The following is a 143,094-nucleotide window of genomic DNA, read 5'->3' on the forward strand; positions in this document are numbered from 1 at the left end:
GATGACACACGGGCATACTGCCTTTATTGTAAGGGGGGATTTCTATGCCAAACTGTCATGTTAAAACCCCAAAACATACTCAAAAGGCAAAGACATTTCTGATCTACTGTCGTCTGGATTTAACTCCGGTGGTTTCAAGTTTTGATCCTTGAAGGGTTGGGAAGGTTTTTTGCCTACAGCCGCCATTACATGATATGCAAATTAGGCGATGACGTCATTTAGCGACTTCTGGCGACTTTTCGGACAGCCAATAGCTACTTTCCTTACTATGGAGTTGGCAACACTGTTCCGGTCTCCCACGACCCGACCGGAGAAAAAGACGTGCTGCAGGCAGTAGAAATACATTGCTTTTAAAATCGTGCTGTGCAACACGAAAAAAAGGGGCAAATCGTGTTGGTGAACACGAATCAATAGATTAAAAATCGTGTTGGTGAACACAAAATGCCGTGAGACTGGGTTGGAGTGTCACAGACATGAATTCATATATCAAGGCAGACTGGTGCACACACTCTCCTGTTTTGCCAATCCGGTGCTTAAACAAAAATACAGCCCTGGCCGAAATGTCCTTAAAATGAAGTCCGAGTTCGACATTTTTAATTCATGTCCTGCCAAAACTGGCAGGACAGAAAGTGACACTTCCGTTCTAAGCCGTGTCCCTCACTCCTCCTCACATCCCAAGCTGCATCCCCAACACGTGTATTATGTTGTTGCATCGTTTCAGATGTGATGTTTCAGTTGTGCTCTTGATAAGCCATTAAAACAGTAAAAACACGTTCAGTTTCCTTTTGCTTTTTGTGTCTCCTGTTCACCAAAACATACCCATCTGTTATGGAAAAAGAAAGTAATCCAAAAGTAATCTAAAAGTAATCTGATTACATTATTTTTTTAAGACACGTAACTGTAACTGTATTCGGATTACTTTCAGAGCCATGTATTCAGTAATCAGTAACTGATTACATTTACAAAGTAACCCTCCCAACCCTGTGTATAGCTTCTTTTGTAAAAACAAAACATGTTTAAAAACATTTTTCGTAATTTTTGAATTGATTCAGAATCTCATAACATATGTCTGAATTCTTTCATGAATAGATATTTCCCTCACCCCTAATGCTAATTGATTCGAGATTGATTTGAGCGGAATATCATTTAGTGAAGTTAGATGAAAATGTTGCTCAGGAAATGCCTTCTGTTCTTAATTTTGTTTTCTGTATACATTTATGTGCTTAATTATTGAAGTGCAGTTTTTCTATCTTTACAGTCTGTCATTATGCACAGCAGGCTGAATGCTCACCTCTTATATAATACCAAATATCCTCTGTCTTTGTGCTTCAAAGCGGAGGAGGCAGAGGCAATATGTAATGCTCAAGAAACCCATGCACTACTGCGGCAGCTGCTCTCCCAACCCAGTCTCACGGCATTTCGTGTTATAGTCACAACATTTAATCTATTGATTCGTGTTCCCCAACACGATTTCCCCCTTTTTTTCATGTCACACAGAACGATTTTAAAAACAATGTATTTCTATTGGTAGTGTGTTTCGTGCCTGCAGTACGTCTTTTTCTCCGGTCGGGTTGAGGAAGACCTGAAGCTGTGTGGTTCATAAAAACATGTTCTTACTCAATATCAAGCCACGATTATTGTTTTTATTTGAAATCTTATAATGTCGAACTTTTTTGCCGTCGTTGAGGAAAAGAAATGGGGCTCAGAGACTCAGAATACTGAAATCTGTATTTTTTAAATATTTTTTTCCTTCTAATTTGTTATTATTTTCTAAATAACACACTGTTATTTACTCAACAATAACACACAATTATCCTTGTTTTTATTTATTTGTTTAACTCTATAATCTCTGGCTTTTTGGCCGTCTGGAAGTGAATTCCCAAATAAAGTAACAGGAAACAGACGTAGGCCTATAAGGGACATTTCGAGCATCATTGCACCCCACTGAACTGATTACCCAAAATCCTCAGCTATGGTTGAAGCTCGGTGGTTGGATGTTTTAGCCGCAATGCAAGTTGGGATATGGTGTTAACGCGATATGATGCATTTCGGAGTTTAGGATGGCCGAAGAAGCCAAAAAATGCCAGAGATTATAGAATTAAACAAATAAATAAAAACAAGGATAATTGTGTATTATTGTTAAGTAAATAACAGTGTGTTATTTAGAAAAGAATAACAAATTAGAAGGAAAAAAAGATTTAAAAAATACAGATTTCAGTATTCTGAGGCTCTGAGCCCCATTTATTTTCCTCACAGACGGCAAAAAAAGTCTGACATTATACGATTTAAAATAAAAACAATAATCGTGGCTTGATATTGAGTAAGAACATGTTTTTATGAACCACACAGCTTCCGGTCTTCCAAGACCCGAACGGACAAAAAGACGTGGTGCAGGCACGAAACACACAACCAATAGAAATACATTGCTTTTAAAATCGTTCTGTCTGACACGAAAAAAAGGGGGAAATCGTGTTGGTGAACACGAATCAATAGATTAAATGTTGTTGTGACTATAACACGAAATGCCGTGAGACTGGGTTGGCTCTCCATCTCATCTGCATCGTAAGACCCTGATACTGTATGCAGAACAGCATTCTGGGTAACAGAACTTAAGGAACAGAATTGTTCATTAACACAATTGGTTGAAGCAGTACAGATACAGACATATAAGTGACAAAAACAATATTTCATATATTGCCCATTCCCCCATTATCCACTTGTAAGATGAAATACCACATTTTAATGCTTTAGAGTGTTGTTTTCATTTTCACAAAGTCTACACATGTGTTTACATACCCCAATATTTAGATGTATAATACAAACATATATGACAATGTGTCACATTAATTAAATACAATAAAATACTTTTTTTTTTAAAACATTAAGATAACTTAATCTTAAGAAGTGTTGCACCACAAATGTTTGCAGTAAAGTATATGATTATTATAATTATTATAGTTATTATTTTACAAGTATTACTAGTATGAATAATACCCTTTTTAAAGCACTTGAAATCAAATGTATTTTTATCTATGTATTCTTTTTTTTAAACTTTGTTTTAGTTATATACATTTTCCAATAATCTAAAAAAAAAAACGCTTGACACAAATTTGTATTTTTTTCTTTAACGTGTAAAGTGCTTTTTCAAACAAAATACTAAATATGAATTTAGTCAAAATTATCTTTTTTTCATACAGAGTTTTTATGAAGAAAATAAAACAATAATTCTTGACACAAATATGACTTGCTGTGCAGGATGACTGTCTATCAGTAGCATTACTAAGCTTCGAATGTAGAAACTTGGAAGATAGGAGACTCGATTCCTACATGAATATATTTTCCCCCACCCCTGCCCATTAATTCTGGTGAGTACAATTTATTTTTACAATTATTATTATTATACTTGATAATAAAGCACTTAACGTGTTTGCTTTATGTTTCCTCTCCATCCCTTACGAGCATGAAACTGTCTCCTTCATATCTGAATAAAACACCTTTCCTCTCTCTTTACACAAAGTGCCCTTTCTTCAGCAAGAGCCAACACTCCCCCATGTGTTTGCATTTGACTTTAGCCTGACAATCTGACACTGGGATTTCCTACAAGCAAGTGTGTGTAGAGTGTGTGGGCTGCTCTGTGGAGCTGAGATGTGCAGGGTCATGTGTGGATGCGTGGAAGGGAATGTACAGTATCAGCTTCCAAGTATATTCACTGGAACACACGGTAAACTGAAACAAGTGTCGGCATCTAAGTCCACTTCATTTAGGAAGCTGGTATTAGGGTTGGGAGGGTAACAAATATGTCTTCTGTTGAGTGTTTTCTTATTTTCTAAGAAAAAAACAACTGCCTTTCATTGGGCAAATTCACAATCAACCACTTACAAATCTAATCTAATTTGAGCAAGAGGGAATGCTCGGTTTTACTTGAACACATTCAGTAGATATTGCTCACCATCATTGTTATTTTTTAAACATATGGGTCCAGCTACTGAATAAAAACATCTTGTTACATGTATTCTGCTTGTTAACTATTCTCTTGGTTGCACTTTTCACTAAATTTCATGTCAATATATTTCTATGTATTTTAAGTTATTTTTAGTCCTGAAATCTCTGTTTGAGGACTTGCCTCTTTGACACAGACTGTATGATCTGTCTCTGCCATCTAGTGGAGGATTAATATGACTGGCACACAGAATTGACTTTGCCAAATGTTCTCCCCAGTAGGAAAACATATAAAGAAAACATCCCCCAAATACTCATTTTAAAAAGAGACTTTTTTGGAATAAAAATGTAATTCAGAAGCAATTTGACACCAACAGTATTTGGTATTGTTTTCACAGCAAGTAATTCTTACAATAGCTGTGCAGATTTGTCGTTGGTATACTGTAGAAAATGTCGTTTGGTTTCTTCAAAAACCCATGAAAAGGAGATAAATGTATTTTTAGGACACATTTGATAATAATTTTGATAATCTGTTTTATTCATAAATACAACTGTTCTAACTAAAACATTAGTTTGTTGTTTTCCTGAAGGATACTGACCTCTTGAAACGTCTTACCAGAGGTGGAAAAAGTACTCAGATATGGTAGTTGAGTAAGTAGAAAGAGTGTAAAAATACTCTGTTACAACTCAAAGTCAAAAAATTCAAAATGATACTCAAGTAAAAGTACAAAAGTATATGCATCAAAATATACTTAAAGTAACAGAAGTAAAAGTAGTCATTGTTCAGATTGGTCCATTTCAGAATAATATACATAATACGTTTTGATTATAATGATTGATCATTAAAGTGTTATCAAAGCTGGTAAAGGTGCAGCTAGTTTGAATTGTAATGACTTTGTATACTGCAGGGTAGCTTGTGAATTTACTCCAGGTGGAACTAAAGTCTGATTTAAGAGTTGACTATATTTCACATCATAAATCCAAATTTGCAAAGTAACTAAAGATATTTAATAAATGTAGTGGAGTAAAAGTACACTATTTACCTCTGAATTGTAGTGGAGTTGAAGTAGGCTACAAAGTAGCAAAAATTAAAGTACAGTACCTCAACATTGTACAGTACTTGAGTAAATGTACTTAGTTACTTTACACCACTGCTTCTTCTATTTAAACTAACAATAAGGCCAACCTTGTCTAGTGTGGTATAATCGTAGGTGTTACTCTCATCTATTGATGGAGTACAATGCAAACAAGCTTTATCCAATTGGAAGGGAGTTAATAGGAGACCGTGAAGGCAACTGTTACCAAGGCAACAGTACACAAACAAAGAGCCCAGTCTGGAGATGTGTGATGCTAACAGCAACATTATCAGGCGGTAGGTGGAATACATTTTAAACATCAAATTAAAGACGTGTGTAAACAGTTAGCTTCATGCTAACCCGCACAAATTAAAAGCAACATTCCGTTTGGTTATCAGACAAACTGGGCTAATTTCACGTTAGTTTAGCAAGTAAACAGATTAGCCTAATTCAGCTAATCACTTCCGGGATAAAATGTGAAAACAATCCAAACGTGATATGTTGCTAAAGTACACAGAAACTCATTTGAATGCCCATAAAGAGAATATTTAGTTACATTGCTTATCTTAACTGATGGTAGGCCTTATCATAACTAGCTTGTCAAATATAAATAAATATTTAAAACAGCAAATTAGTATACTATGGCAGCTTTAGTCCTGGTCCCTGGGATTGATGTGTGTTAGACATTTTGTATAAATGTAAATAGCAATCCTTAAGATTGCATTCCTGGTTAATTAAGAATTTATTTTAAAGTTTATCAATTTGGTGACCTGTTGATAAATTAGCTTCCAGTTTTATTCCAGTTTCAGACGTGTGCATAGCCACTGACACCCAATTTGTAATACTGCAAGTATGTCAATATTGCAATACGTTAACAATTAAGGCCATGGGTATGATCACCATTGAAAGGTGAAAGGTTTTTTGCATCATTTAAGCACAATATTAATTGAAATAATATGTATTTTAAGCCTGCCTCTAGGTAGTGGAAAAGGTGAAAACCTATTATATAATAAGCTATTACATTTGTAAAACATGTTGTAATTTTGTAAAAATGTGTAATATTCAAATAAATGAATACATATGTGTTGAGTTAAAAGTATAGATAAGAAGTTTTGCGCTTGGACAGTTTTATTATGTTGTGTGGATTTGCCCAGCTCTGCTTTAAATGTACACTTTAAGTTCATGCTGTTTGTCTTCTGCAAAAACAGTTTAATCTTGTATTTCTGTTACCTGCAGACACACAAAACGCTGAGCCAGCGTGTTGCCAGATGGAAGAAGTCACCTCAGAGATGTCATCACTTAATGCCAGTAAATATTTATTAGAATACCATGCGTCACACATAAGACCCAGTGTCCCTGCAGTCAGTGATTAATCATGTTATCAACAGAAGTACCGGAGATTTCTCCAGGCAGCGTTGTTGTTTCAGAGACTCTCAGTGCTGCCAAATCACGCAAACCAGGTACAGTAGTAGCCAGTGACAAATCTGTAAAATAGAAAGCCAAAACAATGAGATGATTGATATGTTTTATTGTGTGCAGACATGAAAAAGAGAGACACTCGACCGAGCCCATTCAAAGTGCCGGACAGCAATAGCATGTTCCTGCTAAGTGTTAATGAAAAAGCGAACCGAAAAGAGGTTGGTGTGTGTACTAATAAAGTTATTTTACATACAGTGTGTGATACTCATACGGGAACAGAATGAAATATATTACCATATTAAAGTCCTGCTCCTGTTCCCATCCATGCTCAGGAGATGCGTCAATTCCTGGCTTTGCCAATTAATGAGAAGACCACCCACACTGCTCGAATGATGGCGAAGTTGAGGAAAGAGCTGCAAGAACAAGTGGAGGAGGAGGAGGAAGAGGAAGAGGAGGAGGAGGGAGAAGAAGAAGAAGAAGAAGAAAGGGAGAAGGTAAAGAGTCTCAAACAAAACAGGAGCAAGACAGTTTTCCCTCAACAGACATCCACCAGACATGAGCTGAAGATGGCCATGATGAAACGAGGTGAGTGGAGACAGAGGGGAGTGCACACCGTGGATTACTTGCTAACGTAAATGCTGACCGTTGTCTCTCCTCCATCTCCAGAAAACTTTGCAAAAGACAGCAAACATGACTTGATCTCCATGGAACGGCAGAAAGCAGTATTGGAGGTAAATTAAAAAGTTCCTAAATGTCCCATATTGTAAGAAGTTAGATTTCTAGATTGACATTCAATTACAAGTTCTAATTGCTGTAATACTGTAAATCAATCAAAACGAGCGATCTACGTAGAAACGAAGATAGCCCGTGTTAAAAATCAGGCCTTTAAACAAGCTATCATCATGGTTGTGATATCAGAAATATACTGTTTATTAGTAGAAAATGCTGCTACAGTGACACAACCAGTACTCAAGTTGTAAAAAAAAATCAGGGGGGATGGTGGATTTTATCATATGGGGACATAATTTGTGCTGATAACCCGCCGAGGGTGGGAGACCAACCAGCATAAAGATAATTACTCCTAAAACAACATGCATGTTATGGATGTTCAGATACTCCTTTCATTGCTCTTGACCAAGGCACCTCAGAATTAGAGTAGAATAACATTTAGGGTCAAATGCAGAGGACAATTAGGGCAAAATATTGTTTTCACTTTAATTTAAAGGGGGGGAGGGAATACAAAAATGTGGTTATAATGAAGTATATGGTACAAATCTTGTAGGTTAACAGTCCCTCATTTATTATTCAGATGGATCAACTGATTATACTAATAATAAAGTCAAAATAGTTTTTAGAATATTGAATTATAGTGTATTTTTTCAAAAAAGCAGTTACTGGTATACGATCAAAACTGGTATCTAAAGGGTTACATTTGTATCGTAATTAATTAAATCATTATGTAAATTCTTCATGAATTTTTTTAGGAACAGGGCATTAAGTGCAAATTGAAATTGTTTACGAAATATGAAAATATATTAAAAGATTATACAGATAATACAAAATAGGACCAATGTTGTCAATGGCTGCCTACTCCACTCTCCCCCATCTCATAGAAGTTTCCAAAGATTTTCATAATCATGCTTTTTGGTCTCAATTTTTCTGGCTCTTGCTTTCGGATTGTTAGCTAAGCAATGGCTTTGAAGCCAAGTCTTGACATATACCTCTGGTCTGAACTTGTTCAGTGGAGGGCCAACAACACACTTGATGAAAAGCAAGGCTGACATGCTTTTTACCTCTAGGGAGCTTCTAGTTGTGGTTCAAATGTTCATCTGACTAAACCCACGTTCACACTCAGCTGTGGAGATGACCAGAGTGTTCACTGCTTGAAGGAGGGGTTTCAGCTCTTCTGGTGCTGGTGGTATCATTTCATCAACAGTTTTGAGTCTTACCAGCTAGCTAACACGAGAGAAAAACGTAGCTAAACTCCTAACTAAGTTGTTATTGCTGCTTATGTCCATAGATTCCACCTTTGTTGACTAAAGTAGTGAGTAATGACTAAGATTACTGACTCTAGACTTACCTGTATGTTATTTTTAGTATTTTTAAATATGAAGTCCCTCAGATGGCGTTGTCCTCCTGGTTGCTTGGCCATTGTGATGACCGTTACCTGCGCTTCTGGCATCGATCAAACAGGCGCATCACGGCGCTCTGGCGCCCTCTAGGGCACTCGCATAGTATAGCGTCAGTGACTTGGTAAAAATGTCATTGCGTGTGTGCGTGCTCCCTCGCTCACAGTATTGTACTCAAAATGCGCACAATTAATGTTGAAATAGCAGTAATACCAGTGCCACGTTCATTGATAAAATTACATAAGGGATGGAAAGGGGGGATGGCAGTTTTTGAAGGGGGATGATTTTGACCGTTTTTATTTCAGGGGGGATGCCATCCCCCCTCATCCCCCCTCAACTTGAGTACTGGACACAACGGTAATATCCCAGCAGCTATGAGGAACACAGAAAGTGAAGAATATCCAGAAAGCAGATATCAGAGCAGATGGACGATAAAAAAATTCCAAAAGTGCTGAATCTGTGTCTGTGGCAATCCACAATTGTGACATCACAAAGTTGCTGAAATCTGATCAGCGCATTTTCAGACAGGTTTCTATGTAAATGGTAAGGACAAAAAGAGAGAGAATATTTTTTCCTGAAACTTTCAGAATCTCTTAACACAGAGGGGACAAATGTTTATATAAAAGACATGAAAAAGTGGATTTTGCTAATAGGTGACCTTCAAGTTTGAAAATTGGCTGCTTTAGCTTCAAGGTCTCCCGATATGAGGAAAATATGCAATAACGTTGTTGAATATAATAGCTTGTTTAATTAAAAAAAAACAGGAAATAATTTACCTAACTTTCTTTTAATGAACAAATTCAACATTGAAGTGGACACAAAATATACCATTAAAATAATTCTGGTTTTATTTTAGAATGCAGCGAAATATCGCAGTTTGTGGTTATGTGTTTATCAATTACAGTAACAAATGTGTGCAGTCCTGATAATCCCTGCCAACACACCCATGAGGAACAGTTGAACCCTTTATTCTCCTCTCCCCAGCTGTCTCTGATGATGAAAAGGTCAGAGATTTTGAAGATGGACAAAATCATTGCAAAGGAAGACAGACAGCTGAGGCAGCTGGAGAAGAATATCGAGAGAGACAACCTGAAATTTGAGGAGTTCCTCAGGGAGAACGAGAAGAAGTCTGTGGAGGCCAGAACATTGTGAGGAGACGTGTTTTAAGATGGATGCTCGTTGCACGTTAAAAAGTGTCACGTTGTGAATGATTGTCTTGTCTCTGTTGCCAGCTTTGAACAGGAGGCAAAGGCCAAACAGGAGAAGAATGCTGAGATCAAGAAACTGACGGCTGGAATAGGAACCGTAACAAGGTATGATTATGTTGTATAATTACATACAGTTGCAATTTTAATTATTCAACCCCCATTCCACATTAGGTTTATTGGCAAAATATACAATTTTTCAGCTGTTTGCAATAAACAAATGACACAAGAACTGTTTAAGTAGTTCAGTGAAACTAATATTACAAGGGTTTTTATCCAAATTCAAAACAAAATATGGCTAAGTCAAAAGAATTGTCCAAAAAGTTCAGAGAAGTGATCATTGCCTTGCGCAAACAAGGACAATGATACAAAAAACATAGCAAAAGCACTGAATGTTCCTAGAGATACAGTTGGAAGCATAGTTCGCAAGTTAAAGGAACAGTGGCTTCACTACCTGGACGTGGCAGAAAGAGGAGGCTATCAGCGGCTGCCACCAGATTCCTGAGGAGGCAAGTGGTCAAAAACCCTTGAGTGACTGCAAAACACCAGCAGCAAGACTTGGTGGCAGCAGGCACTGAGGTTTCAGTTTGCACAGTTAGGCACCAGGCTCCATGCCCGGACTCCAAGACGTACACCACTACTGACCCAAAAGCACAAGAAAAGTCGGCTCCAATATGCTCAAGACCATACTGTATACACATGCCACAGAAGTTTTGGAATTCTGTTTTGTGGAGCGATGAAACGAAACTGAAACTTTTCGGGCCTATGGACCAGCGGTATGTCTGGAGGAAAAAGAATGAAGCATATGCTGAAAAGAACGCCCTGCCTACAGTGAAACATGGCGGTGGCTCAGTGAGGCTCTGGTGCAGCTTTGCTTCCTCCATCCCTGATGGATTCAGTCAAGTATCAGGAAATCTTAGGAAAACACGTCATGCCGTCTGTGAGGAAGCTGAAGCTTGGTTGCATTTGACCTTCCAACAGGACAATGATGGATACCTCAAAGTCCACCAAGGCTTGGTTTCAGAAGAAGAGATGGAAGATTCTAGAGTGGTCTCACAGTTGCCTGACTTGAAACCCATAGAAAACCTCTGGTGGGATTTGAAGAAGGCGGTTGCAAAACGCACACCCAAGAATATTACTGAACTGGAGGCAATGCCCATGAGGAATGGGCTAAGATTCCTCAGGAAGGCTGTCAGAAGCTGGGGTCTGGCTAAGCATCATGTTGGAGCAGGTCACAACAGAAAAAGGGTGCTCTACTAAGTTCTGAAGATGCTAGTCATGAAGGGGAGGAATAACTTTGAGACTGCAGTAGTCATTGAAAGTAGCATTTTTTCTGTTGAATTTGGATAAAAACCCTTGTAATATTAGTTTCATTTAACTACTTAAACAGTTCTTGTTGAATTTGTTTATGGCAAACAGCTAAGACATTCTTTATTTCGCCAATAAACCTATTGTGCAATGGGGGTTGAATCAAACCATTTGTCTTTGTCGTATTTTATTTCTTGCAAAACAGTTCAGTCAGTCATACCGAGTCAGAGAGCATACAGTCTGCAGAGTGAAAGATGAAGGATAGAGTTTGGGTTGCATGTTTAAACACAGAGAGAGGAGAAAGGGAGGGGTGAAGCTTGGTGATACTGAAAGGAGCATTCTGGAAGTTAGGGAGTTAGGGAGGCCATATCAGGATGTTCTCAGTTCACCTGAGTTGAAGGTCATACTGTTGGTGCACATGGAGTGTAACTAACAACATTGCAACAAATCTTCTTAATAAGGAATTTTCCCAAGCTTAGCTAAGAAGTGTGAGAAGTAGTAAATATAGATAAACATTAGCAAATACGAATCACACAATGATATTTTTAAAGTAAGTAAGTGAGTATAATATGTTTCTATTACAGTGAGATTGCCAAGTTTGAAGATATCCTGATAGACTACAAGAGGTACAAGGAGCTGCTGTTTGAGTTGTCTCCTCCAGAGTGGCAGGAGGCCCAGAAGACCAAAGCTTTGAAAAACAAGGATCTGTCTGAAGGAGAAGCTCAGGAGCCTGAGGAGTCAGCTGTTAGGAAGGGCAAGTAAACCAAGGGAATCAACATCACACTCATTATAAACACCAGGGTATGGAAGCCCATTGCAGACTTTATTATAATAAAATTGTCATTCCTTAAAATAATAATAATTTTCTATATGTTTAACTTATTTAAAAGTAAATAGAAAAATACAATTATTACAATTTGCGTTTTCATGCACATACTAGTATCCATTTTTTTTAAAGGAACACGCTTTACAGTGAACAATATTCACTTTTTTTCCATATGTGTATGAAATATTTAACAAAAAATAAAAAATGCTATTTTGTTATAATTAAGAAAAAACATAAACAAATATTTCATAAAAACTTATAAGAAAATATTCAAATGTAAAATCAGTGATAAGTGGTCCAAGAAGCCCTTTGTTTAAGTAAGTATGACTAGTATTGTGTGATAATAGCATATTTTGATTTTTCTAACACACAGGTTTGGAGATGGAGGTGTACGGTCCAGGCCGAGAGCTGGCGTCCATCACAGAGACCGGGCTGTCCTCAGCCAACAGCGACGCAGTGTGAGGGAACACAAACACATCACATCACAACATTGATGGCTGTTTTGCTTTTATTATTTATTCTTTATATTCATACACAATGATGCAGCAATAAATAAGAGTAAACGTCCAAATAAGCGCAAAATAATAATCGCCTATTAAAATAATTTGTACCTATTGAATACCTATGTACGGAAGCACTTAAAGGCAGACTTTTGAGTGTGATCCATTTTACTTTATTTCTTTTTTTCGATAGTATGCTTGAAAAAATGTCTTCTGTCTTAATGACTTAAGACCATTAAACATGATTTCAAGTCATTTTCAGAAAGCTTGTATCATTTTGAACACCTTACCATGAATTCATTTTAAATCCTGTTTACATGCTACTGCAAACACTTTCTCCTGTCTCCAAAACTCCTTCTTACTTCTTCCAGGATCACAATTTCCAAACTGGATAGTGGCCACTCAGAATTTGAGGTCAGTTTTCCAAATCTAAAATATTTTAAATGTTTTTATCTTGCAGTATTATTGCAGTACTTTTTTGCCCACCTTGTGTATGATCTCTGCAGGAGGATCCGGAGCTGTACTTCTCTGACCCCCAGCAGCTGATGAATCTGGTGACGGAGCTGACGGAGCAGATCTTGTCTCTGATTCAGAACTCTACGAGGGTGGAGGAGACTCTGGAAAAACTCAAGCAGTCCGTGGATACGACCAGCAAGAAGATGTAAGCATCATGGGTCAAAGGTCAAAGCTCTAGGAGTTGCTTTAAAATAAGCAGACTTATTGCCGTCCTGAGCTCTGCAGGAGCCTCACTTTTTACTTGGAATCACATATATATTATTACCTCTATTCTTATTTGCACATTATTTATTTCCTTAACTCAACTTTCCCACATCCTATTTGAAATGTTTTATTATGAAACATCCTTTTCAACGATTATAAATTGTGGTATTGCCATGTTTCCCTTCATATAAACAAACAATGTTAAAAGACATACAAAGACACACTTAAAAATAAAAAAATGAATAAACTAAAGAATAATAATAGTAATAACTATTTAATTATAAATAAAATAATAAATAATGTAAAGATATCAACAATAAAAATAGTCATAGTTATTTAACGTTCCTTCATATAAGAGAGAAATAGAAGACCTCCAACCCATTACTAGCTTCACACTCCCTCACCCCATCCAAGGACCACAAATAAATCGTGGTTCCTTCTGTGAGATGAGGGAATTAAGGTTTCCATATTTCCTAAAAAAATAAATTAAACAGTCTTTAATGAGAAGATAGATTCACGTGTTAAGACATTGTTTGTTTTATTCAACAACAACAAAAGGCAACAGGTAAAGTGTTTTTGATAAGTCCATATAAAAGGAAGTACCAGTTTTAGTTTCCTTACACATTTTTTTATATCCACACCATTTTTAAACTTGGGTCTGGAAAATGTTTCACAATCCATTGAATGCTGAAACCCTTCTGACTGAAGTGAAAAGGACAAAGAGCAGCTGACCCTGCAGATCAACGACATGAAACAGAGAATCGACGTAGAGAAGGAAAGAGGCGCCAAGCTCGGACAGAAGGTTGAGCTCCATGTGATTCTGAAGACAAAAGACCAGGTGAGGAAGCAGCCTCTCTAATTTAAGGACTTAGTGATGACACCCAGGAAGTCATTTTTTCCCTTGTTCCTTTCCACTCTTGATTGCAGGACGTCGTGTTGGATGATCTGGGGGACAAGGTGGACGAGGTCCATCGCTGCTGCGTGGACGACAGAATCACCAACCTGAGCACCTTGGAGAAGCTGGCCAATATCGAGAACCGCATAGCTTTACTGCTGCAGAGCCTCGAGAGCATCCCTGAGGACAGCTTAGAGATGATGAAGAAGATCAAGGACAGTGAGAGGAGGAGCAGGTATGCCTCAGTGGAGATATACAATTATTACTTACTCTTGCCTGCAAGAAAAAGTTGATTGAGCAACAACTTCATTTCTGCTTCTAATGTCGACTACTAGATTGCATGTTTTTCCTTTAATCAGGGTTAATACAGATTCTTAAAAGACTCTTAAAAGATATAGGAATCATTCAAATAAAAAGACTTATCAGTATCAAACTGTGGTAAATCAATCTATGTAAAGTCTAACAAATCCTAAGACATGGCAAGTATCTTTTTTTCTGTTATTGAAATGTAAGATCAGATCAATTTAGTGATAGTGGAACCACCGAAAATAGTTATTTCTTCAATTGTGGTTACTGAAAAGTTGGTCTTACACATTAAGGTGTGGTAAACTCTTGAAAATGCATTTTATTTATTAAATTAAAAGTATAGACTTCCTTGGTATTGAAACATCTAGAATAAATCTTTTTGAATTCTTAAAAAATCTAAACAATGGCAAGTAATTATTTGTTCTGACATGGTACCATCTATTTTCTTATATAAGTTGCACAATGCCTTTCTGATTAACATCATGCAGATCAGAAGGATAGAACTGACAATAGTTTTTTTCTTCAGATTTGGAAGGTCTTGAATTCATTCTGGAAGATTTTGTTATTTTATATATAGGTTTTTGTGCATGTAAATGGTTTGCAAAGGCTAAAATCTCTGTGATCCCTCCAGAGGGAGTTTCTCCCCCACACCCCCCTGCCTGGAACTCCTCCATTAAACTCCTTTCTTAAATCCTCCTTTTTATTATATAAATCAGAAAATGAACATAGTATGTCTGCTTTAATTATTTTAATCTTTGCCGTAGAAACCCGTTTCAGCACTTTAATTCCAAATGTAATTTCAAAAATACAATAGCTTGTTGTATTAAAAAAACGTGCCGTTACTTCATGTCATCCTTCATCATGTTGCAGGCAGCGTGAAGAAAAGCTGAGAGAGCAGAGAGAGAAACAGAAGGAGAGGATGAGGAGGTACCTGGAAAGATCTCTGGCTGACTCCAAGAAAATAGTAAGTCATTTCCTGCATTTAAAATAAATGTGTTGCACTGGGTAAGATATGGATGAATTTTGTGGAAATAAATGACAGCTCATTACAAAAAGACAAAAATTAACTTGTGTATACATTATTTTAAAAACATTTTATTAGCTTTTAATGTTTTTGAAGATTAACAGAGGCTCCACCTCATACAATTACCCACTTTTAAATGAGAAACTGTCAAAAAAAGAATAAATAAAAACAGGACCAATGCAATTATTTCTTTCAGACTGGGAGAAAGCTCGTGCCCAGATGCAAACCTGTTGCCCAGAAAGTCAGAGTCAGCAATGTGGACAACACGCCTGCTGAAGACGAGCTGCATGCCTACCTCTTCAGCCCCGATGACTAGAGGAAACTAATCTAAGCTAATCCATCCAACACAACAGTTGAGGAGTGAAAATATTTCACAATATAATCATAATTACTTGCCTACACAACATCATGACATAAAGATAGATTAGATAGACCAGATAGATTCCATTAATCATTAGCTGAAATGTTAACACAACATTATCATGCATTATAGTGTGACTCGAGCAATGAAGTTTATGTGTAAGAGAATCATGTAAAGAATATTAAGTCTGATTGCAATGAGTGCCTGGTTGTATAACTGTTTTAGATAATTTAAACCATATACATAATCATTTATAAAGCATGCTTTCCTACTACAAATCTGTTGCTGACTTTATAGGAAAGACTTTGTCACTTCCTAAATTCAATCTCAACACATTTGTAAGACAATTTAGGATGTTACATTTCTCCTATAAAATAAAAAAACCGACAGTTTACTAAACTTTATTTTTGTTGTCATGGTATAATATAACGTTCTTACAGCTTAATTAAATGATTTGTTTGAGACTTAAAAACATTCTCTTTTTTCTTCACAACTTAATGTGTCTTAACTTAGATGTGTAGTTGTTTCTCCTTCATTTTTACAAAATACACATTTGTTAGAGATAACCAAAGATCTGACTGTGATAAATGTCATGCTTGTTTTGGGAAAGCAAATGTAAAAGGGAGATGCCATTCCTACTGTTCCTTTTACTGTATAAATAGTTACTTATATCAGTACTTATGTTAGTTTGACTAATTATTAACAGTAACAAATAGAGGGGGGGTCCAATTCGTGTAGCTTCTTGCCTGTCAAAATGGCAATTTCTATCAATAACTGTTTTGAAGTTGTGAAAAAACGTAAAAAATCGTCAGCAGGTGGTGGTATCGAACACTTGTGTCATCATCGGGAGAGGAAGTGGCTGCTGGAGCAGGACTGGAGATGTAGCTTCCTACACCAATGCACCAGCATCTGTCAGGACTTTACTAGCTAGTAGGCTGCTAGATAATAGTCATATTTTGAAAATGCGATGGGTAACTGCTGGGCATACTGTGCTGGGTTCTTCAGGAGAGAAGCTAACAGGATCCAGAGAGGAGGCGGGTGAGTGAAACATGACATTAGCTAGCTGTGCTAACTAGCATGAAAGCATCTGTGAAGCAGCGGCATCCGGTTACAGCTAACGTTAGCTCAAAGTTAGTTAGTCGATAAGTGGCTCCACTTAAGACTTAGTGACAGCTGTATATGTGAACCTGGTGGGGATGTTGTTACCCTGAGATAAGGGTTATCTAGTGGTGAGGCTAGGGTCTGTGTGGGGTCTAACCTGCAGCCGGACAGTCCAACAGTTCAGACCCCACCCCTATTGTCAACAGTGGTCATGTAGTTTAGCTAGGTCTAATTAAATTAGCACTACACTGTAGCATAAAAAACACTGAGCAACGGTTGTTCTATAAGTCTTTCACAATGAGTGTAGACTTATATTTGGACATTGTAGTTGAATGTATTTTCGAAAATATGCTGGGAATCAATGTTCTGTTTCTATGCGTTATTTGCACCCAGTTATGTCACCAAATTTGAGTTAATAATTCATGTGTTTTGGTCTGACTGTTCTTTGTTTAAAATACAGAAGGCTTCCTCTCTTCTAGCAGCTTGCTTTTTCACACTTGGGTATACTCTGTATCCATATGTTAACATGTTGGAGCTGACAGATACACGTATAGGTAGCAGTTTTTTGGAAACCTGCATTAACATTTTGTAAACGTCCACTTTAAGTGCTCTTATTAGGTCTAAAGAAATCAGGTCTTTAAAATCAGGATTAAAAACATGAAGGACCAGGTTCTGTGCAACACACAACAAAGTCAAATAAAAGGAAGAATATAAACCCAAAGTGGACATCCTTAAGCTTAAATACATCTTAACTTAATCAAGGACATAAGCCAAAAGAGAGCAATTGACCTATTGCACTGCTGACATGTCATAGCACTCAAGCACAGGTGTGATCAATAATGCTAATTAACGCAGCAATGGATTTGTAGGAGTCTGTTAAAAGGCCCTGATCCCTTACTCTGTCACTTAAATGGAACTTACTGAACCATTTTTAATATTATAAGTTACACCTGTGCTTATTTGCTGTGACAGAAGCAGATATTTGCCCCGTTAAATGGACAGTGTCTAATAATCCATTAACTGTTAACTCCAAGAGAACCATATTTTTCCATGACTTGGCAACACAATAAAATGCCATTGCATATAAACCTTTCAGGACATTAAATAAACTAAGAGAACAGATTGTTATGATTCCAAGCTTATCTATGAATCTCTGTACTGTGTTACAAACGTTGTGTTACTTACTGCTTTATTGTGTAAAGCTGCTGAAGATGATTCTTGGTTGTAACTATTACAGAAGACGCATTTATTACACGATATATTTATTACTGTCACAGCACTATCAGTGAGCAAAATATGTCAAACTTGGCATCACAGCCGCACCAAAAAAAGGTCTTAATGTTGGCATAAAGTGCCAGAGCTGCTGATACTCATCTACTAGGAACACAGAAGCTGCTTTGTCTTCTTTATTGGCAGTTATTCACAATGTAACCCTCATACTGCTCTGTCATTTCAAATGGCCACTTTTTAAATTCCATCTTGAAGCCATCATCCCATTTTTAAGATGATTATGTTTAAACTCTCTCAATTATTCCTACAGGTCCAAATACTTCCGGAGCACCACCACAGGGGAACATTATACAATAGAGGTGTGAGTCGTGCATTTACTAGCATTATGTTTTGGTATTAAAGATGACTCTTCCGTATAATGTCACATATTATATATGTGTCTCTTTTCATTTTGCAGTTTGAAAATCTGGTAGAGAGTGATGAGGTAAGTTTGTTCATGTAATGATGACGTTTCCATAAATAACAGCTTTAAATAAGTATAAGGAAAATATTGTTCTGTCAACTGTTGTGACAGACAGATACATAAATAGACAGCAGCATTGTTAGCATTACACATTAATTACAAATATTTGAAAAATTGAATCAAATAGAATAAAATAAACATAAAGAGCAAATGTACATCCACAGTAGAAAAGACAACTCTCAAGAGAGTATCTAAAGAACACACAATATAAAATATACATAATTAATTAGAATACTCTATAATAGACCAATCTACTCTAGGAACAGAAACAAATATACATAGGGTACTTTATACATTAAGTAGCTATTTTTTTTTATTTAGATAAACATTTAAATTAGATCCCTTCAGGTAGTGTGAGTACAATTTGTGCAAAGTTCAATTTGTAAGTACAATACATGCAAATACATATTTGATTAGACTGATTTTGCTGGTAGTCCCCGGATACCCTTTACTTTCAGACGTCACTTTGTTAGCCTTCCTCCAGTGATGGATAGAACATGATGGGTGCAGCCACTGTGCATCACCGTGTAACTCGATTACTGTCTCCAGAGTAGTTGCACTCGAGTCAAACCCTGCAGCAGGGAAGAGGATCTGACACTGATAACTATTACTGTAATGATAAACTGTTGTGTTTGTTGCATTGCAGGCTGAGAGCCCACAGCCCTGCCCGAGGTAAGAGATCTGGTGTGGATACAAAACAATAATCATAAATATTCTCTGACAAAATAACGCTTGACCTACTTTTTTTTTTTTTTATTAGGCCCATCAATGAAGAGGAGATCAAGAACCTCAAGGAGCACCGCTACGCCGCGCTCCAAGATCAACAGATCCTGATCGACCAGAAGCTGCAAGCGGAGGTGAGACACACTATCTTTTATTTCATTTCATGTTTTAGACCTATTTTTTACAACGTCGTATCAAGTCCATTGTAGGTAAAGAAGAAAAAAAGAAGCAGTAATTTGAGAGATCTATAAAAGGGGGGGACATTTCGGGTAAAAAGTAAAGATTTCCACGTTTAAGTTAGTAATTAAAGAGATACAAACTTGAATATTTACTTATATTAAAAGGGTACATTTAGATAAAAAATATATATTCTCTAGATTATAAATGTATGAATTGTGAGAAAGAAATCTGAATTTTTATGAGATTAAACTCACACATTTAAAAGAAATACATTTGGAAACATAGTGTATCATATTAACCACTTCACTTCCCTTTGCAAGGTTGCAATCCCAGTTTAAAGGACAGAGAAAACAACATGTTAGTGAGGAGGTGCAACGTATACTTTTCTTTTCTTCTCCAATGGCCGAATTCAAATGTCTCTTTTGAAGTCGGGATCAAAAGAAGAGATTCTGGACTCACAAATATTGTCTTATTGCTAAGTCATATTGCAAAGTATAATTTGTATGGGTCTTAATCCAGTGGAGGTACGATAGGGTTGATCCAACCTTGCAAAGTTAAGTGTTTCAGTGTACAAATATTTTATTTAGAGGTATTTTTAACAAAATATTTCCCCCCTCCCCTCACTTTATAGGGTATTTATTGTTTACCTACAATGGCCTTAACACAGCGTCATAATTTGGCTTTATTTTTATTTGCTGCATTGTTTTTTCTGTTTGGTAATTTTCTGTTCTGTGTTTTTTCTGTGTGTTTTTTATTTTTGTTATGTCTGCCCAGTTAGAGGCACAAGAGGAGAAGTTGAGGCTAGAAGAGGAGGCTAGAAATGCCACCCAGCGCGAGGCCGCCAGGTTGGCGCGTGAACGAAAGTTGAAGGAGGTGAGGCAGCACTGAGCGCTCCCTTCTGCCACTTTGACTAAAACAAACTAACTCCTCTAACCCGCTGGCCCTGTGCACAGCCTTCCAGCATTTCAAGTCCTCAGCCTTATCTTTAAGGGACATTTCTCTGTTCAGTCTTTTGTTGCCCTTTTGTCCTTGTCGTTGTATGTCTTGTTGCTTAATTTACGTGACAAACAACTTGTTAGCATTCTTAATTATCATAGAGGAACAAAGCTAACTTTCAGTAGTTTAGTCATTTCAAAGACTCAAGATTGAATGGTTTTATTGGCCAATGCTAAACTTTCCAAAAAGTCTGAGGCTCTTCCAAAAGTGCACTATACAATATACTTAAAACATACAAGAAAAATACTTAAATAGTGCAAGTAAAAATGCAGGAATAAGTAGACTGTGTACATGTCAAATTTAAAGAGGCCCTATTATGCTTTTTAGGGGTTTCCCTTCCCTGTAGGAGGGTTTTCTGCATTTACATTGGGAGATCTCTAATCCGTTGACCAATCATAAGACAGCTAACCAACCAGAGCAGACTGGCCTCTGGTTTCAGACAAAGGGTGAAAGGAGGTGCTGCAGCAGTATGAGAAGAATAAAGGGCTTTTTGAACCTTAGAGCATGGAGACATGTCACAGTAGAGGAACGAAATACTAATATGAAACCTGACCTTAACATTAGCATAATAGGGCACCTTTAAATAAAATAATGTAAAATGAAATACTGCACACCGAAAACATGTCTTATTGTAAAAAGATATATATATTTTCTAGTAAACGAACAAACATTTTTTTTCTAGTAGAACGGCAAGAAAGCTCTCTTACAGTACATATATATTAACCAGTAGATGATGTACAATGTACAGCAAGGCCTAAAGTGCAAACAGACATAAAACCTGCTATTACCCTCCTTTACAAGGAGACAAAGGAGAAAATACAAGGCCAGTGCTGCAGATAATACCATTATTTTTGCCTTGCTATTTTTTCCATTACAGTCCTCATCACAAATAGAAAAATGTGACCCATTGGAATGTAATAGTATTGCAGCAAAACAAATATTATGGCTGTATATTTCCTATACTATTTCAGGGTAAAACATGCTCCAGGGGATATAGCGTTCATTGAAAGTGAAATAATGAGTATGGGACTTTCTTTGCTTTTCACGCCTCATTCAACTGCTTCTCTGCTGTCGCTTTGTTTCTGTTGTTTGCTAACATGTTTCCTTAATGGCACCAAATAATGTGTTTTTTCTTTCAATTTAAGTCTGTATTTTCGTTCTGAGAAGAATCTTTTTACTCGATCTGTGTGTTTTTTTTTTTTAGCAGCTGCCTGCCCAGAGGACACGGGGGAAAGCAGATGGCTCCGGCGGAGAAACGCAGCAAAGAAAGTGAGTCACTAAAGTTCATCAGACAACAGGACGGCTGTGTGGCTGAGGACACGCTGCGGTCATGAGGCTCTGCTAAGGCTTCAGTAGGCGCACTCAAGTAGATATAATTAGTAACGCTGGATGTAGTTGAAGGGGCAATATGTTTCATTGCTGATGTGACTGCTGATGAGGGAAGAATTAGCACTTCCAGCATCTGACAAATCAATCGGATAGAAAAATGGAATTAACCATTTATCCAAACCTTTAGATCAGTGTTTCTCAAACTTTTTCATACCAAGGACCACCTAACTCCACAAATATCCAAAAACACATCGTTTTTCTAGAAGAGATTATAAATCGCCTGAAAATGGTACAAACAGGTGGTAACATGTGTGACGAAGGTGTTGCGCTGGGCTATATCATGCAATCGAAAGTGAAACTTAAGCTCGCTCCATTGCGGAGATATTCCCGCGAGAGTGTGGAAAACTTAAATTTATTTATTTATTTCAAATGTGAAATGTTACCAATTATACTCACGGACCACTAGGGGGCGCTCACGGGCCACCAGTGGCCCGCGGACCACACTTTGAGAAGCACTGATTTAGATGTATGATATTTGTGTTGATGTTTGGCAGACAGGGGTCTTACCTATTTATTTTTGAAGATCTCAGCAGAAAATCTATTTTGAATCATCATCAAATAAAATCAAGTTTTATTTATAAAGCACATTTAAAAGCGATTTTTGGTCGAGCCAAAGTGCTGTAAAATGTAATAAAAACACATTACTACAATCATGTCATTTGTTTCTCCAGTTAAAGCACTATAAATTAAGTAAGGATTAAAACGCAGCTAGCCCGTCATTTTTGTGTAGCTACTTACTAAATAAATCATTAATTTGACACACCATATTAATTTAAATGGGATTTTATTGATTTAAAAATGTCATGTTGCTCCCGCTAAGAGAAAAGGGCCCTTTTTACTGCATAGCAACAGTTGAAACTGATGAAGGTTTTCTGCTCTGTCAAAAGTCATTTTCTTTTCCATTAACCAGTCTTTAAATACTGCCAGATCCACTGCTGTGTTCCTGTTAGTGTTTACTTCCTGTCTGTTTAGCCATAATGAATCCAGAGTTTTTTGCCCTCCACAAATATAAAAATGAAAAAACAAAAAAAGTATTCCAGGGGGTCTAGAGCAGGGGTTCCCAAAGTGGGGGTCGCGAGACCCCGAGTGGGGGTCGCAAGATGATTACAAAATAGAAATTGTGACGAAGGTGTTGCGCTGGGCTATATCATGCATCGAAAGTGAAACTTTCGTTAAGCTCGCTCCATTGCGGAGATATTCCCACGAAAGTGCGGAAAACGTACCGGTACCGGTCTGCCGGGCCGCGAAATAGTGAGTTTATCGTAATATTTGCAGAATTATAAATATATAAAAATATTTTATCATAATATTTTTTTTTAAAAGTGTTTAATTTTTGCACCTATACCAGTCATATTATTTCATCCAGTAACCTAATTAATCTTTCACCAGAAAACCGTTGAAAATGGCTTTTATGATGTTCCGAGGGATTCGGCGGCTCAGGGTCTCAGCCTCTCGTGTGCACGAGAAAGTTACCGGTGTGCCAAGTAGGAAGAGGAGCGCACAGGAGACAACCGTTTAATTGCAGACTGTTATGTTGATGTGGGGAAATGGCAGTGCATACATTATTTGAGATACATTTCAAACTCGGACTTCATTTTAAGGACATGTCGGCCAGGGGTGTAGAGCTATTTGTTTAAGCACCGGATTGGCAAAACAGGAGAGTAAACCAGTCTGCCTTGATCTATGAATTCATGTCCGGGACTCTCACGGTATCTGCTGCCCGCAGCTGTTTAGAAGGAAAACCTCCTTCACTTCATGAAATGGCTGCAGCATCAGGAGGCAGCGGGACCTGTAACTCTGCCTCTGAGAAGTAAAGCACCAGCGGGTAAAGATGTGCCTTTTTACGCACCGCCTTCGCTGTGTTTACCTTCATCAGAACAGCTTAAGAGTGACTGCAGGCTGCTACGTGTTAACCACACACACCTCTACACACATCGAACTGCCCGATTACTCCCTCTTTTATTAGTTTTATGAAGGAGATGTCCAGTCACCAAGGCGCATGATGTGTGTGTGTGTGTGTGTAGTGCTCTGCTCAGCTCGGCTCTGTGTGTTCGGTGTGTTTGTGTCTGTCCAACACCGGCATTTGTTTTCAAATGACCATGAACAGTAATGTACACACAGCAGGCTAACTCCATAGGTAACCTATATGCGGGTGTTCCCAAAAGAAGTTAGTTTAATCTCGATTGCTGTCGGACGTGCACCGGAACGAACAACACTATCATATTATATTCTGAAAACAAATGCCAGTGACACACACACACACACACACACACACACACACACACACACACACACACACACACACACCCTGGCGACCGGACACCTCCTTCATAATGCGCCTTCTCCTCGTTTTCCCAGCATTCACTGGATTATCCGTAAATCATACAAACAAAACCAAAACGTTGATTTATCTGTTTTCCCGTTTTGGTTTAAAAACTGAATAACGTCGGTTTTTTGGTTTTCCGTTTTTCAGAAAAACCAAAAAAACAACACCGGTTATTTTTTAAATGTTGTTAATGTTTTGGATGCATATTGTTCTAGTATTTGTTCAGGCTGTTACATAGGCTACAATTAGCCTCACTTGCTACCTGCTGGTGGTGAGTAAATATTCAAATCAGTTCAAATTGACAACCGGTCCGCGATTTTGTTTTAATGTATCTGCCGGTCCTTGGCACAATAAAGGTTGGGAACCCCTGGTCTAGAGGACCCGGGTTCGACATAGTCCTTCAACAGAAAGAGCAGACCGCTGAATGTCCAAATTGACCAATTAGAATCAATTATCAATTAAGCTGTGTTATAAAGTCTTAACAATTCCAAAGTGAGTGACTGCTCTTCCAGTTGTGTTGATTGTTGTCATGGCCAATTCCAGGGCTCCTGGGGATTTTGACGTCTACCTCCATCATGTGAAGGCCCAGTCGGACGCCTTCAGGAGCAACAGTAAGTGCCCCACCTGGCCTTGGTAATATTAGCACAAATAATACATAGGTATACATACAAGGTGTTTGTTAGTTCCTATGAAAGAAATCTAGAGTTACTCCCTGTTGTAATAATTGACTCTTTATTTCCAGGACTGCCGTCGGACACGAACGTGGTGACCCCCAACACTGAGTACAGCTGGGACTTCACCACCAAGACGCGCTCCACCAACGACGACGGCACCTCGCTGGATCTAGAGTGGGAAGACGAGGAAGGTGAGGGATTAATTTCATCTGTCGCAAATCACTAATCCATCAAAGGTTCTGGTGACATCTTGACTGATTCAATCACAGAACGCTCCCGGCCTCCAGACCCGGGCTCTGGTCATTTCTCAGCAGAAATCAATTCTGTTTTCAATGACACTGCAGCAAAGTGGGGGGGGAGAGGAAGAGCAGCTGTTTGTGCTCAGTGCAAACAAACAGTATTGAATACAAGCATCAGGGTTATTTAGGTTTGGCAGTCAATTCTGATGACCTTAGTGTGTTGTGCTGTTCTTGGTCACCACTATGTTTCTTCTAATCATCTTGATACACTCCTGATATGTCAGGTGGTCCAAAGGTTATAAATGTATATAAATATATAATCATATTATATGAATGAGCAAATGTTTAAACAATATTTATTTTTATTTTTCCTATTGAAATACACATTATATTAAAATGTGTGCCCCCTGTTTAAAAAAAAACAACCAGAATTTGCATTGGTAGAATTTTGTTTTTTACACTCTAAGTGTCTTTGAGTTTCTTGAAAAGCTCTTTAATTAAAAATGACATGTATGTGTGTGTGTGTGTGTGTGTGTGTGTGTGTGTGTGTGTGTGTGTGTGTGTGTGTGTGTGTATATATTCTGAAATCATGATGATTTGGGCAGGTTGGCTTTGAGTCTGTTATTGTTCAAATATCACAAAACACAGTAACTCAATAAGATTAAAAATCATTTAATTTGCTGCAAATAGCTTTTTATATTGTTTAATAACTCGTGAATGAATGTAGTGCATTGTGTAACCACGGAAAAGGTGCAGGTTTCCCCCCATCAACAAATCAATTGATTGAAGTGTAGTTGCATCCACTACAGCCCGTACATACTGTACATAAATGGCCTCTAAGTTATATGAGAGGGAATGATCATTTTTGAAACATTATTCACATGATCATTGAAAAATATATTCAAACGATCATGGTTTGACTTTTTTTTTTTACAATTTCTATGATTTTTACTAAGCAAGGTTTTTTTGTATTCTTCTCGGCAGCACCACAATAATTGCTCTGAATTATATTTGTATAAAGTTAGCCTTTACCAAACATTGTTTTGGTCCATATTGTCCATATTTCGATAAAACTTGATTAACTGATTAAGTTTCAAATTCGGTTTGGACAGTGGAACAGATTACTGCCTGCTGCCATTTTTGGACTTCAGTGACTTCTGCTGTCAGAATGAAAAGCTGCCGTCCTTTCTTTGCAGGAATCAATCGTGCTCTTCCAGCCTGGGAGAGGTCCCGGACGGAGGAGGACATCCTGCGCGCCGCCCTGAAGCCCGGGGGCAAGCAGGTGACCAGCGGGCCCACTTCTACCTCGGAGGACTCCAACGCACTGGAGTGGGAGAACGATTTTGTGAGTACGCTCCCAGAGGACAGCTTAGACACTGAATTCGAAGGGTTCGTCAATCCCGTCCTAGACACTCCCTCCGAGGACGCGTCGGACCGCGGCCTCAAGTTGGAGCTCCAGGACAGATAGTGTTCAGCACCAAAGGAGACGTTTGTTCTGTCCTCTCTATGTCCAAGCTCACCAGCGTCTGCCTCATCGAATGGAAACTCTTCCTATTTCTGCACTCTGACGCTGCAGGAATACGTCACGCTACTCACTACAGTTCGTTGTAGTGATGTCTTTATCAAATACTCATTTTTTCAGTGCCTTCATTTGCCATATTAGCCGACCATATATACATTGTAAATTAAACAGATCAGTTACCATCCATTACAATTTGAGACATTGTGTAAAAAAGAAATTCTAGGCAACTGGAATGAGTGCCAACGTTAGCTTAAAGCTGCATTCACATGATTCGTGGTAAAACGGCTAAGCTAGCAGGGAGGTATCATAGGTAACTAATCTAAACTCGCTGTTTTCACAGCAAGGCTCTGCACCCGAACCTCGTGTATCAAGTGAATGCAGCTCAACAGAAACCTTGATCCTTAAACAGTTAAAATGAAAAAAAACGACTTATCTGAAATCTCAAGTGCCACACAAATGTACCTCAAGGCGGTTTAAAGTCAGATTATGTTAGCTACAGTGGGGTACAGTTTCGATAATCCAGCATTGGAAATGATTTCATCCCGAGGAGTTTACGGCACACAACACAAGGTGAAAGTAGCAAGCAAAAACGTTTTCATTGACGACAACAAAGAGATGCACCAACGTTTTTTCAACGCGCTTTGATAAAACAAACCCTGATTATTATTTAAAATGCACAGACAGTGCCCAGGCAATAATACAGAAAAGACTCCGACATACTCGAGGAATAAAAAACGCTGTGTGTTTTAATCACTGACGGAAACTACACATTTCCCTCGATGTAAGTTATTACTGTTCTTTTTTAAAGCCCGGCATGAGCATGTCTCTGCATTTGAACTATCCTAACTGTTTTGTAGGGCTCTAACAAAACATTGATCTGGATCATTCAGTGTTTAATGAGCTGTTATCATCCACGCAAAGTGAAAACATTAATACATATAAGACAAGCCCTTATTTTTTTAAATACATAAAAAATCAGATTTTCATAAAAGAGCCCATTCACACAATTGTCAAATAATATTATCGTTGCTTTTAGTGAGTTTATATGAATAGAAACTGACTGTGGTAAACAGGTTTATGATATTGTCCCATATCGAATGCAGACCCCTAAACTGAATGGAAAATCGTGATATCAGCAAATGTGTTTTTAGGAAAAGTTAATATATCTTACCAATACAAAATGTGTTGTTTACGTCCCTACTAGCTAGCAGCAGCAGACTATCCTGACTTTTGTTTTGTATCCTGTTGATGATGCAGTGTAATAGCACAGCCACTGTTTCCACATTTCAAGCCTGTACCCAAGATTGTTTCTGCAGTCGCTCGGGGTGGTGTTTTGTTATTATCATCACTAAATTGTTGACAACATTTATACTTTTTGTTTAATTGTATTGTACTGTTTAATTGAAGGTGGTAAGCCAGAGCATGTCATAAAGAAGCGGCCACTAAAATAAGTCCTGGGGTTTGTGATGTCACGAAGTCAGAGGATTATTGCCAATATGGGGCCCGTCAAATGTAAGACTGCGTAACTGATAACTGTAGAAGATCAACAAATATGGTACGTAATGTATGAGACACCCATTCAAATTCAAAGGCTTTCATATTTGATTAAATGTATCGATATTCAGGTCAGCGTTCACAAGAATAAAGAAACACTCACTGTCCATTTGCAGTCAAAAGCACAGTGGTTTTATGTTTTTAAATATACATATTTCTTATAACATCTGCCAACAAAAAACATTTTATACCATTTTCTTTTAGCTAAAAAACAATAGCACAGAACAGCGACATCATTGCCACAACACATAATATATTATGGATTATTAAGGACAGTGTTTTTATGCATCTCTACATATATGCATACATTCCCTATTTCAGAAATATCTAAACTGGCCATCTCATCTTAATTCCAGTAATTCTCTTCAACTGTATCTTTCGTTATTGTGGATAATGATTCTGATATACAGAGGAATAGCTGCAGAATGTACAACATATGTGGAACAAATGTACCAGGTTAGAACAATTACTGTTGATTTGATTGGTTTCTGGCATTAGGTGTTACAATTATTTAATTTGATATGACATCATTTATCGTTTATAATTAAAGCAATATTTTGTGGAGATAATGTGAAAAGATGGAGGTCAGGAAACATTCAAAATGTGACGTAATAATAATATGAATAGATATAATGCTGCTCTCCCGAGGAATCTGCTGTATACATGAATCTATTTCCTGTGCTTAGACCTTCGCAGACGTTTGTGCTTCACATTGATTATTTAACCTGTTTGAATCAAAGGTAGTTCACTGATTGCACTCTGATTTTTGATTTTGGTGTTATTATCTCTTAGAAAACTTTCACTGAAATGATTTGTATTGTGTGTGTGTGTGTGTGTGTGAGGAGAAAACTGATCCGAGGAATGGGCACTGCTGTTTGAAGTGTGTAGACAAGACCAAGTTGATTTTTATTTTTTTATTTGAGTGTGTCATTTAAGAAATGTTGAACACATTGACTTTTGGTGTGATAACATTATTTCTGATTAATCACTGTAACTTTTCTGTACAGTTACATTCCTTGTCACACTGAGCTTGAAATAAAATATAGAAAAAATGCATCTTGCAACACCTACAGTGTAATGACCAAATACAATTTGAGATGAAGCACAGCTCATTCTAACATTTAGCCTGTGTGAAATATCGCCTTAAAAAGGACAAAGTACAAAACTCAAGAGTGACAAACCAAAGTTAAGGGCGATTTTAGAGAACTTCAAAAAGCATTGTAAAAAAGTACAAGTTCATCAGAATACACATTAAATAATCTACAATACATGTTAAAAAAAATATGCGGCTGCCTTTCATTTATTTTCCACTGTGTTACTTTGTGTTTTGTTTCATCTCTGAACATTTTCAAGGGTCCAAATCCCTTTAAAGAAATCTATACTGATGAAATACTGTAAGATCATGCACCAAAGCCTATTTACTCTGTACAGCTTATCATGTTTTATTAAAGTTGGTTATAGTATCTTTATTCACGGTTTCTGCTCATTTGTATGATTCACAAAAGGTCCGTATTATGCTCTTTGGTGTTTTCCCTTTCATGTGTGTTATAAGGCAAGTTTACTTATATAGCACCTTTCAGCACACTGCAATTCAAAGTGCTTTACAACATAAAATAAAAGACATTTAAGAATAATTACAGTAGAAACACATTATAAAATGGCATTTCAAAACAGGCATTTAAAAAGCAAAGATCATAAAATAAACACAACAGGTATAAAATACATGAATAAAAGCCATACTGCAGTGTGAATATGAACAACTCACTCAAATGCAGCGTCAAAAATATACGTTTTTAGTCTGGATTTAAAAGTATCAACAGTTGCAGCGGACCTGCAGGATTCAGGGAGTTTGTTCCAGATTGTCGGGGCATAAAAACTAAACGCTGCTTCTGCATGTTTAGTTCTGACTCTTGAAACAGAGAGCAGCCCCGTCCCAGAAGACCTGAGACTCCTGGACGGTTCATAGTTATGCAGGAGATCGTTTTTTTTAGTGAGACCTGTGAAGACACCATTACAGTGGTCGAGCCTGCTGAAGATAAAAGCATGGACAAGCTTTTCTAAATCCTGCTGTGGCATTAGTCTTTTAATCCTAGATATGTTCTTAAGGTGATAGTATGCAGACTTAATAACTGTTGTAATGTGACTTAAAACTAATGTCGGAGTCCATCACTACACCTAGATTTCTTGCTTTATTCGTTGTTTTGAAGTCTACTGACTGAAGCTCTGCAATGACTTTTAATCGTTCCTCCTTTGCTCCAAAAACAATCATCTCAGTTGTCTTTTTGTTCAATTTGAGAAAGTTCCTACTCATCCAGTCATTGATGTGCTCACTGCACTTACTCAATGTTTTAATCAGAGAATAGTCTCCTGCATGGTGACATTTTTATATAAACTTGGGTGTCAATTCAATTCCATTCAAAAGCTTTATTTATCCAGGTGAAATCCCATTGAGATCAATGATCTCTTTTTCAAGGGAGACCTGCAGCAGTAGGTTCCACATGAAGACATAAAAACATCAACAACAGAACAACAAAAGGACATCATACAATCTGCATATGGTAACTAAGGGCATTGTTTTTCATTATTTGAGCCAGTGGTAGCATATAAATATTAAAAAGCAGTGGTCCTAAGATGGAGACTTGAGGAACCCCACATTTCATATTTGTCATCGCTGATGTGTAGTTGCCCTATATAGACAAATGTTTCTGTGTAAATGGCCTGCAAAATCCCTTTGTTCCCTCCAGAGGGAGTTTCTCTCTCACATACTCCCCCCCTCATCATATAGGCAATAACAGTCTTCAATATTGTATTTGGATGATGAACATTTCAGAAGGCAAGGGAGGCATTATCAGAATAAAACTCAATTTAGTTTCCAGGTTTGACAGGTTTGTAAATTGCATGGATGGGCAAGTAGAAAATGTTGACTGTTACAGTAAACATACATTATTGGATGACAGTATTTTATGGGTGGTTTATATTTCACAAACTATATTGCTTCTGGTAATACGTTTTTTTTTTAAATAAAACTTGTGGCAATAATATACCTTTAAAATCAATTTAAATGGCAACTAAGATTGTCAAAGCAGAAAACAATAGGTGGTTTAAACGCAGTGGTGGAAATGAACTAAGTACATTTACTCAAGTAAGGTTCTTAGTATTGATGTATTACATGTCTGATATCATGTATGTGTCACTTGTAATGTAAAAGCGCGAAAATCGCAAAAATAAATCTAATGAATTATTATTATTAACACTTAAGTACACATTTGAGGAACTTGTACTTTACCTGAGTATTTTCATTTGATACTTTTACCCTACTACATTTTGGAAGAAAATGTTGTACTTTTTACTCCACTGCATTCATTTGACAGAAACTTAAACAATTTGATTATTTGGTATCCAGATGAAACCATCCAACATTTTATTTAAGTAACTAAAAGCATGAGTGGGTTAACAGAAAATTAATTGGCAGCAATTTTGCCAAGAAGTGTTTTGTTCTTCTTAAATGTGAAGATGTACTGCTTTTGCTTTAAAATATGGTTTCAGTACTTTAACTTCAATTAACTTGAGTATTTTTACAGTGTGTTATTAGTACTTTTACTCAAGTAAAGAATCTCAACACTTTTTACACCACTGCTAAAGTTGTGTAAATTGAACGGAAGTCTGTTTTGGTAAAATACCTTCATAAAGTCTATGAAATACACCTTTAACAACCCAGATCCTGGTGTAGGTCGCCCACTAGTGGTTGAACACGTACATCGCCTTTCATTTTCACCTGAAGACTGAATGAGGAATCCGCACTCCCAACATTATCCTGCAGAGAGAGTAGAGGCTCGTCCAAATATATTAGTGTGCAATGGGGATTATTATTATTTTTAAATAAAGTTATATTAGTCTATGGCGCGAGGACAGTAAAAGGTTGGAACAAGTGACTACAAAGGACAACAATACACAACAAACCGCAGTGCTCCAGACTGAGTGGAGCCAGCAACTTGTGAAACGTCCCAGAGCCGCAGCACGACCACTGTAAGAACTACAACTTTACACTGTAACATCATTAACGTATTTTTCTTTTAAACACGTAATTGTGTTGAAGTTTTAGGGTGTGCTGCTGGTATTATATTGGACGCTTATGACCATAATTATCTGTCAAAGGCGGAACAAGTTTGTTCACTCGTAACATTCACAAAATCTCTGCAATGAAAGCGTGTTACGAACAGTTAGCCGTTAACCTAACTCATTTTGGAAACCAATATTATATATAAGTTATGGTTTATAGTATGGTGGTTTGTTTGATAGAATTTGGAACCGAAATCTCCTCAGCTGTAACGCTAAAGCGAGCCCTAGTTTATCAGTAAAGCGGAGTGATATGCACTCCGCCTCACCATTCTACTTGTGTCCAGGATCTGGAGGACATGGCACGGGGAGACGGAGAGAAGAAACGCTGGAAAACGAGAGGAAATATTTAAGCGAGTAGCAACTGCACTCTTAACGTGACACGAAAACGCTTTGCCATGGCTCTCATGGGGTTCTGTTGAGAGGTATGTTACTAAGCGAATTGTCTCATTAAAAGTGAACTCCAGTGAGCTGCATCAGCAGGATACGCTGGGCAGAGGAGGGCTGGGCTAACAGTTAGCTTAGCATTAGCCTCAGTTGTGAGGAGTTCAAAAAGTTTCTGGAATGGAGGAAGAGGAGGAAGGGTGAAGTAACTTCGGCTAACCGTTACGAGGTAAAAACTATGGCTCCAAAAGTCTTGTTTTAAAGAGGAAACAGCGTCCTAAAGTGGTAAACTAGATGGTTAAAGTTGTCAGTTGTTATTAGAGGTGTCTGACTGTAAATGTAAGCTAAACAAGTTGTGTACTGTTAGCTAAGCTAGTTAGCAAATTACTTACATTAGCTTGCTACATACCAGGGTAAGCTAACAGCACTGGAATAATGTATTATGTTATGACTGTGCTTATTTTTGTGCTACATTTTAAATCAGAGCAGCACTAAAAGCTATTTGTACTGCTGTTTGGGGATTTGTGTAACGCTAGATGTTTCTGAATCTCTTTCTCCCTTTCTCTGGGTGGGGGGTGCTTACTACTCACCGGGTCGTTCTTCCATATTGTCTGTGTCCTGTACTTCATACATGTCAAGCATTTCAGGCAGATCTCACACACACAGTTATGATTGTGTGGGACATTCTTCCCAATGTTACATGTCCTGTAGGCGAGAATGAAAGCGTTACTTGAACTTAAATGGGAAAAGACTGTGATGAACAGCTTCATACGCAGGCCATTTTTAACAGAGATGTTGTTGTTTACCACTTGTTTTTTTCACTTTTTATGGAGTAGTTCTGGCTTTTGGAAAGTGCTTCAGATGAGTATTGATTCTTCAGTATAAATGATATCACATGGTTTTCTAAAATGGTTTCAAAGCATGTTATCTTCTGCTGAGAGTAGAAGATGCCATCTGTTAAAATATATATGAACATTGGCCATCGATAGTAAGGCAAGGCAAGTTTATTTATATAGCACTTTCCAACACAAGGCAATTCAAAGTGCTTTACAAAAAATGAAAGAGATTAAGAAAATGGCATTTAAAATCAGTCATTAAAAAGAAAAGCTAATAAAATAAACATTAAAAGAAAAAGTACATGGATAAAAGTTACAGTGCAGTCTAAGATATGAATAGTTCAATTAAAAGCAGCGACAAAAGTAGGAAAGATAGTAGGAAAACAATTGCCTCTATGTAGGTATCTTTTCTTAGATACACATTTATATAACCCATATTCTCAGTTATTCTGAAGATAATAATCATAAACCATCTTTCACCTGTAAACCCTGAGTTACAGTCCCCCCCCCCCCCCCCCCCCCCCCCCCCAATTCTCTTTCAAAATGTGAAAGTGTGTTCATTCAAGATGGATTTCATGTTCAGCCTTTTGATGTCATTGATGGCGGACACACAAAGAGCTATCAGTGTGATGATCAGTTTGTAAAAGCTCTATCTGAAGGATTAGTCATTTAGATGCAAATCTAAATGTAAGATCTATGACCTGTTCGCCAAACAATATGTTCCTGCTCGTTTGGGGAAGATAGGACACGTTCCTATGTTGAAATCTATGATTTGGCATTGCTCACCCTTATACAATGAACTGATGAATCACTGCTGATGATCTAAAAGAGGCCTGACTGCATACAGATCTCTGACTGATCAGGATATGTGGAAACAGCTGCTGGAACCTTATCTGATGAATGTCTGCAAAGCGTACAGACTGGTCATTATTTGTGCCAACATGAGTCTTTAGGAGGTTTCCCTCCACTTTCATGTGCCTGTGGAACAATGAGCAGTGGAAGTGGGTGCAGTGGTGTCGGACAGCTGTGTGCTGGAAGGGAGGGATCGGGCAGAGATGGGCTGAGGGAGGAAGCAGCCCTTTGTGGTCACATCCTTTTTGACTAAGGCCATTTTCACAAGCCCCCAAACAGCTGCTGCATGTGTTTGATTGTCTGCTGCCTGTGCTGCATGATATGGACAGGAGTGTCAGATGTCACAGCATTTCATTTAGCGCAGTCAGGAAGATGGTTTGAAACATTTCATGTCCCGACATCAGTTGGTGTTAACTTGTGGCAATCATCCTAAAGCAATACTACATTAATTTGTAAGGTTATTATTCACTCGTCGTTCATTCTTTCACATGTGCTTCTGCAATGTAGAAATGGATAGAAGAGATAACGATCATGCTGTAATAATGATATTAAGCTATAGAACAAGAAAGGGGATTTATTTGTTTCTAACACCTTTTGAATTTGTAATGTCTGAGTACTAAGCGTTTGCAAAAGTTGAACAAATAACAAATGGTTTGATTCTAGTTGATATTGGAGTTGAGATATGATTCAAGATATTGAAGAATGTGGATCTATACTAAACAAATATATTAGCCCACTTTAAGCATTGTTTAACTGGCTCTTAAACGTGGTTACAATAATAATCATACGTTTTATTTCGAGGCGCCTTTCAGGGCACCCAAGGTCGCCTGACAGTGCATTTCAAAGTTAAAACAGCTAAAACAAAAACGGAACACAATTGAATCGACAAGGCAATACAGCAGCATAAAAGCATAAAACAAATCTGTGTATGCTGATGAGTGATGGATTCTGATTGTAATCTTTCATGATATTACGTGCTGTATGGTGAGCATACTTACCAGCATTTACATGCTGATGGGGGCCATTTGTTTAGCTGTGAGACTGTCTCTTCATATATGCAACACTTAACACCTATCAGTCCTGCTGGGATTTGGGATGACGCATTTATCTGAGTCTTCATGGAAATGATGTGTCGGATCCAAAGGGGACTGCGTGCTTTTTGATCACCCTACTGGTCACGTGTTCCGCTGAGGTTCAGACTTCATTCATAGTTGGATTTAAAAAAAGAAAGAAATGGTATTGTGATTTATATATTTACAAAAGTCAGGAAAATGGGCTTGTTTATCTACAGTGTTGATGTAATGGCAAATAATTGAGTGAGTGGCCAAGCTTTACATGTGTCTCTTCTCTCTTTTGCAGAACGCTTGTGGACCGGTTGGAGGAGTCGATCGGGACTGAAGAGGAGCAGTTGTTGTTAAGAAGCAGCGTGTTCCTTATTTCTCAGCCTGTCGTCTTGCACCGGTGAGACCTGCTTCAGTTGGACAGAGGTCCTGATCTGAGCCCCTGCAGGCTGCACCCCCCCCCCCCTCCCATCAGTGGTGGTGACCCAACTTCGGACCGCTTGCTGCAGGGCCCTTCCTGAGCAGCAGCAGCTGCGTCCTGCTTGCTGACTCCCCTCCCTCCCCTGCTTCCTGTCCTTGGTCAGACAAGGCTACAGCCTCCTCTCCCCTCCCCTACCCCACCCCTCATCTCTGCTGGCCTGTCACACACACTGAAGTGGTTTCTCTTGTTAAACACGTTTTAGGCTACAAACGCTAATCGGAGAACATCAACAGGGGATTCCTAGACTCCCCATTGGTCCTCCCCCTTTTTTCTACCTACACTGCATCATCCAGCATGACCTCCATGTCCAGTCTCTTCTCCTTCACGAGCCCAGCTGTCAAACGCCTGCTCGGCTGGAAGCAGGGCGACGAGGAGGAGAAATGGGCAGAGAAGGCGGTGGACGCGCTGGTGAAAAAGCTGAAAAAGAAGAAGGGCGCCATGGAGGACCTGGAGAAGGCTCTGAGCTGTCCCGGGCAGACCAGCAAGTGCGTCACCATTCCCAGATCGCTGGACGGCCGCCTGCAGGTGTCCCACAGGAAAGGCCTGCCGCACGTTATCTACTGCCGAGTGTGGCGCTGGCCCGACCTGCAGTCGCACCACGAGCTTAAGCCCCTGGAGGTGTGCGAGTACCCGTTTGGCTCCAAGCAGAAGGAGGTCTGCATCAACCCGTACCACTACAAGAGAGTGGAGAGTCCTGGTATGTACTCATACTTTACTACTGATGGTAGACTACAGATATCAACTTGTCTTGTGCTGGACACTAATGTTTAACACAAAAAGTGTATTCAATATTTCAGCCATTTCCATTTCCAAACATATTAGACGTAACGTATGTGACAGATTAGGCCAGCGTAGAGCTGTGCACATCCCCGAGTTATATCTCTGAGCAAACTGTGTAGCCGGTAAACAAATCCACAGAGGTCAGGAGGCTGTCATCACACGGGCCGTTCCACCCGCCCCCCGTACATTTCACAGAAAATCAATATCACTAGCTCTTTTAGGATCTTATTAGATGATATGCCTCAGGCACTCCAGATGGGGTGTGGCATCGGAGAGTGGATCACTAAATGCATAAAGCACTCAGACTAAACTTCCAGCACTTTCTCATCACTAGCCCTTCTCTTCCTCCTTCTCTCCCGGTCCTCCAGTCACACACTGCCTCACACACACTAACGGCCGGGTGACCCTGAGGGGACAGCGGCTCTGACATTACACTGCTCTGGGACTGCCAGCTCTGTATTGACCAGTCCGATGATATGGATCACATGTCAGTCAGGAGAGGCTGAAAAGCAAAGCTCATTGGGTAGCTTTTGGAGGGCCAGCCTTGGAGTCGTGACGTTTAAAGTCACTTAGGAGATGATAATCAAGAAGCACTCTATCCGCTGCATGAAGTCGAGAATGGAAATAAATGTGGATGACCTCTGTTGTATCTTTACCAAGGTCTAAAGTGGCTTTTGAAGAATTCAGAGTTGTTGCTGTTTGGTCATGTTTTGTAATTTATGTGTAACGGCTTCAAAACAGGGGTTGAGATTCAATCAGAAAACGTTATTTATCTGGGGGGAAATTGTGTTTTGTGACAGACGGTTGTTCCATTTTAGAATAAAATATGATAATGCATAAATATGAAACATTTAATAAAAAATGTATAAACAGGAGTTGTATTCAAAAATAGAATAAATATATGTATATAAGCCTACAAAAAAATAAATATATATATAAAGTACATTTATATAAACATAAGAAGTTTAAGAAAATGTCCAATATAAAATTAGCATATTTGTTTAAAAATAAGAAGTTACAATATCTAACATTTATTTGTACGATATGTACAGTGGTGCAACAAAATATAAAAAACAATAAATATGTAAAATGTCTATCACAATAAATACAGAGGTGTTTAGGTATTACAAAATATATGAATGATTTAAAAAAACAAAACAGATATTGCTTGATATTACTGTGCTATACTCAAGTATTTAAAGTGTTAATATTGTGCGGTTGAATTATTGCAGAGGTTACATTTACGTTTTTCATAAAAAAGAAAGAAGTGTAAATAATAATAAGATACCTTGTTCCTCTGTCTTTGGGCTTCATTAATTTCTTACGCCAAACTCATGTCCGTCCCCCCCCCCCTCCTCTGTTCCCCCATCAGTGCTCCCTCCGGTCCTGGTACCGCGGCACAGCGAGTTCAACCCGCAGCACAGCCTGCTGGTACAGTTCCGTAACCTCACCCACAACGAGCCGCACATGCCCCTGAACGCCACCTTTCCAGAGTCCTTCCAGCAGCCCCACAGCGGGGGCGGAGGTGTGGGGGGAGGAGGTGGAGGTGGTTCTTTTCCCATCTCGCCCAACTCTCCGTATCCCTCGTCCCCAGCCAGCAGCGGTACTTATCCAAACTCTCCGGCCAGCTCGGGGCCCTCCAGTCCATTCCAGCTCCCAGGTACGACACACACACTCTCTATGTACCTGGCCCTGGGTGAGGGGCCAAACTATTGTGTTGTTTTTCTGGATAGTTGCTGCCAAGTGTCCCTCCAGAACTGTGAAAAACAAGAGTCTCTGGTTTTATTTCAATGTTTTGAAGTTGTTTAATGTGAAGGGGAAAATGACAGTGTTGGTCACAATCGAATCGGATCAGAAAACCAGATAAAAATCATTTTTGATATGCATTTCATTTTCTAAATACAATGCAGTACATTGAAGTATCATCTTCATTGTGTACTACAATGTCAGACAATTCCATTTGTAATTACAAATAGCTGTAAAAAGGGCTTTACCCATTAGGCGCATTCACACCGCAGTACTTTTCCCACAAAGGTTCATGAGAACTTAGTTCATGAGAACTCTTTTGTCGCGTTCACACCAAAAAGAGCCGGTACTAAAATTAGTTCATGAGAACCTTTTTACCCCCACGAAAGTCCCTGCTAGAGAGCAGAGAGCTGCTAGAGAGCAGGGACTTTCGTGCGGCTCTCTTGTGAGAAAAGAGCTATATTTCTGATTGGCTGGAAGGATTACAAACCACGCCCCGTAAAACTCCCAAAAAGTGTTGTGAAGCCGCCATTTTATTATCCTAGCATTAGCATTATTAGCATTAGCCCAGCGCAGAAACGCAGAGAGACTAACTTATGGCAACACAAAATAAAACATGGGAGCGGTGGAGATGAGGAGGTGTCAGCGTTCTGGTGATTTACTCGGAAGGCTTCAGTAGAAGCTGCTGGGAGTCCCAGCAGCTTCTACTGAAGCCTTCCGCAACTCCGGGGACTTCCGGCCGGGGACTTTGGGCGGCAGTATACGCCGTGAAGTGGTTTGCGGCCTGCCAGTAAACCCAAAGCAGAAGAAGAAGAAGTGACGTCAGCGGCTTCATTTGCCTAATCCTCCCCCAGGGATTTATTCCTGTGTGAACGAGATCTGTACTTAGTTCATGAGAACTAAAGAGTTCTCATGAACCTTTGTGGGAAAAGTACTGCGGTGTGAATGCGCCTATTGTCACTTTTCTGGTTTTTCTAGTGACGCTTTGAATTTCTGCGGTCTTATTTTAGGATGTCCCTTTTAATCCTCACTTGAAATGAAGCGATGAATCGCACTGATTGAGAAGGTCACTTGTTTGTGTTTTATAATATAACTCAGTGTGTGCTTCTCTTTGTGTTGCAACCAGGAGACATACCGTTTTTCTGATCCCAGTGAGAGTTGTTTTTGAATGGCTCAATGACAACTAATATGAATTTTGGTTAAATAATATCATCTGCATTCTGAAAATGTTATTAGATCAATCAATACATCTTAACTTTGGAGTTATTTTGCTTGGAGTTTATTTTGTAATGAAAACAATCCTATGCAGTCACTCCTGGAATACTACAAACCATATACCAGTGTTAATCGCATGAGTGAAATATCTGCAACTCTGCAGACATACCAGCTTTGAACTGTATAAAAAGACATGGAAAGAAAGCTTTGCAACCTTCCAATGATTTAAAAATGTGAATGAATGAAGCCTCAAACATTTTGATACAGCCCTAGTTTAAACCCATGCATGATAACTTTATCAGTAGGCGAAAAAGTTTTACCGGGTCAAGTAATTGTATTAATCCGAATAAAGCTGAACCCCTGCATGAGAACAAAGGAAATGCCAGCTAAGCATTGTTCAGCAGAGCCAGGGCTGATGGCTGCTGTCAAGGCGCTAACTCAGCGGAGCAGGCCTCCTCTGTTTCATGTCACTGACCGGAGACAGAACAGACACGTCTAGCATGAAGAAATATCACGTCACTGAGACACTCCTCTCGGTCATGTTCAGTAGTCTTGATTGATTGGAGTAATACTTTTTGACTATAGTATTTTTGTAGGCCGACACGGAAGTTAGCATTTCAAGGGCTACCTCAACAAAAAGCCAATTCGATTTTTGAAATATTGTAAAAAAAAAATAGCTTTTAATTCTTACACGTTTTGTTCAAGAGGATAATCTCCACATATTGACCCCACTTTAAACATTTACCTCACAACCAGTGAGGTAAAGGCACATCTTTATATGATCATTATAGTTATAAAAAAATAAGAGAATAAAGGAAAAATAGGTATAAAATACCATATGACAGTAAAAAAAGTTGTTATTAATAAACAAGAATACAGTTTGAAAGGGGAGTGATTTGTAAAATATCCAAAAATAAAATCTGCTTCCAGTTCTGTTCCATATGGGTGTTGAGAGATGTTTCCATAGATCTCTTAATGTTGCTCTCAAAGTGCGCCAGATTGATGCTTTTAACTTCAACATTTAAAAACAAATCTTCCCGGGGGAGCATCCCCCCGGGCCCCCCCTAGAGGAAGTTAGCCCCCCCCCCCCACTTAAATCATGTTCACATGGATAGGAAACTAAATACTTTTGCACACATCTTGTGTCCATATCTTTCTGTTGTGGTGGTCATGCCACACCGTGCACGTGCATGCGCGAGTCATGGCCAGATATCTGGATTGAGAGGTTGCTCTTTCTTTGCACAGCATGAAAGAAAGGTGAAATGAATGGGCTGTGATTTTAGTATTTTTAAGCAGAGGTCAATAATTTGTACGGCCCTCGGAGGATGTTGAAAAAATTGAAATGGCCCTTGAGAGGAAAAAGGTTCCCCACCCCTGACTTACATACACCAAACCTTCCAGTTTTATTCCTATCAATATTCTGAAGGTTTTTACAGAAGGGTTTGTTTATATATCATTCATAGCCTGAATTATATAACATTGTATACCTAGAAACATGGCGAAAAAATTGATATTTTAGGGCTGTTGACAGTATTTTCTGATTTATGGAGTGATAAAAAGAGATATCCAAAATCCCTTCTGTAAAACCTTTAGATTCTAATATGACTACAAAATGAAATAAGAATTTTGAACCTGGCTTTATCCAAAGTTCAGATTTGTGTTCCTGAAATGTATTAAAATGTGCGCATATTTAATGAGGTTATGGCTCATTTGCATATTTAAACATGCTGTTTCATAACACTTTTGAATACAAAAAACAATTGTCTTAATGTAAGTAATTAACTGGACAGATGTCTAGCTGATATCTTTAAGTAAAAATAATGACCCTATTCACATGTAGTGTCTCGCCTTAAATCCCCTGATGGGTATTAAGCATCTAAATCAGTGACATTTCCCACTTGTAATCTAAGTGGAGGTTTACTGTATTGTTATTTCCTTTGGGCCGGAATATTGGCTCTGGAAGCTCGTGTTGCATCTCTGTTGGGAATGGGTTAGCATGTGGCCTAACAAGTGAGGGATATGTGAAATGTGACACCATATCCTGTGATGATTGTCCAAGTCTGGGGAAATGTGTGTTTCTGAGTGTGTGAGTGTGTGTGCCAGCTGCAACAACTGGTCTCATCCTTGCTAACTGGTCTCTTAATGTCTCAGCTGACACCCCACCCCCCGCCTACATGCCCCCCGATGAGCAGCTGGGCCAGGAGAGCCAGTCCATGGAGACGAGCAGCCCCCTGGTGGCCCCTACCATGCCCAGAGGAGGTAAGGACAAACGCATTATGAGATAATGGCACTACAGTGATAATATTACTGCGGGTGAAATACCAACCAGGAAGTACATTTTGAAGGTTTATGGAAGTCAAAGACCACTTACTGAAGGCACGACTTGACTGCGCTGTAAAAATGTTCCCCTTGGTCTCAGCATATTTGTTAGTGCATCTGAGATCCAGACACTATTCATGATGATGCATTCCTGTAAAAATGAAGCCAGCCTTTTGTTTTGAACTGTCCTATTCTTCTGCAAAAGCATTCAGGTCACAGTGCAACTGCAACATTGACAATACAATTTCCAATTTTGTACAAATATAATTTGCGGATTTCATCATCTCTAATTAAATAGTTATTTTGCACTGAATGATATACTTCCGGTAACAATAGTTGCTGTGTACTACGCTAATCTGTTGTTCATGAATGGATCCTGTTCAAATAGTCTTGATGAGCTTTAGTGTGTCTTAAGGTAGGAGCTGGTGGTAATAATAATAATAATAGACCCATAGTGACAGTTCAAAGTCCCACGCTGCCAGAATTCATCCTCTATCTATTACTTTTTCTCTGTAAGATATAAATCTCATGTCTAATACCTTCTAGTAGATATCTGTGTGACGATGTCCTCAGCCAACTTTTTGACTCTCCTGTTCTTATCTCACCTGTCCCAGACGTGCAGCCGGTGGAGTACGAGGAGCCGAGCCACTGGTGCTCTATCGTCTACTACGAACTCAACAATCGAGTGGGTGAGGCATATCACGCCTCGTCAACCAGCGTGCTGGTGGACGGCTTCACTGACCCTTCAAACAACAAGAACCGCTTCTGCCTCGGACTGCTGTCCAACGTCAACCGCAACTCCACCATCGAGAACACCCGCAGGCACATCGGCAAAGGTACGAATATCGACTAACGGCTACGGAGCCAGTTGATCAGGTGTTCATTAGATCACATTTCATTTAAATAGCCTGATCTAACAAAAGCACGTGCTAGAGATGTTGTTCTATGGATTAAAAAAGATAATAAAATGACAACATAAACAATTCAAGTGACAACAATTATAACATTTAAAGTAGGGATGCACGATATTGGTTTTTTGAAACCGATACCGATAACTTCCTCCTTCTTAAGACCGATACCGATAATAAAAAAAAATGTACGCCACTAATTATTTTAACGCGATTAACGCATGTGTATTTTTTTTCCTCGGCCGCCCCGTAGTTTCAGAGCGCATCGAGTTTAAAATACCATCTACAAGCTGATGCTGACAGCCCCGCTCCTGCCGCCCGCTTGTGGCAGACCACACTTCCACGCTCACCGGCAGGCACCGACTGGCCATCTGGAGGACCGGGAGGGTGTGTGTATGTGTGGCCCGAGCGAGCGAGAGAGAGACCTTACGTGCATTGTTGTTGTTAGCATCTGGTGCTAGCTAGCTGCGCTAACGGATATATGGAGCTGTTTAAATGAAAACAGAGGAGCGACATTTCGCCACAACTGCGCCGAGCACTTGACTTTATGCAGGAAGCCAGACAGTGGGACATTGTACGAAAAGTCAGCACACTCAGCACGGATAGTGCGCAACATGATTGCAGCGTCCAGGCAGCTCCGGTTCGAGCCTTGAGTTGCACATAGCTCCAACGCCCATACCACCGACGACATGTTTGTTTACTGTCCTGGCTTCACGGCCGCACACCATTTACGTCACAGCCAGGCATGAGTTAGGGAGCGCTGGATTTGTGAAGAACTCCCCTCTTCCTAAACCACTAATACCACAGTACTGGCAAAACGGGAGGAGCCGAGTGAAAAACAAGCGCCCCTCATCCCAATCCACCCACACCGCATTATTTTTTTCTTTTTTTTTACCCAAAAAATATATTGTATATTATCGGGGCTATTAATACTGGTATCGTGTTTATCGGGATGACGTCGTAATTCCTAATATCGGGCCGATAATTATCGTGCATCCCTAATTTAAAGTATATGAAAATATTCAGAAGGATGTCAAAAATGTTAAGGTGCAGCTGAAAAAAAATGATTGAGACAAGAATGCATACAGCTCAAGAGAATGAGAAGTAGGAGAAAAGTGGTGATGGGTAAGGGTCCCCCGACAGGACTAGGGGCTTGCTCAGGCTTACCTTGAACCAGCCCTATAAGCTTTATCAAAAAGGAAAGTTAATAAGCCTAATCTTAAATGTGAAGAGGGTGTCTTTCCCCCCAACACAAACTGGGTTCTGGTTCAACAGAAGAGAAACTGAGTGAATATCCTGACCCCTCTTATGTCTGTCTCTGTTGTCCAGGGGTTCACCTGTACTACGTGGGCGGGGAAGTGTACGCAGAGTGCCTCAGCGACACCAGCATCTTTGTCCAGAGCCGTAACTGTAACTACCACCACGGCTTCCACCCCACCACCGTCTGCAAGATCCCCAGCGGATGCAGCCTCAAGATCTTCAACAACCAGGAGTTCGCTCAGCTGCTGGCCCAGTCGGTCAACCACGGCTTCGAGGCCGTCTACGAGCTAACCAAGATGTGTACCATTAGGATGAGCTTCGTCAAGGTGAGACCCTCAGAAACTCAGGGAGGCACAGCTAAACATGTCACAGGTTTTTTTATAGCAAACTTCCTCACAAACATCAAATATCATGTTGCGACAAACATCATGATTATCGGTGGCACTGTTGTTAAAGAGCTTCACTCAATGTTTCCACATTTTGGAAAATGCCTTATTTTAACCATTGTGTTTAAATTGTAAGAAATAGGCTAGAATTTGACTCCTTAGTAGATTGTTATCATAATTTAGTATTTCTTATATAAACGTAAGTATGTTTTTTTTAATTTGAATTGAAACAGTCCTGCTGAATAGTTTTGTCTCCTGCCTTCTATCACCAAATCAAAGTGAATATGAACAGCTGATAATGTGAACTAGGTAAAACAGTTTGATTGTTGCAGGTATTAAAAGAATTATGTCAATGTCAATGTTTTTGCAATTGCGTTGAGCACTGCCAAGATGAATCAATTAGTTGTAGTAATACATTTTTTAATGAAAACATTTAAAAAATGTTTTCATTCAAGCTTTCTTTACAGGTCACATGTTATGCTTTTCCGGTTATTACCCGTCCCCTTGTGTGTTATGAAGCTTTTTCTGCATGTAAACGGTGTGCAGAGTCAAAACCCTCAAAGTACACCATGTAGGGAGTAAAACTCTAAAATAAAAAATACCTGTCCAAAACGCCTCGTTGGAGATACGTCACTGTCCATTTGATTCTTCCTGGTACATCATGATGTCATGTCGTCCCCGGAACGAAATGGACCAATCCGTGGAGCTGTTACGTTACGTCCGCGGAGCCGTTACGTTAAGCCCCCGCTGATTGGTCCAAATTGACCAATCCACGGACTTCCTCACACACTCAGTGCAGGCAGCTCTGCTGATCTCTCCTCCCTGGCTGCAGGCTGATAACAGACAGTTGGGATCGCAGCGAAATTCTCTCTGCAGACCCATTCTCTCTGCAGACCCATTCTCTCTGCAGAGCCATTCTCTCTGCAGACCCATTCTCTCTGCAGACCCATTCTCTCTGCAGAGCCATTCTCTCTGCAGACCCATTCTCTCTGCAGACCCATTCTCTCTGCAGACCCATTCTCTCTGCAGACCCATTCTCACAGCGTTTATCAACCTTTGTCTTACTCAATATCAAGCCACACTTATTGTTTTTACTTCGGCTGTGACTTTGTGTGTGCTCAGGTTGAGTTTGGCTGTGTTTCGCTGTGTATCGCTAAACAAGGAAATCACACCTCCACGGAGCTCAGCGCGATTCACAACGTCCCGACTGACCCGACCAATCGGAGCACACTGGGCTCACAGGGAGGGGGGGGGGGCAAGAGCTGCAATGAGCCGTTTAGTGGAGAGAGTGAATACTGCTGAATACACATACTTGTGACCCGCTCTATCGAAATCAGTCGGAAGTCGCAACGGCTCATTTCAAAATAAACGTGGATTTGCGTAAAAAACTATTTTTTCGGGGTTCGGGTGTTTTGTTTGATTTTAAATAAACAAAGTATTGGCTTTCAGAATATGAAACTTTTATTTCCAAAATCACACGATAAATACATGTTTGAAGCTTGTAAAGGGACGAAGACAGCCACCTCTCATTCGCAATCTGCTCTTCCAGCAGCGTCGCTCCCCCTCCCTCCGCTGAAATTATGAATGTAAGAGTATAGTAATCATAGATAACACGGCAGGGTCCGTTACAGTTTGTTTTCATCTGATTTCAATTAAACAAAGTCTTGGCTTTCAGAATATTAAACTTGTTTCGGCAAATTCAGATGATAAATACAACTTTGAAGCTTCGGCATAATTACAAGCGGAGAACTGAGTAACTTAACGTCACAGCAGGCATAACAACAGCCGGTGTTTCTCCTGAGGGTTTTCCCCGGGAAACAAACACGATACACACAAACGCAAAATTACACAAACACACACACGTATACACACACACACACGTATACACACACACTCGCGAGCTTCCCCCAGACCAGTAATCCAAACGAAAATATCTTCCCTCCGTAGTATTTTTATCATTTGCTCCGCTAATAATCAATCAGATCGATGGATTCCAGAGAAGAGAAAACTTTAGAGGCCTTTTTCTCAAAATGATGACTCGGTGACAGTCATTATATAATGTGACATATTTCACTTAATATTTGGAGTACAAAAACAATCCTGATATCATTAGAAAGCTAGGAATATCCTCTTTCCAACAGTGTATACAACTCAAAATGTGTCTTCGGGTCAATGCGACTGATTTCGATAGAGCAGGTCACACTTTACAGAGATGCTGTATGCGAAACCAATGTGAGTTTGGAAAATTGCACAGTATAAATCTATTCTAGTAGACCTCAACAATCGAATTATGATCAGTGGAAATGGCCATGACATGTGACCTTTAATGATTTTATTTTTTTTCCCTGATTTCTTCCAGAACAAATTGAAAGACTTTTTTTTCAAATTTCTGACATTTAAGAGGCAAAACTGCTTATGGATATTGTTAAGAAAGAATTTTTGCCATTTAAATTAATTGTAACAATTGAATGTAATGAAGTCCAGTCATTCTTGGTCTATGCGCCTTGAAAGAGCTTGAATATTACTTAATATTAACCCTTTCTTTAATTTCCTCTGCCTCCCCTCAGGGCTGGGGGGCCGAGTATCACCGTCAGGATGTCACCAGCACCCCCTGCTGGATCGAGGTGCACCTGCACGGGCCCCTCCAGTGGCTGGACAAGGTGCTCACACAGATGGGCTCGCCTCTCAACCCCATCTCCTCCGTGTCCTAATGATGGACTTGTGGGAGCTCGGGAGAATCCTTTCTACTTTTCTTGTTTTACTTTTCTTTTCTCCCCCTTAGTGATTTATAATTGAAGGTGGTCTTAATGGCTGAACTGTTTACACTTAACTTTGGGAAGGGATATTGAACTTTGGCTGGAGATTCGACAACAGCAAACAGCCGGAATGAATTGTTGATACAGATTTACGAGTGGAGAAAGAGGAATAAAGAGCAGTAACGACATGGACACACTGCTGCTTGACAATGCTACAACACCTGCAAGAATCCAGGGCTCCATTGTCAAGCTTGAATCTGTCAAATGTTCATTTTTTGCAAGTTTTTATTGTTTTCTTAAACGTTTTTATTTCTGTGTATGTGTAGTTTTTAATGTAGCAGAACTGTGTCACTACTCTGCCTTATGTCCGACAAACAAATTGGAATTTTGCCGAAAACTTTTCTTACATCGTCGTCTCCGATATTTACAATTTGAAGATATATAGACACGATAATGTTTACCATTAGGCTCAGATATAACAAGTGCTTTTTTTTATAGTCTCTACTGCTAGACATGAACACTGAGCTACCACCATTTTTGACAAGTATGCCGACCTGATAGTTTTCGATATGGGAAATCAATCACTGAACAAGTTAACACGCCATAAGCTAACAACATTGTGAATGTTACATCTATCGCTATAGAAGTTGTCATTTATGATATATTCAGACAATGGACATCAAGTTAGATTTTTGTTTGTACTCTCGAGTTCAAGTAAGAGTGACCGTATTTTATATACTCACCGTATTAACAATATTGTGCACTCATGGATTTTGTGGAGGCATATTATTGGCGTGGGTACCAAGGCATTATGTTGATAATTGAATTCATTGTCTCAATGAAATAAACAGGTTATTTGGTAACAATGATTTGTGTATTTTATCTCGGTCTGTTCTTTTATACTTTTAGTAATACTTGGAAAGATGGAAAAGGAAAATAAGTGAATCCAATTATAGAATCAGAAAGCCACATTTAGGGTTAGCTATGCTATATCAATTGAAGTCTTTAAATACTTTCAAGAATCTGAAGCAAGTCCAGGTGCCCTTTTATAGAGAATATCATGGTACTCAAAGACACTTTACATTTACAGATCAAAATGAATAAAACACAACCTTCTAGGTTTAATGAATAACCTTGGCCCTTGGGAAACATCCTTTGATTTACATTATTGATGAAAAACACTTTATGGTGGAAAGCAGAAACCAGCGGATATAAAATTCAGAGACACGTTTAGCAAATCTTGCTTCCCGTTGATATTTTTCTTAAATCAAAGAGTTCTTAGAGCAAGACTTTTTGAATAAAGGGATATAAAGCATCCTTCAGCCACATTTGTAGACTGATTTGGGCCTATATTTGCCTATTGTATAAGTCCTAACGTCCTGTGTGTGCAGTATTCCCACATTATGGCAGCATACATGAAACCGGCATGTAACCTGACAACTTCCTATTGGTCCACGTTGGTTTTCTACCGTAAATCTCCTAAAAGACAGGTCCCTCAACTATACCAAATACAATACACATATACATCTTCAAATACATCTAAGAAAATGCGTGATTTAATATAAATGACACGTGAAATTAATATCTAAGGCAAATATTCTCTTCCTAAATGCTCCTAAACCGAGTAACTGACGGAAAGGTGCAGTGTGAAATTGCTCTTGCGTCATATTACCTCAGCAGCCGGATGTGATGTGGCTCCTAAGGAGCAAGCCAAAGATAAACACGTAGCCAGACGAACAGGGGCGAGGATAATACATATTATAGAGGGGCTACCGTGAAAAGATCGAAATGGAGTAGGAGCTAACAATACAGAGATTTTAGCAGGCAAGGAGACTTTTTCAAATTAACAAAGAAGCAAGTCTTCCGCAGACATCGAGTCGGTGAGTCCCGCAGAGTACTGACAGCTGTAACGTTACCTGCTAGCTAGCTTACGTTAGCTAACCCTAGCTAACTATCATAATTACCTATCTTTGGCAGTTAACTAGGAGGTCTCTGGGGCAAAGTAACATTACTCCAACAAATGGGTATACATTCAGCTTTCTGAGAAGCATATACATAGCTCATTAGCTAAAGTAAATGTGTATTTTATCTTGCAAAAGCGGTTACAAGGTTGGAGGTGTTTTAGGCTTCAATTTAAAATGTTAGCTTAAACGTTAGCGAGCTAAGTTAGCTAAAAGAGCTATTTATTCTCTGGGATGGTTCCTGTTAGGTTTAGCTACTTTCATATACACAGAAATAAGAGTCATATTGTTTTTTTGTGTTGCATGCAACATGAGGAATGTAGCATATGAAGGACGAATGCAATACCTGCAACAGTGGGAGTGTGTACACAATGCTAACAAAGTGCACTGCTTAGTACAGGAGCAAACAGAAATCAAGCATCAATGTTTTGATTTTGAACACGTATGGTATTTAGTAATGCTGTGCGGCCTGATAACACATATGTACAAAGCACCACCTTACACTCGAGCTATGACTGTAGATTTATTGTAAAATAATGCTATATCAGTTTGTAGCTTTTCATAAAACAGGTGTTTTAACAAAAGTGGGAACATAATATTCTACAAAGTAAAAGATATACCTTAATGTCTTATTAATAAATAAAATGTGTTAATCAGATTGCTCATTTTGTAAGGAATTATTTGATATACGGATTTGTTAACAAATACTTATAGTTAGTGTGTTTACTCGCTAGATCTTACCCAAGCAGCCCTAAATGCTTAATGTAATTTGACCATGTGTAGTAGGTGTGATTCATGTCCAACCCCTGGGTAAATACTTCACATTGTTCTTGGATCTTCCTGAAAAAAGTGTAACCCAATCAGTAATAAACACATCATCCTTTTTGAATGAAACTGCTTCCACTGGAGCCTATCACTTCAGTTTTGAAAATGCTACTTTGCATTTCTGAGATTTCCACATGAGCAGTCATCTGTGTCATCTGAGATATAACAAACGATCTAAACATAGACTACGCTTCATTATCAGAGTTATAGGATGTTGTAAATGGTTGTAATCATTATTATGAGCAGTATTGGCACAGAAGATTGTCTTCCTGATTAAATAGCTGGTAATTGGAATCATAAGCCAAATCAAATCATAAGCTGTTTAGCTGCTGAACAGATAATAATAACCCTGAACATGTATTTTACAGTTCAAGTGTTTGTTGTCTGCACACAATTGTGAGGAAAACAAAGGCATTGTACGTCGCGTCACAGCAAACAGACACTCTTCAGTGCGGCTGCATCTTATTGCCTCATTAACCCAATATCACAATCATACATTATTGATTGTTTTAACCTCTTTAAAGGTTTGCTGTTGGGATGTTTTTAACCAGAGAGAGAGGGGGTACACGCATGACGGTGTCCTTACATTTGAATGATAACATAGTTTACAAAGGAGATCATTATGAAAGATTAAAAGGCTATATATATTGGCAGAGAATGAAATCATTTAGCTGTACTGCCTGAGAAATGATTTGCATGCTGTTCTGCTACATCAGTCAGCTTCACTTGCATCAACCTCTTCTCCCTCGCTCTGTTTCCCCTCCACAGTATCTGTAGCCGAATCCAAAATGGTGCGAGCAGCCTTGGTGACCGCCACCAGCCTGGCTCTGACCGGGGCCGTGGTGGCACACGCTTACCTCCTCAAAAACCAGTTCTACCCGACCGTGGTCTACCTCACCAAGAGCAGCCCCAGCATGGCGGTAAGAGCAGCGCTAATGTGAAGTCAAACCCTGAGTGACGTTTGGAATATTCAAATATCTTAACTAGGGATGCGCATAATGAAAATTACTCAGCCAATACCAATATCGATGGTTAGATTTATAACTTGGCTGATACCAATGTATTTGTTTTAATTTCCCCCGTCCCCCGGCATATGAAGACACACAGTTTTCTAATTTTGTCTTTCGTTATTTAAGAAAAATGATAGCACACACATCCTTTACCAACAGTATTTGGTTGTTGCATGTCACCTTATTTGCTGGTTGCTGATGTATGGCCAATGCAGCGGTGCCTCCCTTATTAATAACATTGAAAAATGACAATAGTTCCTCCAAATCCCTCACAGCGACTTTGTAATGACTCATCTTTCTGTTCCACTTTTGTTTCTGGTTCCAGGTGTTGTACATCCAGGCCTTTGTGTTGGTGTTTCTGCTGGGAAAGTTCATGAGGAAGGTCTTCTTCGGACAGCTAAGGGCTGCGGAAATGGAGGTAAAGTGTGTTCAATATGACTCATAATCGTTACAGTTGATTATGCAATACATTGTCCCAGCAGACAACACTGTATGTAAACCGCCTCTTTGTTAATGTGCATTATTTCCGCTCCATCACCAGCATCTCATCGAGCGCTCCTGGTACGCCGTGACCGAGACGTGCCTGGCCTTCACCGTGTTCAGGGACGACTTCTCCCCGCGCTTCGTCGCCCTCTTCACCCTCCTGCTCTTCCTCAAGTGCTTCCACTGGCTGGCTGAGGACAGGGTGGACTTTGTGAGTGACTTTATCTTTAATAAAATACAATATGGCTTAATTTCTTACAGTGACATGTAATAATCCTTCTTTCAGATGGAACGGAGTCCGAACATATCCTGGATTTTTCACTTCCGAGTGTTATGTAAGTTATCATTATCAGCCACGTCAGAAATCCTTCTACCCGCCCTGCTCTGTGTTTAATCTCTGACTTCTGTCCTCACCTCATTTGTTTGATTGACTCGACTTATGAAACACTTCTTTAAGCTAAATGAAACTGTATGCAAATCATTGCTGCTAGCACATGAGGCCAGGTGCTCCGCAGATTAATGGACACATCAACGCACAGCAATTTAAATATCAAAAACAACATTCTAAACACTGCTGAAAAAATAACTCATAGGCATTTCTTTGGATGTGTAGAAGTTTTATTCCATGTTGTTTATCTCCTGCAGCTCTCATGGGACTGCTGGCTATCCTGGACTTCCTGTTTGTTAACCACGCCTGCCACAGCATCATCACCAGAGGAGCCTCAGTCCAGCTCGTCTTTGGATTTGAGGTTGGTCATACTTTGAAGCTGAGTTTTGTGTTGTTGCTGTTAAAGACATATTTGGTCATTTAAACAGGCAATACATCACTGCCACTCATTTTGCAATGTGCTAATGAGCATATGCTATCGCCTGCTGACTTTCCGTCTTTGGAGATAGTGCTAGTTACTTTGTTTAGAAAAGAGTTGCCAACACTGGATGGGACACACCACATCATCTTTTCATGGTTTCCTCGGTTGATGCCCCATCCGCCGTATCCATTACTGGAGACAGTAACTGCAAATAACTTACAGTAATAATCTTTGGTAAATGTTGAAAGCTACTGACCGCTACCAGGGGAAACAAAAGAGCTATCCTCTTCATGTTTTACCAAAGGTCGCCGTAATTACTTTGTCCCGTTAATTGAGACTTCATTTTTTTGCTGGAGATTCAACCCGGTGACAGACAGAATTATGAAGTCTTATAGGAACCAAACTAAAAAGAGTTATGATAAATATATATTTCTAGTCATTACATTGACTAATCAACAATTACTCCACAATCATAAGTTAAGAAAAAACACTTTTGCCACTTTTATCCAACAAATACCCAACAATATAAAAAAGTTTAAAAGCAGATGTCACGTTGAGACATGATGATAATAACACCCCACAATGCTTCACCACAACCTCATACTTTTATCCTTTACGTACTAAGTTCTTCATCCCCACACACATAACCCCTCCCACTAACTCTCCTCAGTACGCCATCCTGATGACCATGGTGCTGACCACCTTCATTAAGTACCTCCTGCACACCGTGGACCTGCAGAGTGAGAACCCCTGGGACAACAAGGCCGTCTACATGCTCTACACCGAGCTCTTCACAGGTACACAGCCAGCGGAGCTTTGAAGTGTTCTTTTAAGCACAGTGTGTGTGAATCAAGACCAAGGTGGTGACAGCCATACTGACATTATAGTTGATGATTTGTATTCCAGGTTTCATCAAAGTGCTGCTGTACATCGCCTTCATGACCATCATGATCAAGGTCCACACCTTCCCTCTGTTTGCCATCCGGCCCATGTATCTGGCTATGAGGTGAGCAGAGTGACGCCTCATTGAGTTCTCTCACAGCTTTAAATATTCTTCAAATGAATAGAAGTTTGGCCATATCCAAATCTCCATGATGATATTTCATACATTATGATTTTTAGTCACTTTATATATTTAGAATGCATGTGTAAGCCATGTTTTGGTTTTGTTTTCTCTCTTCTCTCAGGCAGTTCAAGAAAGCTGTAACAGACGCTATAATGTCTCGGAGAGCCATCCGCAACATGAATACACTGTGAGTAATACAAATCGTTATTTTTAGAAAGCTCCTTTTTTAAAAGTTGTTTTACAAAGATAAAGCAGGATACTCAGAAGAAGATATAACAGGAGGCAAACAATAACAAGACAAAATGAACTATAGGTAAATAAGAATAAAAGCAATACAAATAATCAGAATACCTTTATTCTTCCCACAGAGGGGCAATTTACATTGACACAATAATGTAAATGTCCTTTTTATGGTTTCAGAGAATACAAAGCTTCATTTCTTTTTTTTACACAGCCTTTGGAGAGTTGCAACAACAACAAAACATATATTTATTTATTTTTAAATGTTTTTCTATAATATTCTTTCTCTGCTGTTAATTTCCCTTCTCACTGTTTCCTGTTCAGATACCCTGATGCTACTCCTGAAGACCTGCTGGCCTCTGACAACGTCTGCATCATCTGCCGGGAGGAAATGGTCACTGGAGCCAAGAAACTGCCTTGTAATCACATTTTCCACTCCAGGTGAGTCCCGTGGTCGACCATCTGACTCGGGGAGAAATATCTTAGGCCGTAAACGCAGATGTGAGACAGTCAGCATCTACAGTTACTGTTGACACTCACAGTTCCTGTATTTATACTGTAGTCGGCTAACAGATAAACATTACCTAAAACAAGAAGCTCAGCTTTCACATTGTGTTTAAATGTTTATTTGTTGTCGTCCCCCACAGCTGCCTCCGCTCCTGGTTCCAGAGACAGCAGACCTGCCCGACCTGTCGTATGGACGTCCTGCGTGCAACCACTAACAATCAGACTCCAGCCCCCGCCCAGGCTCCGCCCCCTGCTCCTGCAGCCCCCGCCAACGCCCCCGCAGCCCCGCCCCCCAATGGTAAGAGTCACATCATGAACACATGACGCCTAGCTACGCCCAAATAATTGGCAGAGTGGCACGCACGTCATGTGGCTGCTTAAGACTAAGGCAGTCTTTAAAAACAACTTCTGCAATAGAGTGGTGCAGGGATGAGTCCTAAACCTGGAGATAAGTTAGCATTTTAACACTCTCCCCGTCTGAAATCAACCTTTTTTTTACTTTTTGGTTCGATGCCTTTTTACGTCCAGGTCGGCCTACAGAAATACATCATCACTGCACCACTCTATTCTGCACATTCCAATACCTAAGAGTACCTCTTCCCTCTAACACATTCTAAAAACCTTTTCCATTGATATGAGTCACTAAGGGCTTTCCCACTACACACATTCCAAGTGGGCTTACCCGACTTCGGCCTAAAAGTTAAACGGCCTAAAGAAGAAATGGAATTAGCGTCAAGCTAAGGGATACCCCGGGCTAAGAATAGGCAGTAAATGTTTGTAAAAAATGTTGACTATCCTGCATTTGTATTCACACATAGTGGCTTAAGTTAACTTAATTAACATGTAGCGTTTCCCGGACTTTGCAAAGTTAATAATTAAAACAAACAAAAACAGGGTTGTTAAGGATCTCTTTTGTCCCCGTTTCGTCTCCAGTGGCCCCAGGCATGTTACCTGGCTTCCCCCCCGGCGTCTTCCCCTTCTGGGGTCCCTTCCCTGCGGTGCATCCCCCTGCTGCAGCCGCCGCAGCCCCCGGGAACACCAACGCTCCTCAGAGCAGCACAGAGGCCACACAGGCAGCCGGTAAGGATCACTCACAAACATATAGTAAAAAAATAGCAGTATTTACATTGAATATGGTTGTATTGCTAAAAATAGAATTGAATACAAATATGTGCAGTAATAAAAAAAACAAGGTAAACATAATAATGTTTTTTATGGTTTGTCATCTAAATCAAAATGTTGTGTTTGTGTCTTCAGGGAGCGCGGCCGGTTCGTCGACTGCAGACGCCGCGGCAGGTGCAGCTGCTCCAGGATCAGCCATCCCAGGCTTCCCCTTCTCCTTCCCCCCGCCCCCCTTCCCCTCTGCACCGTGGATGCCCATGCCTCCACCTCCCCCCTTCGGTAAGAACACACACTCAGCACTGTTAGACTGAAATAAATACACTCCGTGTCGTGTGATAAGAATGCAAATTAGTCATGCGGATGATATTTTTGTCTTACTTCTTTGTAAAGCCTTTGTTTAAGGAAGTGCTGAGCGTTACCATAGCAACGTACTATCCCGTCACACTGTGTGAAAGTCATTAGCTACATTTTTGTTTAACCTTCAAAAGTCTTTTCAAAGTGATCAAGAGTGGAGGCCTCTCACTGAAGGGAGTTTTTATTGTTTTCAATAGATTTTGGAAAACTGAAAGTAGTCTGAGCTTCTGCAAATGTAGTTCTAAAGTGAAATAAATACAAGAAACAGTGAAAGCATTGTGCTAGTGCTGCTTGTAATGATCATTATCTTGATTATTAATCCATGTCACATAATGGTGACACATGCTCATGAGTGGTGCTTAAAGCACACGTCCTACAATGACTTTTTTTACTCAAAAACATGCATTCTCCTCTCCTCCTCCCCCCTCCTGCAGTGTCTTCGATGCCCCCCCCTCCCCCCTCCCTGTCCCAGCTGTCAGAGGAGGAGCTGAGGCAGCTGGAGGCAGATGGTCGTCAGGGTCTGGAGGCTCGGCTGCAGTGTCTGCAGAACATCCACACGCTGCTGGACGCCGCCATGCTCAACATCCACCACTACCTCAGCACCGTGGCCACACTCAGGTAACCCCCCCCCCCCTTCATGTGGGATTTCAATTTGCAGTTTTCAGTTGACCGACTCAGCATATTTCTGTCTCTGTTCCCCGCAGTCCTCCCCGGGCTGCAGAAGCCAGCGGGACAAACACCACCCCCCCCTCTGCTTCCGCTGAACCCCCCGCTGCTTCCGCTGAACCCCCCGCAGCCAGCACCAGCACAGACAGCCAGGAGAAGGACTCCAGCAGCTGTAAGTACACTGACCTTTCCCACCAACCAGAACGACCACCAAATATCTCCCCTCTGAGAGATATTTGGTTAAAAAGAACACAGGTGGTCCAGGAGGAGATTCAGGTGATAAGGGGGGGGGGGTTACCTTGGTTGGTTATTGGCTAATGGTTACACAAGCCAAAAAAACATGACATCATAAAGTTGCTCAAATCTGATCAGCTGATTTTCAGACAGGTTTTTATTTAATAGATCACGACAAAAAGTGAGCCAATCTTTTGTCCTGAAACGTTCAGAATCTCTTTACACAGAGGGGACACGTGTTGATGTAGAAAAGACATGAGAAAGTGGATTTTGCATAATAGGTGACCTTTAAATATGTTTTTTTCCCCTCTTTTTTTGTAGCTGAGCAGGTGGAAGCAGCTTCTTCTCAGGCGGCCGACTCTACATCCATCGCCTCGGACATGGACACAAAAGAGGAGACGGAGGATGGAGTGGCGGGGGGGGATGGAGAGGAGGACGCAGAGCCCAACGCGTCAGAGCTGAGGCGCCGCCGACTCCGTAAGCTGGAGACGTCGTCGCCGTCCTCCTCTCCGCCTCCGGACAACTGATCCCCACGCTCTGACTCGGACATTTCGCCGTGGACCGACAGGAACTCTGATCCATCGCTGCCGCCGCGGTCCTTTCTTCCTCGCGACCTCCCACAGGCTCAGGTTTTGGAACTGTGTCGACCCGGACTCAGGACGCGATGATCGGTGTCGCCTTTCTGGAGTGTTTCTGCGTCGGAAAAGCAATAGCACCACCTTTTTAAGGAAACCTAGAATGACCACTGCAATAACACTGCAAATGTTTGAGAGTTTAATCAGGCGGGAGAGGAATTTCAAACCTTTATTTGGTCAATGTGAGAGAGACGGTGTTCGGATTTGTGTTTGGTAGTTTAACTGTCGGTGAGGTCCTCGCCTGCACTTTGATTTTTCTTTTTCTTAATTCCCATTCATCGACATGTTACACCTGGATCCAGATCCAGTGAATTCAAATCAAAGGGGAAGTAGTTCAAACTGCTTTGGCTTCACTTTTCATTTTTTTCATTTTAACATCATCATCCCTCTTCTGTTGCCGCTGCGGTCGCTGTAACATACTGATTTATTTGAATGTGTACATACTGTATAAAGAGTTTTAATAGGATGATCTGTACATAATGCAGAATAAACTGTTTGACTGAAGAGGCGCGGCACGTATGTGGGAGTGTGTGTTCACAGAGGGATGCCGCAGAGGTGGAATGTGTTGAAGTGAAGCTCGTAGACTGTGAGCACTTTGAGCTTAAATGTTGCCTTTGAATTAAAGATTGGGCTGTAAAATGTAATCTTATCATTCGTATGTACAAAGCTTCTTTTAATTTTCCTTTCAGAAAAGCCAAATAAGACTTGAGGTGCTGCAGTATGAGGAAAATAAGGAGCTTTTTGAACATTAAAGGTGGGGTAGGTAATTTCGGGGAAACCAGCTCGAGTGCGCAAGAATTTGAAAATACACAGCCGGAAAAAATCTGCCACTTCCTTACAGAGCCCCTCCTCCAACACACACGAACGCGCACATGACCAATGAGGGCACGAGATATGTTTGTAATGTGCACAGATGGAAGGCTGATAGGCCATCCAGTTACTTTAGCCGGGCCGGCTAAAATGATTGGTCGTGCTTTTTACAGTACTACGGCTTCCACAGATGACGGTTTTTTTATAGATTTTTTGTCAAAGCACTTAAGATATTCATTGCTGTCCGGATGTTAAGAGCATTCCATGGAATATAACAAAGTGTATCTCGAGCCGGTTTCTCAAACTTACCTACCCCACATTTAAAGGACACCTATCATGCTATATTTAAATGATATATTGTAGGGCCATACCTATATAAGGTATATTTATATGTTTCTGTTTTCAAAATACCAAACAGAACATGCATTTTAGCCATGCCTCATTTCGCTCCATTTGCTGTTCTCCAGCCCTGTTTTTGCTTCTGTGAGCTGCAGCTGACCACGCCCCCCTGCAGGAGAGGGGAGCGTGCTCTGATCAAGTCAGAAGAGGGGGAGAAAAATAGATCTCCGTCCTCCGTGTTTTATTATATTATTATATAGAGTCGTTATTCATTTGTTTTAAAACTCAATAAATAACAAAGAATACCTTTGACCGGCACTTTTCAAATGTTGTCCGGAAGATTTAAACTGTTAACGGTCTAACTGAAACTCTGCCGCACGGTCCCCTCGTTCCTTGGAAGAGGCGGAGAGGTGGATGTTTGTCATCTGCTGGTGGACTAACCGGAGAGAATTACAGTGCTTGAATTACAGCAGCGGGAGCAAACGCTTGCCTCGGGGAGGGAGAAAAAGAACCACAGCGGAGAATAAACAGAATGGCAACCATGGAAACCATGCGCGGCAAGTCTTCTTCGCTGCTTTTGTGACAGACTACAGCGCCACTTATGGCGCGTTTCCACTGCAGGCCTCGTTCGGTTTGGTTAGGCCTTATTAGGCCCAGCTCACTTTAATGCTGCGTTTCCATTACAGTTTAGGAACTGGGGCAGTTACTATAGTAACGCAGTGTAGGCGGAGCCGTGACGTCATCTTCAATGAGAGCCCCAGAAAAACAACACAGCCGTTAGCTCTTAGCACTCAGAGCTCACAGCTCTTCATATCTGTTCAGAAACTTGACAAAAGTTAAACAAGTACAAACCACAGACTGCCTGTGTCATGGCGAATACAGTCGCTGGTTTATTTATGTCTGTATAGGCCGTTGTTGTGAGTGTGGACGGTCGGAGCATATATAACGTTAGCTTAGCCAAGCTACATTTAGAAAACACGCATTTTAAAAGGGTTTTTCGCCTGCCGTCTGTCTGCAGACTTGTCAAAGCATGAATTCATGGTTTTTACTAACCGGTATCAGTATGTTGTTACTTCGGCATCATTTTGAAACGTGTATTACAATTAATTCACGGTCAAATATGTTCATCTTGTTGTAGTTGTAGCCCCCTTGCCAGCGATTCTCTCTCTAGTTTAGCATACTCAGCCCGACTCAGCCTGGTTGTTCCTGGCCCTAGAACCACGATTTAGTCGGGCCAGAAAAAAGGTGAGAAAGTAGCCCCGGGCCAAAACTAGGCCAAGTGGAAACGCAACCAAAAACGGGCCCCGCACGGCTCGGCACGCTTAAAGCGAGCTACCCGCTGCAGTGGAAACGCGCCATTACAGGCCTGGCATATGTACTACAGCGTCTCCAGCGCGCCGGCCGTGGCCCAACCTCTCATTCCCCTGATAGGTGGAGAGTTGGCCCAATAGCCGTAGCACCACCGTCCTGACGTCAGGACAGTGTTCAAATCTGGATCAGTTTTTATCAGATCCGTTGCAGCCCCTTTTTTTTAGATTTGGATATGGAGGAAAATAGAGACGGTTGTGTTTTCTGACACTTGGTGAGTTCCCTGGAACACCGGGGACACATATTCATGTATAAAAGACGTACAAAAGTGCATTTTGCATTTTTCCCCTTTAAAGCACGGAGACATCATTTTATCTCACAGGACACTGGAGTTGCTGGTCTACTGTCGCCTCTACTGAGTTAGTTCCCGCTAGTGTGTGATTTTGGTAAATATGAACTAACCTTTTAAATACCAAAGTCTCACATGTGCAAACAAGAGGTAGATAAGCAACTCCTGTGTTTTACGAGGTCACATGATACCAGGAAAATGTCTGTTAATGGAGTCTGGTGGGTTTGAAGAGAGCACAGATAACGACTTTAGCTTTGCATCTGAAAGGGTTGTCTTACAACAAAGTAAAGCGATAATCTAAATAAAGCAAACACTTAAAGGTGGGGTAGGTAATTCACTTCAGAAACACTTGTTATATTCCATGGAATGCTCTTAACATCCCGATAGCAATGAATACATTAAATGCTTTGACAAAAAATCCATAACAAAATGTCATCTGTGGAAGCCGTAGTACTGTAAAAAGCACGACCAATCATTTTAGCCGGCCCGGCTAAAATAACTGGATGGCCTACCTGCCTGTCAGCCTTCCATCGTGCCCTCATTGGTCATGTGCGCGTTCGTGTGTGTTGGAGGAGGGGCTCTGTAAGGAAGTGGCAGATTTTTTCCGGCTTTGTATTTTCAAATTCTTGTGCACTCAAACTGGTTTCTCCAAAATTACCTACCCCACCTTTAATGGATTTTTTAGATGGTCCTCTATTTAGGTGGTTAAAATGTGTTTTTTTGCTGCCACCATCTAGAGCAGTACTTTGCTCAGCTTCCTGCTGTTAGTTCTGTTTCTCCAAACTTGGGGCATGTCGAGCCGACCATCATCTGCTGTAGGATATACATGAATATGAAGTACCTCATACAACCCCGCCCGCCTCAGAACATCTGAACTATCCCTTAAAGTACGGCTTCCATGCTTACAAATCTGTCAAGAGTCATTTCCCAGGAAGTCCCAAGAAGGGGAGATAAAAATGTCCTTAGAAGAAAAGCTCTCTGAAAACCAAACTACATTTGATTCAGTATTCATTGAAGAATAAATAGTTAAATGATGTTTTATTTTCAGCTGGCTTTTGTGTAACAAGCAAATTATTTCCCTGTTTATTTATTACCAAATGAAATCCTTCTTTTAGGGGAAATGATTAGGAAATTATGCAGAAATTATAGAACTGTACATAAAGAGTTATTTATTTCAAAATATAGTTTGTCAAGACATGCCTGATTGTTTTTGTAATTTTATCCACTGCCGAACTTCATTTTATTTTTGTCTTTACACCGTAGACATTTTATTTTAAAGTTCGGCAATGGATACAACTTCAAAAACAAATTGCACGACACATTTTTGAATGTATTAAATAAGGTAAAAAATGTAACCAGTACTTTTCTCCATGTATGTTTTGTGCTTAACAAAAGGCTGAACAAACTCTTTAAAGTTTCTTTATTGGTCTGTTGTTTACACAGTCAAATATCAATCATGCGGTAATCACATGACAGTGACTCGCTATGAGGAAGCCTCTTTCCAGTAAACATGAAGTAAAATAACATTTGATTGAAGTGCAGATATAAAATAACTTAAACTTTCAAACTAATATACAATCATACAGGGAAGGATATTAACTTAAAAAATTAAAAAATAATTGCTAAATGTACATAACAAGTCAACCTGCTGATGTGGAATCATAATGAAACATTGTCAAAAGACATTTATAATTATTTCCAGTGGTTGTCACCAAGCTTATAAACTACTTTATGTGCATTCATTTTAAGGAATGCTATAGAAGCTAAATGTGCAATTTTTCGGGATTGTAAGAGCTAGTTACAAAAACAATCGAACAAGAACGTATCATCTATAAGCGAACCCATTGTAAACCACACGTTTACTGAGCACAATATCTGTCGGTCATGGCGTCTCCCACCCAGTTTGTTCCCTTTGAGCCGAGAAAGAATGTCAATATATTCTCTGTTAAAAATCTACAAGGTGCTTTTTCTCTGTTTGTCGGATGAGTTCCTGAGGATCTCAGTGCAAGAGGAGTTCACGGGGGGGGGGGGGGGGCTGCTGGCTGTGTGTGGCCTGTGCTGGAGGACACGCTGACCCGGATGGTGGAGAGGAGTCTGGGTAGATTCTGGAGGTGGGGGTCAGTTCTGGGGGGTGGAGTAGAAGGAATGGTGCTGGTGGCTCTGGTCTGGAGGTTTGCTGGCGAACAGGAGAGGAGCGCTCTCTGATCCGTACCAGCTGGAACAGTGAGAAGAAACACAAGTCACATAAACGCACAAACTGATTACACATCTATTAGCTCGGGCATGATTTGAGGGGTCCTTCTCATATTTTGGAAACTCAACCTGAGCTCGTATAATACAACTTTTGTTTTACAAGTGTGAGATAGAAGTAGGGATTCTCAACGACAGAAATGTCCTCGTTGAAACCAAGCTCCCAGGAAGTGTGCGGGCCGTTGAAGCTAATTTTCATAGCGGCCAACTGATGGTACAACAACTTCTGTGTCAATTCATCACAACACTTTTCCCCATTGACTTACATTGGGAAGGAGATCTCTGTAAATCTGCATATCATTCTCTTTAGCTAAATCGACCACCCAGTACGAACACGTTTATAGCCCTTATTGAAATCAATATGTTCTAAAAGTTAAAAAATCGCTAAAAGCCGAATCCAGAGTTTTTTCCTCTCTCCATTCATCTGACTGAGCCGAGAGAGGGAGATAGGAGGCGGGGCTTAAAGGAAAACTCCATTGTGCATACTGTATTGGCCCAAGTGTCTGCCAATCCGTGTACTTTCTTAATCTACAGTCGCTCCGTTTTTGCCTTAATGAGCCTCTGAGCATTTTTCCTGCGAGTGAACGGTGCCCTGCCCCCAACGCTGTATCCAGTTATCTTTATACAACCATGATTGAAACTCACTGAAACCACCATTTGTTATCCCATGTCCATCACAGCACAAATTCCTGCATTGTATTCTGTCAGGCTTTCCATCTATAGCCCTTTTTCCTTCAAACCTGTATTTAACCAGGTGGTCCCATTGAGATCATCGATCTCTTTTTCAAGGGAGACCTGCCCAACATGGCAGCAGGTAGGTTACAACATCAACAGAAAACAACAGAAAACAATAAAGGACATCGTATTTACAGGGTTGCATATACATACCTAGAGACATTGACAAGTACCAACAGTATCAAGTATCATTGCATCTATCCAAGCTTTAAAAACAGGCAGTGGAACCAATTTGCTCAGTTTCAAATCTTTTTGAAGACTGTTCCAAGCAAGAGGAGCTGCGCACATAAAAGCTTTTTTACATCATGTAATCTCAGAGAATAGCTGCTTGCAACTCTCTGTGTGATCAGAGAGCAGATGTAAGATGGGAGTTTACCCAACATGGCTTTATATATGAACATGTACCAGTGACTGAGCCTCCGTACAGTACGTGATGGCAAACCTGCCTTGGTATACAGGGTACAGTAATGTGTAAGTGCTGTACAGTTAGTAACAAATCTCAGTGCACTGTGATAGGCAGCATCTTACTTGTGCAGGTAATGGGCAGGTGCATTCATATAGATCAGATCACCATAGTCCAGCACAGGTAAAAAGGTCACAGAGCCTTTTCCTGGCCTCAAGCGAGAAACAGGATTTGTTTCTGAAAAATAAACCTAGCTTCCCCCTTAGCTTTCTTTTTTTAAATATTTTTTGTATTGAGTCAGGCACAATGAGTTTACATTTATACAGTCAATATTTTTATTTATTTTTCCCCTTTCCCCCCCTCCCGGTCCTAGCTAGTAAATTAAATAACTAACTAAATAAAATAGATACATGTATAGGTAAAAGTAAAGTAATGTAGAAGATAATATTAAAAGAACATTTATAGATAAGGGAATAAAGAATAGTAACAGTAATACTTGTACCCATATACTCACATATGTATACCCACATATACACATACACTTTTCCTTTGCGCAGTAACAATATCCAAAGTGGTCTCTGGTGTCTTAGTTAGCCCTGGATTCAGAAATGTAGTTACTACTATTTTCTCATGTTTGCCCTCTGATGCTTGGTCTTTTCCTGGTTTGCAGCACAGAAGAATAAAAAGCAGCAGCATCAAAACATGTTGATCACTGACATACACATGACTGGAAAAAATAAAATCACCCTAGCATTTAGATAGGAAAAGATAACTCAAACTCTAAAGGATTTCAATTCTGAATGGTAGGCATACATTTAATTCATAACGTACATATCAAAAGTAGATATATAGGTAGGTATAACTCTCTGTATATTGACCTCTGTGGGTGGGAGGCGCGTGCCCACGGCATCGGAGCATCCTCATCGCTACCTTGAGGGTCGTCAAAGAAATACGGTCGAGGTAAGACCCTGTTGTTGACGGCCATGCTGCTGCTCTGTGAAAACAGAAGAAAAACACATATTGAGAGCATTTACAACGCTTCAGCACGGAAATGTCTTTACTTAGTTGACATAAAGTTCAGTTTCTGTCCGAGGTGCTCTCTACCTCTTGAGCGGGCCGGCGCACTCTGAGGATGAGGATGAGGAGGCCGGTGGGGAGCAGCTCCCAGATGAAGAGGATGGCACCGAAGGCCAGGTAGCCTGCGTCGCCCAGCTCACTGCGCAGGTCAGCCTACACACACACACACACACACACACACACACACACACACACACACACACACACACACACACACACACACACACACACACACACACACACACACACACACACACACACACACACACACACACACACACACACACACACACACACACACACACACACACACCACACACACCACACACACACACACACACACACACACACACACACACACACACACACAGTTATCGAGCAGTGTTTGCAGGCCATTCTTAAAGCATTGAGAAACATTACTGTGTACTGGCTCTGCCTCTAATGTTTAGACGCTCACCTGGTCGGAGACGTTGTACCAGTCGAAGTTGAAGGACTCCACCCGCTGGCTCTGAGACAGGATGAGCACCGTCAGGTTGTAGCAGGCTCGACTGGAGAACAATAAGATCACCGCTGCTCCCAGTGCAGCTGTACGACACACCGTGGTGCCCTGGGGGGGAGAAACACACCAGGTAGGACCCTATTTCTGGTACTTAATGTGGAATTTTGATTTCAACATAAAAAGTATAATTATGTTTAAAAACGGCATCCAGTGATTACAATTGTACTGTGTTATACATTTTTTTAATTAATAAAAATGATTTATTTTTTATTGTTTTAATACACAATTCATAAATGTATTTATACTGGTACAAATGTGTTTAAAAGCAGCATCCTACTGATTTCTTTTTCATTTTTCTTTAAGATTTGTTAAATTATTTTTGTATATTATTTATTGAATTATGAACTAATTTAGATATTTAATTTTCCTCTCATTGCATTGTTTTTCTCATCCCTTATTTTTATTTTGAGAACCTATTTTGTTGTTATCAGTTCTCCAATATTGTGCACAATAGTGTATTTGCCTGTACCAATGAAAACAAGTGGAGTGCCCCTTTAACTTAAATGTATTCTAGCATTTTCTAAAAACAGAAATCTTTGGATCCGGTATCTTTTCCAAAGCATGCCGTTAGCACACCTTGCTGATCAGGTAGGGGTTGGTGGAGTGTGAGTGGCGGGCCAGCAGCATCAGCAGAGCGGCCAGCAGCACCGCGTCCAGGATGAAGAGCGAGTCGTTGACCAGGACTCGAACCAGGACCAGATTCCAGGTCCGCTCCCCAGACCCTCCATCCCCCCCGTCCCTGAGAGCCGCACAGACCACGTTCACGCAGAAGAAGAGAGCGCTCATCGCACCGTACATGCAGCGCGCCAGCCATCTGAGGAAGACAGGGAACAGATTAGTACTTCTTTAGTATTCCAAAGGAAAAGGGCTTTTGACTTTCTAATGCAGGGGGAAACTTACATTCCTCTGTCCACGTCTGAGCTGTACGTCTCTCTCACTTTGAGTAACACCTGTGGTACAAGAGAGAAAAAAGCAACAGTATGTAAACAAAAATAATCGACGTTAACTATTTGTTACAATGCCACCTGCCATACATCGTTTATGTACAGTTTTCTCTCCGTTTTGAGAGATTAGGACACGTAAAAAACTCTTATAAAACAGGAAGTGGCGCCGTCAGCAAAATACCTATAGTCGAATCCTTCACACTCAGGAATAAAAACAAATGTATAGCCCCAAAGAACGTGAGTCAACATCCGTGATTTTGAAAATCTACATGTGTCACCGCTTAAATAATGTTGACCCCGCCCCGAAAAAGGCCCACACAATACTGTAAGAGAAATGAATGATGTTAGTATGTTAGACTTTGAAACTCTTTTGCTTTCACCTATTTACTCATCATAAACATTTAAAAAAAATGTAACTTAAAATGTAATGGTTGTGTCAGACCATGATTTTTACAATTGTATTATACATTTCTGTGAGCTAAGAGAGTTTGGTCTAACTATTAGTCCACAGGGAAAATTCATTCACAATGACGTTAAATAAGAGCTAACACAATTACAAAACAGAATCGGGGACATATTTGGTGTTTGAACAAATGTTTTGGGATCTATTAATCACAACAATTCTAGTTTAAAAAAACAAACATATATATTTCTTTCACAATAAAGTGAATACCTTTAATTTTCTCGATTGCTGCAAAAAAGCAGTACTTTTAAAAATGCTTTACAACTATTTTCTATAGATTCCAGTCCATCAGCGTTTCCCTGGTGCATCGTAGCTTTTCTTACCTGAGTGAAGTACAGGTTGATGAGGCTGAGGGTGAAGAACTGCAGGCAGACGGGGGAGCAGTAGAGCAGCCAGTACGCGGCCGCAGGCAGGTGGTTGGCCTCCAGAGCGTTACAGAAGTAGAAGGAGAAGAGGGTGGTGCGGAGGGCCGCCCACAGCAGGCAGAGGAACAGGAAGACGCTCTGGTAGCTCCATCTCTTGTGTCTGTACAGGTAGAGGCGCCACAGCTGGGCGTACACCACCAGGAAGAGTCCGGCGTACAGAGAGGTATAGAGGATGGTGAAGCCCAGCTGCACCGACGGGGCCACTGCCGGGCGCAGGGGGATGGGCGCGGGCTGGGTGGAGGAGTTAGGGGGGGGCGGAGCTGTGACTGGAGCTTCCATTGGAGTACTGATAGGACTAACTAAGTGTTCATCATCGTCACAGAACAAGTGGCAAACCTTCCCCTGTCAGACACATCGGTGCACATGGGAGACCTGGAAGAAGATCCCCAGAGGTCAGCAAGAGCAGAACACTGAGCGCCAGACGGAGGGACAACGAGAACTTGATAACACTATGATTGGACGATATACAACATGACGCCATATTATTTTGAGGGCAATGTTTTAGTTTTTGAGAATAATTTCACATGATTGTGATTATTGTTTTTCCTTTACACTGTATTTCTTTATGATTCTCACGAAAAATAACCGATTCATAACTAAATTGATATACAAACATAAACAAGACCGTTGTTTTCCCTTGCTATTTGATCTTTTAATGTGTGTTAACTGTTACTACTTTGAATTTCCAAAAATGTGCTATAGTCATACAATTATGTATATCTAATATTGTGATTTATTTCAACATTGCCATTTAATTAAGGTGAAGTTAACCTTATTACAGTCTTATTTGATGCATGGATTGGGCAGGGGTGTAGCACATTATGAAAAGAAAGCAGTGCTCTGTTGATTGATTTTCAATATTGATATAAATCGTAGTATGGGTAACTTTCAATATCATACTTATTTAGTACACTAGAAGTGTTCACAACACTTGTAACAACAATCCCATGATACATATTTGTTCCAGCCGTGTCAGCCTTTACAGTACATTGATTTAAACAGTGATCCGATTCCTTTTAAATAACAATACAACAGTCACATTATGGTGGCTGTTGATCCCACCTCTTACAGGACAGGAATATATACACTTTTATATCAACATTCATTTAACATGTCAGATACAGAAAGCCCACAGATTCTCTCTAATGTTCGACATATTTATCAACATTTCAAACTCTAGTTATGTCATATTTGTGGCACTATTGGATGTCCTGATAATGTACAGATTGTCATGTCCCCTGTGTAGTTTTCAGTGACCTTTGAGACTCAGTTACCCAGAGAAAAAATCTCTTAATAAAATAAATAACCGCTCCTGCTGCTCCGCCTGGGCTGCTAGACAACAGCGGCTAAGCTAACTGAAACTAACTTAACTAACGTCAGAATGAATGTCAACTATTTCATACCGTCGCTCAACTATTCTTTGCTTTATCCCAAACAAACACACCATATGTATAGGCTGTCAGTACTCATTTAACAAAAACAACAGACCTTTTTGACGGGAGCAGGGTCAGCAGCGGGCGACGGTAATCCTTCGCTTCCGTGTTGTGTGCTCTGCGTGACGTCAGATGGGTGGAGCCAGTATTTTGAATCCAACCCCCAACCGCCAATCAGCAGTCACAGGAAATCGCGGTTTCTTTAAGTCGTTGTTTACTGATCGCACGGGGCATTCATATCTAATTAAACGGTAAGAGTGACTATAAGTGTCTGATAAATATGTTTATTTAGCACTGTAAGGTGTCCCATGCAACTTTTATTTACAATACCTCTATATTTACTAAAGTGGGCTCTCAACAGACGCATTACCGTTAATCCCGTGTCAACAAAGATGCCAATGGTGCTGCGGACACGGAAATCCCTCGCTCCCGCTAAAGTGAGTGAGGTAGAGGTAGAGGTGAGTGAGGGAGAGGTGGGTGAGGTAGAGGAGAGTGAGGGAGAGGAGAGTGAGGAAGAGCCCCAGGACACAGAGTTCCAGGACACAGACCCGGTAACTCCGAGAAGGTCGGCCCGCCCGCACGGGAGCACTACGTACGAGGTGGGTATTTTGTATTACTCAGCTTTTCCGCCTCCTCTTCCTCCTCTTCCTCCTCCGCTGCTGCTACTGCTACTGCTGAACACTTCAGCCACGTAGCTCCTCGATAACGTCAACGGCAGCGTTAGCTAACCCGAGAGAAACAGTACAGGAAGGAGAATATAGACAGAAGACTACCTTAAAGTGACGTACATTTACTGCTTCTAACACTTTGACGTATGTAATGTTTGCTTAGCCGGTTAGCAATACTGTAGGGAGCTAATAACTGCACCGTGAGTGTGAACCACTGCGCCCTGCTTTAAATCACTGCATCATGGTAAGTTGTTTCCTCTATGCTGATGACGGTGGTTTTATTTAAAGAAAATGACGAAATGTTGGTCTTTAATTTATATTACTTTCTTACTCTTGAATATTGATAAACAACAGCTTAATATTTCTTTACATTTTCCATTGTATGTGCTGTAAAGTAACTTTACTTTTCAAGTACACTACTTAAGTACATGAAGATACTAGTAATATAATTATTATAATACTTTGTACTTCTATCCCACTACAATTCTAAGGTTAATCATTTACTTAAGTTACTTTGCAGATTTGGGTTAATGATGTGAAATATATAACCAACACTTAAATCAGGCATTAAATATAATTGGTTCCACCTGGAGTAAATCCACCAGCTACCCTGCAGTATACAAAGTCATTCAAACTAGCTGCTCCTTTACCAGCTTTGAGAACACTTTCATGATCAATCATTATAATCAAAACATATAAATAATATTATGAGAAAATGGGCCAATCTGCTTAATGAGTACTTTTACTTTTGGTACTTTAAGTATATTTTGATGCTGATACTTTTGAACTTTTACTTGAGTAACATTTTGAATGCAGGACTTTTACATTTAACAGAGTATTCCTACACTCTGGTACTTCTACTTTTACTAAAGTACAAGATATGAAAACGTCTTCCACCTCTGTCCATTGTGTATATGCTTTATAACATTGCTTCCTCTTTGTTTACTGTGAATATAATGTGTCTTCTTGTCCCATCAGGAGTCAGGCTCTGAGTCAGACTCTGAGTCTGTCCAGATCATAAGGATGGAGGAGACACTTCAAAGTCCCCCTGCAGAGCTGGAGGAGGAAACTGCTGAGGAAGCCCATCTAACGGTAGTGTATAATTCACCTCACAAAAACCCCCAAACAAACGCACCTCTCGCTGTTAGATGTTTTCTAAAGGCCGGAAAAGCTAGTGTGCGCAGCTGCATGTAATCCTCAACAGGATATATTGGCAGGCTAGTGGGGAAGTGTCCTAATCTCATTTAGCCGTCAGTAGTACAGCAGCAAAGCTCATTTATATATTTAGCCTACGTGCTTGCTATTTGCATATTAACAGGGGAACCCATATAGACATGACTAATATGTGAACAAAAAGGTAAATATATATCAAGCCCCAATAAACTGTAGATAAAACGTCTACATACAAAGTCAGCCTTCAAAACAATACAAAGAAGGCAAAGAAATAAATACTCAATGGATAAACATGGACTAGATGATTTTGTACAGTTCATTATTTTGGGGTTTATTGTCTTAATGTTTGTATACATTTACATTTAAAGAATCCCTGAAATTTGAATTTATTTCAGTTTGAAATGAGTTATTTCTAGTTTGGAATGACACCTAAAAACAATTACACTTTAGCAGCCATTTTATTATTTACATTTGAACAGGAATACAATACAGTATATGTACGTCACGATATTTTCCTTTAAGTATAAATTGGTTACATTGTCAATGTCTGACTGCTAGCTGTTTTAAATTAGATTTTTTAAAAACACTTATTTATACCTACCACTATATGTATCATAACTTCACAGATTGACTAATCATAAAAAATGTACCTAAAGTAATGAGAAAGTCATATAATATTAATGTATGTCCATTTGCCAAAATGTGTAGAAACCCAGATTTTTGCTTGTATGCCAACAAATATGCCATTTCTTACAATCACGGCCTGTCATTAAAACAGTCAGGCTTTAAGTGTATATTTTTATAAAGACACTTTCAGGAGTAGTTGTCATAAAGAGCTAAAATGACATATATAATATTAACCAATATTAACGCACTACAGATATATCTGTATCAGTGAACAGGCAGGCAGATTATTCAGTACACTTATAAAAGCAAAAATGTGTTTGAGGTAACCTAAAACCAATGTTTAAATTGCATTGATTCCCCTTCAGTAGTTGAAAAAAATGTCCCATTTGGTGATCGTATCAAAATCTAATCTGAAGGATCATTTAAAAAAGAAATAAAGAATGACTATTGGCATGTTTTGATATTTGCCTCAAACCCTATATACGTCGTTGTGCTCTATCTGCAGACATGTTGCCATAGTAGGGAAAGCACAGGTGTTACTGATAACACTAACAATGGCTCAGCTCTATTGAAGTGTGACCGTGTGACACCGAGCCAGCATGAACTCAATGGAATCCACCATTAATCATTTACACCTGGGGTTTAACAACGTGACATGTAAAAATGTCTTCTGTGGCATTCCAGAAAATAACAAGTACAACATACAAACATTGGAGAGGAAGGGACTGAAATCAAAAATATATAATTAAAAGGCATTAGTATTATTATTTAATGTAAGGACTACAAAAGTTGTAAAATGAATGCAGCAGCTACAGAAATGTGTCCTGTTAAAGTTCTGATTCTTTTGTATTGATAGCCCAACCCTAGTTAGTATGTTATTTTTAAAATGCTTCTTATTTTCCTCTTAGGAACTAAATAACCTGTATTTTCTTGTTTTTTCTACACATATGTGTACATTTCCCTAATTCCCTAAAGACTTATGATTTAATAACAAAATCAATTTAAAAAAAAACAGTAAACGTTTTTACAAAAGAGAAAACTCATTTCAAACACTTTGGAATCTACTTTGGAAGGACGTTGCCATTGGATATTAGTGTATACAAGTGATTGAATTAAACTCAAAGCAAATTGAATGTGCATCAGAATGTAAAGTTCAAATATGTTGTAGCCATGGTGATACCCATGTGTCATTCATAAACAAATATGTAGAAATGATAAACAGTCTGTGACAGGACAGGACAGGAGAGCTCATTTGAATAGGAGTGGCTACCACAGTGCTTCGGAGCCTCTGCAGGTAATACAGTGTTATGGTATTGTTGTTGAACAATAACAAGGAGTTTGCAAATGACTGTTTAACTGCTAGCTTTTAGAAAGCCGTTTCGAGTGTTTAGTGCTACTTAGGCTGTCAAAATGGGTTTAAAGTCATTTCACTTGTGTGTAAGAGGTGCTGTAGATGTTAGTTATTCAAATTAGCTGCACACATGATGTTTTTTCTAATTTAGTAATGTCTTCCACAGGAATTTAAGTATTGTAGCGTCGTGCTAGATCGTATTGGGGCTGAGGACAAGGCAAGTAGAGAGCTTGAAGAGAGAGAAGACATGAACCGAAAAGGTGGGAAACTCGTCTCCCCGGATCCCCACTTTCCAAAAACGACCCAGCGGCGCACTCCCAACCCCGGAGCTGCATGTTCCCAAAAAAGATCTCCCTGTCCACGTAGCTCAGCCTCTGGAGAAATCTGGGAGCGGGGGCGCAGAGGCCTTGAAGTCCAAGCTAACCGAAAAAGCGCTCCCTTTACCGTCAGTGCAGACCCCCAAGATCGGCTTTGAAGCGGAACCTTCCACCACATTTGCCCATAGTCCCGTTACTACCACTCCCAAGAGCCTCTATGAGTCTGGGCAATACTCTTCCATGATTGTGAGCCCCAGGCCTGCCCTCAGACTGCAGCAAGGCTCGGAGCAGCATCTACCAGAGGAAGACCAGAGCCAAACGCTTGAAAAAGGAGCCGATAACGTACTAGATGCCCCCGATTCTCAGCTGCCAGACCAGGGCCCCATTGGACAAAAGCCTTTGGAACACACTAAAGAAAAGTGTGACGTAGCGGTTGAAAGCTGGATCACTCTCAATGCCTATGGAGACACCAAGCAGTCTGAAGACGAACTTCACACAACCAAGGTCAGCGATGTGGCGGCGATCATGGACGAACAACCGCCATGGGAAATACAACTGAAGAACCCGCTCGAATTGAAGGACAGTAAATCTTCATCAGAAGCTGAATGTGAGGATGATTCAGCAGAGGGAAAGTCAGAGGACCATGATGATGAAGAGGAAATGAAGGAGCATTATGAACCTCTTATAACCAAGTCTGAGAAAAGCTTCAACGTTGATGAAGCGACCTCTCCTGCAGCACCAGAGAAACCTGCGGAATCTACCAAGTCGACTAAGGTGGGTAGAAAAGATCAGTCACACTGTTGTCTCGGTGGTCTTAGTCACACAAAAAGGAATTCCACCACACCCTGCAGTAACAGCTGTGGTATGCAACGCAGCCCTCAGCTGTTTTCCAGTCTCCTGACAAAAGCTGCGATCATAACTTTGCACGTAACTTTCACAATGTCTTGTTTTGTAGAGCTCAGGAGGCTGCAGTTTTGCCCTCTTCTGCTTCCTGCCCACCCTCTTGCTGCTTGTCGGGGGGGCTGGGTCAGCATGTGTGGCACTACGGGCTCCCCTTGTCCGTGGCCCAGCTCACGGCTCAGGTGGAGCTACACTGGATGGAGGGCTTGCTGGTTCCAGAGCCCTGCAGCACTGACTGTCGGTAAGACACAATCAGGCTAATTGTTCGTCTATCACCGAAAATGAGCCACCCTCTTTGACCAAAGTAGTGTTGAATTTGTAAAATGTATCCTTTTGAAACCTCAAGACACACTTATCCCAAAAGAGAAATCTTTGTGATTGTTCCCCTTTTTTTTACCAAGATATCTGCGTATGTCTGCACCGCTCTACGGAAGCCTTGAGAGGCAAGTGAGAGAGAAAAGATTTTGGAGACCCATTTTATTTTTTCAAATATGATTTAAATTCTTTAGTACTTAGGAACAGTTGAAAGAGTATAACGGCAGCAAAATATTAAGGACGCTAACAAAAAAATCACCTGACAAAAGAGTACATTCGAAAAATCACCCTTTAAAAAAAAAAATTTCACATACTTGTTTCAAAGTAGGGCTGCAGCTAATGACATATATATTTTTATATTTATATATATATATATACACTTTAATGATATTAAACAAAGCATAAACGTTTACATACTTTTAAGAAAGCCTTTTGGGTCAATTTTGCACAAAAACATTACTTTGGAAATGAATCAATAGTCAAAATAGTTGTAGATTATTTCAGTGTAGTCCAATTTATTTTATGCTACTTGTTTTTATTGTCAAACATGTTTCTTATCAATCTGTTATTCAGACATAAACACAGCAGAGGAATCCATTTAGATCCCAAATAATAACTTTGTTCCTACTGGCCTCTCAGGGCTTCCGTACACAATGACTGTCCATTTTGCTGTTTGGAAGCTGACCTTTGGGCCAAAGCTAAATCATTATAAACCTGTCAAACTTTAAAGTTTAGCATCTCTACTAGTTTAAGACAGATTCTTTCCCCCGTGTTCAGGGTGCGGCTGGTTGAGAGCATCCCTGAGGGTCTCTACCCGTACTCCCCCCCGTCCGGGCGGAGCATCGCAGACAGCTGGCTGCACCTGCTGGACAAAGCTAACAGCTCTGTCGATATCGCTGCGTTCTACTTCAGCCTGCGAGGCAGCGAGGGTCCCAGACGCCACTGACTCTCAGGTGAGTTCAGCGCCACGCCCCTAATGAATGTTGCTGTATTTATTTCACCCTCTAATGTGTGTAACATCATTTCCACATATTTTGCAGGGGAGAATGGTGTTTGAGAAACTGAAACTACTTGAATCCAAAGGTGTGAAGCTTCAGATGGCCGTCAACGCCCCACAGACCTCCACTGAGGATACGGCAGAGTTGGCTGCTACAGGTACATCATCCCCAACAACATGGAGATCATTGTGTTGCACCATGAACCACAGCTGGACAGGGACGCATCAGAGCTTTGTCATAACTGGCATTTTTTAATATAATGATTTCACCATTTGTGTAATGGGGGATCCTTCTATTTATTTTAAATCACTTTCATTTTGTTTGCAAAATGTATACATGTACAATATTTCTTTATCTAATTCACAATCAGAGTACTTTATTTATCCTGGGGTGAAATGGGATTGTTGCTCCTTTTTAGAGTTAAAATAAGTAAATATGTTTGAGTATAAACATCAGTTAAAGTAAAATGTCAAATAGAAGATTAAATTAAACTATTCAAATGAACATAAGAAGGTGCAATTAAAAGATATACAAATAAATGCATTTATATTAAAATAAGATATTAATTAAGATCGAATAAAATATACAATTAAATTAAAACATTAATAAATAAATATTATACTGGATTTCTTGTTTAAAAAATAATAATTAAAAGGAATGATTATTTTTTTTCTGCAGAGATTAGTGATCATGTGTATGGTTTGTTTTGTGTTCAGGTGCAGAAGTGAGAGAGGTGGACCTGAAGGCTGTGACCGGAGGCATCGTCCACACCAAGCTGCTGGTGGTGGATCAGAAGCATTTCTACCTGGGCAGCGCCAACATGGACTGGCGCTCTCTGAGTCAGGTAAATCACAGTAGACGTGTAGTTGCTGAAGTAATCTGGAGTATCAACGCTATTGTCGTTCTAACATGTTAGAGTTGGTTTGAGGTTCATCCACAGCAGTAGTATGTGAGTGACAGAGTGACTGTTTCCTGTTGAGCAGGTGAAGGAGGTGGGACTGTGGGTGGAGGACTGCAGCTGCCTGGCTCAGGACGCCTTCAGGATCTTCGGGGTGTACCGGAGCATCGGAGGGTTGAACAACGGCTCCCTGCCGCCCTACTGGCCCGCTCGTTTCTCCGCCCTGTCCAGCTCCCAGAACCCCCTGCACCTCATGTTCAATGGCGTGCCGGCTCAGGTCTACCTGTCTGTAAGTTCAGAGGCCTCCTGAAGAGAGGGAAACAACTGAAATCATACTTTTGGGTTTTAGTTTAATTTACAAGGATTCATATGTTTTTTATAGAGCTGGGTATACAAAATACTGTATACCCAAATGAATGTCCCATTTCATTTTTTACGAGTTTTATTCTAACGTATTGACGACAATTTTCAAACCCAATCAAATCTGTAATTTTAATCAAAGTTAAGGTGCGTTTTTTTTTTGTTCGCCTGTATGACGTGGTATCCCCTTTTTAAGCATTCATTTGTCAGAATGGGAAATACATACAATTTTTTTCCGTTTTTGAATAATTTTGAACTATATAATAACATTGAAACAAAAAATATTGTCAATCCGGAGCAAAATAAGCAGCAGTCAGTTATACACAGACTTTATTCAGTGAAACTTGTTGTAAGGGTCTTTGTTTCCCCAGTAGCGACGTCCTCTCGCTGGTTGCTCCAATGATTCTCACCTGCTCTGTTCTATCTGTTTCCTGCAGAGCGCCCCCCCGCAGATCTCAGCGCGCGGCCGCTCAGACGATCTCTCCACCATCCTGTCCGTCATCGACGACGCCCACACATTCATTCACATCTCCGTCATGGACTACCTTCCTCTGTCCCAGTTCTCAGAGCCACTCAGGTGACGTTACCCTCAACTCAACAATCCCAGACAGGACACCAATAGATTCCTAGATCTAGTAAATCTCCATCTCAATAATTGGTGCAGGAATGAGTCCTAAAACCCAAAAATGAGTTAGCATGTTAACACTTGTGGACACCTGAAATAAGCTCTTTGGTTAACACAAGCTTAATCAAGTTTCACGTTTTGTTCTATAACATAAAATAAGTTAGTAAATACTCCACTGTCAATGTCCAAAGTCTTTGTGTGTCATAAAACGGTTGCCAATAAGTGGCTAAATGAGACAACTAAACGTCATCACGCCAATCATTATCCGCCTTTAGCTTAGTGGTGTTGTTGTGTAGTTTGTTTTTAGCCTAACGTTAGCTTTTGACTTCTAGCATTAGCATTTAGGCATCAACTTCTATAAAAGTGGTGTTAGCCACAGATTACAGTATTTCTTTTCGCTATGAGCTCAAATCCAATGGAAAATTCCCATTGACTTCTTGCCGAAGAAGCCCCTGCGATGCTAACTTCCTGTTCGTCCTTTAAATAAAAAAAAAAAGACATCACTGCACCACTCTATATGTTGAGTTACTTAAATAAAGATTCAGGTATGACAGTAACAAAGAATGCAATCCATGAAACTTTGTAAAGATTAGTTAAGAGTATTTAATGAATCAACAGTCACAACACTGGACCCTGATTGGCTGACGGAGCAGCTACTGATTTAGTAGTAGTGACTGCTTTTCATTTTTGTTTACTTAGTTGTGTTCTCTGTATTTTATGTCTGTTATGTGTACAAATGTGTAACGTTGCTGCCTTCTTGGCCAGGTCAGCATTGAAAATGAGATTTTATCTCAATGCTTTTTATCTGGTTAAATAAAGGTTAGATAAATACTTTTTTTTTAAAGCTTTCTAGTTCAAAGGCATTATAGAATAGAATCCTTTATTGTCATTATACAGGTACAATGAGATCCTTTCCTCTCCTTGGGTGTAGCCCACTAGCACCACAGACTGTTTGATATCGACAGTGTTTATCAAAGTGTGTGTTGTCCTCCCTCTCTCAGGTTCTGGCCGGCCATCGACTCGGCGCTGCGCTCGGCGGCGTGCACCAGAGGCGTGCAGGTCCACCTGCTGGTCAGCTGCTGGAAGCACTCCCCCTCCGCCATGTTCCCCTTCCTGCAGTCCCTGCTGCTGCTCAACAGGCCCCCAGTCAAATGCAACGTTGACATGGTGGGTTGAGTTGTCCTACATAATGACGCAGCCCTTAACAGAACGTGATGTATGTTAAACTTCTGCTGTTTGGTTTCCGTGCAGAAAATCTTCACAGTGCCTTCTACAGCGAAGCAGATGAAGATCCCCTTCGCACGAGTCAATCACGCCAAGTACATGGTTACTGACAGAGTGGTGTATATAGGTACGATGTTAACACTTGTTAAATATGGCATAGTATATAGGAGATGCTGTGAATTCCTTTTTTTTCTGTAGTTTTAAGATGTTTACGGTGGTTTCACTTAACGTTACTTTATACTTCTACTCCACCTTAATTATATGAAAATACAAACTATTTATTTCACAGACAATATTTCATTCAAATAAATATATAATTTGCTTCTAAAACATGATGCTTGGATCAGAGCAGGGTTATTGTTGCAAACGGAATCAAGCAGTGACATTTTTTTTTCCTAAACTCCTGCTGCTTGAACTCAACTTAAAAGTTAGAAATATAAATGAATACAGATACAGACAGTAAACAACATACACTAATTGAATACAAATGAAATCCTTCTTAGAACATTTTCACTAAACTAAAACAAAACTGACATTTAAGTCAAAAATAAAAGTATAAAACTGTCATTTAAAATGAAAAACTATTATAACCTTGGTTCAGAAAGAAAAACCCTAACTCATGCCAAGTCATTTAACTTTTATTTTTGAAGTATTTCCAGTGTTGTAGGTTTATTTTAACCTGTTTTCAATGCTTCTCTCCCAAAAAATATACTTTTAAATATGATTTTATTTATTTTACAGAAGCTGGGAACAAATGAGTGTTAGTAGTTCCTGTGACCGCCATGCTTACTGATGTGTCTGTTTGTGTCCCCAGGCACCTCTAACTGGTCGGAGGACTACTTCACGCAGACGGCGGGGGTCGGCCTGGTGGTGAACCAGACGGGCTCCGAGGTGAAGGAGGGGCAGGAGACGCTCCAAGCGCAGGCGGAGGAGCTGTTCCTCAGAGACTGGCTGTCAGACTACGCCCGCCCTCTCTATGTGGACGACCTGGACGTCTGCCGGCACTGACGCTGTGTCCTCTAATAAAGCACATCGCATCTCGCCTGCTCCTGCTGCTTGAACTTTATGAAGAATCCTCTAGCTGTACCGCGGGAATGAACTCTTATTTTATTTCGCAACTTGCTGCCTAATTTTTGTATATAGTTGCATTTTTTTATATTTGAAGACGTGTTATGTTGTATATTGCGCTGATGGTTCTCGCTTTGTACACTTTATTTCATGCCTGGAGCATTCTGTATATTATCCTTCTTAAAATGCGGGTGCCAAGCTTTAGTAATCCTATGCAGGGTATATAGAGATGCATACAAAAACGGCCATGTTAACGCTATTTGAGCTGTTAATGATTATGTGTAAGCCTTAATTAGTAAATTCTTGTAAATACTGTCTTTTTCAGTTAGTTGAATATGTAAGAACCAAACAGAAAATAGTTTACTTAAATAAGAGAGCATTCTTAGTTCTTTTGACGCTTTTTCTGGTCTGTTGAAAATGCCTGTTTACTTCATCACCAGGGTCATTGTATTACGCTTCAAATCCTGTTTGTGTTCCTGACTCAGCAGCTTACTGGATTTTCAGTCTAAATAAAACCTCCTTGGTTGGAATTGGAGAGCTTCAATATGCTTTCTCGAATATAATGGAACTAGATGGAAATCTGCTTGTGGTGCCAAAAGTGCAGACATTTTGTTTGAAAAACGCAATGTATCCTGCCAGAAATAATTATCTGGTCATTCAAGATTGTCCACAGATATGCTTGTGATTAATTAACTGAGTGTAGAGCCATGCTAGCAGCCATGAGACACTGTACTTAAAGAGGACACAGTATTGGATATACCCTTCAGTCCATATTGGGTGATAAAACCTCCATGAGCACACACTTGGAGAAACTAAGTTGTTGGACACTGGTTCCTCTAAATATATGGTTTAAAGAATGCAAAAACCTAAAACTGGAAAAAGCGCAAGGCTATTAAAATGGGTATCATTTGACAACAATTTTAAGCCAGCTCAGTTGGATTGGAGATTTAAAAAAATGGATCCAGAGAGGCATTACAACGTATTCCCTAATTGCTACTCATTCCGGCTGGGAAAGCTTCCAACGTCTGACTGTAACCCACAATTTAGATAAACAGGATTTCTACAGATACTTACCCCCTAATCCCACCAGGAGCGTCTGCGGCGTTTTTAGCGATCGCGGCCACTCTAGTCAATGGGTGCTAAATCCACCAGACGCGCTGCGCCGCGGCTCGAAGCGTCCCAGAAGCTCCTCGCCGCAAGGAATTTCTAAAATATAGGATGAATCCTATTTTTGACGCGGCGCAGCGCGGCGCAGGCAGGAAGTGGAACGTTCATCCAACAACACGACGCTCCGCTTCCGCAACGTTTTGAAAACGCGCCTGGTGAGTTATGACGCAGGAGGAGGCCGCAGCGCAGACGCTTCCGGTGGGATCAGGGGGTTACAGTTTAGGCATCAATTTAATAACAATATTAAGATTACTGAAAGCAACGGTCCGAACTTGATTGACCTTTTTATCGGTGCATACAAAGGTAGCACTCAGAAGGAACTGGTGTCTAGGATATACTCCTGTGTACAACTTTACAAGAATCACTCTACTTTATATGTTAAAGCCAAATGGGAGGTTGAGGCAGATATAACTTTAACGGGAAGACTGGTCAAACATTTGGAGAATACAATCCTCTACCTCCAGCTCCGGCCAATGGAGAGAATTTGCATGGAAGAATATAATCAGATTTGTTCTCGCTCCAAAGAGAATATATCATCAGAATAGCAGACCAGAATCAGGACATTGCTGGAGGCAATGTGATAATATAATGGGTCACTTCCACATATTTTGGAGTTGTCCAAAAGATCCAACCCTTCTGGCTGGAAATCATAACAGAAATAAACTCAATATTGGGCTTTGAGATGGATAATAGCTTTGGCACAATATATTTAGGTAATATACCACCTGATTTAACGTGAGGGACAAGTACCACAATACCTCCTTAAAATATTAATTGTTGCCTGCAAAAAAGAAATAACAAAAAAATGGCTTGTGAATGAGCCCCCAACTAAAGGACAATGGATAGTGATTGTAGGGGCATATTCGATATGGAGAAAATGACCTTCTCCTTAAGACTTTGTAGTGGAACATTTGACCAATACTGGGCTAAATGGGTTTCACATATGGAGGATATTCCCCAACTGCAATAATTCTTTTTTTGGTTTTGTTTATTTTGATTCTGATTTTGTGTAAATAGGACACAATTCTGCTGTATATGTAACTTTCCCCCGTTTTACCTTATATAACTGCATTGCTTGTCTCACCCACCCTGGTTCCACATGTGTGTCTCCTAGAGCAGGGGTTCCCATGACTCCTGTTGGAAGTCTAAATATTATATATATATAATATTTGGCCTCAAATCATCTGAGGCCTAGCGCACCCCCTGCGATCTTTGGCGCGCCCCCCAGGTTGGGAACCACTGCTCTAGGGGGGTCCGGGTAAGCCCCCCCAGAAGATTGTGTTAATCCAAGCATTTGCTGACTCAGCTGCTGTTAGTTTGTGTGCCATTTTATTTTCACATTTCAAAATGTTTACTTTACTATGCAGTTGATGCAAAACATTTAATAGAAGTAACAAAAAACAATGGAAACCAACTACAACCTATGTTAGTTTAAAATAATCTCTAATGTGCAAAAGAAAAACATATGTTTTTTATAAATCTCATGCGATACAGAAAGTATCTTTATTAAATCTGCTTCAGTTACAGGTTCATCATTCGTCAATCAAGGTTAGAGTCTCTGCTGCTTCTTCATAAACCCAGATGTGCCTTCTCAATGCCTAACACACGGAAAGGAGACAACAGAAGGGGAATGAAGACACTTGAGGAAAAGGAGCAAACCAGAAGCCATCAGAATGGCAGTAGCAGCCGCTTTTCAGCCATCTCTGATCATGTCAGTCATCGAAATCCTTTCCTATTAACGCCCCCGAGGGCTCGCAGACGCAGGAGTGTTTACTCTGACAGAAAGCGATGAGTCTCTTCCTGATATCATTCCATGGAGAGCTGCACACTGTCCGTCTGGCCTTGCTGCTGATCAAATTTTCTAGCTAAAAGACAAGACAGAAAACATTTAAATGAACGTCCAGATAACCCAAAATGTCAACATGATCCAATTAAACCTCAGAAAAGTCAGTAATAGGGTGTTAACAGGACCGCATTGACACATGAACCGATAACAATTGGGTTGAAATCCTTATCTGTTATGGATTTTGTCCTGCAGATCTACCCTGATGCTTACCCATAGAGTACATCTCCAGTTGCTGCCGCAGGCGGACCTTCTGCAGGCTGTCGTAGAAGTTTGGCTCCGGGCTGCTGCCAACGGTGGGAGGCAGGGCGAAGATACGCATGATCTTCCTCTTGTTTCTGAGTGTCAGTGAGAAAGCATGAGAATGCATAATGCTCATCCAGATTAACATTATTTCTTTTCTGACAGAAGTTGAAATTGAATTAAAAATACATTATGTTTGGAGGATTATATGAAAGCCGAATTCACCAGAAGACAGCAGTACATATTTGCAGTAGGCTACTAAGCTGTGTCACATAATGCAAGTGTATTTAAATGTTACCAAGGAATTACATTCAATTACCAAAACGGTCAACGGTGTACATTTGAATATTTTGAGATATAAGATGCAAACGGAGAACTCTGTGACTTATAATCAAACCATTTATTTTCTAATGCTCAATGGAGTCTGGTGTACATTTGAACAGGAGCTCTAACAAGCCGTTTAGGACAGAGAGTGAATACACATACTATACAGAGATACTGTGTGAGAAAGCAATGTGAGTTTGGAAAATTGCACAGTATAAATGTATTTTAGTATACCTCAACAATGGAATTATGATCAGTAGAAATGGGACCTTTAAGACGTGAAGGGAGACTGCTCTGACTTAAACATAATATCACCATTTATTTCTGACAGTACCAGTGGCGGCGCCAGAGTATTTTTGTTGGGTAATCTGTGGTAGGGCTAACCCATACAGTGGTGGGGCTCAAGTCAGTATTTGCAATGTAATTACATACACGCTATATCGCCCCCTTGACAGTGAAACGCCACGCGTGAGGTTTAGATTATTTCCCTGTCTCAATCCAAATTGAACTGTATGAAATACAAAGGCACATTTGTCTTGTAGTAAATAAAAAGGGCGACCTGGAGCCAATCCTGCAATTTACCCACAGGTGAAAGAGTTGGCATGCTGAAAACCCAACCCCTGCAGGGGGGTCTGGGGGGATCCTCCCGCAGGAGATTTTTTGAACTACTAACATAAAATACACATTCTGGTACTCTCTTGAGAAGAAAAATAAATAAATCTATTACAACACGACATATTTTTAAAAAAAAATGAATGCCATTTTTGTTTTTTTGTTCTGAAAGCTGAACCTGCTGCTCCTCACAGAGAGAAGAGGGGAGAGGCTGAGAATTACTTTACATTGTGGATAAGGGTGGATAGTCCCCATTGTTCTGTGTGTCAAAATGAACAGCACACACACCTATCAATAATCAAACCATGGGGTCTTATTTCATTACGTGTTGATTTCTATCAACACGTAATGTTGTATCGATGTAAATAGAGTGGCGAAGTCACGCCCATCAACTTCTGGTCCATGGGACCTTATTTCGGAAAAATGATGCATTGAAGTAAATGGAGAGAGAAAGATTATCTTTCGATCCCGTTGGAATTGTGCCACGAATTACACATATGATGTTTGTCAAACTTAAAAAATAATTTCCATGTCAAAAAAGTCACAGTTTGTCGTAAAACTATATATAAGACTATGAAAAATACGCAACTAGAAAGACTACAAATCCCAGAATCCCGGTCCCGCATGCTGGCTCTTACGGAACCGACTAACTCCCCTTTTGTGTATGTACAGCTCTCAACATGCCCAGACTTGTAGTGATTTTCACCTCTTTTAATACTTTTCTGAAAGAAAGAAGTGAAATGTGCCAACGTGACGGCCGTCTTGGTGTGTGGTGCGAGATGTAGTTCATTGAGCGTTTCACACACAAAAATGTGTTACTTCACAGTTTTACGACACTTTTATTTTTTTTACTGGCAAAATGATCTTTTAAATTGACAAACATCATATGTGTAATTCGTGGCACAATTCAAACGGGATCGAAAGATAATCTTTCTCTCTCCATTGACTTCAATACATATTTTTTCGGAAATAAGGTCCCATGGAGGTCCACCGGAAGGGGAGAGACTTCGCCAGTTCGATAAAGTCATGCCTAAACAGCGACATTTTACACGATAAATACGGGTTTAAATAGCAGCATTTGCCACGGAAGGCGAGTGGCAGCTACAGTAAACCTTCTCTTACTCTGGCATCTTGTGGCAACTCCCATTGAGCAGCGGCAGATGCCTCGGCAAGTTGTGGCATCTGTGGCATACGCCGGAAGTACTTGCCACAGATACCACAGAGTAGCGGCCTCTGTGGCATATGCCGGAAGTACTTGCCACTGCCTGCAGATGCCACGAAATGCGCTTGCTGTCTCTCAATATGTATGTAAACGACAGAAGAAGCGATCGAAATGTGTATTTCCTGGTTATTCGACAAAGGCCACGCCTCTGATACGTCTGCCTATACCGTTATAGAATATCACCAGTTGTTCGGCCCACATCTTATTCGGTAACACCGCCACTGGACAGTACTAATCTAATGATAAACTAATCACTGATAAAAATCGACTTCAAATGATAATGCATCAAGTTTGGAGGGTTTTATGCATGCCGAATTAACCAAATTACACCAATATAAACATATACTGTTAAATCAATGCCAGAAAATACATTTATCTTTTCATGCAAACAAGGAAACATCAAAATACAAACATGTTCAATCGAGTCTGGCCTGAAATGTAATATTTTAGATAAGAACCGAAGGGACAACAGTCTGACTGAACTATACAAATGAACTGTTCGTCTTGTTACCATTTACATATTATAAACCCAGCGACACAGGGAATAGTTGAAAGCAGGTGCAGACTGTCTTACTTTCTGGCGTACATGAGCAGGCCGAAGCTGACCAGGATCACCAGCAGGTAAACATTGGTGGCCTCATTCCAGGCTTCGTGCACAGAGTAGTCAATGGTCTCGGGCTCGTTCCCCACACCCCCGTGACCCCCCATGGAAATACAGCAGCTACTCCCAAATGATGCAGTAAATGTGAAACAGAAATACTTCTAATGCCGCTTTATTATCTCTATCACTCAACCAAGGATGCTCTGAGTGTTAACGGCGTAAACACAACGCCACATCCGCCTTCTTCGTCTTTTTCTGTTTCCGGGTAGCTCGCACGCTGCAGGGCACGTTGTTTCCCTCCGCTGTCCAAAGTGTGAACTGCAGCATGAACACAACAATTATTATTTTAAAACGTATTTCTTCGACACTTCCGATTTGGGACGGCATGGAGTGGAAGTAACGTGCTGGCGCTCCTGCTTACTTTTCATATATTCACCCATAACCCCTCAATTGTACAACTAAATTGCTTCACTTCATAAATTACTTTGGCTTCAAAGAGGGACAAAAAGTATGACTGCAGCGGCATCTAGCTTAACAGTTGAGGCCATCCCTTTGATACTGGACGAGCATCAGGAGGCGTTAGCAGGAGATTTCAAAACTTATTTTAGCCTACTCAAAACTTAATTTGACCAAGTCCCGTTCACAGTTGAGGATCACGGTTAGCGTCTAGCATCTATCAAGTTCGCTTCTGATTACCTGAGCCAGCGTGTTAATGAGGTGGAAGATTTATTATATATTTGTATTTCATAAGAACACAATTTCCCGATTTTGGATCAACAAAGTACATCTTATCTTATACTAACAGAACTACGCCTATATTGCGTACAAACCCCCCCCCCCCCCCCCCCCCCCCCCCCCCCCCCCCCCCCCCCCCAAAATCAAGTTGAACCGCCCCAGTAAAAACCAGAGGTTTATGTGAAATAGTTCCTTCTTTTTTTTTTAAATAATGGTTTTAGTGTGCAATTATAGGTTTACATTTTGTGATAGTATTCATTTAAAATAAATTAAACTCCCAAAAAACGTATACAGCTTTTATGAACATTGGAATTTACTGTGTAAGCGGCCGCGGGGGGGGAGAGCTTTAGAGCTCTCTCCTGAAAGACTGAGCGGCTCTGATAACTTCAGCTAGGTGAGGTAAAGGCACACCTTTATATGATCATTATAGTTATAAAAAAATAAGAGAATATAGTATAAAATACTATATGACAGTAAAAAAAAGTTGCTATTAATAAACAAGAATACAATTTAAAAGGGGAGTGATTTGTAAAATATCCATAAAGAAAAAGAAAATCTGTTTACAGTTCTGTTTCATATGGGTGTTGAGAGATGTATCCATAGATCTCTTAATGTTGCTCTCAAAGTGCACCAGATTGATGCTTTTAACTTCAATATTAAAAAAAAAAATCTTCCCGGGAGGAGGTTAGGTCCCCCCCACTTAAATCATGTTCACATGGATAGGATACTAAATACATTTGCACACATGACCGGATGAATGAAAAGACTATGTCAGTCGAGGATCAGCTTTGGTAAGGAAGAGACAGGACAGGCAGAGAGAAAGAGAAAGTGATGGAAGTCAGGGAGGAACTGCAGGTACAGTCACACAAAATAATGTAGGCTTAATAACCCCATATACACTGCACAAAAATATAAATGCAACACTTTTGTTTTTGCTCCCATTTTTCATGAGATGAACTCAAAGATCTAAAACATTTTCTATATACACAAAATAACCATTTCTCTCAAATATTGTTCACAAATCTGAAAAAATCTGTGATAGTGAGCACTTCTCCTTTGCCGAGATAATCCATCCCACCTCACAGGTGTGGCATATCAAGATGGTGATTAGACAGCATGATTATTGCACAGGTGTGCCTTAGGCTGGCCACAATAAAAGGCCACTCTAAAATGTTCAGTTTTATCACACAGCACAATGCCACAGATGTCGCAAGTTTTGAGGGAGCGTGCAATTGGCATGCTGACAGCAGGAATGTCCACCAGAGCTGTTGCCCGTGAATTGAATGTTCATTTCTCTACCATAAGCCGTCTCCAAAGGCGTTTCAGAGAATTTGGCAGTACCACACCAGCCCAGGACCTCCACATCCAGCATGTTCACCTCCAAGATCGTCTGAGACCAGCCACTCGGACAGCTGCTGCATCAATCGGTTTGCATAACCAAAGAATTTCTGCACAAACTGCCAGAAACCGTCTCAGGGAAGCTCATCTGCATGCTCGTCGTCCTCATCGGGGTCTCGACCTGACTCCGGTTCGTCGTCGTAACCGACTTGAGTGGGCAGATGCTCACATTCGATGGCGTCTGGCACGTCGGAGAGGTGTTCTCTTCACGGATGAATCCCGGTTTTCACTGTTCAGGGCAGATGGCAGACAGCGTGTGTGGCGTCGTGTGGGTGAGCGGTTTTCTGATGTCAATGTTGTGAATCGAGTGGCCCATGGTGGTGGTGGGGTTATGGTATAGGCAGGCGTATGTTATGGACGACGAACACAGGTGCATTTTATTGATGGCATTGTGAATGCACAGAGATACCGTGACGAGATCCTGAGGCCCATTGTTGTGCCATTCATCCACGACCATCACCTCATGTTGCAGCATGACGGCCCCATGTTGCAAGGATCTGTACACAATTCCTGGAGGCTGAAAACATCCCAGTTCTTGCATGGCCAGCATACTCACCGGACATGTCACCCATTGAGCATGTTTGGGATGCAATGTACACCAGAAATTATTTTAACAGGGTACAGGGCAAAAATGGTCCGACATGGAGGCTGAAAACGCCAGAAGAGTACAACCGGGGAAATACCTGACCCTTCAGTTTTTTTAACCTTATAAAAACCTGAAGAGAGCAGTAGAGGTTTTCTCATATGACGAAGACGTTGTTGCGTATCACGAGAAGATGGCATTTTCAGACATTATACATTTGCTGCTCAATCCAGATGCTGGGTCAAGATTCACCCCTAAGCAAACACTTAGGCACCCTTTCATCACTATGGTAAACCTCGAGGAGGAAATAGACTTAAACTCTTACGCAGTGAATGCCTTTGAGTTGATGGCTGTCTGCACCCTGGCTGATACAGGTGATAATCCTCTCAGGGACCCTGAAACTCCAGACACAGCTTGCAGGACAAGCAGGGCTTTAAGTGCTTTTGATTTCACCCTGAGTTGTTTCGTTTATGATGGACAACTTACAGCACCAATATTTGGCCTTCCACCACCTCGCAAGATTGGTTTACCAAGAGAGCCATCCAAGAATTCAGGTGCTGAAAATGTAAATACTGAGAGGTCCAGTTATGACTCCACCCCTCAGCAGCACCACACTGAACCTCCCTGCAACAACATGTCAGCGGCTGAACCAAGTCAAGTGAGAGAACGGAGTAATGACACGGGCTGTCCCGGACCAAATCCATCTGAGACTATCAGCGTTGAGTTTGAGCCAATAGACTCCTCCGCTGATGAGTCACACAGCCCAGATATTGGTGCCGAGGAGCCTCTTCATGGTATTGAGGTCCCAACTGGCTTCAGGAGAGAAGACCACACTGCATTCACCAACAATGAAGACTCGGGAAGACTCTGGAAGCATCCCCAGCGAGGAAGACTCAGACGAATATGAAAATGGATGACGAAGGTTCTTGAATCCTGATATCTGTGAAAGACCAGGGGTCGTCTGGAAGACGTCAACACGACAACAGGCAGGATAACCACAAGATCTCCAAATTCCTCAGCGAGGGAAAGGTGAAGTGAATTCCCTTTTCCGACGTTCAAAGGGATCCTCCTGTCCGCTTCGTGTACCGACGTCAGGGTTTACTCCGGGTGCTCCGGTTTCTTCCCAAATAAAAGTAAAAAGACAAAGATATACAAGTTATATTACAAGTTATATATAAGTGTATTTCTGCCACTATGTGTCAGGCTTATGTCAACTAATCTTGATGTACTTAACTTTATAAAAATCCAAAATGTTATGCAAATAAGATTTGCTTCAATAAGATTCATTATTTTTATTAAGAATATAGGAGAAATTAAGAATGCCTACAGTGTCTTTTAAAATAAGCCATTTAAAATTGGACTTCTCTGCTTCTTTGTCCGCAGTGGACCGTTGTAACGTTTTCATCACTTTTACTTTAGGTTCAGCAGAAAGGTGTAACAAACATAACTCAAAGCATTTCAGCAAGGTTCAGCATAATGTTCTTAATAGCTAGTGATAGTAGTAGAGTCTTGTTGAGTCCACTCATTTAAAATTGATGTTCAAATCCCTTGAAAGTTAACTTATATTCAGCAAATATTATTGATTTGGGAAATATTAAGAGGAACAAAGCCATTTGTCCACATACACTTTTATCAGTTCTCATTAGCAGCAATTTACCAGACCCGCAATAATCTGCAAAAATCCGGAAAATGTAAAGGTCACCTATTATGTAAAATGCACTTTTTGATGTCTTTGTGTGATGACACACAGTGTCAGAAAATACAACCCTCTCTTTTCCTCCTTACCCACATCTCTAAAAACGGGGGTACAATGGAGCTGAGCCAGATTTGCTGCCAATATTGAAAATGTGGTCTGGCTTTACACGCCCACGGGCCGGCACTATCAGAAACGTCGCTGTATCAGAAACAATGCGTGACGTGTTTTGGAAGTAATACGGTCTGTGTTTACATTAGCAAGCATCGGTAACACTCAGAGCTAATGCTGTAGGCTACTGGAGAAAGTATGTGTAAAAAAAGCCGTATAAAAAAAGTAACTCGCAAGACAGAGAAAAAGCATTTGATCTCCATACTGTTTCAGAAATAATCCTTGATGTGGTTTGGAACATAATATGGCATTTAATCACAGTAGCATTTGGCTGAGAATCTGCTGAGTTCAACCTTCTCTTCACAGAGCACACTGCTTGCATGCGGAAAGGGGCGTGGCCAGCAGCAGCTCGGGTTACATTTGAAGCTACTGACCCAGAATCAGCACTTTAGTAACAGGGCTGAAATAGAGTGGTATGAGGCATGCTACAATGGGTGATCTGTTTGGTATTTTGAGCTAAACACTTGTTGTGTACAGATATGCCCCTACAATATATTGTTCAAATATAGCATAATAGGTGAGCTTTAAATCTCCACGGTCATAATGTCCATTAAAAATAATTTGCCAAGATTATTACAAATAGTTTGAATAGATGAGTCAGCACAACCTGCTCTCATCCAAGCCAAAAAGACAGGTGGAGAATGATTTAACATTAAACTATTGTAAATCAACTCCACCTGTGAATAGAAACAACTTCCTAATCAATAAATCAATAAAAATGAAGAATATATATATATATATTTCAGATTTATTGTAAATGTAATAAAATAACACGTCCATACTTAAAATAATAATAATAGCTAACTAATAAAATGCAATCACTGACGAGAACAGTAGGATGCAACAGTGTAAGTTTATTTGTCAAGTTTACAGTCAATCAATACATGAAAAAAAGTCTAATTGCAGCTGATGGTTCATATCTGAACATGTCAAATAATGACAATGAGGAAAAACAAAAAGTTTCCTTTGCACAAAACCTGTTTTTGTAATCATTATTTAATCAGTCCAACGTCATTCAGTATCAGCAATGACATGGTACCCTATAGGCTATACACAAAACACTTTGTTGCATCACACAGGCTTATTTTACATTTTTTTCAAAATTATCTTATTTTTCAAAATAGAGTTTTGCTAATTCATACCTACAGAATACATAAAGCGGCATTTAACATAGTTGCTGTAATAATAACTTTATACATGAGACAGAGACGAGAGCCATAGCTCAATACTCGTAAAGTATAAGAAATAACGGAAGGCTTTTAGGCCAATTACTGCGGGAGAGTGTAAACAAAGGGGGGGGAACAATCAACACACAAAAGAAACAATCTCTGGTTGCTACTCCTAGCAAATATGGAAACTGCAGGGTAGCTCCACAGAAATCTGAGGTGTTAGTGCTTTTCTTGTAGAGTCTCAGTATTGAAAGTAAATGGCTCAACGTTAGATGCACATGCTCAAGAAACCAGCTCAAGGTCAGCGCCGAAACCAAACCAGCCATTCAGTACATGGGCAGACATGATCTGTAAAAACTTCTCGTAAGACTTCACCTCAATCCTCAAACGCTTCAAAGTTATCGTGGTGGTCAAATGATAAGTAAATAATAGCAAATCTAGAACTATCAAGGTCGGTCTCAGGTGAAATACAGTAGGAGTGCTGGCAGAGAAACGAAGATGTCTGAGACAATGACCAAACTCAAGTGACAAAACGAATAAATGCTTCAAAATAAGACTCAAAAACATAAAGAACCAGTGTAGAATTTAAGGTAGGAAACCAATTTATACCGTGTCATACTATACTGTAAATACACACATAGAAGGGCAAATAAAACTAGAAATCAAACATTCATCACCAAGAAAAAACCTGCAAACAAGCAGTAGGTAAATATGCTGTTATTTATCATTTATTTACAACACTTAAGCTATTTTTTAAACAGGTTCGTATGCACGTAATGAAGCAGGTTGGTTAGTTGTTGGACCACGGGGGGGCTGGGTGTGGGTGACGGTGTTAGACATGCAGATTCAGTACTCCCTCTAAGCCTTCAGAGTAGAAACCCAGCAGGTAGAAAGACAGACAGAAGATTCACCCATGAAAATGAATTGTCATTTAGACTGCTTAAAAATGCTCACCAATGCAATGTTTACATCTCAAGATTTTGTTTTCATATTGACGGTACGGACACTTCGCACTCACGATACTTTGACGGAAGCCCTTGGGTTCTTAAACATGCTGTAACATTACCTTCAGCAGTTCAAACCCGATCTGCACATCAACAGAGGTTGGTTAGGGTTGGACAGATGTCAATATTTTCAAACCAGTTTGACATTTAGCTAATATTCGGATATGACGGCTATACCAGATTTGACAACTAGGGGTCACACTTGACGAAGCAGCCGCACATTACTTTTCTTTCAGTGTCTACGCGTTGTTACCCCGTCTGTTTTGATACGAGAATACAAGATATCGCAACCAATCTAGATATAGAGACGCTAGCATTAGTGCTGTGATGTGCCTAAATGCTCAATAGGCAGTTTACATAAAATCAAACCAGTGTAAGCTTGTTAATTGGAAATCAACCAAACTCTAGCAGTGCTGATAACTGTTGAGTACGGACGTATTTTTTCCAAATGAGCTAAAATACTGCCACCTTGCACATAGTTATGTTATGTTTTTTCCGTAGCAGCATAATGCACAATGTAGCCAAACTCTTCTCTTCCGTGATCTGTCAATCTGTGGGGGGTAGCTGTATTAGTAGCAGTGCGTATACCCTGATGCAGCATCTATAAGCAATCCAAACCAAGTGTAGAGTCAAACTGAATGTCATCAAAGCCTAATGTCATAATTGCCTAATCGAAGCATTAGCAGTACTTTAGCGGCTATCAGCTTTAGCACTAGCAGAATCAAGCTAGGCTATTACTGCTCATTACATTACTCTGCATAATTGAAGCCTACTGAAAGCGGATGCATGCGGTGATCTGTGGCTGGGTGGAGCTGAGGCAGCAGGCGTAGAGGGAGCACTGATTGGTTCACTGGTGTCACATCAGTATGTCCAGGTCGTCCCCGCGGTCGTCCTCCTCCGTCACCCGCAGCGCCAGCACCTCCTCGTTCAGGAACAGTCCGCTCAGGTGCTCCTTGCGGGCCTGGCGCTGCTCCTTCAGCTGCCGCTTCCTCAGAGCCTTCTGCTGGAGCTTGCGCTGCTTGGAGCGTTTCTGAAGAGATGGCAGGGCAGGAGAGAGACGTTTAAGAAGGGAAAAGATGAGGATAAAGGCTTTGAGGGAAATGTAACCCTAACCCCTAGATTCCACCGGGTCCGTCTGCGTCGCGTTACGGCCGCGTTACGGCCGCGTTACGGCGTCCGCAAGGATCGCGGCCACTCTAGTCAATGGGTGCTATTCCACCAGAAGCGTCCCAGAAGCGTCTCGCCGCTGGGCTCCGCTCTAAATAGGATTGAAGTCTATTTTTCGACGCGAGGCGTTGCAGAGGCGGCGGGCAGGAAATGGACCGGTCAGAGCATCCGGCCCATCCCCCAAATAAACTAATTTGCAGACCCTATCCCTCCGTAGTCTTTCAAGTAGGAGTAGACATGCCAGCGTTCTCCTCCTGTTTACAGGCACTGTGTAAATTATATATAGAATAATTATGATGATAAATGCATTTTTTTACCACTAAAATACAGCAACACATCTTTGATTCATGTAGTTTATAACTGGGATATTACAATTATTATGAACTTTGTCTGTACAAAGCAGCCTGTCCAGGAAATATGCCCAAATCAACAAAAACTGCGAGCCGGTAGGCAAGACGCTCCGCTTCTGAAACGCTTCTGAAACGCGCCTGGTAGGGTATGACGGACCGCGGCGCAGCCGTTACGCGACGCAGACGGACCCGGTGGAATCGAGGCTTTTTGTATTCATATATTAATCTGTTGATTATTGCCTTGATTGATCTATTATTAAAACTAATAAACAAAACAAAAAAACCTTTATTATTTCCAGGATTTTAATTCAACAAACTCCACACATTACTTGTTTTCTTGGACAGTGCTTTTTAAGTAAAATAAACTCAATAAATGGATATATTAAATATTTTGGATGCTGCCATGCACCTCAAAAAAGTGAATGTAACTCTGGTTTCTGAACTAAAGAAATAAAGGATTTCACTTTAGACTGTGTGACTAATGGCATAGAAAATGATTGTTTTGAGGGACAAAAACCTGATTACAGATTCATTTAAAAACAAATGTAACTTACCTTCTGTTTTCTCTGTTTTGCGATGGATCAATTAAGCTGGATCCATGATGAAATCCCGCTACATGGATCCATGTATTTTAAATTAACCTGTAATCAGCCATTTTCTACACTGTGTCTCTTTCAAATGCTTTAAAGACAGAGGAGACGGCGGGATTTCCTGCCATTCAGTGTGAGCTACACAAGGCTGGCCCTACAGGAACATTCCACAACTGATCAAAGATGTGTAATGTGTCACCACAGTGATAAGATGGACTTTTATTAATCCCTCGTGGGGAAATTCTTTCTCTGCATTTGACCCATCCTGTGTTAGGAGCAGTGTGCTGCCATTTTGAACGGCGCCCGGGGAGCAGTGTGGGGAACGGTGCCTTGCTCAGGGACACCTCGGTAGCACTTGCCGGGACTTGAACTGGTGACCTTCCAGTTGCCAAGCCAAGTCCCTATCGACTTCGCCACCACCGCCCACAAATCCAGAAGGAATAGTATTTGTCAAAAACAGGTGTTTCTACACTTCCCCCCACACACGCACACATTCTTACTTTAGAGTCTCGTATACGTTCTGCAGCACTGGAAAGGTTGCCATCGCTGTGAGCTCTGCTAATGTTAGCAACACTGCTGCCACTGCAGGCTGATGCTGGACCACCTGCAACACAACATGTATTACAACCAGGAAGACTCAAGAGAAACAAAACCGAGCTGAACATCTTACTTAATGTTGTGATTGCTTATTATTTCACCAACAAAATGGTCTATCTGTCATTGTTTAATCCTATTGGCGGCGGCAATAGCTCAGTCTTTAAGGACTTTGTCACCGGTACAAGTCCAGATGGGACCAAAGATACGGAGTGTGGACCGGTCACTGTTGTTAATAAAAGTGAAAGTGAATTTACACTCTGGATTAATAAAGGTGATCTTAATCATAATGAGTTGTGCAGGAATGATTCTGAAAACGAACGAGCATTTTAACACTTCTTCTCTGGTATCTCTAAGTCATGGTTTTTTCTGAAGTCCTTTTTGGTTAGATGCTTGAAATAAGGTCGGTGTTTAACACAAGCTTACGAAATGTTCACATTTTTACCCTGCTGGTGAATGTCCTAGGTGTCTAAACACTTGCTACCGTGACTTAATGTAACTATTACATGTCATCACGTCAATTATAGCCGCCTTTAGCTTAGCGATGGTGACGTGTAGTCATGTGACCGTTCTGTATTTCCTTTATAGCCAAAAAGTAGTTTTTAGCATGTTAGCACTTATGCTGTGACATCAAATATATCTGTAAATGTGCCACTGGTGAAAGTCTGAAGCATAAGTCATAAGAACAGCGGTTGCTAACAAGTGTGGAAATGACTCTACTAAACATCATCACGGCAAACATTAGCCGCCTTTAGCTTATCTACGGTGACGTGAAGTCATGTGACAGTGCTTTAGTTCCTTTAAAGCCAAAAGTTAGAATTGACTTCTGGCTAATCAAAAAGTTAATAGGTGGAGATTATCCTGCTGAACAAAATGTTGACGTATCATAAACAAATGTTTGCCACTGATAATATTTTCTGCAATATTCCAAAATCTAAGAGATAAATCCCATTGGCTTTTTGCTCCAAGGAGCCCCTGCGATGCTAACTGCCAGGACAGTAAACAAAAATATTAGGGCTGTCAAACGATTACAATTTTTAATCAGATTAATCACAGCTTAAAAATGAATTAATCATGATTAATAATCACCATTCGAACTATGTCCAAAATATGCCATTTCTTTATGTATATTGTTGTGGGAATGGAAAGATAAATGAAAGAAGGCGGATATATCCATTTCACATACAGTATGTATGTTTATTATAAAAAAATTCTGTGTGTCAAAATGAAAGACAGCCCACACACCTATCAATCATCAAACCGTGGGGTCTTAATTCATTACGTGTTGATTTCTATCAACGGGGGAGTACTTCAGGAAAGTCGACGGGGGGGGCGGCTAGTGGAGTACTTCATGACCACAGAGTGTGAACGTTGTGATCAGCTGTTTTAGCGCAGTTCTCCAGTGAAGGGGGGGGGGGGGGGGAGTCTCCCTCCGCAGCCGGTTGGCGTAGTTTTGGCACAATTCCGTTGTACAGGCCGACGTTAACAGCAGCCCTGTCTGTGCACACGGAGACCGACTCTGTCGTCCGGTGATCTAACCGCCTTCTGGAAAAGCTTCACAAGTACGTCGGTACGCAAATGCGCTTTGTGACACAAGTGACGGTACGCATTTCAGATTACGCACATAACCTGCGTACCAGTTATGTGTTACCTGTACTACAGCAAAAGTATTCTCCGTCGGGACTTCCTGCAACAACACCACGCCGTTATCGTGATTCTGATTGGCCAGAAGACATTATCAAAGATGCTCTATTGAGAAGACGATCACTACGTGACAAAAGTTTTCAAAACCGTTTCTGGTCTTCGGTATTTCCAGACAAGTGGCTACTGAAATCAATCTTACTAACTGCTGTCTGTGCAATTCTCGGCGCGAGTTGGCGGACTTTATTTTGCTTACTTTAACATCATTTTTCATGGTGGGGCTAAGCCATTTATTGGTATGGGTGTAGCCTACCCCAGCCATACCCTGGCGCTGCCACTGGTGGGATGTATGGGGCGGGCCATTCTGCACATGCGTTAAATGCGTTAAATATTTTTAACGCAATTAATTCAAAAAATTAATTACCGCCGTTAACGCGATAATTTTGACAGCATTAAAAAATACATCTCCTTGCACCACTTTATATCTGAGCCCCATCGTTCCACCATTTCAAGGCAACGTCTCACCTGCCACAGAGTTGGAGGCGGTGGAGCCGGTGGAGGAGCTGGTGGAGCTGACCATGCTGCCGTTGCTGCTGCTGGCGGCGCTGACCCCCCCGGTGCTGGCGCTGCTGTGGCTGCTCCTCTTCCAGCCCTCCCTGCTGGCCCGCTGCCTCGGGCTGTGCTCTCGGATATAGTTACGCACCTGAAGGCATCACACAGGTACCAATTATTTACTTCTCACATCCTGCAGAACTGAAATGTAATGGACTGGCGGTGTTTTCACAGCTGCTGCCCACCTGCTTGAGCTTCTCGTCGGTGAGGCAGTTGAGCTCGATGATGAACTCGCTGTCGGTGGGGGAGATCTGAGCGCAAGGGTCGATGATCTTGATGATGTCCAGCTGCTCCCTCAGGCCCATCTCTGTGCTCACCTTCCGACTCAGGTACTCGATATACTCCACCTGGAAGTGGAAACACACACATGAAGTTTTCATGCTTTCCATTCCAGGTATCTCTGCCCACACTGAATACTTAAAGGTTGATTTAAAGTGTTTCACTGAACGTAGTGGGGTGTTTCTAACTACTGCAAACAATCACTGGAGTGGAAATGGCTAGAGCTTTATATTTCTGATAATGAGTAAAATAATACACTACAAACAAAGGGAGTTGGGAATTCAGACATACCACAGGATGTGGGGAGAAAAGCACATGTAGTTACCAACTCAAGTACATGAAGGGATTTCAATTTGAGGTAATTCTGGAAATTACTATAGTAGCTAAAAGAAAGTTCCAACAACAGCAGCAGCATGCGTGGGTGTTATGTGCAGGGCTCGAGCTTAAGGGCGTCCCGTCGTCAACAAAAATAGGGTCGGGGAGGATAAAAAAAAAGTTTGGGACGAGAGTTCAAATAAAAATACCCTGCCAACTCTACTACGAACGGCAATGAAAATGAAACTGACTGCACGTTTTGTGTAGCACACAGTTATTAAACCTCCTCCAAAACAGCAACCCGCGAAATACACACACACACAGTACGTATACCGACAGCCAGCGGCACAGCTGCCCGCAAATTCCTGGCCCGCGAATTTGCGGGTCTAGCTATGTACTGACTGAGTGTGTGTATTTCGCGGGTTGAGTGATGGACAATGGCATCCCGTGGAGGAATTCTGAAATGTTTTACCGTTACATCACGAAAACGCACAGCAGAACCAGACCCTGGAGCGCCGGCCTCTTTATTTACTTACTCCTCTTCATCCTCTGCTATGGGTAATAAGGCTGAGATGAGAACTCTCCATCGCAACAATGATTACGATAGTGTAGCTTCTCATAAATTCATTATGCTATCTGGCTGCTTTTAAAAGAATGTTTTAAGTTGGTGAAATAGTGGCAATTACATGCAAAATCCAACAAAATAAAACGTGGAAACCTTTTTGTATTGAGATGCAAGCCATGCCATAATCTAATTGTTACCGGACATTCACGTGAAACAATTCACCAGCAGAAATATTTAAAACATACTGGTAGCTGGGTCAGAAAGCTGGTCAGTTAAAGGATCTCCTTAATGACTTAGAAGCACTATGATACAGAGAGGTGTGTTTACTTGTTCATCGTTGGTCATGGCGCTCCATGGTAACTCGTCCAGGTTGCGGTGGGGGTGGGGCTTAGGCTTCCTCTTGGAGAACAGACATGGTGAACTGGGAACGCTGGGGATGATGTCAGAGAGGACGTCGCTGCCACTGGCGATGTCACTTCCTGGCAGCTGTGGGGAATGTAACAAAAAAAATAAGGAATGGACAACATCGCGCTAATCACTTCATTTTTTGGACGATTGTGGCTGTGAGGAAGTGTGGTCGTCCAGCATTCGGAAGGTTGGGAGTTCGAAGTCCGCACCTTGACCTATCATGTACAATGTGTTGGAGGTTTAGCCAATACAAGCGCAAGTGTTACCTCCCTTTGGAGAAACTTTGCGATTTTAGTCTTTGCAGACCAAAACCTATATAACATTCTACAGGAAAAATAAAACCCAAAAGAACATTATAGGGCCCCTTTAAGTAACTTTCTTTTGGGATAATATTTGTCTCCTGGTTTAATAGCATCTATTTTTTCCTCTTTTATCAATTTGCCAAAGCTAACATACCAATTACGTAAATGTGCGTGTTCACTGCAAAAGCTACACGGGCTGAGTGCAAAAAAAAGAAATGTCATCAGAGTTAGATAATGCCACCGACCTGCCACTCAAACTCGCTGCTGTCGGACCAGTCCCAATATGTGCTGATGGAGGAGGAGACATCGCTGCAGACACTGCCCTCTGGAAACAGGTCCAGAGACGTCAGTTCCTGGTCGTCCAGCAGGGAGTAGCAGTCGTCCTGATCCCCCACAGACACGGAGGAGAAGAGCTCCTCGCTGCACTCTGAGCTGGCCACGCTCGTCCCACAGGAAGTGAGGTTCCACCTGCGGACAACAATGACAGCACGTCAGAGCACTTTCTAGGAGTAAGTCATGGAAATTGATCTGAAGGTTTTTCAAGACTGGGGGAGGGTGCAGGCAAGATAAGGAAGTACATTTCAGCTATGTCAATTATTTTAAAATGTCAACAAAAACATGGATGCAGGAGTCACAGAGTATACTGTTCACAGCTATTTTCCAGTGGCACCTTTTTCACCATTAACCTTTTTTCTGAGACTTGCCACCTAAGAAATGCGAATAATACTGAATAAACTATACATTTTATGTGAATTTGATATGACTTCTTTACATTTTTGTCTGGAGAACTTCATTATTGTCCTTATTAAAGCCAACAGAATGGACTTTAGCTTATCAATGAGTGTATAGAACCTCCTTCCTTTAAAACAAGGTAAAAAAAGGTCAGGTAGTGTTAAGGTGCGTTCACACAGGACATGAAGCTAATTGTGTACCGTGCCATCATTTGTAACAACGCTTGTCAGTAAAACTAGACAAGGAGGCGGGGCTAATTTCCTTGTAGATACCAACAATGTTTTTATTAGCCATGGCCGAAATCGCAACAAAGTATGAGTATGGACAAAATCATCTTTTTTGTTTGTTATGCCACCAATAGCTGCATGGCCACATGTTGCAGCAGTTTATGGTGGGTCCATCTTTTGAGTACTGTACCATTTAAGGTTGGTATTTTTTGTATTAATTCCCAAAACAAAAATGAGGATTTTTCCTTGATAAAATCTTTTGAAAAAACATCCTGAGAGTCAGTTGACCTCACAAACTGATGACACACACGTGAACACAAGCACACACCACTGGTCTACTTGCCTGTTGCTTTTGAAGCGGTGCAGAGGGTCTGTTCTGTGACAAGATGAGAGTTGACAGCCAAAGTCACTGACGTCCAGAGTTCCCACATCACTGAGGTTGGCTCTTTGAGAGAGGAGTGGGAAAGGCTCCTCTGGTGCCAAAAACTTCTCATACAGAGACTCAGACATCGCCAGATGGACCTACAAAAACAGAGGCAAAGATAAGACAAACAAAACATAATAGGGTGCATATCAATAGAGCTACAGTCTCAATTATTAACACCAAATTATATAGACACATCTGACAGACACACTCTCCAAAAGCTTTCTAAAAGGGTACAGCTGAACCACAATATGGTGTATTCAAGTAGAGTTTTACCCTCAAGGAATGTATTTGCTGTACTTGTGCAAATCATAACACAGTAACAGACAATTGTATTCAAATGAAAAACAGGTATTGCAAAAATCAAGTAACAAAAAGGAAAAAACAAGAAAAAGGACAATTAAGATATTAACTATTTATCAAGTTAAATGAAAGTGTGTGCAATTGTAATTTTATAATATGTGTCCTAATGTGCAAATTAATGTATTTTAAATGATATTAAACATTCTGTTGTGTGGGGTGGAAGTGAATATCCAATAGACAACTCTTACAAAGTTGCTGATCTTTTCCAGTGGTAAAGCACCTTGATATACAGACACAATGAACAAAACCAAATATGATATTTAAGGTATTTAGTTCAGTTTTAACTTGATCTGATGGACTTCAACATTGTTGCTTGTAAAAATGTTCCATGTGTGTAAATCATTGTTGTTAATAAATGTAGTGAAACTACAAAAATGTGGCACAAGGTCACTCAAGAAAGCAAAACTTCGTCCAAATACAAGCAGTTACCTCAGGAATACGAGCTCCTTTACATTTGGGTCTTTTGTTGGTAACATAAGTGACGTTAGTGGCCAAAGCTAGCATTATTACAAGTACTAATAATGAGCTTTTAAGCATGTTAAAGACACTTCTCATGTTCATCTTTGATACTAGATGTCATCCACGTTAAGCCTCTAACTCCCATAATTGTTGTTTTTCTTAACAACACAATAAGATGCTTGACAGTCACGCAAAGCACACCAAGACAAAATGAGAATACACCATTAAAGAAGGAAGCTACATTAGCTTTAATAACTCAAACATTACCATATACGGTACTATTATTTTTCACCAAGACGCACATTCCGTGTTTGGAAAACAACACTAGCTAACGTCATTAGCTAGTTGCTAATCCTTCAAATGTGCAGGTAGCGTTTACCTAGCCACAAAACGAGCTTTAAATAATAATTTTCATTAATAACACACCTGAAGGTCTCATAAACCTGGTAAAGTTATTATAAAGAAGCTATAAACATTAAAACACTAACCTTTTGTCGTTCAAATAATGATCATTTCTGCCACCTCCATTTGCAAATCCTTTCTTTTCCAGCGATGAGCTAAGCTGTCACCGCGAGACTCCCGCGAGCCAACACTGTTGTCATGTGACGTGAGGCGGAAGTGGTCACACAAACAGAAAACTAGCATAAAAAAGAGCATTCTGTGCTTAAAATTTCACAATTTTGCTATTTGTTATCGCAAAATACAACATATGATTGCATGGTAGTCATGTCTTTAAGCCACACAAAGGACTCCAGCTTTTTGGGGGGCAGGATACCCGCAGAAATCGAGTCAATGTCGAAAAACCTGAAGGATGTGGACCAAGAGTTGTTCAGAAAAATACTAAAAGGTAAAATAGCTGTTTGCAAGATAATGTTGTTTTTAATGTCTATAGTTTATGACTCATTACAGACCTGGTCAGCCGTCTGTATAATATTTTTTTTTTTTAATGCATTGTAAAAGCCACTAACAATGGGGACGTTTTAAAACGTTGATAAGGTGTTCATTGAGTAATGATATCGGAGTTCCAACAACTTTTACTGTGAGATTTTAATAAATAGGTAGAGCAAAAACTGCTTTTTTGAGAAAAGGATCATTTACAACAACAAAAAAACCATAGCAACACAACCAGAACAAATATACCTAATACCATCACCGTGAAGGGCATCCATTATAACGTTAAACGAAAAAGTAAAAGTTATGTTATATAATCATAATCAGTCAGTGTCCCGGAAAAAAGTTTCACACATTTCTAAAAGCCTATTAATCCCCAAAAAAATCATGAAAAGTTCTAACATGAACCTAATAATACAGACAGAATCAAGATCTGTCCAAAATATGCGGAATATTTCACAAATACAAAAGATGATAAATTGTGTCAATATTATTTTTTTAAACTTGCACAACAAATATAAATATCTGTCGCCCAAACTTGGCGATAAGACAAATATCTAGGTGTATTTTATGGAACATTTAAAAAGTGTTCAAATATGCTTTTAGTTCATGAAAACAGCCCACAGAATGGTACCTGCAGGGGACCCGTGACAGTGCCCAATATCCCTGAACAAGTAGGCCTACAAATGAAGTTAATCCATAGCAGAGGTAAGTATGCCTGTGAACTCTTTTCTGTCCAGCTGTGGTCAGCGCCCTGGAGGGGAAGGACAACAGAGAGGTGATGAAGTCGATAGCAGAGAGCAGCGTCATCCCCCAGGAGAGGCTCAGTTACATCGTGGCTGGGATGTACAGAGTGCTGTCTGAGGCCATCCGCATCCCCACATCGTCGCTAAAGCAGGAGGTGAGCTGCTGTAAAACACTGGAAATTACATTATGAACATGCTGACAGTGTCTCAGTCTGTGTGCACTTTAGAGATGGGTCTTTCCCACAGTACACATTTTCACATGTTACAGCAGCATTAATAATAACCACTTTATGGTCATGATTTCCCAATGTGCCTAAATCCAACAAAACAATCATTACTGTTATATTCACATGCTCTTTTTTTGCTATTACAAGACATGAGATTGGTCTTTATTCCATGCTGTTGACATTGGACTGTATACTCAAAAACTCTATTATTATTCCAACCAAAAATCTCATTAACTTTGAGTATGCTGTCTTTTATGGTAGCCCATTACTGCCAGCGCCAATTACATTTAAAAAAATTAAAAACATAATTATCTCGTGATGAGATGAAGAAAAAATCATTCTAACGAAAAAATGTTATTTAAATAAATATTTTGTATCCTTTTATGAGAAACTATGTCATTTGTATTCAATAGTATTTCCTTATTTTGGGATACTAAGACTTTATTTTGAGATCCAATTCAACATTTCAAGTCAGTTTCTCATTATAATAATTTATAGTAGCCTACCTTTTTCCTCTCATTTGCATACATTGACTTTCAGAGATTATGGACATCCTAAATTGTTCTGACAGAAGACATTTTAACAGGCCACAGTACAAAAATATATATTTGTAATACTAAAAATGTACTAGTGCTGAATTCCACCTCTTGTGGTTATCTAAGGACACACTTCCTTGTTCCCGCCACTTCAAAAGCATCTTCTTACACATTGTAAGATCTTAATAATTGAATATTGAAAATACTTAACACTTGATTTGTGTCCCTGTTTAGGCCTTCAAAGAAGATCTTAGAGAACTGAGGCAAGGCTCGTCATCATTTTAACACATCTTCTATGTTTTCATGCATTACTCTGCTGGCTTATACACAACACACTCTCAACCTGAGATGATAAATGATTATGTTTTGTTACCTAGGATACCTGAAGACTTTATCACAGATTTCTCCAGTGTGGTCTTTGGAAGCAGGTATGTTGGATTTAAATTATCTACATTTAGAACTTTTAGACCTAGTAAAGTAAACCTTGTGTTCTCATAAAGGCATAGAAACAGTCTAAACTCAGGCCCAATTCCAACCAACCCCTACATCCTCCCCCTTACTGAATTCCACCCTTTTTGCATGTTTGTGAGGTTCTTCCAACACATTTGGTGTTGTTCCTAAACACTAGTGGAGAGTGGAAGTTATTAAAGCCTCCAACAGGAAGTGTGCTGGACTTGACTTAACCAGCTGCCCTACCTAACCAGGTGCATCGCTGTTTCTATCCGTCACTTGAACATGCTGTGTAGAATGTCCGTGCAAACATTTCAAAGAACTTCAAAGGTACATTTTCTAACATATATATATATTTTTTTTTATATATTTTTTTTTTTTTGTATAGCCCATTACAACACAAGGCAATTCAAAGTGCTTTACTGCAAAATGTGCAAATAAAAACATTAAAAGCATTAACATAAAGTGCAACAGAAAAATGACATTTTAATACAGTCATTAAAAAAACCAAGAGAATATATTTTTGCAGTTTTATTATTTGTTATTTTTCGTCCAAGAGAAGAATTACGACAGTTCCCGGTCCTGCCAGAAACATGGGAGTTTGTCCAAAAATTGCTGCTTTATTTTCAGTCTCCACCTTAATGAAGAAGCCTCATTCAGCTGAGAGTGAGACAACAGTCAGAGTTCACTCTGTCAAGGAGTGAGTGTGGATGGGTGGGTCTGGAGTTGGGCCATAGTGAAGAAAGCATGCCTTTTTCAAAGTCTAACTTAAACTTGTTTTGATCAGTATTGAGGTTGGCTCTGAATGCCATTCATGGTTACATTATTAGAGCATCATGTACATTGCTTTATGTTTGCAGACGTGCAGCTCTCGATGCAGCAACCTCTCAGAATGATCCGCACCTCCTCACAATGGAAGACTTTAAATGGAGAGTAGATGTTACCATTTCTACAAGGTAATGTATCGAATACAGAGGGGCAAGACATGTTTTTGCTTTTCAAGGTTCAAGGTTCTTTATTGTCAAACTAACATAGCTACAGAGTAATTATGTCTTTGAAAATCTTAGGTCACAGGCTTCTCCAACAATGCAACACAATAATACAGATAAGCAGACAATATTAAAGTATATTATATTAAAAGTAATACAAAAAGAAAAATAGTTTTAAAAAAGTGAGAAAAAAAAGTGGAATAGTGCAATACGAGTCTATATACAAGTTATTGGAATGATATATTAGATAATAGATAAATAATGACTAAGTAGCAGATTTTCAACATACACCCAGAATGTTTTTGTTGTTTTTATTGTAACTGAGTGTGTTTCTGTATCTCCCCAGCTCTTTAGCCCGAGCCCTGCAGCCATCTGTTCTGATGCAGATGAAGCTATCAGACGGTAGCTGTCAGCGCTTTGAGGTACTGAAACTAATGATTTCTCCCTGATAGTACAGGCAGTTTTACATTCACCACAAAGAAACCTGTTTTCATTTTAAATATGTGCCCAGATTATTAATACATATACTTACCAATGGGCCTTAATTATTTACTAAAGCATTTACATTTAAATAGTTTTATCCTTTTTTTGGTTGTTTACTGTTACCTGTAGTGTGTTATATAGACACTTGTGCTTTTATTGGCTAACGCTCCAACACATTGTACGTGATAGGCTAAGGGGCGGTGCAGCTCTAAGCGGTTGACCAATCACAACAGAGCCTGCTTCTTTTCACCCTCAAAAGAGATGCTGCAGCACAGGCAGTATGGGAAAAGTATTGAACATTAATGTACATGTAAATATGTAACAGTAGATGAACAGAATACAAATATGAACCTGAAAATGTTTATAATAAGGCCCCCTTAAAACCGACAAAAGAAACGTGGTGAGCATAATAATTCTCTGCATTCTCACTTCTTCTTAAAGCGAAGTGTCTTGTTGAAAATAAATAATAAATGTTGTTGATTGTAAACCATTCCATTTTAGAAATCATACCACTTATATTCTTAATTCATCAGGTCTCTCACTCAATGAGTTATAGCGTCCCATGCATCCTTTTTTTGTTTCTTTTATATCCACTACTGAAGCTACTTAAAATGGCTTTTATTTCTTTACGTTTACAATTGGGTGGTCCAACCTGTTCAGACTTTAGTCGGGTGTTCTTGATTTAACTTTCCCATTTTTGTTCCTATTTCCTTGTTTTGTGCACACAGCCCTGGAACCTCATGCCCTTTTAACGCTCCTGTTGTCTTCGGGTCAAATCTGACCGATTTACTACTTTCATCAATCATAACTTTTTTGTTTTACATTCGATTGCATTAAGGCTTTATTATGATATCCTTCACAGTAGACCTTTGAACATGTAAAATTGCTGATCACCACTTTCATTGAATTTTGGATGATTTAGTCAACTTTGTAACACCCATGGTGTTCCCGGTCAAACATGACCGCCATAAAGAAAAGGAATTAGTAACCATCCGGATCAGATAAAACACACACACACACACAAACACACACACAAACACACACATACACACACACACACACACACACACACACACACACACACACACCACACACACACACACACACACACAACACACACACACACACACACACATACACACACACACACACACACACACACACACACACACACACACACACACACACACTTTAGATGTGTTCCCCCCCTTATGTGCCCATCCCCCCATGTGAATCACACCTGGCACACACACACACACACACAGAACAATTTGACAAATGTACCGCTCTTATGTGCCCATCCCCCCACATGGATCACACCTGGCACACGCAATACATGTTCAGTGACTATTCTTTGTATATTAACTGCAGTTGGTCATGTATACCAGTAGTCTGATACAATATTTACAGTTTGAAAGGGTGTTAAATGAAATTTGGTGATAATTCATGGTATTTGTGTTAATGTAAAAGCAGTTAAAACAGGACCGGTCCAATTTGACCGCCAACCCCAAAGTAAGGAGGGGGAAATGAAGGCGTGGGGTTTGCATTGTTTTTAGGATCACCTGGAAGGCGCTTTAAATTTACAAGGCCAAAAAGAAATCACTATAAGAACACAGCCTGGTACAAACAATCGATTTGTACCTGTGTATAATTGTTGATGTAGTTGCTATATGTTTGGTTATACTCAAACATTGTTCAATATAAACATCAGTTACATCAAATTCCCCTTTTTGCAAACCTAAATGTATTTTAGAACGCATTATAAAGGTCTACTGTGTATTTATAATTTAGCTTTAGCCTGTGGCTTGAAAGAGTTGGTTGTTAGCCAGCGAGCTAATGTAGGTCGGTTTTACATAATAGGATCCAAGTGGAATAATTGAGGTAACATTTATTATAACTACAGCCTGACCTAGAACCTATTCTTGGCCAAGTGTTGCTGATACAGTCTGTGACAGTTGTGTTTGTTTGTTTGTACACTTAGTATACCACAATATATATACTTCAAAGCAGAACAGATACTTTAGAATGATTCTATCTCTGAGAAAAACAATTCTAGAGGAATTACAGCAGAACCTCTGACAGTATTTCTTTAGTTAAATTAGGTTTAATTTACAGTAGAAAATACCCAATTATCAGTTGAAGAAATAAATAAAAGTAATAACAATGTGACTTGTAGGATTGTAGTTTAACTATCACAGCAGTCACCCAAAAACAATAATAAAATAATAACATGAATAACTTTAAATCATACAATAGTGCTCATTGAAATAAATGCAGTCAGCGATAAATGATTCGTAAGGCTAATAATACAAAGTGAGAAACTGAAAAATGGATTAAATAATCAACAAGTTAGTACAATGCTGAATCAGCAGGGGACGCCACACTCCATAATCAATCAATTAATCAAACGTTATTCATACGACACATTGAATACACAAAAGGTAACACAGCAGGCTTTAGTGATTACAAAATGTTTATGCAAAAATAGATAAATATAATGTTTTAATTATTAAAACTTCTTATTATCCACAACATATAATTGAATAAAACAAGAATAACATTGAATTAAAAGCAACATTACTTATTCTTATTTATACTATGATACCACTGTATATATCGTAGTATACATGTTATATGTTGTAGTACAATGTGCACAATTTTACTTCTTATGTTTACATAAATATTATTATTCCATTTTATTTTTGTATTTTATTGAACCTTCCTGTCTTTGAATAAATATCTTTATTTCATTTTATATTTTTATTTCAAATGTTATCCTCACACTTCTTGCGTTTATTTAAAGGGGGCCTATCATGCAAAATGTACTTTGTGATGTCTTTTATACATAAATATGTGTCCCCGGTGCGTCTGGGAACTCACGCAGCGTCAGAAAATAAAACCCTCTCTCTTTTCCTCCGTACCCAAATCTTTTAAAAACAGGGGTACAACGAGCAGATACAGATTTGCTGCCGATGTGACGTCAAATCGGCAGCGGACCCACAGAAAATTGCTATCAGAAACAATGCCTGACGTGTTTTGGACGTAATCTCATCTTTGTTTACATTAGCAAGCCTCGCTAACACTCAGAGCTAACCTGTACTGGAGAGCACATGTGTTTTAAAAAGCAGGAAATAAAAAAAGGAACTCACCTTGTGATAAACTAAGTATTTATAATTATAAAAAATATAATTGTTTTGTTTATTTATTTGAATCCTTTTTTATTATATTCTAAAATGGAAATACTGTCATACAAATTCTGATTCTGATCCCCCATGCAGTTTTCAAATGGGACACTTTGTTCCTCTGTTACCTCATCAGTGATTCATCTTGTTTTTTTCTCGTCCAGGTGCCATTGTCCAAATTCCAGGAGCTCCGTTACAACGTGGCTCTGATTCTCAAGGAGATGAATGATCTGGAGAAGAGGAACATCCTCAAAATCCAGGATTGATATCCCGATATTTAATAAACCGCACTTTTCGATTTAGTGGAGTTCTGTAAATAGCACCACTCATTTTAAATCATACCTACTATGATATCATGAAAGACAATAATAATCCTCCTGTCATGGTGCTACGATCTGATCGTGTTGGCATCCAACATACTTGACTGCTGCCAGAGTGTAAAACGATAGGAATAGTTATCCAGCTGACTGCACCAGCTGAACCATGACAAAAAGACTCATAGATTTAAAAGATACATCTGTAAAATCAGACTGGATCAATAATTTTCTTGCATTCTTGTTAACTGTACATATTAGCATTGTTGTATCCAGTGGTTGTCTAGAGATTTGAGACAGATACAGAGCCTCCATTGTGCCAAAATACAAATGCATTCAAGTGAGACCCTCTCTTACTGGGTATCCACTTTAACCGGAGTCATGTGATCCGAGTCTGAACATTTTGTCCACATGCTAATGAAACGAGGGTGTGCAAATTAAATAATCATCCAGGACATTTTTCTACTCATTTTCTTGTATGCGTTTAACTCAAACCTGCACAAAATGAACTGTAATATATAAAGCAAGATTGAATGTTTGTTTTTTGTTTGCCATAATAACATAAAGACTTTTTACCTCTTGAATCACTTTTCTCTAATAAAATATGTCCATTCCTGTATCTACAAAGAGTGATTTCTTCATTTTGAACATGATGTCACAGAGAGGGAACAATTAAAATGGCATTTTGTGAATGATAAACACTTTTCACCTGTACAAAAACACTACATACTCACTGAGGATATTAGAGAACACATAAACCACTAAAAGACACCCACATTATTTATTTCTATTATAATATTATAACTTTTTTCTATTTTTTTAACTTTAATACTTTTGTATGCATGCTTCTAAGTAACATTAAGCTGTCTTTGGCTCTGCTGTAACAACGTACATTTCCCCTTAAAGGTATTCTGATTCTGAATGCTTGTTAAAGAGAGGAATAGCTGACAAATCTAATGATGAAGCTGTTCCAAAAGCTAATCAACAACGCCTTCCGTCATACAGTGGTGTAGGACGGATGAGAATAATACATGTATACGAGTATTTCTTACAGCACTTGATAAAAGTGTGGGAGGTGGCTTTGATGGCCTATTTATGTTCACAAGGTGCGAAGAGACACTCATATGTGTGATCATGCCTTCTGAGTGTGTGTTTCATAATGCCCTGATTTTCAGATATGGGTCAAAGACATGAGGAGATATATATTAGTGATTTCAATCAGGAGAGACTTCATTTTGTTTAAAGAGCATTTATTGACACGTCATATGATAAATGTTAAGTCTTTGGCGATTAGACCCCGATCCTGAAATCGTATATCTAAAGGGGGAAATGCAGCCGTGAGCATATAGGGAACCCCCCTCGCCAAAATGCGAGGGAGCGAGGGAGGGTGCACCGGTTCCGGCGCTGTTGTTATTAGAATCTGGTGCTAGCTGCTCTAACGGATATAAGAAGAAGATGTTTCTACAATAATGTGGAGGAGAGTCCTCTCCAGTCAGACTGAGAGGCTGATAACCACAGCTTAGTGAGGTAAAGGACTCTGAGTGTTTAGATAGTTCACTTTAGTCTAAGTTATCTCAGTGGGTCTCAAACGTTTTGATCACAATTTATGTAAACACATATTTCCAAGGCACTCCTTTATAATTATTGAGATAAACAGGTTTGAAATCATTCCAATGTATACTATAGGACAGTAACCAAAAATATCCTTTAACACTGGAAAGATAAAACAAATGCATAAATAAATAAATGTTAAGGTAAAATAAGATATGAATGAACAACATAAATAAAATAAGTTACATTCATTTGTTATTGGCTATGGTAGGTTATTGGTTATGTTCACATACTTATTTGATTACATCCACTTGTCTAAGATGACAACAGAGACTTTCGACCCAAAACCAGCTGTTGACTTGTGGATGCAAGCAGCTAATCGCAGACTCAACCAGAGAGAAAGTAGTAGGCCTACATCATCAGCTACCATGTCTGACAGAGAGGAAGACAGTGAGGAGAACAGTCAGGAGGGAAGTGATGACAGCTTGTAGGATTACTGGTCGTGCTAATGTTGTCTTGTGTTCACCTCTGCATGTGTGTTCTGTGTTCACCTCTGCATGTGTGTTCAGTGCCGTGTGTCTGGCAAATAAAGTCAAGACCCCTCAAAAGTTACGGTTTATTTCATTTTAAGGATGAGCACCAAGCAACATCTCCAGGTGCTCCTTTGAGAACCAGGGCAAAAAAGTTATGTGCACCCCTGGTTATAGTTATAGACAACGCCCGTGATGAGCTGATTATATGCAGCTGCGGAGTGAATATATATACCCAGTCTTCCTGAAAGAACTTGCGCTGAGCTTCATATAAGTGTTTTTTCATCCAAATAAATCAGATGTGTTCTTAAATATGTTATATGCAACCATGATTTCCCTTAAAAATAAAACATTCCCTGCCAGCTGTCAGTAATCTTTAGTGTTTATAATAAAAAGTAAATGCATTTATTTAGAGATTTTGTTAAAAGTGTTCATATATTTTTGTTTAATGATGTCGCTATTGCATTCCTAAATTAAACTGACAGGCTAATCTTTCCTGTAAATTGCATAAAATTCAGATAAAATGCTTTTAAAAAAAATACTGTTCTGCTGCTTTGTTTTATACAGTGCCTGTAGCTCAGTCCGTCCGTTTTTGCATGTGTGTCAGTTTGTCTGCTGCTGTGAATATTATCAGTCAGCGGTTTGTGTCTGTGCAGGATTGAGTTCAGAGTTCACATCTCCTGCACCGCACTACACTAAGGACATGGACACTGATAGACTGACCGGCCTGTAATCCCCTCACACATGCAGGTTGTATTTTGAGGCTGCATACTTCAGGCTTGGCTTAAAATACAACGTCGGCTATTATCGGAACAATTTGGAGGACAATCCTGTAACCAGAGTCATTCAACTCTGAGATTAACCCACTTCTATCAGCAGCCACTGTATCCAAATGCAGTGTGGACTAAGAACTCTGACCTTAATAATGCTACAAGCACTATGCCACTTCTATGCAGTCACTAAAAAACCCTTATAAACGTATTATACTCATAGGAGAGTATCGGTCTGCAGCAAATCTTGCAAACTACTAAGCTTATAGTTTTTGTGCAAATGTATAGCTGTATTCTCAAGGACCTCTTGTTGTTGTGGTTATATACATTTTTGAATCAAGCTTTGTTATTGATTGTTTTATACCGTTATTGATTGATGACTCCTCACTACACTTAAAGGGCCGGTAAAAGACTCAAGTGATCAACAGCTGCTTCTGCATAATGACACTTCTAGCATTTCCTCAGGCCAAACGGTCAGGCCTAAAATCTCAAATCCATAGAGAGGTTCTGACTTATTTTGAACTGAAGCATGTGCAGTTTAATTATATACCAAACATGTTATGATCAACTAAAGTAAAGCCAATACAAGATAAATACATCCAGTTGTTGTTATCTCTGCTGCTGCCATTGTGTCTTTAAGGGAGCCGGGAGTCACAATAAAGTGAGATTCATCTCTTCATTGTTTTGAAAGGCAGAGGAAGACACATGCACCTGGTAGAGATTTGCACTGACTTTTTGTCATTTGTCAACACTTTTATGCAACAATGACTGGCTAAAGTTCTGGGAAGGGACTGTTGCCTCACAGTTATCAAACATAGGTTGTGTCACTGTTTGATAACGCCTTATGTCGTCTGACACCCAAGGAACTGATGTGAGGGGCAGTGACAAGAAGGGACATGTTCTTCTGATAAAAATGATCCTGTCACAGTACAGAGTGTGTAATAGCTTAACAGGAATACCAGCAACCCTAAACAAATGTTGGTGAGTGCAGCGGATTGGTCCAAAAGCACAACTTGACTACTTGATCTATGAAAAATGCAAGTAATGATTTTATTTTGAGGTTTTCATGAAACGAAAAATGTATGTCAAGCATTTTTGTCACACCTTTTAATTTCTTTGTCACATAACTGATGTTCCTGCTGTATGACGGGTGAAGCCGGTGACATAACAGGCATAACTCCAGCAACAAACAGAGAGAATGCCTCTCAAAGACAAAATCCCATGGGTTAAACATTTTGTTCCTAATCAGTTAAATTAACCACCTCAGTCCCTGGTAGAAAACCACACACACACCAACACGGTGGTGCATTAACAATACTTATGTGAAATATCTACATTTTGTAAAGTTGGGTAGCCTACTTCTATTATTGCCTGGTACCTCACTAACTAAGACTGTAACAACAATGTTGTGAAATATATATATTTACCAGCGACGTGCAGTCAGGGGAGGCAGAGCCTGTCATACTCCAATGTAACGGAAAAACAACTAAAGAAAAACTAAATAGTAATAATAATAAAATGGCTCCACTGATCTGTGTTGTAAATGTGATTTATGTATGATTCCAATCGCTTTTTATAGTCAAAATCAGCAAATTTGCCGAGCTCCGCTACAACTACGGGTAGCGATGAGAAGTGAGGCAGGGACGAGCTCTGCCTCAAAAACTGGCTGGAGCGCGGGCACTAATTTAACGCGGGCACTTATTTTGTGAGCGCGCTCAAGCCAGTTACTGTGGGGTAAGGTGAGGCACAGATGAGCTCTGCCTCACCTCAGAATGCGTCACCCCACAGAAACTATCTGGAAAGCGGGCCCTAAGCGCATGCCTGCACCATCTCACTGTATGTCACCAATGTAATGTTTGTAGATCCCTCTATTACATTTATCCTCGCCATCCATGGTCTCTAAATAACTTATTTCACGTACATGATATTTAGGCTCCCTGGTCTCATCATACAACGGCAATGAAAAAAGCACCTGGAGAGGCAGCCATAACCTCTGCCGCACTGAAGGGGGCGCACGTGAGCCCACAGGTTCTTGTTGCTACTGTTATTCTACGCAGAGACGGTAGCAAACAACAAACTAGACTTTTGAAACTAGAGGAAGATAAGGAGGACTTTTACAAAAAAGTATTAGAGATTGTTGTCCAGAAGGATAGCATGGACTTCATCTTCAAGTGATCCCCTGTGCAGATAAGGGTCATTCCATTGCACAGCAGACAAAACTTGTGAAACAAATAATATCATATTATTATTAAACATGAATTACACTGAATAACTTCCTGAAATGAGACACCAATACACTTTTGAGTAGAAAACCCCCCAGCTCAGTGCCCCACCCCACCCCCACCTCGGACTCCCACACTGACCCGCCAACTGTTCAATACATTCCCGCATGCAGGTCAGAAAGGCTCCGGCCGCCGACACTGAAACTGTTAATTGCAGATTGTTTTGTAATCGGTTTCCAAAACGTCCAATCAGAACAGCTGGTCGGCGTCACATGACACATATTTTACGTAACCGTTTTTTCCCTCCTGCGACGTTCCATTGAGAATAATATGGACCTTCCAGGACTACATCATGAGCCAGCACTGTAGTCAGCCAGTACTTCCAGCAGCAGACGAGTGATCAGACATTGGTTAAGGACTTCTGAAACTGTTGGTCATGAGGACAGATAGTGAGAGTATGCTTCAGCTTGCAGCGGAGGCTTTCCAGTCGAAAAACTTCGACCTAGCTGCAGATATCTACGAGTGCCAACTAGCGGGTCTGAGAGATTCAGGGAGCCGGCGGCAGGAGCTGATGGTGAAGCGGGCTGACGCGCTCGCTTTCGGGGGCAAATTCTCCGAAGCTCTAGATATGTACCGACAAGCCTCGGAGACAGACAGACTGGGACCGGTTCACCTGAGCAACCTCATAGACTACCTGGCGAGTAATATCAGAAGGCAAGCCGGGGGGCACAGGACCCCGAGCAGGGCAGGTGAGGCAGGGGCGGAGGCGGGATGCCCGGGAGTCGGTGCTACAGGTTTCGAACAGTTCTCCTGCCGGATATGTCTGAGCTTTCTGTTCGAACCGGTGACTCTGCCGTGCGGACACTGCTTCTGCAAGAAGTGTCTGGAGAGGGAGAGGAAGGAGAAGGAGCGGCCGGGGGTCTGCAGAGAGTGCCGGGCCAGCACCGGGGAAGAGGAGGTCCAGAGTTACCGGGTCAACGTGGTGCTTAGCAACCTGCTGGCCAAGTGGTTCCCGACCCCGCACCAGGCCGGCCGGCTGCGGCGGGAGGGCAACGCGCTGTACGCCGAGAGGAGGCTGGAGGCAGCACTGGAGAAATACAACCAAGCCATAATGATAGGTAGGACAACCATTGACTTGTATTTTTGAAGAAAGTGTTACAAAGTGACGTTAATTAACAGAATATTTTCTGCTTCGTATGTGTCTTTGCTAAATAAGCTACTTTAACCTGTTTTTTAACTGTTTTCCTCAGAGTAGCCTACATTTTGCTACTGCGTATGTCATTATGCAAAAATATCTTTGCCTCTAACTTCATGTTTTTACTTTTACTCTTCAGTATTACACGTTGTTTTGTTACATGTAGAATGTCAGTTGACACACCATTGAGACATAACATCTCTGTTATAAAATGACTGTTTCATACGTGTGTTACTTACACAGTGTGTGAGTAGCTGCCTCTGCCACAGAGCCATGTGTTGGATAACACGGTTATGTAGGCTGGGCTAGTGGACCAAACATTGCGTAAGCACGTAACCCGCCCCCCTCAGCTCCCTCATTGTGTAACTACAAACAATGACTCAGGGAGATGTGGTCAAGGCTAATATTGCAGGTCAACAACACTAGGAACACAGCCCTACGGGGGTTTCATATTGGCAGAGGTAGTAATGACACAGGTGAACTGTGACCTACAGACGGGATTATGAGTACGGAAATACCCTTTAATAGACACAGATGTAATATATATTTTAGGATCAATACTCTGGAATAGAGCAGTCACCGCTCATGTTGATTGTGTAATTTTAAACATCAAAAATATATTTTTTTCTATAACCGGTTTTGCTGTTTAAGTGTTTATCAACCTAAATGAGACTTACTAAAGATAACCCACATACCTTGTGAACAATTTAATGTGCAGAAGAAAGCAAAGCATGCATCTACCTAGAGATTTGCATACTCACTCTTTGACAGGTGTAGTTGGTTAGAGATAAACAGTTCCTTTATGAAACTGGAAAAGGTGAAAGGTCCCTTCTAAAGGCTTGTTTGGTAGAGATGGTGGCCCATGCATTGGAGCTCATTCCCCACTGCAGGTGACCTGGGTTTGAATCCAACCTAAGGGCAATTTAACTTCCAGCTGGTGCTGCAGCGGAGATGCTCAGACACCAACAATGCTGCGTAGTTAATCTGCGTAGCTCCCAAAGGCATAGAATCAGATTGTTCTGGTATGTGTCCAGAATCTTAATTTGCACCAACATGCTATTAAAAGTGATCCTGTGTGTTTGGGAAAGCTGATAAATAATGAGTCACACAGAGTGATATAACTGGCTTCAAACTGCAATGACTCGCAGAATTGTCCTTTGAATCTGGATGGCTGCTCCATTAACTGCGTCACTCCGACTCATTTGTGGTTATAACTAAAGGCAAAGGAACACTTGCTTCACTAAAGAAGGTGCAACCCTAATCAACTTGCTAGTACTTGCAGAATCATTGCCTATATTATTCTTTCATAATACATATAGGAAATTAAGTATAAAGATGTGTCGATATTTAGTGAAAATATATACTTTTTTGGTTGTCTGCATGATTCAATTTATAACTGGTGCATTTCTTATTTTATGTTACATTTATATTTTAGAGTTCATTTTAAAGTTGGATCTGGATTAATAATTGTTCTTCTAACCAATTTTTACAAGGGAAAATAAACTATTTTAACCGTGTAAAATAATCTGCTCCCATCACACATTTCTGTTTTTCTTTCATGGTGTAAAATGCATCCTCTGATTCCCACATGCTGCGCATTTGCATAGTCTTTCTAGTTATGAAACCTAACATGTGGGTGACCTTGATATTGCTGCATGGTTTTGTAAGGCAGCACTTTTCTTTCATAACCTGTTTTATAACGTGGAAACTGATCAATTCAAACATTCTTCCTTTCATGTAACTCTGATTCTTATATCACCAGCGACATCAGCTTTGTAGTAGGGCTGCTCGATTATGGCAAAAATCATAATCTCGATTATTTGGGTCAATAATTGATATCACGATTATTAAAAACGATTATCCATTTACTTTGAAAACATCCATTGATTGAAAAAAAAAAAATGGAACAGTATGTTTTTAACAGTTGATTACCCTGAACTTTAAGTATAATTCAACTGAAAAACCAATAAAAAAATAATCGTTTAATTTCGATTATGTTGTTTTCATAATCGTTGCAAGCCAAAATCGTAATTGCGATTAAAATACGATGAATTGAGCAGCCCTACTTTGTAGGCCATTAGAACATAAGGATGTGGTAGATGAGGCCATGCTTTCTTTTCTTTTTTTATTGAAACAGTTGCCTCAGTATTGGGGTCACTAAACTGACTTGGTATGTCATGGTTTTAAGCTGATAGAAAGAGTTCTTAAACCAAAAATAATTGACTAGTTCATTGACAGAATACAGATTTACACTATATTAATATTATATCAACTATTTCAATAGTATACAAAGCAAAAATGCCCAAACTTTAAATGTGGAAATATACTGTATCTCTCAGTTCTAAACTGTAAATGGAGCATCAAAAGCAATGTAAAGACCTGCATGGACTCTTTAATAATGACACATATATTTCAGAACATACAGTTGCAGTTGTGATGGATTCTTTTAGGGCGGCCTGGAAGTTAGCACAGCAGGGGCTCCCGCCACAAAAGGCCAATGGGTTTTTCGCCTAAGTTAAAGGCGGACTCATGTTCGGCGTGATGCCGTTTAGTCACTTGTTAGCAACCTCTTTTCTTATGACACATAGCAGCTTCAGACATTGCCCAGTGGGGAATTTACCGACATATTCTGTCATAGAAACATTTAAAAAATCTCTTAAGCTTGTTTCAACATAGCTTTTTTCCCAGGAACCTAACCAAAAACTCAACATTTAAAAACGTTGACTTTAAGACGAGGGAAGAGGTCAAATGCAAACTTATTTCCAGGTTTAGACTCATTCCTGCTCCACTCTATTGCATATGATGTTTCTCCTGACTGGTTTAGTCTTGTGCAGCCACATGGCATGCCAATTATTTGGCCACAGCTAGGCGTCATGCGTTCATTGTGGTGACTCTTTTGTGCCAGGGTGTTTGCCCCATCGGAAGGCCGGTAGTCCTAAAATGCTAACTAATTCCTGCACCACTCTATTCTCTTGTAACAATCTACCTATGGTTACTAACTGTCCCTTCTCTTCTCCACAGCACCCATGGACCACATACTGTTCAGTAACCGCTCCCAGATCCACTCCAGTCTGAGACACCATGAAAAGGCTCTGAGAGACGCAGAGACGACCTGCAGACTCAGGCCTCACTGGTCCAAGGTACGGCCCACAGATTGATCTGCATTATTAAACGGGTTTATGTTAGTGAAATGCAAACCGCTCTTGCGTGTGGTTGGATAAGTGATGTGTGTTCCTCCCTCCTGCAGGGTCATATCCGTAAGGCGCAGGCTCTGGTGTCTCTGGGCAGGACGGAGGAGGCTCTGAGGGAGAACCTGCTGTGTCTGTCCATAGAGCCCGACTGCAGACTGGCCAAGACCGAGGCTCACAAGGTGAGCACAACATTATAGAGCACACCTACAGATGCATATCAATTCAAAACATATGTATTCCATCTTTCATTCATCATGTCATGTATGTCAAACATTTCCTATTATATTTATTATAGATTATATTTATTTTTCACTGATGAGAATAACGTAAAAAAATAGTTTTATTTAAAAGAAAAATGTACACCTTTTCGTTAATTTGAAGGACCCCACAGTCATATTCAGTGTCAAACATTTGTCTTTGTTTTGTGTAGTATTTTTGAAAGGAGAACATGACATACTGCATCAGCAAAGAGTATATATTATAATATTGTTTTAAATGTCAGCAGAATAATCACATCACTGTTTATTGTCTTCTCTCAGCTCCTCAGTGATCTCCTGGCTCCGGTTACAGATCAGGTCCCTGAACACATCTCCGACTACACCAACATACTTTCTTTAAGAGCTCACATCAAGAACAGCATCACCACGCCCTCCCAGGTAAGAGCTGCTCCACCTCCAGCTGGCAGCAGTTATATAAACAAAAACACTGAGGGGACGTGAGGATTCATTATCTTCTCCTTCCATCTGTCTCTTAGATGTTCAATCCCAGCCTCATGTCTCTGGCACCTGAGAGATCAGACGTTGGTGACGGCAAAGGTCAGATGAAGCCTGAAGTCAGGAGTCCGGACCACAGTTTCCACCTTAAAAGAAAATGGAGCAGCACAGAGGAGAAGGGAGGACAGGAGGGAAGAGGAGATCACAAGAGAGCAAAATCTGGTGAGCTTCTTAGTTTGTGCACACGCACGAATGCACTCTCTCAAGCAGCAGCAAGTGTGTCTTATCTTGTATGTGATCATGTCTCCATTTAGAGCCAGCAGAAGTTAAGAATCTCATGAGTTCTGCAGATGTCTTGGACCCGACAGATCTGGAGTGTTCTCTTTGTATGAGGTGAGATGTACAGCTTGTAAATCCTTATAGACACCCACCATGCAGCACATCTGAATACTTGATTAATCACATGGGACATTGGGTTTCATGACAGTCGCTCCATTCAAGAATACAATGAAGTAATACTCTTGTCTCTATGGTTTTGACTAATTGTATTTTCCGTGTGTTTTCCACCCAGACTTTTCTACGAGCCGGTGACGACGTCGTGCGGTCACACGTTCTGTCTTCGCTGTCTGGAGCGATGTATGGACCACAACCCAAAGTGTCCGCTCTGTAAAGAGGAGCTCTCAGAGGTAATATTCCCCTTCTAACAATGTTATTTAAACTTGATCCAGTATATTAGCACTAAAACCATGTCAACATCATAACTCAGAGTATCTATTTTCCCCAATGTAAACCATTGACTTCACTGTAGAACTCATTGGGGTTATTTGATATGAGGTAGCATGGTGCCAGAGATTGCTATGGAACTAAAACACTTTGCAATGACATGAATGTAACTGATAGTGGAAATGCCATATGTTCAAAAGGACTTTGGTGCCCAAACTGTGTTTCATTTGGATCAGTTATGTCATGGCTGTTACCTAACCGCTCAATATGTCATTTTCTGGGCCTCAAACACAAACGGATTATGTCACGAGGCAAAATGAAAAGCAAGCCTCTACATGAATATTGTTGCAAAATGTTTCTGCAACGATAAACACGTTTCTAAGAGCCTTTCTGTCTGTGTCTCTCCCCAGTTCCTGGTCCAGAGGCAGTACTGTAAGACAGTGCTAATTGAGAAGCTCATCTTGAGGTATTTCCCCTCAGAGCTCAAAGAGAGACAGAAAATCCACCAGGACGAGATGGCAGAGCTCTCCAAGTAAGTGTGTGTCCTCTTCTGCTCTCCAGTGTCTTATCCTCAGGTTTTATTTGACTGTTATCACAGATTATGGTTCACAGTGGACTGACATAGCTCTGTGAATATCATGTACTGTTGTTTGACCCACTGACCTACAATGTGACACACTGATCTCTCAGCGTGCGTCACCTCAGGCCTCCAGTGTCCCCTTACTGAAGCCAATGATTCTCTTCTCATATTTAGCCAGTATTTTGTTTTTTTGCTTTTTACATGTCGCCTTAAGATTAGTTTTGAGGAATGATGCAACAAAGTTTGAGCAGTTGTTCCTAGATTGAGGACATATTACGCTCATTTTCAGGTTCATATTAGTAGTGTCTCTAGTGGGACATGTCTACACGCTTTAATGTTCAAAAAGCTCTTTTCTCATACTGCCTGTGCTGCAGCACCTCTTTTCACCCTCTGTCTGTATATATACATGTTCTTGTACCTGCTGTGCACCCCGTTAAACCTTTGGTCCTTTCTTCTTGTCTCTCCACAGTCTGAACAAGAACGTGCCTATATTTGTGTGCACCATGGCCTTCCCCACTGTGCCGTGCCCTCTCCATATCTTCGAGCCCTGCTACAGACTGATGATCCGCCGCTGCATCGAGGCGGGAACCAACTGCTTTGGCATGTGTCTGGGAAACGACCTCAAAGGGTCAGTGTTGGAAACTACCTCTGTGTAATTGGTTATTACGTCTCTAACACACATCTATAAAGGTGTGTATCCATACTGATGATGACATTTCTCCATCTGCCTCCAGGTTTGCAGACTACGGGTGCTTGTTGGAGATTCGGGATGTGCAGTTCTTCTCCGACGGCCGCTCAGTTGTGGACACCATCGGCATGCGGAGGTTTAAAGTCATCCAGCACCGCGAGAGGGACGGATACAACACAGCTGATATAGAGTACCTGGAGGATGTAAAGGTATGAAGGGGAAAGGGAGAGGATTGAGAAGTAAAGCTTGATAGATAATTACCAGAATAGGTTCATCTAACTCAAATGGTGTGTGTGTGTGTGTGTAGGTGGAGGGCGTGGCGGAGCGTGAGCTGCAGTCTCTACACGACTCGGTGTACGACCAGGCCCTGGTGTGGGTCAACTCCCTGAAGAAGGAGCAGAGGGAACGCATTGAAGGTCACTTTGGACCCATGCCTCAGAAAGACTCTAAACTTCAGGTAAACACAAACACAATTGACAAAGGCACAACGAAAATATTCATACTTCTTTCAAATGTGTCTTTCTATCAAAATGAACCACTGAAACCATGTTTTGGACTTATACTATTAAATCCAATAATAGTATGACACTATACTATTAAATCCAATAATAGTATGATACTATAATGTTAAATCCAATAATAGTATGACACTATACTATTAAATCCAATAATAGTATGACACTATACTATTAAATCCAATAATAGTATGATACTATACTATTAAATCCAATAATAGTATGATACTATACTATTAAATCCAATAATAGTATGACACTATACTATTAAATCCAATAATAGTATGACACTATACTATTAAATCCAATAATAGTATGATACTATAATATTAAATCCAATAATAGTATGACACTATACTATTAAATCCAATAATAGTATGATACTATACTATCAAATCTAATAATGTTACTATACGATCCGATGCTATATGATTCGATAATATACAATACGATAATTGATATGAGATAAAACCTTCAACAGCTCAATTGACAGATCAGTTTTTATTTTCCTAGCTCTATTTGCACATCAACAAGGACAAATATTTGTGTCCAAACACGGAAACAGACATTCATCAAAACACCACAATCCCTGAAGGCAATATCCTCAATGGCCTTTTAACATACATTTGTTCTGGGATTAAACTTGTGTTTCATCTATAAAATCATAGGGCCCTGTTAAAGCAACCATTATTCTCATGAGACCCAAATTGAAACACACCTCCTAATATTTCTCCTTTCTTTGTCTCTCCTCCTCCTTCAGGACAGCCCTAACGGCCCCCTGTGGTGCTGGTGGCTGCTAGCAGTTCTTCCGTTGGAGGGCCGAGCCCAGCTTCCCTTCCTGGCCCTCACCTCTCTGAAGGATCGCCTCAGTGGCATCCGCAAGGTGCTTCTGTTCATGGCTCACAGCAGGCTCCGGTGACATGTTCCATACTCAGCGTTCACCATGCCTGGATAATGCAGTAACCCCCCACCCCTGCAAACAAAACCCCCTCCTCACCGTCCTGCAGTGGACCTGCTGTTCTTCCTCTTTTTGGATGCACATAAAACTGTTGCACCTTCCTTGATGTAGCGCCATGGACTCATCTTCACGTCAAAGATTGTTGATTGTTATACATCGATATCTTCCACTCGTGACAGCTATGTTCAGACAGGACGGGGAACATCCAAAACGACTGATTCAAAAACAATCTTCAACCTCCATTGTTACATTTCTTGTCGCTGTTACAATACGCACATAATATAGTGATACGTTTTTGTCCGACAGACAACAAACTGTGGTGCTCATATGTGTTTTTTCTCCAATGTTGCCTTTTTGGCCTTCCTCCATTTTGTAAGTCTTATGCTCTTCCTCTTGTGTAAATATTGTTGAAAACAACAAACTTTTCAGACTATGATTCCTCCTGTCTGAACATAGCTTCAAAGCAAACTCCTGAGAAAAGACTTACACATTCATGCAAGGGGCGAATGTACATTCAAATTCTGCAAGACACCAAGCATGAATTTGCCTTTTTGTGTAAATAAACTCACTTCTGTTGCATCATAATGCTAATTCAGACATAATTCATCGGTATGCCCATTTCTAATTGAATACATCTGCAGTTAAACCAATGTGTTTCCCTTTTTACTATAACTTTAAATCTTTTTTTGGGCTGCTATTCTGTCTTCCCTCCGTCATTCTGATCCCTGCCTAACTCCATCTAATGCAGCTGAGTAACATTTTGACAAAGGCGTGCTTTGAGGCATTAGGCGCGTTCACACCACAGTACTTTTCCCACTTTAGTTCCGATATAGTTCAGAAATGTTGCGTTCACACCAAAAAGAGCTGGAACTAAAATGATCATTCATCAGAACTTTTTTACCCCCTTTTCCGTCCCTGCTAGAGAGCAGGTACTTTCGTGGGAGAAAAAGGTTCCTATGTCTGATTGGCTGGGCGGATTGCAAACCACGCCCTGTAAAACTCCCCAAAAAGTTTTGTGAAGCCGCCATTTTATTATCCTCGCATTAGCATTAGCATTAGCCCAGCGCAGAAACGCAGAGAGACTAACTCATGGCAACACAAAAGAAAACATGGGAGCGGTTCATGAGAACTAAAGAGTTCTCATGAACTAAGTTCTGATTAACCTTTGTGGGAAAAGTACTGCGGTGTGAAAGCGTATTGTGTTTTATTTATCAATTTGTGTCTTATTTGTCATCATTATTTATTTGGCGTTATTTATGCATGTAGTGACATTGTTTACATTTGAGAGAAAGGGATGTTGAGCTGCTTATTTTCCAAAGGCTTTGAAAAAAGATATAAACATTTCACCCCATAAATCATCGATAATACCCAGGTATCTGTGGGGTGTAATTACTAAAACACTATTATACAACCAAACAACATGGCTGCCATTAAAGCACTGACCAGTAAGCTGTAGTTGGGGGAGGACTCTCTTCCAGGCCTCACCTTTTTAGATCACTGGTGACCAGTGTTGGGCAAGTTACTTTTAAAAAGTAATAGTTATAGTTACTGCTCTCAAAAAAGTAACTAGTTATTTTATTAGTTACTAAATTGTAAAAGTAACTAGTAACAAGTTACTTTACTTTAAAAATAATAACAATAAAAATACAAGTTTTTGTGTTGTTCTGTGGCACAGTAAGAGAAAAGACAACTCCCCATCATTGTAGCAATTATCATTATGAAATAGTGGAACAATAAAACACAAAAGTGCGATTTAAAAAGACTTGGCTGTTTAGATGGGTCATTGCCGGTGGTTGAGACGGTGGGGTCTTTGGCGACTAGTTGTTTAGCCCCATGTACATTACTTAGGTGCTTCAGGAGATTGGCATTTCTGTTTTTCGATGTGGACAATGCTTTCTGTCCTGCACACAGTTCACATTTTACCGTAATATTTGTTGTGTCCTTTATCCCCACAAATTGAAAATAGTGGTTATATTTCCAAGTTGCAAATGCGCTGCTGCTCTCGCTGATACTTTCCCCATAAGGCAAGACCCGCCCAACTCTGTCTCTGATTGGCTTACCCTGAAACGTTACCCCGCGTGAACCAATCATCACTCCTCTCTGGTTACTTTCACTTTTCCATGGTACTGTGAGAAAACATCGCTGTATTCGCCTGTAAATTACATCCGCAGGGAGATTCGGTTCAGTTCCATCACATAATGTAACGCAGTAACACACCCATTTAAATTACAGTAACTATAACGGCGTTACTTAATGGGAATAAGTAACTAGTAACTTTGTAACGCGTTAGTCCCAACACTGCTGGTGACACAATCCCCCCACAATCTGAGACATCTCAAATGTTGATTTATTTGAATTCCCTCTTTATAGCAGAGACACAGTATTGCAGAGAGCAACACCTTGATTTTTGATTCCATTATGTCCTACATTTATTTATTCTGACTTATTTTGCACTTCCACTTTGAGTAAGGGAAAGAAATGCCTCAACATTTGGATTACCACATAATGAAGTGTATTCTTTTGTGTGGTGAGCATCATGTAGCAGGCCAACTATACTGCAAAAGAGCTCTGATTTGATGACTTTGATTGATGTGTGCTATGAGTAAAGGCCAGTGCCTTCTGTCCACAATGAGAAAGAAGTGTGGAACCTTTTTGTATTAAGTACTACATACCATTTGAAGGTGTATTTCCCATTGTTATTGGCATGTATGCATTAAAAGCATGACTTCCACAGTATGGGAATACAATAACATGTGAAAAGGATGTGGTATGAAAACATATTGAGGCCTTGCTGCTGTCTGTGACATGACTGTTTCTACATGGCTAAAGCTAATCTCTGGAAGAATGCAAGAGATTGATGAGCTTTGCCTTCAAATCTTTGATTTTGTAAACATGTGTTTGATGTTTCTATCAATAGGTTTTTTTTTGTTTTATAATTGTGTAAATTGTTGTGTAAGCGCACAGAGATTATCAGTCAATTCATCCACATTTATAATTTTCTATTACCATGGCCATGTAATGCTAATAAATGGATCAACGGATTAAGTGTATACACAATATTTTAATATTTTAGCCATGGATATTTTGTATTTAATTGTCAAATGTTGCAATATTACACAATCAAAACTCAATGCTGAATTATAGTTTGTGGAGTATCTCTTGGGTCATGAATCATGATACAATAAACTATAATGATATTATCCGACTGAACAAAACGTGCATTTATCAAACAGGTTCGTTTTCCACTGACCTTATTTCGAGCTATTTTCCAAAATCCTATGGAGAAATCCCATTGCTTTGTTGTGGAGGGAAACCGAGCGCAGCTTACTTCCGGGTTTTAGGACGCGTCACTGCAACAGTTGATGCGATTTGATTGGATTGTGAGGCAAGGGAAGCCAGCCACCTCTGGCTTCCCTTGGCATGGCCCTGACTAATCACAGGTTGCCAGGGGCATGACGTGAGCCTTGTCTGATTGGTCAATCCCTCCATTTTCTTTCACCAAGGGAAGCCAATTTCGGCTGGCCTCCTCTCGCAATAGAGAGTGCAATCAACTGTTTCACCATAACATCTAGAGGGGCGCTGTTTCACTCTTTGTAAAATACTCAATGAGAATGGGGGAGAGATGGGCCGGCAGCAACACACAACAAAGAATTTCCGAAAATAAACGAAGTGTTTTTATTTATTTATTAAAATTATAACTACAATCCGAAAAAACAGGGGAAGCCTGGCTTCCCTTGGCCTCCAGGAGAAAACGCCACTGCGTTTAATCACAGCAGCATTTATTTTAGACAGTATCTGCTGGGTCCGCATCAGGGGCCTCATTTATAACGCCGTGCGTAGGATTCACGTGGGAAGGTTGCTTACGTAGTAGAAATCCAAAAAATAGGTACAGAAATGTTCCGACATTTTCCGATTCACCAAACATTGCGCACCGGCGAGGAAAGTGCGTACAGCACTTCCTACGCCGGTTTCCCTTTATAAATCACAACCGACTCGAAATGCGGTGCAGCTTTTGCGGGCTTCACGTAACGCCCATATTTGCCTATAAATAGTCAAAGAAACGCCCATTCATTCATTCATTTTGACTGACTTTATGAAGAAGATAGCAGGAAATGACGACAGAACAGCTAAAAAAGACATCTCACACCGTGTTAGATTTTGGTTATTTTGGGGAGGTCGAGATCAATTTACCTCTAACAATATGATTTATCATATATATATATATGTTCCCATCGGCGAAAACACGTGGGTTTGCTGTCCTGGCTCCAAGATGGTGGAATGAGCTCCCCATTGACATCAGGACGGCAGATAGCTTGCACATCTTCCGGCGCAAACTGAAAACTCATCTCTTTCGACTCCACTTCGAGCGTTAGAACTATTAACGAAGCACTTTTATACTAATAAAGGACTGGCTTACCTAAAGCCAGTTGAGTAGCACTTGGAATGTTTGGCTCTATGAAACCTGATGTACTTATATGATTCTGTTTTTTTCAAGGTTGTGTCTTCCTGGTCGAATGTACTTATTGTAAGTCGCTTTGGATAAAAGCGTCAGCTAAATGTAATGTAATGTAATGTAATCATATTGTTTGGTGGATGCCGTTTGAACCAGAGTAGCAGCATGGAGGTCGGATCGTCACCAAAATAAATAAATAAATGGCCCGAAAAATGTTAATGACAAAAACAATACACATAGCTAGCCTTCCTCAGGCAGTGTGTTTGTACCGGGGACAGGAGACACCCCCTTGATGAGAAACTGTAAGAAGTGAACGGGGAACCCCCCCGGTGTGGAGTCATGACGACTGGATCTAAATTTAGTTTTTGTATTTGGTGGTTTGTGTTCCAGCTGTGCGCAGCGTCTCCACTGCAGCCTTTGTGTCTCCCCCCCCCCCCCCCCCCCGCAGCAACCCTATATCCACCAGTTAAAGGAAATACAACTAATGTGTTGTGTTCAGTGGCGACTGGTCATTAGGGGCAGGTGGGGCACAGCCCCACCTAGTGTCAGCAGAAAGTATTAAAAGTAATGATTACAAAAAAATGCAAAAAATAAATTAAAAAATATATAAAATATATTTTAAGATCATGTTTAATCATCTGATTCGTCTGTACATTGCTGTTTTAGTCTGTGTTCTTCTAATTAGTGTCTACAGTGTGTGCCTATTGAGCTGTTTTGAGCCATGTGGGACAAAACCCGATCCTGCCCCTCCCTCTCCCTGTTTAAGGCAATGGTGACTGTAAAAACTACACTGCGCATGCTCAGAGTATTGTCCTATTTAATGTGTGTGGCAAAAAAATAATGACCATAGGGGCATAGTGCTGCCATCCCCACCATACGTCATCTCACATCATTCAGAGCTGATTGGCTGTACAAGTACGTGTGCCGCGAAAAGTGTGGTGTGTGAAGAGGAGGAGAGAGAGCTGCAGTGAGGCGTCCTACAACCCGGAAATAAACTGCGCATGGCTTCCCTCCACAAAAAAGCAATGATATTTCTCCATAGGATTTTAGAAAATAGCTCCAAATAAGATCTGTGGGAAACAAACCTGTTAGATAAATGCACGTTTTGTTCAGCCGGATAATATCCACATGTCTACCCTACTTTTATAATTTTCGAATCATAAATCTATTGATTAGATCAGATTTATGATTTATAATTGATGACTTTTACAAAAAAGTAATAGAGATTTTTGTCCAGAAGGATAGGCAAATGGACTTCATCTTCATGTCAAGGTAAGACTGCAATTTGATTGAAAATGGGATCTTACTAAGAGAGAACAATTCAATATTTAAATGATACAATTACATTTTTTGGGTATCCTTTTGTTGAACTGTCTGTTTAAAATTAATTGAAGCATCAGACAAAAAAAGCTTTTGAAAATAATATTATATTTAGATTTAGGTCAAAATATAATATTTGTAAACCTGAAGAGTCAGAGCCTCACCAGCCATGAACCTCACTGCAGAAGCTTATATATAGACATCTAAGTTTTGTGTGCCCCACCACTTTTGTACATATAAAAACGCCACTGGTTGTGTTATATTAGCTGTACGATTTACCATATATGGTGTTCTTAGCTTCCATACCTCCTGTGTTTTACGAGCGACTTATCAAGTCTTGGCAAACGGCATAAAACATGATTAAACATGATAGTAGGCTATATAAAACCATGCTCGTATCTACAACCTATAGAAATGCAAAACGGCGTCAGTTTAGACGTAATACTGTCCTTCTGCTTACCGCATCATTTATGAGAAAACATTTCATAACATTAACACAACATATTCGAGGTGGTTTTCAATAACATATCCGTATTTATTTATTTCTCCAAGTTATGTTTTTGTGTGCACTGAGGAGTCGCAAACAGGCGTTTGTTTAATCATTTTAAGATTGGCTTTAATCAATGTTTGAAAATGAATTCTTCATATTTGATAAATGAGAGGTAACATTTTATTTATGGTATTATATTTCCACATATTTCTCTCCATTCTTCCTTCTGCCAACGGTGTCGCAGTTTCTCGTCTCTCCCGTTTTTGTGCTTAGTGCGTACGCATAGGTCAGAGTTTGTTTATATATACAGTCTATGGGAGGACCGCACGTTTTCCCGTCAAGTTAGTATTTTATAAATCGCAAACATTGCGTAGAAACTGGCGTATGCCATCTTTTGAGCGTATATCCCTTTATAAATGAGGCCCCAGGTCCGCATGAGCAGGCATAAGCTCCGCCCCCTCTTTTTTTTTTTTTAAAGCTTTATGCCCCGAATCAGCACTTTAGTAACAGGAAGTGAAATAGAGGGATATGAGGCATGGCTAGAATGGGTGATCTGTTGGTATTTTGAGCAAAACACTTCATAGACATGTTTTTTATACATTTTTATATATCTGAGACCTATGCTATTGCCTAAATATTGCATTATAGGTGACCTTTAAGAGAGAGTTTAATTCATAAATAGTAAAGAATCCATGATGCTCAAACTTGGCCAGAATGGGAAAAGGGTAAAAACATATCGGACAGATATTCAGAGACAAATGTACTTCCTGAAAGATGAGAAGGGAAATAAAATAAAATCATGCTATCCTCGTTTCTTATTTGTTACAATGTGTGAAAATCTGAAGAAAAGAAAAATAGCCAAAAACAATAAATGTAATCAGAATTAACAGAACGCCTCTTAATGTTTTGTCTGGGATTTTTCCATTCCAATAACAAAAGTCAAAGTGTGACACAAGATTAAGTTTGAGTTTGGATATGATACCTCTATGAACTATTTTAAATGTTTGCCTTAAATTGGATTTCTTCCATTTAACTAAATATATCCATACTGTATATAAACAGCAATGGCAACTTATGTATGCTCAAGTTTTCTGGGACAACCTTTTCCCTAAAAAACATCCTAAAATAAAAAAAGTATTTGAAAACCTGGATTAAGGCGGACACATTTGTGATTAGCATTATTATTAACATTACACCATTTAATGCTATTCTGTTTTGTACTCTGGTTACCTGAAATATAACATATCCAGACAGTTGAATTAAAGCACAGATTGACATTATTTTGAAATAAACTAGTTCAATTACTAATTAAACAAATGATCTGCCATAAGCAGCCTGTTGGCTTAGCTCAATTCATTACCTCCCTTAAACGACAACTTGTTGCATTTTTTTTTTTTTTTAAATCAACACGATAATCAGCCATTGAGTCTTACTACATTATTAACGTTAGCAATCCTGGTTAACTCAAATTAATAACAGCCGATTGTTACTGTTTTAAGTGCTTTTTAAATATAAAGAAAGGGGTGAATATTTCTGTCGATGATAAGCTTCCATATATTTATTCCATTATACTGATATGGCCTTCTTTTGGAATCAATGTAAGAAGAGGAGGTGCTCAAAATGGAACACAACGGGTTATAAGCTAGTTGGGACGTGAATACACTGGCATTGTTTGAATCCTAAACTTCAGGATGTTTTTATTTTCTAGTCTTGTTGTGGTCATTTAACATCTTGCCAAGGACAACAGTTGAAAATTAGCCTGCTGGCTAATACTGACTCATTTACAGCAATGTAAATTAATGTGCACTGTCCTTTAAATAAATAAACAAACAAACAAACAAATAAACAGGACGGGTTTAAGCCGACTTTCCGTCGCTTCATGGTATCATTTTTACATTTTGTAGCACTTACAATATAATTCACGCTGACACCGACCTTATATTGGGCTAGCATCCCACTCACACCTCCAAGCTTAAAATTGATATACCAGCGGTTCCCAACCTGCGGGCCGCGGCCCCCTAGTGGTCCGCAAAGGCGGATATTGATATTATGACCTTCCAGAAATTAAACATTGACTATTCAAGGAGATGAAACTACCCTTTAGCATCCTCCTAGAGCACTTCCACGTCATGCGAAAGGAGACTATGCTGCTTTATTCTGTCTTATTGCTGTGAATATTGTTCACTCTGTTTTGAAAGTATAACGAGAGCCAAAAAGGATGTGCCCCATCCCATCACTGATTCAAAAATACTTTTTCTAAAATCTCCATGTTAAAATGCAACATTTCCATCCACAAAAACTGAAACTTATCAATTCTTGTGTTTTTGTGTATGTTTGTGATACTGATCCCAAATAGCCCCACCTAGTGTCAGCAGAAAGTATTACAAATAATGATTACAAAAAAATGCAAAGAAATGCAAAACAATAAATAAAAAAATATATAAAATATATTTTAAGATCATATTTAATCATCTGATTCGTCTGTATATTGCTGTTTTAGTCTGTGTTCTTCTAATTAGTGTCTATGTGTGTGCCTATTGAGACGTTTTGAGCCATGTGGGACAAAACCCGATCATGCCCCTCCCTCTCACTGTCTAAGTGAATGGTGACTGTAAAAACTACACTGCGCATGCTCAGAGTATTTTTCAATGTAATGTGTGTGGCAAAAAAATAATGACCATTGTCACTACCAGATCTGCAGCCCTGCCCTATCTGCAGTGCGCATGTGCGAGATGGTCTGCCATATTGGACTCCATAGGGCAACTCTAATAGGACATTTGATGTCTAGACGGCTGCCCGATTTGCATCTTGCATACGCGAGTCATAAACGTCTCAAATATCTATATAAAAATATTTTGTTATTTTATTTTATTTGAAATAAAATGAAGGACATTCACAGTTAATGTAATTAGATATAAATTATGAATGCCATACATATTGCATACATTCACAGTCAATATTTCTTCAGTATGTATGATAGCTGTCAATCAATTTCTCACTTATTCTGACAATGTACTTAACCCAATAAAATGACCCAATAAAAGGAGTTGTTCAATAATAGTGAAGTCACGTTGTAATAATAATAACATCTCTCTCGTTCAGATTAATATTGTCGGGTTTTTTGAGTGTTCTTTTTCTGCTTTGCCAAACGCCACTGTGTCAAGTGTCCTATTAGAGTTGCCGTATGTAGTTGTCAAATATGGCGGACCATCTCGCACATGCGGACTGCAGATAGGGCAGGGCTGCAGATCGGGTAGTGACAACCATAGGGGCACTGAGCTGCCATCCCCACCATGCGTCATCTCACATAATTCAGAGCTGATTGGCTGTAAGTACGTGTGCCGCGAAAAGTGTATACATCCATGGTGTGAAGAGGAGACGAGAGAGGTGCAGTGAGGCGTCCTAAAACCCGGAAGTATAAGCTGCGCATGGGTTCCCTCCATGGATGTATAATAAGAACTGGATACAGCGTGGGAGGCGGGCCTCATTAATTCCTATGAGAGCTGCTCATTGGCGCATGAAGATAAAATGGCCCAACTTTTGAGAGAGCGAAACGTCACAGATTACCCGTCATGCCTGAGAAGTACCCGTATGTGCGCTCATAGAGCATGCACAACTTTAACCACGCCCCCCAAAATGCTCGTTCACATTAAGCACGTCAATTTGTACACGTAACAGCACCGCACGTTCATGACAGCATGATAGCCTACTGGATTGTTATATGATGGATTTTGATATTAACGAGGCGGCCGCGGCAGCTAGCGGCTAGCTAGTATGCTAATTTACACATAAATCGTTATGTACTTTTATATTACGCTGTAACAGGATCTAGTGATATCCAAGCAACAGAGCTTAATTTAGCATGATACTTGTGTGGGTTGTACATTAAACCACTTGGTAATATATTTAAAATATATATATATATATGTAGGCTGCGGGTGTGTGTGTGTTTTGGGCATGGTTTTGGGCTGGGTTTCGCTGTGTCTCGCTGTCTCGCAGACGGCCACTAGGCTCACAGGGAGGGGGGGGGGGGGGGGCAGGAGCTCCAACAAGCCGTTTCGGACAGAAAGTGAATACACATACAGAGATGCTGTATGAGAAACCAATGTGAGTGTGGAAAATTGCACAATATAAATCTATTTTAGTATACCTCAACAATGGAATTATGATCAGTAGAAATGGCCATGACATGGGACCTTTAGCTATATATTTTTTTGTCTTTTGGCTAATTAGCTGTAAACTCGAGGCACTGGCAGCTTAGTCATTTGTTCATCACCATTCACCTTCAAAATAAGCCAAGAAAAGCCGGCATAACATGGGACTGTAAGGTGGGAGGTGCTGCAACCTGTCTGTCTGAAGTGACTGCCGATGTCCGCACCGCTGTGCAGGAGACGTGGAGGGAGGGAGGGATAGTAGAGAGAGCATCGGAACTTCACAGTCTAATTTCCCGACCTGATATTTTTATTTTGTATTCAATCAATATATTTTTGGAAAGGGAAACTGTGCGCAAACAGCAGTATATATATATATTATTTTTTTTTAAAAGGGGGGGGGAAGGGCACTTTCTCTGGAGTAAGAAAAGGGCAGGGGCTCAAGCCCACTTTGATGTCTATGTGTGCACGTGCCTGCTGCTCCAGAGTGCCGTGGTTCATCGTTTATTAATGTGTTTTCAGCGGCATTTACCGACCGCTGTGCTGCTCGTCCACTGGAGTTTATTCTCCCGTTAACTCACAGCAGCGGCCGCTGTAAAGTATTCACTGTCTGACTGTCACACAAGCAGCTTACATATCCCCCAATTCCCCATAAGTGAATGTGTTTCAGTATGAATTGACGCTGTTTGGCTGGCATCACAACGCTGTTATGAACGTTTCTCTGGTATAAAATGGGTGATGTTAGCATAGCAACCGAAGCTAAACTGACCATTGATTACTTGTTGCTCTCCTATTGTGGCATAAGCCGTTTTCTACAGGCACATTTTACCGGCGTATTTTTCATTATGATTCTACTTGTGATAGTTGGACATGACAACCTGTGCAGCCCATGTATTGATTCCATCTGATCTGCTATAATACAAAACAAAACGTCTGCCTGCATGCTCTCCACAATGATCAATAACAGCGAACGGATGGTCAAAGTAAGGCACAAATAAACATAATCACACGAAGCCGGTTAGTGTTGCCTGACTTTATAAAGTGTGTGGTTGCGTTCTCACTTTGCTCAGCGCTAATGCTTGATACAACTTGTATTTGCCGTACTCTCCATAAACTGTTAGCTCAGGTTAATCCCAAATTTGTTCGAGCTTGCTAAGAACCGGTTTTCGGTTCGGGGGAAAAGAGCCGTCTCCGCTGCGGCGTGAACAGGAAAAAACGGTGCTTATCAGGCTCAAGCTCCGAACCGGCCCTGGAACCACGTTAGTGTGAAAGGGGCAACAAGCGGGGCCCCGCAGTTATCCGGTTCGACCTGACTGACTATAGAGAGGCGAAGTCCCGCCCATCTACTTCCGACCCATGGGACCTTATTTCGGAAAAATTATGTATTGAAGTCAATGGGGAGAGAAAGATTATCTTTCGATCCCGTTTGAATTGTACCATGAATTACACATATGATGCTTGTCAATCTTAAACAATTATTTCCATGTCAAACAAATCACAGTTTGTCGTAAAACTGTTGAAATATAAGACTATGAAAAATACGCAACTAGAAAGACTACAAATCCCAGAATCCCGGTCCCGCATGCTGGCTCTTACGGAACCGACTAACTCCCCTTTTGTGTATGTACAGCTCTCAACATGCCCTTCAACTTCAAGATGGCGGAGTGAGAAGCAGCAACGTTGCAGGCTCGTAAAAAAAGTTTAGATTTGAGTCCTTGACTGCAAAACTGACAGGCAATAGCTTATTCATGATACACTTTAAGTTATTATAGAAGCTTAAATAGTCACATTTTACTTTAACTCTTCAGTTACCAACACTTTTGACATAAAGTGCCTGCTAGCATGACCGACCACCAGTACTCGAGTTCAGGGGGGATGAGGGGGGATGGCATCCCCCCTGAAATAAAAACGGTCAAAATCACCCCCCTTCTAAAACTGCCATTCCCCCTTTCCATCCCTTATGTAATTTTATCAATGAACGTGGCACTGGTATTACTGCTATTTCAACATTAATTTTTGGCATTTTGAGTAAAATACTGTGGGCGAGGGAGCACGCACACACGCAATGACATTTTTACCAAGTCACTGACGCTATACTATGCGAGTGCCCTAGAGGGCGCCAGAGCGCGGTGATGCGCCTGTTTGATCGATGCCAGAAGCGCAGGTAACGGTCATCACAATGGCCAAGCGACCAGGAGGACAACGCGATCTGAGGGACTTCATATTTAAAAATACTAAAAATAACATTTCAGGTAAGTCAAGAGTCAGTAATCTTAGTCATTACTCATTACTTTAGTCACCAAAGGTGGAATCTATGGATATAAGCAGCAATAACAACTTAGTTTGGAGTTTAGCTACGTTTTTCTCTCGTGTTAGCTAGCTGGTAAGACTCAAAACTGTTGATGAAATGATACCACCAGCACCAGAAGAGCTGAAACCCCTCCTTCAAGCAGTGAACACTCTGGTCATCTCCACAGCTTAGTGTGAACGTGGGTGTAGTCAGATGAACATTTTAACCACAACTAGAAGCTCCCTAGAGGTAAAAAGCATGTCAGCCTTGCTTTTCATCAAGTGTGTTGGCCCTCCACTGAACAAGTTCAGACCAGAGGTATATGTCAAGACTTGGCTTCAAAGCCATTGTTTAGCTAACAATCCGAAAGCAAGAGCCAGAAAAATTGAGACCAAAAAGCATGATTATGAACATCTTTGGAAACTTCTATGAGATGGGGGAGAGTGGAGTAGGCAGCCATTGACAACATTGGTCCTATTTTGTATTATCTGTATAATCTTTTAATATATTTTCATATTTTGTAAACAATTTCAATTTGCACGTAATGCCCTGTTAAAAAAAGTAACATTGGGAATGTTAACATAAAATATTTGTATTTGAACTGCAATAAAATGATGATGGATCAATTATGGAAGCAAACAAGAGACAGAAGTATTTGAATTGTATTAGACACCGAATTTATAGCATTGAAAATAATTACTTTGAAAATAATGTATCTAAATGTTTTTGCTCCGAATTTACCTATGTGAAATAAAAATGTAAAAATTCAAGTGAAAAAAATTCGCATGTTCAAATTCAGATCCCAAAAATTCGACGTCAAAAAATTCGACGTATAAAATTCGATGTCCAAAATTGCGATGCAGCATCATCCGGGCTACTCAGACAGGATAAGCAATCGAGCCCTAATGCAACTCCGACTTCTGGCCTATCAGAGCACGGCTTTGTCAGTCATGTGATCACAACAACCCGGGAGAAAAATGACGGAGAACAGCGGGGCTCGCCGCTCGGGTAAGCAGTCAGTTTGTGCTCTTTATTTTACAAGCAGTGAGGGCTCGACAGCATTTGTATCTTACATTAGCTAAATGAGTGAAGTAGCCTTGTGCCTTGCTGTTAGCAAGCTCCGTTACCATTAATTGAAGTGAATCACAACGTTACCGTGTCCTTTTGTGTGTGTGTGTGTGTGTGTGTGTGTGTGTGTGTGTGTGTGTGTGTGTGTGTGTGTGTGTGTGTGTGTGTGTGTGTGTGGGTTGGTTGGTTGGGGGTGACGGTTTGCAAAGTAACGTAACGATCACTTCGGTTAGATAAGTCAAGTAGACCATGCTACACTATAGGAAATACTCTCTTACAAAAGCCCTGCATTTAAAACATGTTAATGTTACTTTAGTAAAAGTATGCTAGTATAATTAGGAAAGTGTTGTTAAAGTAGACACAAGTTATACTATTATATTATATCATTTGATTATTGTTATTACCGATGCACGAGTTGACTTAACTGTTGTAGTTGGAGCTCATTTTGAACAATGAGCTAACTAATTATTACTTTCATAATGGTGTAATGTGCCAACTATTTTCTACATTAATAGATGAAGGTCTGGTTTGTTCAAACTCTCAAAATAGTAGGACCAGAGCCCTAGAGACTCTAGGGCTCTGAGTAGGACATGCTGTCATAATTACCCAGAGTCCGAAGTGACACCTTTACAATGTTAAAGCTGTTAGATAAATGTAGTGACGTAAAAACTAAAGTATTCAAGATAGTGTAGTGAAAAAGAGATGTTTTTTTTTTTAAATGTTACCAAAACAAAATCTCTTGTTTTGGACTGACAGTAATAATTCAAGAAATAGTAGATAAATAAATACACACATCAATATGTTGTGGACACTGTGAGGTAAAAACTTCTTTGCAGCAATGTTGAGCGCATCATCAAATGAGGGAAACTGGATTCGCCTGTCAATACACTGATATTTATTGAGAGACAGACAATTACATACGGCCGGGAGATCATCCTAGTTTCACACTGTCCTTGTGCTCCACCAAGGTAATCTCTGAACCAAAAGACACAAAACATCTAACCAACACGAGGAGAGGCGGGCTCCCAGAAAGCCCGCGTATAATCAATAGCCGATGCGAGACAATGGTCTGCTTGTCTCAAAGAGATGCTGCCAGGTCAACCCCCCACGGACATAGGAGAAGCGTTTGACCTGTGACCTCAACCCACAGAGGAGTCTCTGACTGACTACAAGCAGATGTTTGCAGTATCACAGATTCTATAAAACAATAAGAAACTCTATAAACAGATCAGATGAAAATATTCTCTTACAGATTCACTCTTTTTATCAATCTATTGATAACCAATTAACATTAGTCTAAGAATATTTCAGTCAATACTTAAAATCAATAAGCGTCCTCAGAGTTGGGTGGGCTCAGATACATTCATTACATTAAAAAATAGAACAAGATTGAAAACATTTCAATCACCATGATTAAACACAGTCAATCATAATAAAAATCATCTCTCTTCAGTGCTTGGCATCTTTTGTCAAAAGGCACAATAATAAACACATGAAATACAACAATATTATAGCAAAATATATGTTTCAAAAATAAGATCTTTTATCATTTATCACTCAGTTAATCTCATTCATCAAACACAAATTCTAAATCATCTTACATCTCAAAGATTTACTTTAAGGCAATTACTTATTAAAACACAATTAGAATTTAGGATTTATAATAAATCCAATTGAGGTATTAAATCAGAATCATGAGAGATCCAGCTAAGGTTCCTAGTTAAGGTATAAATTCACAGTGATGAATCGATCAATCTGTAATCTGTAAAGTTACAGTGTCCTCAATATTTAACATTACTTTACGTTTACTTCATTACGCTTTATTCAAGAGTAAGGCATGATATTTAATTAATTACATTACTTCAACTATCAATCATTATGTCATTTCAAAATCTGAAGGGAAAACTAAACAATTCTCAAAATGTTTAACAATCTGAAGAATCAAACATTTTATTGTATAACGACCTGAAAAGGAAAAAATCAAAACATCTGTTCTTTATTCAGAGCATCAACTGTAATCAATATCAAAACATCTGTTCTTTATTCAGAGCATCAACTGTAATCAATATCAAAACATCTGTTCTTACCTGGTAATGATTAAGGATAGTAACATTGTCTGTTATAATATTAGAAATATCTTATTGTCCAATACCTTATAAATCTGAAAATATCAATTAATTAATTAGTTTAGTGTGAAAGTGTAATCTGATAAAATATATTTATCACCACTATTTAACACATATCTGTTCATTGGGAATACAAAAACAATCATTAATTGTACATCTGTAATCATCTGGTCATTCAATTCAAATGTTATCTTTGTACGAGAGCTAGAAGACATGTTTTCCTCCTCTCTTTATGACACAGAATGTCTGGTGTGTAAAGGCATCCTGATACTGTAGATTAGCACTGAGGTGCTGATTGGCTCAAAACTCTTCTTCATCAGAGCGCCATAACTCAATTATCTGTAGATTAGCACTGAGGTGCTGATTGGCTCAAAACTCTTCTTCATCAGAGCGCCATATCTCAATCCCCCCCAATTGCTCTGCTTTTGTGGCTCAATTCAGTGAGCACTTTATGATCTCCCAGTGAAACAGAGGCTCATCTGCCTGTATTCCTTCTGCTATCTGCTTGAGAGCAGTGCACCTGCCTATTCCAAGTGGCACATCCAGATGCCCCCCCCGTGATGGGAGAGGTTATGAAAACATCTGCTCCTCCAATGAAACATGGAAACCTTGTATTAAGCCTCTGAAGCCATCGCTCGTCCTGCGAGCGAAAATGAAGAAGCATCCCATCTCATCAGAAAGTTGAAGATTAGAATCCTCTCATCTCGAACGACCTCCTTGCCCGTGGATAAGTTGCTCTCTGCAGCCGCAGAGTGTGATCCTCTCTCTCTGACCCTTGGCCTTCAGAGCTCTCCTAGTTATTGGGTTAACACTTGATAGGGATGTTTTCCTGAGTGCAGACAACTCAAGGTAATGGATTAGCACATTATCATTCAATTACAAAAATAGGATAGGCCCCCTCAGAATGATTTGGGAGCCTTCCTGAGACATGCACATTATAAATGTAAGGTTTGTGTTAGTCATTTAACATGCAAGAATCATATACTCATCAGTCCAAAGCAGAGAAATTTTATTTTAAGTTAAATGTGAGCTAGTCCCTGTGGAATAACCCTTTCTCAATGATTATAAATGTTATATTAATTCACCATTTACCGTTTGATCAAGGATTAGTTTATCAGAAGTACATTTCCTCTTCCATAAAACATAGGTTTGAGAAATGAATGTTCCAATATGAAATCAATTTCTCAATTTCTCAATATAATTTGACTCTTCCCCTCTTTTCTTACATATTGTCACATATGAAATAATAACTCAGGAGTCTATTTAAGCATGGTATTGTCTATATAAGCTATTAATCGAGAAAACTCAGAGTGAGTATGCAACTCGCAAATATCTCTCCTCCTTCCTATCCCTCTTTACTCACTTCCCCATCACTTTCTATTGTCTCTTTCTCATCCCTCTTTACTCACTTTCCCATCTCTTTCTCTCTTATTTCTGTTAGATATGAAGGAAAAACATACAAATCCATGTAAGCATCTGAGTTACCACCGTTACCAAACGGTGTGCCGCGGCACACTGGTGTGCCGTGAGGCAAGTCCGGGTGTGCCGTGGGATTTTGTGACAACCATACATTATTTTTTCAATATATAACTACACAAAAATAATCATTTATTTTTCAATTTACTATATCAGTACTTTGTAGGTTTATGTACGTAATCTGCGCGACTTGCGCGTCCACATCTCCACGTGCAGTGCTGCATAAACATGGCTGAGTCAGCGATAACTATCGAGGGGTGGAAGTATGCCCATTATTTTTATATCACGCAGTCTATTCTTCTTCTCTGTCTTCCGGTTGATGCCTGTATTAAATGACAAATACACACTACCGCCATGGATTTGATATGAACGAGGCGGCAGTTAGCAGCTAGCGGCTAGCTAGTAATGATCTAGTGATATCGGTAATATTAACTTCATTTAATACAACATTTACGGTACAAGATTCAATCATACAGCCCATGTAGTATGACAATGAATTACAGCAAACATGTGCAATATATCCATTATTACAGCTCCGTGGGATGGCAGTAAGACGATATGGATCCGTTCCCATTGTGCATCCATGGGTAAAGATAAACGCAACTCACATTGGTTCCTCATACAGCATCTCTGTAAACTACGTGTATTCACTGAATTTCACTCTCTGCCTTTAACGCTCGTTGTAGCTCCAAAAGCTCCAGCCAGAGCCTGGCTCCAGCACCCTCCCTGTGAGCACAGTGTGCTCTGATTGGTCGGGACACGTAACATGAACGTGCCGGACTGCGCGGTCCCGTGGATTAGATGCGCGTTCATAATGCAGAGGGAAATAACTCTCAGAATAACGTTATTAGCAAATGTTTTACAACTTGAGGAACGAATGTTTTTTAATAAGGGCTATACAAGTGTTCATACTGGGTAGTTTATTTAGTTAAAAAAAAATTATCCAACGAGTTACAGACCACTCTTTCCCCATGTAAGTCAATGGGAAAAGTGTTTTCGGGCATGGCAACCAAACCGGAAGTGTAGTACCGCCGTTTGGCCAGCACGAATATTTTCATCTGAGTCCGGCGCACTACCTGGGGGCTTGACTACCGCCGCCTGCTGGTAAGGAAAGTTATTGCCACTCACGCATGCGCAGTTTGTACGTGGTCGGCGAGGAAAGTAACGAGTAAAGTACCGAGTTACTTTATGTAGATAGTAACGAAGTAGTGTAATATATTACATTTTTTAAAGTAATACATTTATAATTTGTAGTTCCGGACCATGGACAATGCAGCTTCCTTGCATTGACAGTTGTCTGTGCTGAATTTCTGCTGAGTTTCCTTTGCCTCATTTTCTATTTTGTGACCTGTCTGGTGTAAATGAGTGTGTTGCTGCTTTGATGAAGCCTAATTTGATAAAGTTTCAAATTAATTTCGGAAATATTTCGTAATATAGTTGTCTTTGTCACATTTTATTTGGCATTAGTAAATAATTATGCACATTTACAGATACTTTACATAATATGAGTGATAACACGTGTTATAAGGGCTATTTTTTCACAATAGGTGTGCCTTGAGATTTTTTTTTTACTTGTCCTTTGGTGTGCCTTGGGCACAACAAAGTTTGGGAACCACTGGCATACATGATAGTGGGCGTCTGAGGGTGTCATTACTGAGAAATGTCAAAGAAATTCAAAACCTTACATTTGAAAACAGGTTTGCATTCCTCCACTTAAGGTGACGTTATCATTGGAAACAATAAAAACGAACTATTTTGATGTAGAATTTATAAATTGAATCGTTAGAGCAGAACAAAATGGTTGTATTGTAGCCTGAGTTCCGTGCAGCCCTAGTTTCAACAGGTGTAAACATGGTCCATATAATGTGAATACATGCAGAAGTAGACAGTAAGAGGCCCCTGACATCAGGCGTATTTGTTAAAATAGTAGGGGCTCTTCACTCTGCATAGCAGTATGAATAGCCTTAAAAAAACAAACAACCCACTCCGTGGTAACGAGAGTCATATTTCTGACCCATATGCCCTAAGTGAAGCCGTTAGTCTCATCTAACTGACCCAAGGGTTGGTGCTGGTGTGACAGTTCCAAGTGTTCAGAATTCCAGCTTCCAGTTCATGGCTCGGTGGGGGGGAGCAGACCCACGTGAGACAGTGTCAATGGCTGTATTATTCAGTGTGAGGAGCGTCATTCTCTCTGGGAGCAGGAAATGGTGTCCATTCTCGGACCAAACCATTAATGTCATGTAGAGCAGCCATAGCATCTCTGTGACTGCACTCAGCCGGACTGTAGCAGGGTAGAACTGGGTGACTCTTAGTGAAGCTGTCCAACGCCATTAGACAAAATGGAACCACGTGCTAACAAAAAGGACACAGGGTCATCAATGTCTCTCTTTACCATTGGCCTAATCATAAACAAATTAGTGGGAAAAATGTGGAACACTAATCCATCATGTGGAATGTTGAGTTAATTTAAATAATTACTTATGGGTTGAAATCAAATTAACATTAACATTAGAACCAAAGTCAGTTAACAAATTTGACTTGCACAGATCAGTAATCAATACACCATTTTTTTTAGCTCCGTGATGAAAACGATAACAGGCAGGGATGCAAACTTGTCATCAATAAAATATAATTGGGGTATGGACAGGGTTGCTAACTTTGGGTACCTGGCTGGAGTGAGATTTTGATATCATGGGTTTAATTACACACATGCGCACGAAGTGACTGCTATCGTGTCCGTAGCGGGACCTTAGCATATATTTAGGATATATATATATAATATATATATACAAATACACAATATTGGACACAGACTATAAAGGGCACACAGTTTCATTAAATAATGAAAGTCAAACACATGTTTGTTTCCACTGTTTTATTGTGTGCCTGTCGCGAAAAGCAACTTATTGACTTATCGGCTCCCGAGTATTTGTGTTAGATAATCTATGGTAGGGCTAACCCATACAGTGGTGGGGCTCAAATCAGTATTTGAAATGTAATTACATACACGCTATATCGCCCCCTTGTCAGTGAAACGCCACGTGTGAGGTTTAGAATATTTCCCTGTCTCAATCCAAATTGAACTGTATGAAATTAAAATAAAATAAAAACATTTGTCTTGTAGTAAATAAAAAGGCGACCTGGAGCCAATCCTGCCATTTCCTCACAAGTGAAAGAGTTCACATGCTGAAAACCCAACCCCCGCAGGGGGTCTGGGGGGATTCTCCCCCAGGAGATTTTTGAAATACTAACATAAAATACACATTCTCTCTTGAGATGAAAAAAATAAATCCATCTATAACTACGCGACATATTTAAATGAAGCTGAACCTGCTGCTCCTCCCATAGGGAAGAGGCTGTGTGAATTACTTCGAATTACTTTGAAATTACCCCATTGTTCTTTGTGTCAAAATGGAAGGTTTCTGGCTAACGTTAGCTTAGGTACTCAGATCTTGTTCTTGAGTACAAGTAGAAGTACCAGAGTGTAGGAATACTAAGTTACAGTAAAAGTACTGCATTCAAAATGTTACTCAAGTAAAAGTAGAAAAGTATTGTCATCAAAATATAGTGAAAATAGCGACAGTAAAAGTAGTCGTTGTGCAGATTGGTTTATTTCAGAATACTATATATGATATGTTTTATAATGATTGATCATGAAAGTGTTCTCAAAGCTGGTA

At 40.1% G+C, this 143,094-nt stretch overlaps 10 protein-coding genes across 16 annotated transcripts; 7 read left to right on the forward strand and 3 right to left on the reverse strand.

Annotated features, from left to right (window-relative positions):
- The first annotated feature begins 5,267 nt into the window (after positions 1-5,267).
- On the forward strand, positions 5,268-16,112 carry cfap100 (cilia and flagella associated protein 100). The gene is made up of 16 exons (XM_034229193.1): positions 5,268-5,311; positions 6,252-6,323; positions 6,404-6,475; positions 6,555-6,652; positions 6,767-7,019; positions 7,101-7,165; positions 9,548-9,711; positions 9,796-9,876; positions 11,661-11,830; positions 12,276-12,360; positions 12,774-12,816; positions 12,909-13,063; positions 13,831-13,960; positions 14,050-14,252; positions 15,194-15,287; positions 15,544-16,112. Exons 1-16 carry the CDS (start codon positions 5,287-5,289, stop codon positions 15,661-15,663), a joined length of 1,830 nt encoding a protein of 609 aa, XP_034085084.1. The 5' UTR covers positions 5,268-5,286; the 3' UTR covers positions 15,664-16,112.
- A 437-nt stretch (positions 16,113-16,549) lies between these two features.
- Positions 16,550-29,634, forward strand: ap1ar (adaptor related protein complex 1 associated regulatory protein). Of its 3 annotated transcripts, none has more exons than XM_034229186.1 (10): positions 16,550-16,746; positions 18,350-18,398; positions 18,497-18,523; positions 19,209-19,234; positions 19,323-19,419; positions 20,240-20,338; positions 21,666-21,730; positions 24,720-24,787; positions 24,919-25,041; positions 26,286-29,634. In XM_034229186.1, exons 1-10 carry the CDS (start codon positions 16,676-16,678, stop codon positions 26,555-26,557), a joined length of 897 nt encoding a protein of 298 aa, XP_034085077.1. In that variant the 5' UTR covers positions 16,550-16,675; the 3' UTR covers positions 26,558-29,634. The 3 variants fall into 3 exon arrangements, with proteins under 3 accessions (XP_034085077.1, XP_034085078.1, XP_034085079.1); XM_034229187.1 differs by having other exon boundaries at positions 21,669-21,730; XM_034229188.1 differs by lacking the exon at positions 20,240-20,338.
- A 2,289-nt stretch (positions 29,635-31,923) lies between these two features.
- smad5 (SMAD family member 5) lies at positions 31,924-48,134 on the forward strand. Of its 3 annotated transcripts, none has more exons than XM_034229190.1 (8): positions 31,924-32,191; positions 32,569-32,894; positions 35,713-36,592; positions 38,048-38,335; positions 41,788-41,895; positions 42,570-42,791; positions 44,193-44,449; positions 47,077-48,134. In XM_034229190.1, the coding sequence occupies exons 3-8, from the start codon at positions 36,190-36,192 to the stop codon at positions 47,218-47,220; spliced, it is 1,422 nt and encodes a 473-aa protein (XP_034085081.1). In that variant the 5' UTR covers positions 31,924-32,191; positions 32,569-32,894; positions 35,713-36,189; the 3' UTR covers positions 47,221-48,134. The 3 variants fall into 3 exon arrangements, with proteins under 3 accessions (XP_034085081.1, XP_034085080.1, XP_034085083.1); XM_034229189.1 differs by having other exon boundaries at positions 32,569-32,706; XM_034229192.1 differs by lacking the exon at positions 32,569-32,894 and having other exon boundaries at positions 31,938-32,191.
- An 815-nt stretch (positions 48,135-48,949) lies between these two features.
- Positions 48,950-57,821, forward strand: syvn1 (synovial apoptosis inhibitor 1, synoviolin). The gene is made up of 16 exons (XM_034229200.1): positions 48,950-49,145; positions 50,820-50,971; positions 51,387-51,479; positions 51,603-51,755; positions 51,831-51,879; positions 52,190-52,293; positions 53,024-53,150; positions 53,260-53,359; positions 53,541-53,606; positions 53,984-54,100; positions 54,307-54,464; positions 55,100-55,246; positions 55,424-55,567; positions 56,077-56,260; positions 56,347-56,480; positions 56,864-57,821. The coding sequence occupies exons 2-16, from the start codon at positions 50,840-50,842 to the stop codon at positions 57,067-57,069; spliced, it is 1,914 nt and encodes a 637-aa protein (XP_034085091.1). The 5' UTR covers positions 48,950-49,145; positions 50,820-50,839; the 3' UTR covers positions 57,070-57,821.
- A 3,565-nt stretch (positions 57,822-61,386) lies between these two features.
- gpr137 (G protein-coupled receptor 137) lies at positions 61,387-68,473 on the reverse strand. Of its 3 annotated transcripts, none has more exons than XM_034229181.1 (8): positions 68,328-68,473; positions 66,738-67,211; positions 65,908-65,957; positions 65,584-65,821; positions 64,906-65,055; positions 64,476-64,601; positions 64,250-64,365; positions 61,387-64,030 (listed from the first exon to the last, which is right to left on the reverse strand). In XM_034229181.1, exons 2-8 carry the CDS (start codon positions 67,116-67,118, stop codon positions 64,000-64,002), a joined length of 1,092 nt encoding a protein of 363 aa, XP_034085072.1. In that variant the 5' UTR covers positions 67,119-67,211; positions 68,328-68,473; the 3' UTR covers positions 61,387-63,999. The 3 variants fall into 3 exon arrangements, 2 of the variants coding, with proteins under 2 accessions (XP_034085072.1, XP_034085071.1); XM_034229180.1 differs by having other exon boundaries at positions 61,387-62,198; positions 68,328-68,472; XR_004570308.1 differs by having other exon boundaries at positions 62,124-62,198; positions 63,886-64,365.
- An 8-nt stretch (positions 68,474-68,481) lies between these two features.
- On the forward strand, positions 68,482-79,331 carry pld7 (phospholipase D family, member 7). Its single transcript, XM_034229183.1, is given in 13 exon segments — positions 68,482-68,871; positions 69,919-70,032; positions 72,258-73,182; positions 73,364-73,423; positions 73,425-73,549; positions 74,401-74,587; positions 74,664-74,778; positions 75,338-75,465; positions 75,605-75,808; positions 76,317-76,456; positions 77,506-77,671; positions 77,756-77,855; positions 78,543-79,331. Coding segments are annotated over 11 exon segments (1,953 nt in total). The 5' UTR covers positions 68,482-68,871; positions 69,919-70,032; positions 72,258-72,648; the 3' UTR covers positions 78,737-79,331.
- Positions 79,332-81,273: 1,942 nt separating this feature from the next.
- Positions 81,274-85,079, reverse strand: smim19 (small integral membrane protein 19). Its single transcript, XM_034229179.1, has 3 exons — positions 84,782-85,079; positions 82,020-82,144; positions 81,274-81,828 (listed from the first exon to the last, which is right to left on the reverse strand). The coding sequence occupies exons 1-3, from the start codon at positions 84,913-84,915 to the stop codon at positions 81,770-81,772; spliced, it is 318 nt and encodes a 105-aa protein (XP_034085070.1). The 5' UTR covers positions 84,916-85,079; the 3' UTR covers positions 81,274-81,769.
- A 5,143-nt stretch (positions 85,080-90,222) lies between these two features.
- Positions 90,223-101,216, reverse strand: fam199x (family with sequence similarity 199, X-linked). The gene is made up of 8 exons (XM_034229184.1): positions 101,078-101,216; positions 99,687-99,865; positions 98,630-98,852; positions 98,002-98,160; positions 96,701-96,862; positions 96,429-96,606; positions 94,169-94,272; positions 90,223-92,591 (listed from the first exon to the last, which is right to left on the reverse strand). The coding sequence occupies exons 2-8, from the start codon at positions 99,851-99,853 to the stop codon at positions 92,418-92,420; spliced, it is 1,167 nt and encodes a 388-aa protein (XP_034085075.1). The 5' UTR covers positions 99,854-99,865; positions 101,078-101,216; the 3' UTR covers positions 90,223-92,417.
- Positions 101,178-109,034, forward strand: commd5 (COMM domain containing 5). Its single transcript, XM_034229185.1, has 7 exons — positions 101,178-101,436; positions 102,221-102,381; positions 103,224-103,252; positions 103,367-103,417; positions 104,300-104,395; positions 104,775-104,850; positions 108,258-109,034. Exons 1-7 carry the CDS (start codon positions 101,307-101,309, stop codon positions 108,357-108,359), a joined length of 645 nt encoding a protein of 214 aa, XP_034085076.1. The 5' UTR covers positions 101,178-101,306; the 3' UTR covers positions 108,360-109,034.
- A 4,307-nt stretch (positions 109,035-113,341) lies between these two features.
- Positions 113,342-125,084, forward strand: LOC117554710 (LON peptidase N-terminal domain and RING finger protein 3-like). Its single transcript, XM_034229195.1, has 12 exons — positions 113,342-114,598; positions 117,697-117,815; positions 117,923-118,045; positions 118,406-118,522; positions 118,621-118,801; positions 118,894-118,972; positions 119,151-119,265; positions 119,713-119,834; positions 120,352-120,510; positions 120,617-120,779; positions 120,878-121,027; positions 121,846-125,084. The coding sequence occupies exons 1-12, from the start codon at positions 113,917-113,919 to the stop codon at positions 122,002-122,004; spliced, it is 2,169 nt and encodes a 722-aa protein (XP_034085086.1). The 5' UTR covers positions 113,342-113,916; the 3' UTR covers positions 122,005-125,084.
- The last annotated feature ends 18,010 nt before the right edge of the window (positions 125,085-143,094 follow it).

This window comes from Gymnodraco acuticeps, unplaced genomic scaffold (genome assembly GCF_902827175.1).
Source record: "Gymnodraco acuticeps unplaced genomic scaffold, fGymAcu1.1, whole genome shotgun sequence".
In the NCBI taxonomy this organism is placed as follows: Eukaryota; Metazoa; Chordata; class Actinopteri; order Perciformes; family Bathydraconidae; genus Gymnodraco; species Gymnodraco acuticeps.

Excerpts from the sequence above, each read along its gene's own strand:
- cfap100 (XM_034229193.1), top strand. The coding sequence starts at position 5,287 with ATGCTAACAGCAACATTATCAGGCG. Across the intron at positions 9,877-11,660 it reads GGAATAGGAACCGTAACAAG|TGAGATTGCCAAGTTTGAAG; the intron begins GTATGATTATGT and ends TTTCTATTACAG. Across the intron at positions 12,361-12,773 it reads TCAGCCAACAGCGACGCAGT|GATCACAATTTCCAAACTGG; the intron begins GTGAGGGAACAC and ends TACTTCTTCCAG.
- ap1ar (XM_034229186.1), top strand. The coding sequence starts at position 16,676 with ATGGGTAACTGCTGGGCATACTGTGCTGGGTTCTTCAGGAGAGAAGCT. Across the intron at positions 18,399-18,496 it reads GGGAACATTATACAATAGAG|TTTGAAAATCTGGTAGAGAG; the intron begins GTGTGAGTCGTG and ends TTCATTTTGCAG. Across the intron at positions 25,042-26,285 it reads AGAGTGGGAAGACGAGGAAG|GAATCAATCGTGCTCTTCCA; the intron begins GTGAGGGATTAA and ends CTTTCTTTGCAG.
- smad5 (XM_034229190.1), top strand. The coding sequence starts at position 36,190 with ATGACCTCCATGTCCAGTCTCTTCTCCTTCACGAGCCCAGCTGTCAAA. Across the intron at positions 38,336-41,787 it reads CAGTCCATTCCAGCTCCCAG|CTGACACCCCACCCCCCGCC; the intron begins GTACGACACACA and ends TTAATGTCTCAG. Across the intron at positions 42,792-44,192 it reads CCGCAGGCACATCGGCAAAG|GGGTTCACCTGTACTACGTG; the intron begins GTACGAATATCG and ends TCTGTTGTCCAG.
- syvn1 (XM_034229200.1), top strand. The coding sequence starts at position 50,840 with ATGGTGCGAGCAGCCTTGGTGACCGCCACCAGCCTGGCTCTGACCGGG. Across the intron at positions 54,465-55,099 it reads CGCAGCCCCGCCCCCCAATG|TGGCCCCAGGCATGTTACCT; the intron begins GTAAGAGTCACA and ends TTTCGTCTCCAG. Across the intron at positions 55,247-55,423 it reads AGAGGCCACACAGGCAGCCG|GGAGCGCGGCCGGTTCGTCG; the intron begins GTAAGGATCACT and ends TTGTGTCTTCAG.
- gpr137 (XM_034229180.1), bottom strand. The coding sequence starts at position 67,118 with ATGGAAGCTCCAGTCACAGCTCCGCCCCCCCCTAACTCCTCCACCCAG. Across the intron at positions 65,958-66,737 it reads TCAACCTGTACTTCACTCAG|GTGTTACTCAAAGTGAGAGA; the intron begins GTAAGAAAAGCT and ends CTTGTACCACAG. Across the intron at positions 65,056-65,583 it reads ACCCCTACCTGATCAGCAAG|GGCACCACGGTGTGTCGTAC; the intron begins GTGTGCTAACGG and ends TCTCCCCCCCAG.
- smim19 (XM_034229179.1), bottom strand. The coding sequence starts at position 84,915 with ATGGGGGGTCACGGGGGTGTGGGGAACGAGCCCGAGACCATTGACTAC. Across the intron at positions 82,145-84,781 it reads CTGCTCATGTACGCCAGAAA|AAACAAGAGGAAGATCATGC; the intron begins GTAAGACAGTCT and ends ACTGACACTCAG. Across the intron at positions 81,829-82,019 it reads ACTGGAGATGTACTCTATGG|CTAGAAAATTTGATCAGCAG; the intron begins GTAAGCATCAGG and ends CTTGTCTTTTAG.
- fam199x (XM_034229184.1), bottom strand. The coding sequence starts at position 99,853 with ATGTCTGAGTCTCTGTATGAGAAGTTTTTGGCACCAGAGGAGCCTTTC. Across the intron at positions 98,853-99,686 it reads CACCGCTTCAAAAGCAACAG|GTGGAACCTCACTTCCTGTG; the intron begins GCAAGTAGACCA and ends TGTTGTCCGCAG. Across the intron at positions 96,863-98,001 it reads CCATGACCAACGATGAACAA|GTGGAGTATATCGAGTACCT; the intron begins GTAAACACACCT and ends TTCCACTTCCAG.
- commd5 (XM_034229185.1), top strand. The coding sequence starts at position 101,307 with ATGGTAGTCATGTCTTTAAGCCACACAAAGGACTCCAGCTTTTTGGGG. Across the intron at positions 102,382-103,223 it reads CATCGTCGCTAAAGCAGGAG|GCCTTCAAAGAAGATCTTAG; the intron begins GTGAGCTGCTGT and ends GTCCCTGTTTAG. Across the intron at positions 103,418-104,299 it reads AGTGTGGTCTTTGGAAGCAG|ACGTGCAGCTCTCGATGCAG; the intron begins GTATGTTGGATT and ends TTATGTTTGCAG.
- LOC117554710 (XM_034229195.1), top strand. The coding sequence starts at position 113,917 with ATGAGGACAGATAGTGAGAGTATGCTTCAGCTTGCAGCGGAGGCTTTC. Across the intron at positions 118,523-118,620 it reads GCATCACCACGCCCTCCCAG|ATGTTCAATCCCAGCCTCAT; the intron begins GTAAGAGCTGCT and ends TCTGTCTCTTAG. Across the intron at positions 118,802-118,893 it reads TCACAAGAGAGCAAAATCTG|AGCCAGCAGAAGTTAAGAAT; the intron begins GTGAGCTTCTTA and ends GTCTCCATTTAG.